The following is a 144,179-nucleotide window of genomic DNA, read 5'->3' as shown; positions in this document are numbered from 1 at the left end:
CATAATCAGCATAGAGATGTACCGATGTATCGGCAATATCGGCAAAATTTTCGTATCGGTGTACCAGTTTATTGGTAGACAGTGCTTGATTAATTATTAAGCAAAATAAGCACGTGCTTATGGAACCAAGAAAAATGGGGCACTACAGAAATTCCCATAGACAACCTTCAATTGAATACCATGGAATGCATTTAGAATAGAATGGAAAAGTGATTGACTATAGCCTACTTCGCATTGATTAGCTTATGTTCAATCAGGATCCGGGGAAATATGTCGCGTGGTCTCAGCTTAGTATTAGAATGAATAGAAAAGTACATCACAAGCACAATTTACTGCGTTCCATTTTCAGTGCCTGTGGTAGCATGTTTTACTTGTCAGGGAGAAAAAAAGAAAAATGGAGCCGACAGAACAAGCAAGCGAAAAAATAACTGCCACACCCCGCAGACAGAGCGGTCAGACTCAGATCGAGCAGTAATAATAATAACTGAGATTCATCCGCCCGCTAACAGCTGATCAAATTTAATTGTTATGTCATACAGAAGTCTGCGTTCATTGGCCAAATTCGTAGCACATATTTCGTGTAGTGAAAAGCGTCTTTTTCGTAAAATGAGCAACTTTTGAAAATCTAAACAAAGTATTATATGTTACTAAATTTCTAAGGAACATTTTAGAATTATTTCCAGGTAGTTCCCTTATGTGCGCTACGAAACTCATTTTCTAGGCGTTTTTCAGGGCCTCGTCTCACGGCCTATTTTGCACGCAATGATTTTAGCAAACATTTTCACCAATGGGCATTTGCACCCACAAACATGTTCGCTCGTGAATAACTGTGTTTCAGACAAACTTCAATTACTGAGTATAATTATATACTGGAAAAGAGGACAGATAACAAATGGTAAGCAGTCTAAATTCTTGGTTGAGAACGATACGTTATTACAGTCATCGCGACTTACTCACGCGCGTTATAACCCCATCCCACTTTTTTATTTTCTTTCAACAATATTAATGCAAACGTTGTCAAATTTGCGGTAGCGTTTGGGTAATAGACGATGGCAATGAAATCTGTTCATAGATAAATGAATTCATCGCAGCGTTATTATTGGACACGTAGTGGACATAGCGATCGTTTCAATATTATGTTGTTGTTGTTCTTAGTGTCCTTGTTCTTTGACACGCTTTGAAGAAATGACTTTTCTCTTCGAATACTGAACTAATTGCTTTGAAATTTTCAGTGGTTGAAGATAAAATTTTTCTCCAGAAGGCTATTACTTTTTGCTATGACGTCATCAAAATAATTCCCACTGGGTGGCGCTACGTGTCCATATATTTGAGCATGGCTCACTTGTTATTATATTAGATCAGCGTTTCCCAAACTGTGCTCCGTGAAACGCTAGTGTTCCGCGAGCGTCTTCCGAGTGTTCCATGGATAAAAAAAATCAAAAATACGTCTAGATTGGTCGCCATGTCAATCTCGGCATCGTGAAGTTCGGTCTAGCTTTTTTGATTGTCAGGTTCATTATCAAGTTTACAGCTTTTGGTTTTGCGAATAGGCAAACCTGTAGGCCTAAAGCAGGGATCACCAACCTTTATGAACCAAAGGGCTACTTTCTGGGTACCAATTAAGCTAAGAGCACTTTTCTGAAAAGCCAATTTGATATTAATGGTATTTAGCCACTGATCATGTTAATTATTCATGAAATTATCAACAGCAGTTGTGCTATTATATGTTATGTTCCACAAACACATTTAACAAATCATGAATATCATATTTTCAACCGGGGTCAAATCTGGTGTATTCCCCGTCAACACGTGAGAAACCAGTGTGTTGTACTCTGGTTTGCAACTTGACACCAAAATTCTGAGTGAGTCTTGCAGATGTTCATCGGTGAGGTGTGTTCAGTATTTGTTCTTGATGAAGTTCATATAATAAAAAAATTGATTCACAAAGAGAGGTTGAACCAACGACTAACAGATCGGTTGAACCAAACAAGATTGCGACCATCGAAGATGCCGGTCATACACCACGGCATTTTCTGTGTCAACTAGCACCCTAAATGTGACAGGATATGGCTTTGAGGTGGATGTCATTTAGCAGTTTTACAATTTTAAATGAACGTTGCTCAACAATGCTTGACATGTCCAAGTTCCATTAAAATAGGTTAGAAATGAATGACACGGCATGGCTTCAGCTGACCCAGTGTGTGTGTGTGTGATGTCCTAATCGGATTGACCCGCAACATTACCGTTGTCACATATAGAAAAGGTTGACCGTTACAATTATCAATATATTGTCTTTTCCATTTATCATATAAGGTTTAAACAAAAATAAAATTAATAGATGTAGCTTACTGATAAGCGCCTTGATTTGAGTTATTTTAAAACAGACCTGCGGGTGACGGGTCCTCGCGGGCAACGGGTTGGTGATCCCTGACCTAAAGAATAATTGCAAAAGATCAACTCTTTTTCCTCCATCTCTGCCTGGTTTTACTTTGAAATGCTGAAAAGATTACTCATGTTCGCTAAACTCGATTCAGCAGATGAATATCAAGAGAGCTGTGCTCAAATATATGGACACGTTAACCAGAGCGAGGCAGTATTTACCTTTGACGCCACCGGTACCCACAAAAAATTCCGAGTTTCGCGTAGAAATAATTTACAGAATCAAACCGGACAGCCAGTGTTCCCATGGATAAAATAATACAGCGAAATTTTAGACGAAATATCAGATTTCGTGCGAAATTTAGAAATAAATAAAAGTAATAGCCTTCTGGAGAAAATTTTTATCTTTAACCACTGAAAATTTCAAAGCAATTGGTCCAGTATTCGAAGAGAAACGCGATTTTTTAAAAATGATGGAGACAAATAACAATAACAACAAAATTTTGAAACGATCGGTATGTCCACTAAACCATATATTTACGACTAACCGTGTCCAATAATAGATAAAGCAGATGAATAAAATACTTCATTGTTAAGTAACATTAAAGGCAAACATTACGTATAATGAAAAGTAAACGACATTTATTGATTAATATACACAGCATTCAAATAAAGAAACAATATGAAATATCCCATCATATTTTAGGTGCCGGTATGTTTAAAACAATTCTGTTAGTTTTCGCAACGCATTTGGCAACTCGCCACGGCGCACCTTTTGAGAATCGATGCATTACATCATTTTTCGGCGCTCCCGAAGTATAACCTGAATCCTAACCTGGTACACATACTATGTTCAGGATGTGCGTCATATTGGTACACATACTTCCGGAGCTCCCATTTTTCTTTATCAATTTCATTTTGGGTGTTCCGCGAGGCGAGATAAAAAGTGTAAGCGTTCCGTGGCCAAAAAAGTTTGGGAAACGCTGTATTAGATAAACCAATGAGCATATATATATGCTCATTGGATAAACAGAGAGCGAGAAACGACCTCAACGTGGGGAAACAGAATTTATGTGAAGCAAGTTGTTTACGGCGCTTATCCTCACATTGTATTGTTGCGTCGTCGTAATGTTGTCTTTGTAAATGATTTCTCATAGAAACACGTCTTACGTATCGATTGTCTGAGGAGTTGATGTGTGTAGTATGTACGCGGGTGCAAATGTCCGAATGGGGCGATACAAACAAGCCATGCGTCTGTTATCATTTTTTTGTTTGACTGTTTTCGGTTTACGATTTATAAATCCAAATACATTCTCTTTCGTTGTCGTAATCTTGTTTTCTTCCATCCCAGCGCCGCGTTTACCCTTACGCACATGCTTTGTTTATAGCGTTATGTTGGTCGTTGGTTTATTTATACTGATTGATGACCGCATTGCATTCTTGGCTGCAGTGCATTTTATTGGTCTGCTTTTTATTTTTATACCTTACCGTATTGTCTCGTTTCATGCAAGAAACCCAGATGATTGAATAATTCTGCAAAATATTAGCAGCTGCACAGTGATCATATGGTAATCCATAGATGAGTAATTTTTGCTGCAATATCGATCAGGCAATCGGTTATGGCAATCTGCAATAACCTGATCGGAGATTCGTTGCGCTTGCGGAATGCCGTAGATACCGGTACGTACGGTACCATACCGGTACCGTGTCTCCTGTGTTACGGTACCGGTACCGGTATGCCAGTAATGATCAGATGGTATTGTCAGTCAGAACAGTGTTGTGGGTCGTGTCTGTCTGTGAGTGACATGTACGGTATACCGGTACCTTAACTTATGTAGCCTATGTAAGTTCATTTGCCTCGCAATGCTACCGTACCGGTATATGGTACCGGCAGTAGACTAGAAGATCAGAAGATAGACTGCCCGGTCCCAGAGAGAGATTTATTGATTCGTCAACCAAAACAAATATAAATATGAAAGAATAAATACAAATAAATAAACACTGTTTGAATAATATCCTGAATATTTGTATTATTACGGTATGGTGTGTCATATGGCAGTATGGTATTTATTGTGAGTTAAATAGATTGATTGATTGTTTCAAATCCAACCCATTCAATTTTAATAAGCAGGGATGTCCTGTACCAAATAGGGTACCTGTATAAGGGTATTGTGTTAACACAAGACTGGCTTTTATTTCAAAAATTGAAAATTTGGATTGTATTTTCACATCACGTTTTTGTTTGGCGTTATTTAAGAAGTTAAGGCGTTTACTTAACGAGACCCCACAATCTCTCACTTAACAGCATTTCCTAATTTATCAGTTTAGTCCTGGGGCAAATTTTTGAAGTAGACTCTGCTATGTAGGTCATTTTTTGCACATATCGTATCGGGGTGTTTAATAAAAATTATTTCTGCTGATTTTAAGATGATAGAAGATATTATATTGATCAGTTCCTCGCATAAATACACTATTGGAAATGGAGTCTGTAGACACTTCATATTCTCTTCAGTATTTGGGTTACAGTTTGATACATTCATATTTCACTGAATCAATGCTTCAATGGATTATTGGAGAAATAGAGCTCAGCAGAAGAGCTCACAATGTATCAATGATATTATCAATGCATGGTTTGGAACTAAAAAAGAGCTTTGTGTCAAGGATACCAAGTACATCTGATAAAAATGTTAACAGTCCTGATGCAACTACTGATGGCATGAATTTGGCTGAAAATTTAATTAAATTTGATGATCTTGACAACTCACATAATGATCACAACGATGTTGTTGGCATGAATTATCCGATACCCCATGTTGTTGAAAGCATATTACATATAAAGTATAATGTTATATTGCATGCAAAAAAAATACAGCATAAACAATCTTCATATTTTGTTTTTTTGACTCGAGAGCACAAAGATCTGCCAATACAATGCCATGCATTTAGAGGTGAATTGAATCTACTGACCATCATCAGCCAAGATATTGAGAAAAGAATTAAACTAGAAGGAAAGAATGGAGTGACTTGTGTTTTTGACATCGCTAGTCATTCATCGAGCGGACATGAAATTAATGATAATGACTGTGTAAGATTTGAAGTTATGTTAATTGGAATTGTCAATCTAAAGAATCCAGATCCTCCTCACACTCTTATAGATGAAGCAGTCACTCAGTTTGATGAAAGATATAAAAAGCTTGAACAGCAAAGAAATGAACACACTAATGATGGTTATAAAACTAGTGTCACACAACATGTTTCAACACCTCCTGATTATATAGATTCAGGATCCCCACCTTCATCCTATATTGATGATTCAAGGGAGGGATCTATACATATGCTGCAACAAATGCGAAAGCGTTGTGGCTCTATGGATCATCATACGCAAAAACCAACAGGCATCCGTCGAAGACAAAGACATTGCAGTGAACCTAGCACTTATGGCAATGACTTGAAAAAAACTCGAATAAGACTTTTTCAAATTGGCCATAAATCTGTTAAAATGATCTGTCCAAATAAAACCGTCCAAAACTGTGAAATAGGCTTTTCAAATATATCTCGTTGTATGCAAGGCATAAAGCATCGTGATCATTTTGGAATTATTGCAAATAGTATCGAAAATAAGAAGCAAGGTCAAGATGACCAACACAATGCTAAACACACAAATAACATGAAAAAAATTATCTGTTATGTATTCAAATGTGCAGAAGATTACATTTGTGAAGAAATCATGCAGGGCATTCGACAAGCATTTACAACATGTTTTAACGAGACTTCACCCATGCAAGAATTTGATGAGCTCTGCAAGGATATCAATGCCGCATCACCACAAGATGCATTAACCTTGGCCAAGCAAAAAATGAGAGATTTAAACGAAAATGAAATTCAGTCTATCAAAGCACAAATTTTAGAGATAAATCCTAAGAACTCTGAAGATAAACTTGCTGCATTTATGGCTGCATTACGACAACTGTATGAAGTAAAACACGTTGAATATCTAACTGAAACTGAAGCGACTAAAGGTTCTCCTGTTCAAACTCATTCTGATGAGTCTGCAAGCAGCAAGTTTGACAACATTAAAAGTAAGGCAATGAGTTCATTCGGAAGTTTACTTCAAAAAGGAAAAAAGAAAATGCAAGAATTGCAGCTTGATTCAGATTTGATGTCGGACAAACTTGCCACAAGTCCAGTGAATAAGTTCAAAATGTTTTCTGAAAGTCTTTCTAGTTCTGTACCCACCACGCCACAGAAAAATTTTGCCCCACAAGGTTTGCCAAGTGGTTCCGATGAAGGCAGTCGTATTAGAAAACGATCAACATCATTAGGTTCCAGGCCTGCCAGTATGGAATTCTCTGCCAAGTCTTCTACGTCGCCAATGCTATTCTATCATAACATATTTTACAGCATCACAAATACTGGTCCTTGTGCAAAACCAGGTCATACACCAGCTGTGGGGTGTCATTTGGACAAACTAAAAACAATCAAGGAAAAACCATATAAACGCCACAAAACTGTTGAAGATATTCATAGAGCATGGAAATGGGCAATCAGTCAGCAGATATTGCTCAACAAAATAAATGCTATTATTGCTAAACCTGCCAATAATATGTTATCTGATTACAAATATAATTCTTCGAGTGAATTTTCTGATTTTGACCCAATTCCTGATGAAATGGAAGATATATGGACTGAGTTGTTTCGTTTGTCTGTTGAACAAAAAGAGAAAATTGAGAAGAGAGTTCTTTATGCAGCAGTTCGTAAAGGTGTTCTCAGCACGTATCGTGCCAGAGTTTGGAAATTATTGCGACTGCATTGTCATGTTGATGATGAAGATAATATGAGATCGAAGTCTAATATTGGAGAGTATCCCAAGCTGCTTGATAACCTGACTTCTTATCAACATGCTATTCTGATTGACATCGGGAGGACTTTTCCTTCTCATCCAATGTATAGCCAGCTACTTGGGCCTGGACAGCTTAGTCTTTTTAATGTCCTGAAAGCTTATTCTTTGTATGATGAAGAAGTTGGATATTGCCAAGGTTTGTCTTTTATTGCTGGTGTACTTCTCATGCATACATGCGTTGAGGATGAAGCATATCAATTATTGTACTGCCTTATGCATGAAATTGGTTGTCGTAACATGTATCTACCAGATATGACAGGCATGAAATTAGCCATGTATAAAATAACTAGACTGTTGTATGACATCGACTTGGAAATATTTCAATTTTTTGAACGACATGAGATTACAATGATGCTTGTAGCTACTCCGTGGTTTTTAACAATGTTTGCCTCAACGTTTCCTATGAACTTTGTTGCACGCGTTTTTGACATGGTATTTGTTGATGGGACACCTGCATTATTTAAAGTTGCGATTTGTTTGCTTCGAGAACATAAAAGCAAATTCATGCAACTTGATGATTTTGAAGATACTGTCAACTATATCAGAACAGAAATCCCAAAAAGTGATCGTAAAACTTTGTCAAATGTGATTGAGAATGCTATGGGAATGAATTTTGATTCAGAATTGAAGGAATATGAAGTGGAATATAGGATATTGCATGAAGAATTGCCAATCTATACTTACCACACAGAGACTGAGAAGAATCTTCGTGAGCAGATTCAATGCATTGAAAACGTGAATCATAAGGTAACGGAAAGTAATTGTGACTTGCTGAGACAACTTCACGATGCCCAGCGTAAAATTGCACTATTACAGAAACAACTGAAAGAAGCTAATAAAAGTAGCAGGAATGGAAACTAGTTTGTTTCGTAATATTATATTGCAAATAATAGTGGATAATCTTATAAATAACATTAGTCACTGCTTAAAACTGTCCTAGTGTAAATATGTCAACCAATTTTATCTTACATTGTGCGTCTGGTACTTTTAGTTGTACATCAGTCCTTTAAACTACCTTAATTTTTGTTCTTCAAGCAGTTTTTTTTAGCCATTCAGCAGCCAATGTTGAGTATGCTAACTCATTTAAAAGTTTTTTTTTTATAATAATTAAAGAAGACAAGACATCTGAATAAGCTCAAACTGGTTCCATAATAAACACTGTGCCATTGATAATATTTAGTTATACACTTGTCATTATCCTATTCAATTTTTTATTTTGTAATGGGTCTACCAGTCTAGTCATTCATTGAACTACGAGACAACATCATCTTGGTGGATGACTATTTCATGTGAAATTTTGCGAGTCGTAATTTGTATCAAAAGCAAATATACTACATATTATTTTCCAATATCCATCCATCAACACATTTACTTTTTGCATTCCACAAGGAGTGTTACTGTTAGGGAATGTTCAATAATTCGTAATCTCTAGAAATCAATAAATTTAGCTTTATGAATATTAAAACATATTTGAACTATGGTTTCCAATATTTAAAATTGATGGTAATATCGCTTGAAACTGGTGTAACCCCTATTGCATTTTTCAGATGTTTTTTCAAAGAAAGTGGTCTTGCTGCTTAGTGCTTGTCAATTAATGATAATTTTTTATTGATATTTACGTATTATCATTGATGTGTTCTGTTCTTAATTGCTTTTGCCCTTCTGTACATGTGAAATGCACAATATTAGAGGCCAATTTTGCTGCATTGTTTGTAAGTTTTAAAAGGTGCTATACACTTCTGTATTTTTTAATGTTCATTTTGTCAAATTTAATGTCTTGCATAAATATTATGTAATCCCTCAACTGTTACTAGAGCGTAACTAGTGTTGGAAGTAATTTTTTTTAAAAACCGAATCGAAAACTTTTTGCCTCAAATATTTGCACAAAATTTTTGGATATCGAATGCGAATTAAACGTTAGAATACATTGTATTCTAATAATACATTTAATGGATTCTATATTACTTGATTAACTTCACATCAAGAAAATAGGTCAAAAATTTTAATTCCCTTATCTCTCAAACATTATTTCAATTACCAGTACACTTTTTTTGCAAAGGTAGTGGTCAAAGAGAGCATTTTGTAGTATCTCTAAATATTCTTCACAAAAATATTGAAATTTGAACAAATCTATTTTATCGATTTTTAGTTGTTTCATTATTAATGCTCACTACTCGAATGTGTTTTGGATGTATATATATAACATAGTGAGATATAATTTGGCCATCTTTGCAGTTAAACTGGAGTAGTTGCTATGATCTGCTACATTTAATAACGAAAATTCTTAGATAATAAACCAGTTTGAAACCATAATAATTTTATTCTTATTCTGTTACATTCTGTCATGTTGCAAATTTGCTACTCCTTCGAATATACACAAACCCTCTAGTTTTTATTTAATGCAGTTTCTTTTATTTGTCCATGCTATGCCGTATAGTCTGATTTTTCCATCATGATTGCATTTTTTTCATCATTGGTAAAAACACTACCCTAGATAGTTGTTTCTCCTTTCATGTTTTATTTCTCAAATTTTGAATCAACCTATCTTTTTATTTGTTTTTGCTTTGTATTGGTACGCATTTGAGTTTAGTTTTAATCGAAAGTTGCCAGTATGTGTTTTGCCAAATATAGGCTGTGATGTTGTTGATGTTAATAAATGATAGTTGAAAATACTTGCTCTTGGTACAATTTATCCAATTTGAATGTTATTATTTTAGTAAATTTATCTGAGTATATTAGGCTGCCCTGGATTTTTCATCTTATGTCCAAATAGAACATAATTGAAAAGTACATAAAATTTTATACACTAAAATGCACGAGATATGGCATAGGTTTTGATTCAAAAGGTGTCTTAGTTATGGTACAGCAATTTTCCCTTTTACGGTTTTTCTGTTAGTTAAAACAAACGTGGATCTTGTCTCCATAAAATCACTCTCTGGATCGTTTAACGGATTTTGATTTCAATATCCATAGCTTGTGAAAACAATTTTTATTATTTTAAATTTAGTTCCAATGGGTTGTTTTATTGTACAGTACTACTTGGTTTTATATGTTGATGTAATTCTTATGCTAAATAGTGAAGCATTGCCTGTTACCATATTTTCTGTTTTAATAACACCATCACTGAATCAATGTATGACAATAATTTATGGTAATATATTTTTTTTCTCTAAACCTGACTAGGATTGAATTAATGGGCATGCCCACACCCAAATAGTTTCGTGTTTTTTAAATTGGCTTTACAATATTATTTTCATGATTTCATTCTGTAGCAATATTATGAAATAGCCTGCATAAATTTTCTTTTGTAACAGTTCCACGCAACTTAAATTTATCATCATATATTCGAATAATTATCTAATTATAAACTAATTTTTATGGGTATTGGGTAATCCTAAATTGAATTTTGATAGGGATGTTTTATTATTTGTCTCCTTCAAACCAAAATTATTGTTTGTCATTTCATTAACAATCATGAAATGTGTATTTTATTGTATATTTTCTGTTTTCTGCAGTTCCTATATACTTGCTTTCTACTGTGTTAATCGTGAATCTGAATAGTAGATTCTTAATAAGCATAATATTAAAGCAAGATTTAACAATAGATGTTTCATACCACTGTTTGAATATGATTATTCATTTGAGTATTTCAAAAAGAAGTTTTTGGGAAAGACAACTGAACTTCCGTCTTAGGAATGACTTTTGCACTCGATCACTACCTTAAAACATAAAATTTAGCGCAGTTGTGATTGTTTTATGGTATTTTAGTCTTCAACTGGTAACGCTTCATGTAGTAAATCTGACCCCGGCTTAGCGATTTAAACATAGATCGACAATTAGTTAGTGATAGGCCTATTTATAACTCCAACATTTATTGTGTCTAACTCTAAACCCGGTTCAACATCAGAAAGCTATGCATATGACCGAACCGTTGGCTAATGTTAAATTTGATCCCGTTTTTAGTTCCCCAGACAAACTCGCTTTGGGAATCACAGTTTCGCATATGTGCATCGCAGCTGTCACACTAATCAAATTAGGTATTGATTTCTTTTAATCTCCACAGTTTATGACTCGAGGATAATTCAGGAGATGAAGTGGACAACGCTGAGACGAGTTGTTCTAACATGTACCTCAGTGCAAATAATCGCAATTGATTACGCTCCATGGACGGAGGGAGTGTGGTTTTCCTTACACTTGGCCATGTGCGAAATTTTGACAAAAGTCATCGCGTCCGTTAGATAGGATAATTCGGATGATAATTAGTTTCTTACTCGCGTTCGCCACTCATTGTCGATGAAATATTTATGATATAATCCGTCACCCCGTAGAGAATTTGATTTTCCAATCGATTACTGTACGCTTCTCCAAAAGTCGATTAACGATTGAATCCGTCGCAATGTTAAGTTTTCCTATAATTTCATTTTGAAATTTTGTAATGGGATGTTACAAGAGGGCTGGGTGATTTTTCTACCCCCCTGTTCGCGACTATTCAACATAACCATCTTCATGCTTTTTTACCTTGATCACTTCAAACCTTGAAAGAAATCTAAATTTTAGTCCAATCACACTCACTATTCATTATTATTAAAAATTCCAGGCAGAAATTGAATAATTTTGTTCAAAGTTTTGATTTTAACAACATAAAACCTGTTCGAATTGGCCACATTGAGTAGCACAACTTGAGGTAGCAAAAGCCGACGGACCGCGTTCCTGCAATGAATCAAATAATTTTGACTAATTATTAAGATACCGTGTTTCCCCGAAAATAAGACAGTTTCCTATTTAAATTTTTTTTCGAAAAATAACACTAGGGCTTATTTTCGGGGGATGTCTTATAATTTTATTTATCAAAAACAAAATTAGAAAGTACAAAATTAGGAGATTTTCAAATATGAAAACCGATACTTTATTTACTTAAATGACACGTTTTCCTATCTCACACGTTTTAGAATAATCCTTCAAAACGTATGGGAGAGATTTCTTGCTATCCAGGTAAAAAAAAATTGCGTTATTGACTAGGTCTCATTTTAAGGGGAGGAGCTTATATCAAAATCATTCTTAAAATTCAGGCTAGGTCTTATTTTCGGGTAAAAACATGGTATCTCAAGATATAAGATAAGTGGTCACTAGGATTGCACGTAATTGACAAAAATCAATTCCGTAATTACGGCCAAATCGATTACGTAATGACCCCGTAATTGCGATATTTTTTTTTCACACATTTAAACCGATCATGACAACCAATTTAATCCACTTCTATTCCGGATGGGACATCGAAGTTTGGTTTTCATATTCCCGGCAGTACTACACGCCGGCGACAGATGTTAAAGACAAATGTCAAGGAGTGAATTCAAAATAATTTTATTCTGATTTTTATCTTTTGTATTAGCTTTGATTTTTTTTAACCACTTTATCACCAAATTTTATGCGATCAATTTTATCATTACCAACACTGGTAATATATTTAGGAAACGATAGTTCACTTTTTTTTTATCGTATTAACATATTAATACGACTTTCGTATTAAATAAAAATTCCGGGTTGCTAATTTATTAATCAACTACAAGCGTATTCTCTCGTTTGATTATACTTTCGCATGCCTCGCGACGAAGACTTGTTATTTCACCAATATCCGACTTTACTACTTAGTTAGCATTTTATAATAATTATTGATGCCGACTTATTGACGATATTCCGAATTCTATGCTTCATTTTAAATTAAATCATTTCGCGACCTAAAAGTTATAACATTATTTGCGATAAATTTAGATCAAATATTAATTATTTGCGCATTATTTAAAATACCGTACTTATATGACACGCCTTCTCCGAAAATACAAAGTTATATCGCAAAACAATGCATTTTGTGACATTTATTTTGTACTCATGAAAATATTAATTTATTATTCTAACTCAAGCCAATGACATGAAACAACATGATAGGCAACTCTGACGTCACTCCATAAGACTACAGGCAAAAGATTGTATTTCCTGATACGCTCCAATGCACATATTTCTCGCCGCCTTTCGCGTCCGTTTTCCGCTCGCTTTTGCTACTCGGCGTCTTTTTTACGTGTAGTACCTGCCTTTTTGCGTCTGTAACGAAACAAAATAATCTCTATATCTAAGAAGTTTTGCTCACTTGGAAAGCTGGAATGGCAGGCAAGCTGTAAAGAGCAATTCTGGACATCATAGACGTTTTTTTATCAGAGAAGATTACAAACGCGATAGCGGAAAGATTTATGTGGAACATTTTGCAGATAATGACAAAGTTCAAAGTTAGTAATTTTAATGTTTTCGCTTAATCATTGAAATTTCATTTAAAGAGGGTGTCATACAAAACTGTGCTGTGATACAATTCCATAACACAAAGTTTGCACCTATCGAACTTGCTTTTGCAGGTGAATTTATTAGACATATTACATATTCAGTTAATCGTAGGTAACATTGCTGGTACATAATGCATCGTAGATAGGTTTGTTTAAATTTAGGAATTTAGCTCATAGCCCACCAATTATTATTATCTTTTATGCAGGAGGTTGCAGGGCTGATTTCAACTTGCAGCCTTACCGATCACCTGACGATGCTCATTTAGTTTGGCTCGAGCAAGTCTTCTTGAAATGCTTGTGTGGATGGAAACTACCTATATTTTTTGCCTTCCTCCGATTTTAGACAAATTTATTCTGAGGGATTTCGCATATAGTTCTCATTGATTGTTGGATGTTTATAATTCCTATTGATTGTGAATTCTGATTATAACAAAGAGTTAACTAACAAAGAGAAAAATTTTTTTTACCTAATTTACTGGCACCTTTTTCTTGTCAATACTACTTATTACTGAGGTAATAAACAAGACAAGACAATACATTTATGTCATCTGGAAACAAAATATGCACACTAATTAATAGTTTGGCACATTGAGATAATACATCATGACAGAAAATAAAAGTTAAAGTTATGTATGCCCATCACATAGACAAAGAAAAGAACAAATGTTCATAGCTCATGAACTCTCAATTTTGCCTCCATTGCTTTGTGAAGGCCAATATATTTCGAGTGGCTGAATTGGTTTACCTTTATGATAGCAACGATTTTGTATTTAATGTAGCGAGATTATTTAATTTAATTGAAGTGATATTATTTCCCAAAGCAATGCTGGAATCGTCTAGAATAAATCAGTGGTGTCAAACTCATGGGTTTTCGAGAGCGGCATTGCATTTTGGAAATTAAGTTTTATTATTTTCTTCAATTTCAAATGCAATTACATATTAATACTTGCATTCCACTATTATTGCAACATTTGCAAGTTACTGTATTTTTATTATAAAAAATTTATTTATAAAAATAATTTTAATATAAAAAATCATAAAATTCTATGTACAACCGTCAAAATCATTTTTGAACAAGCTTTGAATAAGGAAAGAATAATACATACACTAAAAATAACTTATTGTAAATATATGAACCTAAAATTAACAAAATTACTACAGTATAAACTAAATTTTTTAATAATTCCATTTGTCCTGACGTTTGGCATCTTTTTTGTGTCACCAGCATACTAAGGCCAGGCTGAAATGATTTTATAGTACCAACTCTAACTAATGAGGCCACGTGATCATGGGTTAATCTGGATCTTTGCGAATGTTTAATTAATTCCATTAATGCAAAAAAGTTACTTTTATCATTTAATGTATAGATCAGTAAAAAAACAAATGACAGATTTCTTCGACAAGACATTTTGCACCACATTGCGTGGCATAGGATTGCTTGAATTATTATTGATACTGATTTTCAGTTACTAAGTCGTTGTATAATTATATTATTATACAAACACATGGAAATTTCTGTTCGAAGTTGGTCTTCGAATTTGTCATATTGACTGCTGAGCTTATTGTGTTTTTTTATTGTATTGATGGAAATATGACAAGTTCTCTGGGGCCGCGAGTTTGAGATCCCTGGTCTAGATTGAAGTTGTCCAAAAATATATGATAGTATTTTATCATGAATGATGATTATACCTAGGCTTACCATACGTCCCGGTTTAGCCGGGACAGTCCCGGTTTTGACAAGCTGTGCCGGCGTCCCGGCCGGTTGAATCAAATGTCCCGGTTTGTCAGCACGGCTTTCATGGGTAAAAAAATTATGTTCATTATTATCACAATTTTCTTTTTAACGGTGACAGCCCATTTACCACTGTTTTGCGACACACTTTGCTAGTTCGGAGAGAGAAATCGCTCTATTGTTATGTCACAATTGGTATATGTTTTAATGCGTTTTCTGGCGTTAACTGCAATGTCGTTAGGTTGTCGAAATGCCAAAAAGGAAGTACAAGTTTTCTGACGAGTTGAAGAAATATTTTCCTTTTTTGGAGCAAACTGAAGGAGGAAAGGTACACTGTACGCATTGCTGATCTGTTTTTCTATTAGTCATGGCGGTCGTTCAGATGTCAACGATCATATCCAAAGCAGGAAGCACAAAACATTTAGGAATCGACTCGACTGACCAATTTTGCGATAACAAATTCGGGTGATTCTGTGTCGTTGGCAGCCGACATTTGCCTATCACACTGCTATTCATGACCAAAGTTTTGACTGCACCTCTAAATTAATTTCAAATTTTTTTGAGGCTTAATTTGCATTAACTTGTAAATATACACAGTTAGAATTTCTGATGTCCGCTGTCTGATGAGCGGATTCGCTGATTTTGCACGTTCAGCCAGAAATAAATGAGAGTCGGTGCATTGCTCCGCTGTTCTCCTCTGAATTTAATGATGATTTACTTCAAACTCGAATGGCAACAAAACGCAGAAAAGTTGATGCTAAGTGCAAAGGGTTCAATGGCGCTGAAAATATTCAAATGAAATTTTTTGAGATGCAATGAGGAAATAAATCTATATTCTATTCGAGATATGTATGACTGCTTGATTTTTAATATAAAAAATATCATCCGTTCAGTTTCAACTTTCTAAAAATATGTGCGGCCCGCCAATGACTCGCAACCCTTAATTTTGGCCCGCGGGCGACAAAAGATTACCGACCCCTGCCGTAGATGTTGCAAATATTCTGTCAGAGGTGAAGCTAAATTTGCAGGAAAAAAGATAAAGTCTGTTGGTTTCGTCGCAATCACTTGTACTTCCGGAATCCCTGGAACGCTCTGTCGAAATTGACGTAACTGTATTTAAAAAGAATGTTTGGGACTTTTACGAGAAATGTCTATCGTATATAATTGAAGCCTACAATGCTGCCAGGCCACACATATGGACAAATTTGAAAAGTGAAATAAACTGGACTGAAGTGTTTGGTCTGCAAAATTGATAAATGATATGTTTGGTTAGCTGATCAGGTTTTGAATAGCGATGAACTTTTTGACGAATACTGATAAAGAGATATTTATCTGAGCATGGTTCAAATGCAATTTGGCTTACTTTGCCGGTTAAATTAAGTGGACAGAGATGTTTAACGTTTTTTCTAACAGAAATATTAGCATTTCGAATTTGCAGCGAATTAGTTGATTTTGTTTTCCGGGACATCGGCATCTGTTGAAAGGATTTTCTCCATTGTTAAAAAATTTTGGTCCGAAAGCAAGTGCAGAATGCCAGAAGAAAATATAAAACCTCTCCGTAACCTGCAAATTTAATGGTGATGTCTCTTGTTATCAGTTTTATGACAAAATCAAAACAAGAATTTTTGAGAAAGGTTCCATCTGCGGACAAATACTTTTGGTCTAAACTAAATGAATAATACAAACTAGTTTTTTGTGTTTTTTCTAATTTAATGATCAGTAGAGATTTACAGCCGTATATACCCGCAATGGCATGGTAGACGTTCCAATATTATCAAAACTGGCAATCGACCGAATGTTTGCCAAATCGCACCGTCCCGGTTTTTTGTTTCAGATTTATGGTAAGCCTAATTATACCCCTTCCGGAATTTCTTCTATAATACTACCAAAAGTTGATGAACCAAATATAACACAGGTGCAGTGAGTTAGCCGTAATCCTCATTTTCCAAAGCTGTTTTAAGTTTGTCTGGCGTGTTTTGTGCCTTTTTACAAATAAGACCGCTTATGCAATCTTACGCTTTGGAATTTTTAGTTATTTTCCTCTGGCCCTGCAGGATGTGGGGGCCATACACAACTCTACCGGAGGGTCAAATGTCCTTGCATGCCTCCATAGGTTGTTTTTCTATTGCAAACATTTATGGAGTACTCTAATTATATTTCTTGGAATCACACTGTCACTGATATGTCGCCAGACTTCTGATATCTCCCCCTCTGCTATAGTTGTCCTGTGAATAAATAATAGGAAATTGAGATTAGACGAATAGTTGAAAGTTTTGCTTTATGTCGGCTTAATTTCTTGATTGATATACTTACTATTTCTGCTATTGCCTCTTGTGCTGCAAGAGTCTCACAATGCTTAGACAGGTTTGTCCACAACTTTTACATCTGAAAAAAGAGAGGAGATTTATTAATTTTCGTTTAAGAATAAATAAAGCAGTCTATTTGATTTAGATTGGAAAAGCTAATAAATCCAATATCTCATGTTTTATGTAAAAAATATTTTACTGAATTTGGTATATAAACCAACTAATAAAAGGGTTTAGTCAGAAAATTACAAGCATTCGTGGCTCCAAATACTTGAGAGATCAGACTATACAATATAGACCGGTATGAGTGAAATGTTCGGTGAACTTGTTAACACTTTGATTCAATACGGAAATAAAAGTGAATGCGCAATAGTATGTTACAATGAGCAGCAATCAACAATGAGTATATATCCTCACTGATTAAAAAAATCGAACTGGAGGTGCATAAACTATTTGAAACCATAAGGGGTAAGTAAATATGTAATTTCGGCAAATGGGCAACTACGTACCGTACTGAATTAATAACCTCGTAGTATTTGACAAAGGCTGGCTTTCCCACATATACTTAACAGTGCGATGCCCGGGCGTGATATACAACAATAGTGATTACCTTACCTTTTTCCGATTTCTTTTTACCTTAACTTTCCAAAATATCATTAAAATCGACAACAACTGTCAAAGCAGGCACGAACACCATTCGTGCTACGCCTTGAAAGCAGCACACATCCGCTCGTTTTCGTCTCGTCAAGTATGTGCATTGGAGCGTGCTATCGAATACGATCTTCGGACAAAAATGCCGGAGTTGCGCATCATGTTGTTTAATGTCATTGCTCAAGCCGACAATCCTATTTGCCAAGATTGACACAAGTTTGGTCGAGTGCCGGTGGTATTCGAGTCGACGATAAATCAAAATGAGTTGCCGCATTTGGTAAAGACAGGTAATCATATTTGGCCGACATATTGCGACTTGCGAGGCATTGTGAAAAACATATTGAGCAATGCCAAGTCCGGACAGATATATAACGATAAAATCGGTAACAGAACATCAAGATTTTGTAATAGAAAATGGATCTCGCGCAGAATAAACACGGGAAATCCCGTCGTATTGTTGGTTCTCTGCCGTCTCAATCGCTTTACCGATGCCGAAAAGACTAAGTTGCGTTGGTTCATTACGCAATTTCTCTTCCGTCTTTATATTGATGTTTGATAAGCGCGGCATTAATTATCACGGCATTTACAAATAGACCATGTTTTATAAGTTGATCTCTTACATTCTTTAGTCGTTTCACCCGACGTCCATCGGTCTCAACACAATTCTATTCCTTATTTACGGTTAATATGTACATTGGCCATCCTAGATAAGTTGATAATAGGTTAGTAAATACGCGTTATGCCTTCCCCATCTGCCTAACAAGAGAGAGAAAAACGGCTGCGAATACCAGAACTCTAACTTCTTTTACTTAAACTTTAATTTTTTACAATCGACGGAATTGACTGCTCTGAAGAGAGCTCGTTTAATCGCGAAAGCGCTCGACCAATAATTACGACTTTACGTAATTCGTAACTTCGCTTCCGTAACTCGAAATAATTCCGAAAATCCGTAAATTACGTGCAAGCCTAGTGGTCACCCAAGATAGCAAATACATTCACTACCCTTAGTTTCGATGATAACTGATTGTATTCGGTGCTGCATTGGTTTGCGATCTAAAAAGTTAGGTATTCTGACTAATACCTTTTGTGATATGAATTCACCAACTGTATACCAATAATTTTGTTCTCCTACTTTACCATCAAGTTGTCCAAAAGGACTGAAACCTATGGACATGGGGTATATTCACTTGGCTAATACAGTCAGTCCCGAACTCGTAATAGAAAATAGGAAAAAATCGGAATAAAACTCTGGCCTAACCCTAACCTGGTACACATACTACGGGAGTACCGAAAATATATCCATAAAAAATATAATGTTGATTCTGGCACTAAATTCCTGGCAGAGTATCGTGTTATGACTCAATCCAAAAGAATTTGAACGCCATTAATTGCCAACATGTATGTAATCTTGGCTATCGAAGAGAGGTGTGTGTCCAGGCTGGAAGAAGCCCTTGATTTATTTAAACTTATGATCCTACCACAGCCCCAAAATAATTTTAAACCATGCTTTGAGACCAATATTTTCAATCATTGATTAGACTTAGTTTAAATCACATCCAATAATTATGTTCTACTTGTATTATAAAGTTATAATTGATACCTCCTGTATGAAAAGCACTGTATTTTACCGGAATTCTATTTGACAACTATTTCACCACTATTTGACTGCTATTCCATCAACTTTTGACTGTTTCCCATACTAAATTATTCAACAATCAACATCTTTGGAGAAACGTTCCGAACTTTGAAAGAACCATATCAGAAAGAACCGCGTCATCTCATCAAGAATGGTGCAATCATCTGTTTCAGTCTGTCACAACGCGCACATCACCATTGTGATGAAGCCGTTATAAGAACTCCGAAAATGACCAACGTACTAGAGACTAGGCCAAGGGTCGGCAACCTTTTGTCGCTCGCGGGCCAAAATTAAAGGTTGCAAGTCATTGGCGGGCCGCACATATTTTTAGAAAGTTAAAAATCGAATGGATGACCGATGAATCACATTTTATCACACAGATCAGAAGTTAAATTTTAAACAGCGCGCGAAGACTGACCATTTGACTATTTTTTGCGCCATTAAACCATTTGCACTTAGCATCAACTTTTCTGCGTTTTGTTGCTATTTGACTAAATTATAATTAAATTATAGGCTCATTAAACGAGTAATTGTGAATTATATACTTGTTACGTTATAATATAATTTAGACTAACGTAAATTATTTTACGTAAAGAATATAATCGACAAAACAGCTATAATTTGTTACTATAATTCAGTGAAGCGTCGCGGACCGGATTATATTGCTCCGCTAGCCGTAGGTTGCCAACCCCTGGACTAGGCTAAGGCCAAATATTTGGATGACTACATTTGACCGTGGTGATGTTTTTAATTAAATTTCAACAATTGATTGTTTTGATTTTAAATAGACATTTTATTTTAGTGTACAGTTCTTTGTGTTTCTTTACAGATATCTTCGTATTTTAATATTGTCAGTTTTGAAGATGGAAAATTTCCCATCTGAAAAAGAAGAGAGTGATGTCTATGAGACGATCACGTCTAAAACAGTATTTTATTTATATAGGGGGCATATTAATTCATATGTTTAAAACTTTGAATGTGCTATTGGGCACTTCCATTTTGGCTAGTTTGCCAGACTGGCGACAGTGTGGAATTTCCTTTTGCATTAGATCATTGTTTTAGCGTTTTATTGCCGTAAACTTAGGTACTTGCGCAGGGAAAGAATGCGTAGCTGCGAATATTAAAGTGGTAACGAGTAGTGGGAGATGTTATGGTATATATCGAGGTTTGCAACCTGTGGCCAGCGGGTCAAATTGTGCAGCCCGCGGAGAGTATGGTGTTACAATGCCCTAACGGCGGGCTTGTGCGAAGTGCACAACGCATGTTATGAGATCAATAATCAAAATTTTGGAGTTAGTTCACTAAACGCCGTCAAGTACTTAGTTAGCGTGGCATAACCATTTTCGCATTTCTAACCCCCAGCTGACTACGTCATCCAAAAATTACGTCACTACAACGTCACAGTGAAATAAGGCCCAGCAGAGTATACGGATTGTTGTCTAAAACAGGGGTGTCAAACTCGTGGGTTTTCGAGGGCTAAATTGCATTTTAGGATTGTGCCAAGGGCCGCAAACAGTTTTTGATAACTATCAAAAACATTTTTGAACAAACTTTTGATCGAAAAAGAATAATACTTGCTAAGATGTAGCATGCAAATTTTTTGATGCTGCTGTATTTTCGTTCATACAGTCATAACACCTAACTTTTTGCATACTAATACTGTGTTTCCTGTGTGAATAATCACTTTCACTTTTAAAGGTTTGAAAAATAGAATAGGATTTACATATTTAGCCAGGGGGAAATGAAAGAGATAAGACGGATTAATCATATGGCGAACCACGGCCTCTGGTCCGGTTACCATTCCATGTCGGGTTGGTCATTGGGTATTTGTTTTCGGAAGCACGGACTATATATCTAGATGTATTACATTTGGATAAAAAAAAAACTTAAAATTATTACAAATATTACAATTATTGTTAAGCGTTCGAGGGTCGCATTGGAAGTTCCATGGGGTCGCATCGCAAAAACGATGAAATATTTCCAAAACTTGCAAAAGCATTTCGAACTTTATCAGAATCAAACTGTCGGGTACGCCATCCAATAGCAAGAAATATAGCTGAGATGATAATATGTGACCAGCATGAATTGCGCTGAATTTGATCGCAATTGACGTCCCGACTTCATTTTCAGAAAACCGGTTTCACACCTGATTAGGACAATTTTATGTATTGGTTATTTAGTACAGGGTGGTCCAAGGTTGCAAAGTTGAAGGGGCGCAAATAGTTGGAGGAGAGTCTCGCGGGCCGCAGTCGGGGGAAACCCTAAAGTGATCAAAATATCGCGGGTTTACTTACTTTATATATAATAAAGAATGAGAGTTTACCGTCCTATTCAGCCTATTGTTATGTTGCATGGGTGGTGTTTGTTTTATTTCAAAGAATATATATGTATATAAAGTTTAGTCATTTCAAAATTGCTTCTTGAGAAGTACCGTGGTATTTTCCGTATCTTCTCTCGTGTTTGGCTTTGCAATGTCGCTTCAAAGTATATCCTATCGTGGCAGATATATATTACTTAAATGCATGCCAAACACTGGTTTACCGTTGTTGTAGGTAAGGAAATACGTTTTCCCACAGTTTTTCTCTGTCATCTTTTTTACAAGGCAATTTTATGATGAATTGTTATATTTGAATAATTTTATAACTTGCAGGGTGAACAGGCATATAGTGCTATCGTCAAAAAACAACCAAGCCAGTCTAAGTTGAGATTTCGGGACCTAGCTAAAAAAAAATGAATTGCGCGGCGCTTAGTCAACTCAGCGTTTAAAAATAAAGTAGTGTTTTACTGAAATAAAGCACGAAACATCTCTTCAAATGAGGAGTTGCTTGGTGCAAAGTCAAGGTGGAATGCGCGACTCATCGCAGTGGCTGGGTGCAATCTGCACAATTCAATTCATGATTCTTGTACCCAGTCCTGGATTAACCATTGAGCAATAAAAGCATGTACTTAGGGCACCCACCAAGCAAAAGGGGCACCACAAAGAAATTTATAGCAGAATTTTAAATGGTGCATTAGTGTTTTTAAGATTGTTGTATATATTTCGAAAATTTTATTGGGCTCTATGGAATTGGTTTTCACTCCGAAGTTTCATGCGACGAAATTAGTAAAATTGAAAATAGCGCACTATTTGACAGTTTCGCGATCGAATTTAAGCGATCTAGTGTTTAGCAAAGTTGGAAGTATTTTTGATATGAAAGAGTTTTTTGATTCGGGAATGGAATTGTGCTGAAATTCCCCTCTGACACCAGATTGGGAGCAATTATAAAACCTCTCTCAAAATCACCGAAGCACTGGAATATATAGGGAAACCAGCAGGCTTGTCCGTGGGAAACGTCCGATGGCATGGGACAGCACACATTTGTATTTCCCATGGGACACGTTGGAGTCGACACGAAAATCTTATGATGGTAAAACATTTCGTTATGAATTTCGTGTCCATATATTTGAGCATAGCTTTCTTGTTAGTTATATAGAGCAAAATATATTCAGCATTAAAATATACTTCGTGAAGGGGCTGATGGACACATGTATAACAGTTATGAATATAAAATTACAAAGTTCGTAAATTTTGTTGTTTTGCATGTCTATTCGTATATGTAGTCCCATTTAGTAGGCGCTAAACCTAAATTTAACATTTTTGATTGAATTCTATCCCAACGGGAATTCCATAGGGTGGGATGGGAGAGGCATAATTGCTATTGGATGGGAATGGGACAGAAAAATATGTCCCATGGACAAGCCTGGAAACAAGTCACAAACGGGAGGTGCTAGAAGAGGGGCAAATAATATTGCAGATAAAATGCAAGAGCTAAGTTCGTTTTCATATTATCGTTTTGGAATAAAATTTCAAATTTTTTTCACAAAATGAGTCAAGCTTTGCGCAAAGTGAGGATGTAGAGTTACAAACACGTGCAGATCTGTATGCATCATTACGTGACCAGCTGCACATTTCACGAGTTGTATTAGACGCGATGAAGCAGCTACAAAGGAAATGCTACCAGACAGCTATAACTCGCAAACGTAAATATCAGAAATAATGACGTAGATGCACGAGATTTATATTTGAATGCCAGAGTTAAATTTCATTTAACCATGTAACAAAATGTCTTTTAAAATGTTGACAGTGTTGTCAATGGCTTATTGATGCTTATCCACAAAATTTCAACAGTAAATTATCAACTGAGCTTCAAGTAGTTTTATTCATATGTGCTCCATAAATTCAAAAAAAAATGTAAAATCAAGATTCAGTCAAGCTGAACTTTAAAAAATATTTGTGGAGGATAACATTGAAGAATTCGCCCTTCCAAATGTATACATTGGCTTTCGTATATTTTTAACATTATTGATCACAAATTGTTCAGCAGAACGTGCATTTTCTCAGCTGACGTCTACAAAACTATGAAACAAGGCAGATTAGACGCTTTATCCTTGTTAATGGAGGCTTAGTTTAGACCATCTAAATTCGAAAAAAAGACTTTGCAGCCAAAAAATCAGGAGAAAACTTTTAAATATAAGTTATTGTTTTTATTTTAAATTTTATGGTGTCTTTTTAATGTTTGTGGTTTAATACGCAGTATAGAAGTGTTTTTGAGAATATGATGAAAAAATTCATCGGGGAAAATTTAAGTGAATGTATCAGAAAATAGACATTGTTTGCTATCTTACTGTTGGTTTTGTTTTTGAAGGGATACAATTTTGTATGGTTTGCTATGTAGTGTACAGGATGTGATATGTAGGATTCATTTCAAAATTTGAACAAAATTTTACAGTTAAAAAATTGTAATAAAATCAAAAAACGTTTGTGAATGCTGTTTTTTTTTACTGTTGGTTGTGATTAATTTTGATGGATAAAACAATTACTGTATATCAGTAGTCGATCGCATGTGATGTTGAGTGAATTTAATAACATACCCCAAAAAATTGTCTTGAACCAGTTTCATGCAGCGCTTGTTGTGTGTTTTAAAACAGAAAAAATACAGTTCTGTACATACGCAAATACGATATACAACTCTGCAGTCAGAGGTCGGGAACCCATGGCTCGCGAGCCATATATGGCTCTTTTGGTGACGGAATATCTAATTTCGTATTTTGGAGTTCAACCTTTTCTACAATCTACATCAGTGTTTTTCAACCGGGGTGCCGCGGCACACAGGTGTGCCGTAAAATAATGTCAGGGATGCCGTGGGAAATTCTCCAATTTGTGTGTCTATGCGGTGTAGCGCCCGTCAGAGTAATCTGTTCCATATCAGAATGTGGCAGCAGTAGGTGGCGATTTGCCTTTTTTCCTTGTTTTATTTGATTACTATTCAATATGTCCAATTCAACATCTTTCTTCAAAGTTAAAAAAGCTTATTTTAACAATATAACCCTTATATTGTGAATATTAAGTCTTTTCCCCACATTTTAAGCTGGGGGTGTGCCGCGGGATTTTCTCAGTGAAAAAAGTGTGCCTTGACTAGGAAAAGGTTGAAAAACACTGATCTACATGACTTACCATCTGTTGCTTGCAACCTCCATCTATCTGCTGTGCATAAACGCCTATCTGTCGCGTAGGACTGGTCATCGGTTACAAACGGCTGTATGTTTCCTAGTGCATTTCACGCTGTTTTTCCTCCGGTTCCTTCAATTTCTGTATTTGCAGTCGCAAAAGTTTATTTTCCTCTGTTGCTTACTTACTTATATATATACATGAGATTAACATAGCATTGGATTTTCAGATGGTACCTTCTGTCTCCAACCATTACCATTTCATGGGATCAGCGAACCGGTTAGCATTACTAAAAAAACATGTAACAAAACCGCCTGAAAAATATGACTTTTGTGATAGAACCGACTGACAAAAAATTTGAATCCCACAACTGGATGTAATATAAAATAAGTTGTAAACCAGGTTCCGGCTCATGATCGAACCAAGCTAACAAATGTTTTTTCGAAAATGATTCCAACCTAATAGTCAATACAAATCAAAAACAGAAAAATGAAGTTGGAGCTTTAAAGATTATTGAGGTCACAAAAGTTTTGAACTTCTGAGATGATAAAATCAAAAAATTAACTCTTGCCCGACTAATTGAGCACACTTACTGACAGACCGGAAGACCGCACGTACTCACAGACCGGAAAATATCCCACTCGGAAAATAGAAATCGTTTTATATGCTCTATGGCTTTCTGCAAAGATTTTTATACGCGAAGTCCATCGTATTATTCTCACAAAAAAATTAGTACGTGTTAAATTCGTCTACAAATGTGCATAAGGGACTACATTTGTAAGTGTGCGAAATTACCTAATTTCAAGAAAATCTAAATTTTTCAGTTGATGTTGCGATGTGAGTTCAGAAGTTGCATAACCAAGACTGAAATTCCGCAGATATCTTTCGAATTGTATACTTAATGTCTGTGTTTGACTTACGGAAGACATTTAGTTGCAATTGAAGTCCTGGTTTAGACATGAACTATTTGTAAAACAAGACGTATGTGTCTAATGACAAGTTTTAGACAGGGAGCGCCAGAAGTATGTGTACCAATATAGAGGTAACTAATTTTGTTCGCCTACTTTACATCAAGTTGTGTAAAGGGACTGAAGCTTATGGGAAGGGGGTATATTCACTTGGCTAACACAAACAGTTTCCGAACTCGTAATAAAACTAAAATAAGGGAAAACGAAATAAAATTATGGCCTAACCCTAACCTGGTACACATACTACGGGAGTACCCAATTTTGCATATGTGTACTTTGTGTCCTATAATATACACTTTAATTCTCAGATTTGAATTGATATTATAATGGAATACACACTATACAGGATCAGGTGGTGCTTTGTTGGTGTTCTTTTCTTTGCCAACTTCACGGTTGACTTCTCATCATGTGCTTATGGAATCGTGACCAACATAGTTGCCAGATACTTCAATATTTCACCATTTTCAGTCGACATGCTACCGAGTGCTACGTTTTTTGTTGGATCCATCGTTTTGGTTGTCATGGCATTATTTCATAATCATATCGGGGTTCGTGCACAGTGTATCATTTTAACAATTGGTGGACTCTTTGGCGCAATAACGGTGACAATAGGATTTCTACATAAGTATGAAAGCTAATAGGAGATTTATATAAAACCTATGTCAAAAATAGAATGTATGATCTTGAACATCACAGTGATAAAACCACAATACTTTGTTGTATATTTATTTTAAATTATCGATCATCCATAATTGATTTTCTAAATTTGAACCATGGAAAATTTATTGAGGCATGTTAAATATATTATTTGTTGTCGGTATATTGTTGCTAGAATAAACACAAAGATGTTTTATAATAGTCAAATTATATGCCAGCAAATGCAATAATATCCCGCTATTCGGACATTGAAAAAAAATACACATAGGACTCCTAAATGTGTCAAATCTTTTTATAGCGACTATTACTATTTCGTGCTGATGGGACAAATTTTTATCGGAATTTCAGCAGGAATATCATTTGTCACTTCGGTAAATATGGCTGCAAACTGGTTTTCTGAAAATGAAGTCGGGACGACAATTGCGATCGAATTCAGCGCAATTCATGCTGGTCAGATGTTATCATCACTGCTATATCCCTTGCTATTGAATGACGTACTCGACAATTTGAACAAAAAGTTTGATTCTGATAAAGTTCGAAATGTTTTTGCAATAAGTTTTGGAATTATTTCATCGTTTTTGCTAATTTGCGTCATATTTGTCTGCTTATATGCCAAGGATCACCCACCAAGTCCGCCAAGTGCATCTCAGGAAAAAATTTTGAACGCATCAAATCAAAAAAAGGCTGTAATGAGTATGGAAAACATTCTCGAAAGCCTGAAGAAAACTGCATCACATTACCGAAATATCAACTTTGTTTTGATAACAATTATAGTGTCACTTGACACATCTTATTTTGCAATGACAAAAGTTCTCATCACATCGTTACTGATGAAAACGTTTCCAGATATTCCAGAGTCACTCCCAGGAACAATTAGAATTGTAGGAAACATACTTGCTGTTTTCTTCTCTTTAGCAGCTGGACTGCTAATAGATAGATTTGGACGTTATAAGTTATTTAGTTCTTTGCGTAAGTATTCCATTGACTATTGTATTCCACCCATTGAGGAGTAATTGTTATTGGTAATTTCTGGTTTAATTAGGATACAGTAAATCAGTCCATAATTTGGTACGTTGGTTTTAATGTATTAAGAAGATAGCATAGGAATAGATGATGTATATAAATGCATTTATGTCGTGGCCGATAAATAGTGACTAAAAAATGCATTTCGTTTTTCATTTTAAGAGCGCTGTTAAAACGTTCGTTTTTGTAGTTTTTAATTACAGCACTCCGAGCGAATGAGGAAATGCCAAATTTGTATTACGAGTGCGGTGCAATTGAAACCAATGAGTTTTCTGAACTTTACAAACTAATTCTGTTTATTTTTAGCTATTGCTGGACTTATATCAAGCTGCATTTCTATATTATTTGCACATCATTACAAGTGCCTGAAAGCGCTCACATTTTTGTATCCGTTAACGATGGGACTGCGTGGATTTTCGGAAGTAACTCTTGTGGAATATTTAACGGAGGTTACCTATCCTGCAGAAAAAGTCACCTTGATGTGTGCTCATTACATACCAATGCTCATATTCCAGAGTATTTTCATTGCGGTGGAAAGAGTTCTGATGGAGACTTTCAACGAGACTATTGCAATATTCGTACCTCTTACTGTATCTGTGGTTTCCCTCCCAATGCTTATGGCAGTAACTTCAGTATACCACCGGTCAAACGCGAATAATTCTGAGAAGACTACACTTCTAACCAAGCAGACAAATAAGAGATGTAGCCTATTAAATAATAATGATAATACATAGAGTACGTCATTAAGCAACTGTTGACAATACCAGATATCGAGCATTCGAAGAAAATATATACCATGATTAAATAAAATAAAAGATTTATTTTAGCGAGATAATAGTTTTGCGATAACGATGTTTTGCCGGGACTGAAGAGCTAATTTGATACATGGTGAGAACATTTAAACGAGTCGTCGTCATAATCGATCCATCCAGTCTAAATCTAAATACCTGCATTTGGGCCAAATAGTTAACAAAAAAACAGCAAAATTCATATTTGAGTTAACTACAATCTTTTTGAGCCAAATCACCCAGCGGTGCATGAAATCGCCTCCGTTTAATACCACCAGAGTAGACACTGATAGGTGGCATATCGAATGATATGTTGACCGATTTACAAATAATTACTTTACAAATTAAAAATCTACACTGGGAAATGTAACTAAAAACTAACAAGATTTTTAATATATTCACGGGCGCAGAATTAAACATACAATGATTATTGAGCATAGAGAGTATTATTGGTGTTGCCTTACCCCAACTGTGTTGGACCTTGTTTCAGGACTTTCAATGTAATTATGTCTATAACACGTTCCTGAATACTTTGATAGACTATTTTTACTTCAGTCCTTATTTTACTCGTTAAATATGCAAGCTGTGGAACAATAATTGCTCGACTCGGGGAATGGTAAATACCTGATGGGACTTTGGGATTTTTCCCGCCATCAATGCTACTCCCGTAGTATGTTATCCAAGATGGCGGGCACCGGAACGAAGTATGTGTACCAGGTTAGGGTCAGGCCATGATTTTAATCCAATTTTTCTTATTTTAGTTCTACTACGAGTTCGGGGGTTAGCCAAGTGACACCCGTAGTATTTGTACCTGAAATTATGGCCTAACCTGGTACACATACTACGTTCCGGTGTCCGCCATCTTGGTTCACATACTACGGGAGTACCAATGTCGGCGCATTAGAACCGGTTATTATTTCCATATCCGACATGAAGTGGTAACCGGACGGACGTGGATCGTCTTATCATTGACTCATGTCGATTTTCCTCTCACGCGGAATAAGTATGAAAAACTTCTTCTATGCATTAATGTATTTCATAGATTCGTATCTGGTCATATTTTAGCCTTTCAAAGTGAAAACACTCGATATAATTTCTTATTGCAGATTTTAAACAATGAGATAAAATGGCTTAAGCAAAGGTTAAAAACAGAAGGCCAACTATCGTCCAGTAACCAAATGCATCACTGCTAGCGTTAGCGAATATATGGCCTCGAAACGCCAATGCATAAGTTAACCTGCGGTATATAAGTGTGAGCGTTCACGCTCGGCCAAGCATTAAAATCAGTGCTGCAGAACGGCAAAAAATTCCTAACGAAGAGACTTACATATCAAACAACTCGTATTTGTATAATAGCTGAGAAAACCTCTATTCCGCATCTTCTAAGCGTCGTACTTGTTTACTCGAAGGGTTAAATTTGATTTGGGAATTAAGATGGCGTTCTTGTATAGTAAATTGTGTAGCTAGCTATAGTACGTGGACGCTTAGAAAGTATTTTACCATCAGCTACACAACGTCTATACAACAACAGTACAAAATATTTAAAGAAAATTTATAATAGCTCTGAGAATTGCGTTCAACGTTGGTCGCATCATACCCACAGAGACCGACAGGTACCTAACCTTATAGAGGACGTTATAGAAATACCGTCTATTTCATTTGCCGCTTATATTGATCCCAATCAATTTCAGAAAGTTTGAAGGTAAATATATTTCTTCCTATACTTGGAGCGCATCGAGCGTTTATGGGTAATTCAGTCACAAGTTCAAGTATGATCAAGTTTACTAGTTTGCTGTTATCGTTTTTTTATATTGGACATAGCGTTATCAATTTTATTGCTCTGTACGTTGAGAATCTGCGGGCATCTGCGGTACCCATTTGACCTGTTTGAACTCTTGTTTAGAGGTTTCAAATCTGATATATATGCGCTTATATATAGAAGCAAGGCTCATAGTTAACCGAGTTTACATCCGAGTTTACTCGCCTAGTTTGCGAGGGATAGATTGCTTTGCATTATATATTAGCTAAAACTGTGTGAGTTCTCAATTAGTAACTACATCAATGCATGTGAAAAATTCACAGCGAGGTAATCAATTAATGTTATCTGATTGGGTCATTCTAGGCTGTCATTGATGTGTTCTGAACGGTTTGTTTACGTTCCATGACAACTAAATCAGTGGTGAAAGACTAATTGAGAGGTTTACTTGTCATGAGAGGCATCTTTTTATATGGGAAGCAGAGAAATGACAAAAAGAGTTGTCCAATTCAGATCAGGGATATGCAAGAATAAGCCAAAAATGTGAAATATGACAAATAAAAATCATTTCACGTAGTTGAAGTGTGTTTTTAAATGTAATAATATAGTCACATTGGTATGTATAACCTTGCCTTTCCATAATTGACCAGAAATCACAGCAGACAACGACATTCACAAATCAAAATTGAATTCGTGTTTCCACGCTGCACGGAACGCGTGACTAGCCAAGCTTAAAACCAAAGCAGGAGCCTAGTTTGTTAGAACTGTGAAACTCCCAAATGAATATACTCGTCGGTTTCCTGATGTTCTCGCTATCACACGCCGCAACGCGAAACAGACAGTTCTCACGGTAAAGCATGGAAATATCTACGTAGTCCATTCGTACGGAAGCATTTAGGCTACGTTACGGTAATGATTTGACATGTCTTTTGACGAATATATAAGGTTTGGTATTTAGCACATCTTTAAATAAAATTGTGTTTTAGGTTAGCAACAGTAGAGGAATTCACAAAACATCAACGTGGTTTAGTTAGACCAGTTGGCGTATTTCAGGTTTTACAACGTCATGATAAATTGAGTATATATATATAGTGATTGGAATAATATGTGGGATAAGTGAGTAATTTATTTACGCAAAGTATGTTGATCTATTTTATTGTTGTCACCCAACGGTGGGTTTGAATTTTCAATGACCCATCTGTTGAACATGCCTTTATCGAAGTAGCATAAGATAATCTGTAATCATCATACAAATTCACAGATAGAAAAATGTAGATCTGGAATACATTAATTGGTTAATTTGTTCGGAGGTCGGTGGGTATTCGATACAGGTGCCATGGGAATCAGTATTATGGTTGGACTGGTGCTGATCGCAGGTAGTTATGCATTGTTTGGATATGGACGACGTATTGATTTCTCTGACGGTTTTCACCCGATGCTTTACTTCAGTTCGTCGCAAATTCACGAGATTAGTGCAAGAGCGACCACAACACACGAAAAAATAGCAAGGGATATTCGAGAAGCAGGAATAGCTTTTACTACAAAACCAGACCGATATTTACCGCCTAAGAATCACTCTGTGTTTGCATCCCGTTGGAACGAAGTGTATGGAAATAATTTATGTGGATTTGCCATGTATGTCTTTTTGTATCCCACCGATGAAGCTGCCTTCAGGTATATTACAACTTATATGGATAGGATGGCGAGTTATCCGGATTGGTACGTAGCAGAAAGCTACCTTATGGATCAGGTGCCGGTCGGTCATTCACTCATTGGTTTTTCAACTGCATTCGATCTCCTTTATAATAGGTTTGATTTGGCGAAACGGCAGCTTTATTATAAAAAAATCAACAGTACAAGTCACCATCTTTACGAAATGACGCTAAAATCTAAATTTGGTTGGACCAAGCAGTACACCCACAACCATGCCGCTAGCAACATAGTTGCTCTCTTAATTGGATCATTATTGGTTTCAGTCCACGAGCCTGATGTTGCTGAGCCTTGGATTGCCGAATCGAAAAAGCATTTAGACGCGGCAATGCTCATGCTATCGCATGTCACCGATGGATCTCTTGATGAGGGAGTATCATATGGCAGCTATACTTCGCGCGGACTGACACAGTATGTGTATCTAGCAAAGAAACATCTCAAAACCGATCACACAAGTAATCCTTGGCTCAAACAACATTTTTGGTTTTATTACAAAACTATCTTACCAGGATTTCAGAGATCGGTTGGCATTGCAGATGCAAATCACAATTGGTTTTTTGGTCCAGGAAGTCAACTTACTTTCTTAGACAATTACGTCATGAAAAACGGGTACGGCAACTGGTTAGCGGCCAAAATCAGACGTGCGAGACCAAAAAATAAGCCACTCGCACCTTCTAATGCACAAATTTGGAGCATGATGCACACTGAATACATATTTTACAATGCATCCGTGAGACCGCGACAGCCAGCTGAATGTATCGTTAAAAATATTCATTTTTATTCAGACTGGGGTGTCGTCACGTACGGTGGGGGCGAAGATATGAAAAAAGGAAATACATTTTTATCCTTCAAATCGGGAGTTCCGAACGGAGAGTCGGCAGTTGACATCATGTTTAATAACCGTTATCCCGATCAAATAAACGCAGCGCGATGGAAAAACTTTAATCCGGGCCATGAACACCCCGATCAAAATTCATTCGTTTTTGCACCGAACGGGAGATATTTTATTACAGAATCCTTGTATGGACCAAAATATTCATATTTAGACAATGTTGTGGTTTTTTCTCCTTCCAACACTTCCCAGTGCAATCAACCATGGGAAGGCCAAATAGGCGAGTGCAATAAATGGCTCAAATATCAAATTTTAGAAGAAGGCATGAGAGGTGATATTCTAACGGCTGTTACATCAAATGGAATAGTTTTCATTGCAGGAGAAGCTGCGAATATTTATTCGTAAGTCACTTTTCCATTGATTTGAGTAATTAGATGATTATGTGAATAGTTCAGAAATTGACTTTAGCAATATTTTTCACATCCAAAACTCAAATCTAATACTAATAACGAATTAAAAATTACCACCCAGAACAAATCCACATTTTTACCAACCTTTTGTAGTATACAAGCGAGCATTTCAGAACCGCCCGTATATATTTTTTCAAGAAAATCAGAATGTATCCAATTATTGCACTATATTCCCAAGCCCACATGTCATTGAAAATTGAATGCCATCGGTTTCCTAACCGGAAACTATTCGATGACATTCTCAGGATATTTATAAAATGTCGATGTTCTTTTACGATTTTACTAGGATATAACCGAAACGCCTACTCCATGAATTATTCAAGATTTTCTGTTGCGTTTTGTTCAAAATTTTTGATCATTTAACATGGATCATTTAACTTTATTGTCCCACAGAAAATCTCTCCAGTTGAGCAGTGTATATCGTGGAATTCTGTTACTAAATCCAGAAGTTCTAATTGTGGTTGATAGTATAAAGCTCGACCCAGGAAGCGGTACAAAAAGAGCAAGTTCTCTATTTCACAATATGCTGCACAAATTTAAAGAATATCATCATCTTGGATACGAAGGTAACTAGTTAGAGTTAGACCAGGGTGGTTCAAGGTTGTCGCCTTAGCGGGCCACGAAATTATTTTTGCATTGTTACGAAATTATTTTTGCATTGTTCGCGGGCCACAATAGCGTCAGAAATATGTAAACAACAAACACTTTTATTGTCCAAACGATTGATCACTGTTTTCCATTTATCAAGCTAAATCATACAAAATACGCCAGAAAAATCACTAAAACATGCAAAAGTTTAGCTATATCTACATTTAGTGTAAGATTTCAAACACTTCATTACGGATAAAGTGCTTCCGCAAATATGAATGCTCTCGAACATCGGAGTTACCGAGGCAAAATCCCTCAAAATTTGGAAATCCTCATTGCTCACATGATAGCAAAATGCCGTTTTAGATTATATTTGCCATAACTGCTGAATGATTGATTATCATATTTTACCAAATGTAAGGTACAGGAGAGGAATTACTAATTTTTCTGAAATATTAGAAGCATTTTGTAATACTGTTTAGGCTGGTTGCAAAACATCACCGAAACGAAATATATTCTTAGGCCATAACATTAATATTTAGTTATCATATTTAGTTAATATAACTGTTGGAATATATTTCCAACCAAATAGATAGAAAGCCATTGAACAATTTGGATTATCCAATCACACCCAATTCAACTTTGCTAGTTGCTTCAGCTAGCCGTGACACTAGTTAATTCAGTGATATTAGTGTTGTAACAAGATGTCAAAAAGTTTTTCTGTTATTTATATGACGAAACAACACCAAATGCAATATTCCGCTTACCCTTCCGCAAAGGCGACGCGGGCCACAGATAATGACGCTGCGGGCCACATGTGGCCGCGGGAATGGGTTTGGACCACCCTTGTAGAACTACTGATTTTCAAAGCAGGAAATACTGTTTCACACTAATAGGTATTGGGTAATTGACAAAGTTCACTCGCCGAGCCCTACTGAACTCCCAAAACTCACGGAACCTCAATGTTTGCTACCACCGAGTGAAAACCACTGATTAAGAACGTTACATTGGTCGGCTATTTTTATACAACACTTTAGAATGGTACTAATGAACTTGGTGGCTTTCTTCCTATAATTCTTTGATATTTCATAGCTTCGTTCATGTTTCCAAGAATAAAGATAGATATTCTAGCTAAGCCAACCTAAAGTGCAAAATAAACTTAAATTTTTGTACATTTTTACAGGAGCTCAAGTTCATTATCCGGAAGGTTCTTACTCTATGTTTTCCATAAAAATGAATGATAGAAACATCAATACCACATTACACAGCGGTGTTCGGCCGATAGGTCTGCGGGAAGGTCCTACGAACTTTATCAATGTTACCTACTCATTGTCCGAAGGCACTACAAATGTTGTTCATATCTTTACTGGTCCCAACTATAACATTAAATCAGCTTCTATTTTGCCCAAGAGTGGACAATTAGGGGTTATGCTCAGTGTTGATATTAACAATATTGAGCATATGATCAACATTTCAACTGCTGTAAAACCGAAAACAAAGAAGGCATCCCCGATCAAAGACAGAAAAAGCATTACTGGATTTGGGGGATATGCTTATGTCAAAATAGGATCGAATGAACAACACTTAGGCCTCGATAGCCGAATGATACATGATAATTCAGAAGCAGAAAATGACATTCAGCTTCTTCATCACTACGTTACATCTCAGATGACTACATCACAATTACCAGATGTTTCGAAATTTACGCTGTCAACGTCAAAAACTTGCTCAAGTTTTCCTAAATCTGCAAATTCGAAATCAATTAATTCGTTGCATTACTGGCCCTTATTTTCTGTTGAGGCTAAAACTATAGTATTGCCACTTACTGCCGCGTTATTTGTATTGTTTATCCTATTTCTTGCATATAAAAAGAATCTCATCAGGCGGAGTGTTAGGTAAGTCGAGAAATACATATTTCTTATCGAATCGAGAAAGCATAGCATAAATGGTGTTTTAAAATATTAACATTTGGGTAACTCGTACCACTCACGCAACACGAAATGCAAGAGACTTTCTTCTTGTTTTCTAGGAAAACTAGTCGACAATCGAAATTCGGTGTGTTTTCTCTTGTTCTATTGACCATTATCAATTTGTTATGCATTGATAAAAACGGCACCAATACATGTTTCAATAGATGGCAAGCGAGGAATTTGAGAAGGTGACGAAAGTTTTCTATTAAATTTGTAAATACTAAGCCGATATTTAATATTACTTCATTTATGTACATGAATATCAGTGAACATGAAATCAACGTTTTGGCCGGAAATGTTTCTAACACTGAATAAATCTGTAACATCCCTTATGATTTGTTCAAATGTAAAGTGAGCCTCATCAAATCAATGACTTCAGCTACATCTACCTTTTCATGTTTAAAATGGTATATACAAAATTTGCTCCGTGGGTTTCCTTTTTAAGTCAGTTAGCTCATTTACAAATTTCAAATCATATAACTAAACCTTATAATTGCGGTTGCGGATATTTTTGGTCTGCCTAAACTAATTTTCTATTTTTCATAGGGAAAGTGTAAACTCGACTGCAGGAGAGATGAGAATACCAACATCACCTTTTGTGTTCGTTACTGCATTACCTGGATCAGGCAGCGAGTTGATGGAATATTTATTTGAAGACGAAAACGAATTCCTCTTTATAAATTCTCCTGACAACATAACAATTCCTGTAAAGGTTCACGACACAAGCAAGATAAATTTGTGCTTGTGGAATTCTTTGCAAAATCAGGTAATTTTTGCAGATGAAAATACCGTAATACAAATTTGTTAATATTGTCCCGTTCGCCCCATTTCCTATTTAGCATTACTCAATTTTAACGCGGTGATAACTTTTATTAGAAAAACAGTGTGATTTTCTCATTCATAGTAGCGTTTCACTAATTTTCAACAAATCCAACACCAACGTTTTTTTTAATGAATGTCGATTCAGATATTCTCGTCTTTCTTAGATATATGAAATAGTTTTAACTTCCGAACTATTCTATGAGTTCAACCGCAAGGCGCAAATGAAGGTGTATTGATAGTTTCAGTTTAATGCGTTTGATAGTATTTTGGTATTGCTCCTACTTTTACACTCCTCAACTTTCACCGGGCATCACTTTGAATCTTCTTGTCATTGCGACGTAACGAATTTCATATAATTTTGTATGTTGTCAACTTGTGACAATAGTTACAATTTTTTAATAGAAGCATGTGTTCATTTTTGAAATAAAGCATTGTCACTCTTATTTTACGTTTTTTCAGTTCAATCTTCTCACCGTGGGGTGGTTTACATCGCTAATAACGAAGCCATTACTTCATTTCAATCAGAACTTAGAGTCAAAATATATTCTTGAAATCAGACGGAAGCTACGTCAGAATTTCAACCCTACAGTTGTACTGAACGATAATTCTGGATTTTGGATAACAAAATTACCCTGGATTCGCCAGGTTGTTGGAAAAAGCAATTTTCAGCCAATTCTAGTAGTTCGTGATCCAAGATCGTGGGTTCGCATAATTCTTTATGACCGCAACACAAATAGGTATGTAACCGCTATTTAAATTAATTTGGCTTCCGTATTTTCCTCTCTTGGTGGAAAACAACTTACCAAAAACGTAGAACTTGCTATCGTGTGGTATTTATGGATTTCGCTCATTACAAAGATCTAAATAAACAGATACTCACTCGTTTATCAAACTACTTTAAAGTGTTCGAAATCTAATTGGTTTAGCATAATGTGCCCAATTTATTTTACTATGGATTGACATGCTATAGGCCTAGCTTCCACTTTCGCGTGGAACTCAAAACAACTGCCACGTAATGTGCAAAGACGTGCTATCACTGCTGGAGCTAGGAAATCACATCCAAAATTAACTGCATGTTAATTTAAAAGGTTGCTATATAAATTCTCTTGCTTTTTCTGAATTATATATAATACGTTATATATCATTGCTCAGGCGAAGAAGACTTCTTAATTCCTTTGCTAAATCTTATCGAAGCATCGGAAAATCGTGTGATGTTGATGGCCTGGATTATCCTGAGTTTTATTGGCATTTCAAGCAATTTGAGGCTTTAAGGAAAACAGAACTAAGCACTGTGGAACAACTTGCTGTTATTTGGACGATAAGCATCGCAAACGCTTTGACGAACGAAGTTTCAGAAGGGCAATGGCCTTTGCACATTGTGCGTTTTGAAGATGTTGTAAGTAATACAGAAAGGACAGCAACAAACATATTTGAAAAGTTAGGACTTCCACTGAAACTTCGATTTTTAAATAAACTTACTCGAGTAGCAAGAAGTCAATATTTTACCGTCCCATTCGATGGGATCATTAAACCCTCCACGACCCATATATGGAAAATGGGATTAAGTGAATCGAATATAAGAAAAATTGTTGAGATATGTTGTCCTTTAATGACTATTCTAAAATACGAATGTTGAATAGTTGGGACGTCTGCTCTGGATTGATCAGCTTATTTTACCAGTTGGTGCTGTTGGTTTCGAGCATGGTACATTTATTTTTGGAATTGAAAATTATATATATTCCACGACAAAGTAGCGGATTTGAGCTCTTTGACTTAGCACCTTAGTTCGAAAAATATGGATTTCCCCCCAACAAATGAAAATTATCTTCAAATTATTGCTATTTTTACATTAACGTCTTTTATGTTCATGTCCTGTCAAATAAATTAGAGGTATAACAGTGCCTTTTCGTCTTTGATTACATTTATTCCTGTAAAATTATATAACCAGACTCCAGTATCCTTTACAAGGGAGGATATCCGGCGATCTGACTATACAGCGAATCAAAATTGAAATATATGATAAGTAATGTCTCTTCTTTACTGACGCGGGTAGGAAGTATTGGTGCGATCCTGTAATCTAATATGGAGGGGGGGGGGGGGATTATTTGATTTGAATGTTTTTTCTACGAATTCCTTCCACGACTATATTAAAATTGAATATGATAATCGTCGCGAACGGTCAATACTGAATTGCTGAGAAGTATTAACGAAACATATTGACAATGTCTACAAATGCTGGGAATCTCTCTATTACGCCATGCAAGGACGGTAACTCGCCTTGCTGGAGTAATGCACTAGGGCAGGGTGGCCCAAGGTTGTCGCCCTAGCGGGCCACACTAACATTTTTGAATTGTTCGTGGGCCACAATAGTGCCAAGAATAGGTAAACAGTGCAATACAAAACAAACACATTTATTGTCCAAACACATTGATCATTATTTGTCATTTTTGAAGCTAAAACATGCAAAAAACTCACCAAAACGTGCAGAAATCTTACAATATCTACATTTAGTGTACGATTTCAAACTCTTCGTAACGGAGAAAGTGCCATAAGAAGAAATAGATTATCACCGACACAACTTGCAGACATATTAATTGTGGTATTTTCCTTCCCATGTCCAGTCAAAAATTTGTTTGAATTGGTCATCTTTCCTTTCAAACTCATGTTCACAAAATATCCTACAAATAACTGCAGATTGATTGATTATCGAATTTAACCAAATTTGAGATACAGGAGAAGAATTAAGAAATTTTCTGACATATAGGCAGCATTTTTTTTTGTGATACTGTTTGGGCTGGTTGCAAAAAAACACCCGGCAGGAATTATATTGTTCGGTCATTACATTAATATTTAGTTATCAGGCATATTCAACCTAGGTTAATAGATTTCTCATTCGTTTTCTAGTTTTCTGTGAAGCTTATTTTATTAGCATATATTCCCGACCAAGAAATAGAAAGCCAGTTAACAATTTGGACTAGCCAAGCACATTATTCATTAGTTGCCTCAGCTAGCCATAACACTAATCAATTCAGTGATATTGGTGATGTAACAATATGTCAAAAGATTTTTCTGGTTATTTTTATGACGAAACAACATCAAATGCTATTTTTTGTTTACCCTCGCTCCAATGTGACGCGGGCCACAGATAATGTTAATGTTTCGCGAATGACGATAACCAAGCTATATACGTATCACTAGCGTCTTCTAGTGGCTTGCTCAAAATCTGAATAAATTCGCGCCATGTTTTCGCATAACTTGACGATTACTCCAACGGATTACTTCCTATCCACTATTTTCACAATGTTCTCAGTTACTAACTGATTCAAATATAAGTGTTATCACACGTTCTATGCAAGGAACAGTAAACTAAATGATACGAGTTGTAATGTGACTGAATGAATGTTCAATCCCAGACTCAAACAATGCTAAATTAAGATAGATATTATCAGTGAATAATAACAATGATAAGCGCGTCATCAGGCGTGAAAAACTTTAATAGTGGCATTCAGACATCCAAAAATAATCAGATGCCTATCTGCAAACGTTAACGTTGTTCGTATTTTAATCAGATCAAAAATTACACAAGTGCACCTTTAAAAAATACAACCTTGATTAAATTTTCCAGGAAGTGGTATTGTATCAAAACAGTCTACACAAATGAAATATATTTGCAGGGCACATCTAAGACATATATTTATATATATATATGGAAACAATATTTTACGTCGTTTTCTTTGAATCATTTATTAAAGCCGTGACAATCGAAACAACACGAAAATTAAACTCCAAGTAGGTTACACCACTGTTATACCTTCCGCCATGGTTAACATGTTGTCATTATAGATTATCACAATTCATTGTATTCCAACTACTTATTGTATTGATTGCTGTTTATCTAATATTTTGCGCCAATACTCCAATATTACAAGTTTATACTGCAGCTATTTATTCTAGGGCTTCCCATTTTGGAAGATATGTTCCCTGAATATATATTTCAAAATCGAATATTTTTGTCAACACTGATTATTTGACAATTTACAGCAATTTCAAAAATGTAATCCATTATTTGCACTAATTTTAATTAACCAATAAATTAAAATCGAGCTTCTATAGATAAGAGAGACCTACTTTATAAAGGATCTCAAACAAGCTAGATTACGTTATGTATTTAGAAAACTGCTACACACACATGTTTGGTCCTTCAAGGTGATGGAAATTAAATACGAAAATACTGACAAACTAAATACAAAAGCAACAACATGTATTAATTTAATATGATGATATGTCAAACAACTCACAAAATACTGTTAAACGATAGATATGTGAACTTATCTGTAAATTTAAAAATTTCAGTGTATCAGACTTTTTGTATAGAACGAAAAATCAATCCTCGTGAAAGGTCTATTAGTGTTGTTTTTTCAAAAAGCGTTGAACCAATAAATGGATGTTCGGTGTAAAACACTTCTGCTACCAAACCTAACGGGACTTTATTTCGTCTGTCATTGCAATATTCATTTGATCTTCATTCTCTGATTTAAAATTGTAGCTTAGTAAGATTTCGTTAATCCATTCTTATCTAACGTAAATCTTGATAGCAACATTGTTTGTTGTCATAAACCAAGTTGATAATACAACACCATCATAGTGATGAACTTCTGTATCATGCCCTTCTGAAGATCGAGATACTTTGGAAACAAACAATTTCGCCGCGTAAAGCTGTAAGAGTATAATATTCTGAAATGTTTTATATAATAAAATTACTATTGCTATTTTTTAATTATTTTGGTTTCGAACGTCCATTTCACAGAATTTGTCAAATTGACATGCACGGACAGATACGAGTCTAAAGACAACTTATATCAGGTAAATCAGAATATTCTCCTAGTCTTGAAGACAATGGTGGGTTCCATAAGCACCGACTTCCTCATTTAATTCCGTACCAATGACCAATCAGCAATAAATGAAATTTGTGCAGTCGCTGAGACGTTTTTTCCTCTAACACAAAATTCCAGAAATAGCTGTGAGCATTAACTAGATTTTGTACTTTTTTATTATCCATTTGTTAGGTTTTAGTTGTGTTTTCGAGTTAAACAAAGGTCATTTTTGTCTTCCAGGGAGCGTTTCAGTTTAGTTGCAGTAATCAAAAATGAGCCCTGTAAAATACAATACGATCTGCTAGAAATTCAAACTAAGTATCAAAAATATTGCGATGGTAAGGTAAACGAAGGTTTTTTTGTTGGTGTTCTACACATATATTATGGAATGTAGATCAAATATATATAACTGAGCCACTCACTAGGGTTACATTGGTGGGTTAGATCAGATTTGAGCTCACGAATTCTAACATGATGAAAGAAACGCATAAAGCAGTGTCATGGTATCCACACATTACTCAGCAAAAAAGTCTAACTTCGGGCAAGCACCTGCGACCGTGAAAATTCATTATGCACGGTAATTAATGGAATGTCTGTCATACAACATCTGTTGTGCCGACAATGTTTTGTTGTTTGGTTATGGCAGAATAAATCAAAAGTAATCTCGTTACGGAAATTTTAAAAACGTAACAACTATAAACGCGATTCGTCGACAGCTCTGCGATTCCTAATTCAGCAGGTGTCAAACTGAATTGTAATCACCAGTGGTTTTCATGCCACCGAATCCTCACGTCGTGAATATTTGAGTGAAACTTGAGTCTTTTGAGTGTTTTTAACTGTTGATATCATTCATGGTAGTTTGTTCCATGCAAAATGTCAAATGCACAGTCAAAAGAAAATATCCTTACACAGTTCTTATATACAGTGTTGAAAGGGTACTCCTGAAGTATGCGCACCAAGATGGCGCACAACCTGAAATCAGGTTGTCTACCAGGTTAAGGTTGAAAGAATACTGGAATCTATATAAAATATTGTTGTTACACCAATCAAATCCCCAAGTGACGATTTCATTTAAACGAGGCTGGAAATTTCTTTAAATGCGTTGGTTTTTATTTAAATAGAGTTTCTCAAGCTTTCGTAAATGGGCGGTAATATTACTGATAAAGTTACTATCACCGCCTAAAATACCAAGAACTAGCGAAATGTTGATTCAATGTTTTTGGACAAGTACGCGAGTGAATATTGTTTGAAATGCGAATTGAGGCGCCTCCCGGTACGAAAAGCCGAGCGGAACCGAAAGACACTAAAAATAATCAAATATTGATTGTTTTTTATGGAGTCTAATTGTATGTGAGAATAGAAATTCACATTTAGTTGCAATGCAAACAGGATGCGCTTGGTTGCCATTTCCAATTTCACCCCAACTCACCAATTGTGATCGAAACGACAAAAGAAGGGGCAAACGGTTTTGATTTTCACCTCGAAGACACCCGAGAATATTTTCAACTATAAATACACACATTTATATTATTTATCACGCTAAACGCTACAATTCGCAAATAGGCTTGTCATTTTCCTTCATCATTTGCTTGAAATGTGGTTTCAAAGTGTCGCGCAAGGATTTATGACGTCACAGGTAATGATACCCAGTGTTTCGTGAAGCGTAAATAGGAAAGATTTATTCTTGAAGGTCCCTTTTTGGTATATTCATATAACTTGTCCCTTCAATAATAAACCAAGTGAATCTACAGACAAATCTGTCTCATTCTTTATGCATTTCATGGAATTCCTACATCAACAGATAATCAGATCTTACTTAGGGTTGTTGCCAAAAGCTGCAATAAAATAAGCTCAAATTTCATTTTTAATAGAAAATTCAATTCTTCGGTATGCTTACAGCAAATTAAGTTCGGACTGTAATACATTTATCCTGATGTATAGTATTATAATTCATATTCAACGTTAGTTGAACGAGGGAGAGGACAACTGATATCTGGGAGAAGAACTATCGCGTAATAACTTGTGAAATCAAGTTCGAATTACAGTGATATTTCATTTTATCTTACAATTTTTTCATTTCATTAAAAGCTTTAAAACCTTGTATTTATTTGCAAGTGTGATCGAGCTTCCTATTACTGTACCAAATTTCGACGAGTTTAAATGAGTTTTATGTAATCGAATTTTAACTGTAATTCAACATGGTGTTTTTGTGGTAGCTCATCGTTATTCAAATGACTCAAATCTAATTTGCATATGTGAGGCGGTCGATTTTGTAAGTGACTGAAAAATCTAAAATCGTGAATAAATGTAGTAAACAGGACTATAATGTAACATCGTGATTAATCGCCATATCTTAGAGTAGTAATAGGAATCTCGATCATTTTGAAGATGACAAAATACCGTCTAATATAAACGGTAAACGGAAAATAATGAACAACGTCCATAAGCCCTTGGGACACGATTCAACTGATCTAAGGCCCATTTCCTATAGTGAATTAAAACCCGAATGCATGTGGGAATTTTAGGTCATAAAGTTCGCGATATAATGACAAACAAATCTATTAGCACTCACTATTATAATGAACTGTATTTTATAGAAGCTTGCAATGCCGTCTATAACTGAAACCCCGCTGTGACCTTTCTTCAGCGGTCATGAATATAAATAGATACAATTTTCGAATCTTTGTTGAATAATTATTAATGGGTAGTCAAAGAGCTCTGGCTTTTTGAAATATGTAGGCTATGTTACGCCGAAACGATTCCGTTTCATGGAAACAAAGTAGATACATTCATATATTGTGATCTTGTCTATAGCCTACAACTGCCATGTGATATCAGCGTATTTAAATGATTTGATAGTGACAATCAACACACAGTTACTAATAATAGTAGACTATTAACACAGACTACAGTTACACACAGACTATTAATAGTAGGAAGCACTTTTTGTAATTTCGTGATTCTGTTGTAAGAACGGCTGCAACACCAAAGATATAACGACTATCTTGAAATCCCTTCCTATTATCTCAGTAGGATTTAATTATTTACTGTTCAATTTCAGTTTTTATTTTGCCTTAAAATACAAAACAAATACACGGGAAAGTTTGTTCAAGTACAACCCCATACACTTTTTTATTCCAGCACATGAACCATAATTTTGGAAATAGAGAAAGAAACATTTGCGTAGTAGTTTTAAACAATGTGCAGGTGCAGGTTTTAGCTTCAGTTCGTGAAGCATATTTAGCGCACAACACTCCCTTTGCACATCAATGCTTATTCAATGACCCGCAAAACAGACATTTTTTGAGGTGTCTGCCGGCATTGGTGGGGTGGTCGGTCGTTCACAACTTAATTTGGTATCGTTATGATGGCGCGTTTTTGAACCTTCTATGCTGAAGTTACATTATGTATACATGAATATTAAATTACCTTTGGCGCGAAGCTTGTACCATAGAACTGAAATACAAAATTAGGATTGAGGGCGTTTTATTTTCGTTCGCTTGGCCATTACGAATGGAGAACTACACAAGCAAAAGCGATCCGAATTATTATTCAATGGCTAGATTCATTAAAAACCCTCGATATGCGATTACTGAAAATTACAAACGACATTACCTTAACGATATGTACAAGTTCTCTTTTATATCAAAATTGAAAGAGTCGGGGGTTTGATTGTCTGTAGAAAACCAGTCGCATGAAACGAGGGTTAAAACGTTTTGTCCCAAATGGATAAACGCCACGAGTATCCAATTTCCAGTAAAGGATCAGTGGAATTTTGAATATTCTAAAAGGTTTCCAAGCGACTTGGCATAACCGTGACCATTAGTTGTATTATCGTATTAGCGGCAGGTTATAGCGCACTAATTTCTATTTTCAATTAAGTTTTAGTTTTGAAAACACCATTTCTTTCTTTTATTCCGGGTTCATTTATTTTAAACCAAAGAGTAAAATGCTCAAAAAGTTGTTATTCCATCTACGTCACTACGAAAAATGATCCGCTTGTGCAGCTATCTTCTCTTGGTCCGGGATCTCATATGTCGCTCGGTCTGTATCACGTTTCTCTCAGATATGGAAAATTACCTTGAATAGATGCAACCTAGTCAATATCAACAATGGATAAATTCAAAATGCATATCTTGATAATTTAACTCAAGCCTGGAGGCCCGTTTTATACTATCTCGAGATAAAGTGCCAGCATAATTGCCTCTGTCACTCCGATTAGTTGGTTCGCGTCGCCGGCGAGAGATTGCAGGGTTTATCTTGCTTTCACCAACGCCTCGCGCTTTCGCCTTTTTCACAATCGACTAAAACCAGTCGACCGAACACGAGCCGTCGTATTCCTTTCTCCGTTGCGTGGGATTTGTCAATAGGATTGTTCTGTTTCAGTGAACGCAGTTGTGTCGCACAGTGTATGTACAGTATTTATATTTTTAGAGTGTTCAAGAAACATTTGTATAAGAATATCAATTTATGAATACAGGAACAATATATGCAAGGAAATAGGAATATTATGCATATTTTGATTATGCGACCAACTAGGTCAAAAATGTTGGAAGTATTGGTGGTCGCTACGTCGTTCGTGCTCTTGGCCTGTGGCGTGGAATTCGCTACAGTAGACGCCGCATCTGACGTGAAATCCATACCAGCAATTTATTGGAATATATCTGACCCTATGTAAGTATTTTTACATTATCATATTATTAGTGTCAAAGAAATTCAGAAATATAAAAATATAATACAGAACATAAAAAATGGTTTATCCTACTTTTTAGAAGCCTAAAATGTTCCAAAACCTGAAATTAAAATGTTCCAAAATAGGGTGCTCGTTATCGTTATTAGAAGTCGTGAATATGTAACAAATCAGTGAATACATCATTCCAAGTCATCTGTAGAAAATATAGTAACTTTTGTAGATTACAACCCTCTATTTGTTGTAATCCACGTTTTACAAGTCGTTAACACGAAATCGCCTGTTACAAGGGATGTTTGATTTGAGTTTTAGCGAGTTTCTTTTGTGTCAAAGGCTTTTGTTTTAGCGATGTCATTCGGCGGTGTAATGTAACAGTTTTGGAAACAACAAACAGAATACTATAATAACAAAATTGAATCAACGTCCAAACCAGAAAATGATTCCCACTTACTGGATGGTGTATTTGGTTTCATGACCCGCTCGATTCTTTTGTCAAAGCGCACGATGTGACGAGCCGCTAACTATAACTAGTCGTTGAAATCTAAGGATTTTGTGTCCCGCTTGTATTTCCGTAATATTATCTATATAAATATGCTTTATAAAGCCACTATGTCGCATAATTTTACTGAATAACTTTCGAGTCATATCACAAGATTATTATTTGTTTCGTTGGCTAATGAGTAACGTTGTCTCTATCAAACGATGTCCGTATATGTCAAAAATTGTTGAAGACAAAAGACACAGCGTAAACATCGTTAATTTATTCACTACGTTAGGTACACATTTTTTCGATGAACACTGTTTGTCATGTCTGTTATCTGGAGACTTGGTACCATTTTTCGTCGTTTACGACCGAGTGCAATAAAATTGTTAGCTCATTAAAAGGAAACCAGTCATGCGACGAAAAGACTTTAACGTGGATACGTCATTGTATAAATCCGATTAAAATTAGTGGGTGGGATCGTCATGCGAATCGAATGCGAATTTTTATTGGAACACAAAGTAAACAGAATGTATTCATAATGTATATTAAAACTATCATTAGAGTTGTCAAGAATTCGAGATATCAAACCATGTACGTTCCGAAACTTTTCATTTCATTGTAATAGATAAAATAAGATTCCTGAGTGGCATTTGTCCTGAACTAGAATACAGTGCCCTTTCCAATTTCTGCAAACACCGGTTTAAGTGGAATTCGGGTCCATTACCCAGTTTACAGGCTTATCGTCGTCACTTAACACCTAACGTGGCTCCTATAAACCTTCCGGAAACATCTTATTCCGTATCGGTGTTACGTGTATCTCAGTAAATAATCCGCAGCCCTGAACACATTCAGAAGCGTTGTGTTGTCCCACAGTTTTTATTTGAATATATAATTAATGAACAGTATCCCACAAGACGGCACGAATGTGAAAAACCTGAAATGAAGCTCTAAACCGAAGTTAGAGGTTTCACCAAATTGAAATCTATATTCGACACTGGGTGAACTTTCATATCTGAGAATTATTTCAATAAGCATTGATTTTATGCGTTAAGTTCACAGGTAAACCTGAAACATAATCTAGTATTGATGTTTTATTGACGTTCGAGTATAAGGTTACATATGTTATCGCGGGAACGTCGCAATGTTGTAGCACATTGTACTTGTGGCTCCACCTATTTATCGAATTCTATTTTGTACTTGCTTCGTTTTATGTCGTAAATTATTCAGCAGCCTAGTGGAATATAGCATGTCCGCATAATTGGCAAATCTGGCGAAGAGTCCCATTCGTGATTTGTTTGTAACCACAAAGAGATGTAGCAATTTTGTGCTACGTCAAAAAACGTCTCAAAACTGTTTTCGGTCTTCTATCTCGAAGATCATTGTGAACTAAGGGGTAATATTTTACCTTATCTAAAAATATTTACTGCTCGGCAAACATGTATTGTGTTTAAAATAAACGTAAACTTCATTCCTTCATTACGTCAAAATAAAGGGATTTGTGGGGAAAAGATTGGCGGACAATATTATTGTTTACGACAGGTGCACACATATATGACAGTAGAAACCGATATCCAATATCGAAATAGACGGATATTATCTTTTTAATTTAAGCGACGTTCAAAAAATTCGAAATATGATACGTACATCCGGAAATATTAGAACATTTTTAATAAATATTGATTGAGCTACTTTACTACTGTTTGTTTTTCCACTCCTTAATATTAATTAAAACAATACGAAGTACTTGAGAAACTTTTCATTATCATTTTGAATATTAATACCGCCCACTGCACCTGATGGCACGACAGACGAAATGGTCTACTTTGCGGATTAGTGATTCAAGGAAATGCCTAATAAAATTTATACGATCATTAATTGCGCAGAAAGCCACCGATAAAAACAAAGCAAAATGATAATGGCGGAGAGACCCGATTTTCACGGTCTGAATACAATTTGATCGGGTAGTCAAATAACAATTACTGTTTGTCTGCCGGGTTGGATATATCTTTATCGACCACAGCCATAGATAAATCGCGTCTCAAAGTTGTCTTTCCGATGTTTCACAACAGAAACCCCAACCCAATTTATTTAAATTTTCAAGTTAGTGAAAGATATTTTTATTCTTTCATTGTTCAAAATTTTGAAATAAATTACGTCCGAAAGTAGCATTTTTGTAATAGTCGTAGCAAAATTAAGAATGCACTATAAGAATTATGAAGAAACTAAATACCATCCGGCAATGACGTCCATTCCTATATGCATAGAATATGGTTGCTTGAAATCCTAATTAATTGCAGAAAATTCCACTGAGTCACTTTCATTGATAAAGTAACAATAGTTCAAGTCCTATTACGTTAATATAAGTACATTACCCGAAAGGGTACTTGATACTTGAAGTAGCACGAAGGCGGGCCTAATTATTTTTAACAATGCCCGTTCACGTTCAGTGAGTACTATTAATTGCCAAATCATATTAGGTATTGGACAGTGAAAGCGTATTTTATTGTATTCCTCAATTAAGTAATACCAACCAACGTATGTCGACTGAGACTATAGACTACCCTCAAGCGTTAGCCTTTCTAGAACCAATGCGAATACCTCATATCAACGGCAACGTGACTATTTCAGAAATTTATTCCCAAAGTGTAGAAATATTGTTCGATTCGAGAACTTTTTACGTTACCTGTATCATGAAATGGTGTATTGGAAAAATACTCATGCAATGTAAATCCGAAAGCATTATTATATTTATTTTTAATCATTTTATATTTTCAATTATCCCAGATTCAAGGCAGGATCGAACTACGTTCAATATGTGGAACTTGAGCAGAAAATGGACATCATATGTCCATTACGTCAGCCCAAGCAACCAAACGGATTATATTATTTTATCTTATATCAAGTTACAAGGGAAAATTATTTGAGTTGCAACACAAAAGGTCAAAAAAAGTTGTTAACGTGTGACGATCCTGACGAGGAAAAGAAATATACATTTCTTTTCAACGATATATCTCCTTCACCTTGGGGACTAACTTTTCATGCCGATGAAACATATTATTTCATATGTAAGTATTGAATCTGTATTTTAATTTTGTGCGACGATTGAATCATAATATAGAAGACGCATCTTTAGTGAGGGCCGAAACATTCGCCTTTTGCACCACTTTTATGGTATCACATTGGTGAAATCGGATTTAGATATATATATATAGGGTAGATTTAAATTCATTACCAAACAATATTTCAATCATACGAATAATACTAATAAATTTTTGTAATATTTCAAACATAGGACTATAATTTCAGTGCACTTCTACAAATAACAGTCTTTCCAAGTTTCGCATCCGCTAATTTCTAGATATCGTTGATGACATTGAATGCACATCACCTAGAGACCCAATATTGACCTTCCCTTATCTTACATATTATATTGACTGTCTGAGTAAAACCTATAATTTCATGAGATGAAATTTTAATATATTCAACAGAAAAGCATTAGAGTTCCCAGCATTGAACTGCTTCAAAGCGACCATATTTTAAGACTTAGATTTACACATGCGATAAAAATCAGGTACACGATTCTTAGACAGTAAATTGGGTGTGGTTTTCCAACCAGATGCTCAAAATGTGAGACACAGCTTATCTAATTGTTATCAGATGTACTAATCAAAAAATTTATAATTGATCGCCTGGCCATACTCGATGAATCGCGCTATGATGCTTTGACTCATATAAATCAAAAATCGCAATTAAATCCCTGTTTATTGTTGTTTTATGCGAAGAAAATATCAATGTTTATGTATATTTATTTCATGTGACCTGGATATACCACTCTTAAGTTTTTTTTTAGCAAAAATTAGCTAACCACAGATAGCAGAGGCACTTTCAAGTGTACAAAACCTAAATCTTTAGCAGCTCATATTAGCTCGTGTAATAATAGTTAGTGACAATCTTATCGAATATCCACATTTTGAATTGGTCACCTGATTCGTATTACACAGCTGGAAATCACATTCCTGGTATTACGATTAAGTTTATTTTAATGCGTACTTAATTACACAAAATATTTAATCCAAGTAGCCGGAAAACTCGTTCGTTGTTTATTTGCGATTTAGGAAACGCAGTTTGCACCCTAGTTTGTTTTACGGATTTAAAAAGATAAAAACGTCGCTCCCATAATTAGGTCGTGTAAATAATAACATAACGACACAATAGGGGATTTCGTATGTATAAATCTGAATTGTACCACGCACGGCGTACGGAAAACCGTATTTTAACTTATTTCAAGCGTGATACGAAGTTCATATTTCAATATATGTTTATTCGATCGACATTTCGAATCTACGCAATTAGTAGCATAAAATTGGGCGTTAACTCTAATGACCAATTAGGAAAAGATTATTGAAACGATTATGCAGATTCTCAGAAAGTTTTGTCATCATTAGCAAATAAATTAAAATTCTCTAGTAGATTTGTAATAGATTTGCGCGAAACTCAGCGTGTGTGGCAATCTGGCAATGTAATATTTCTGATTTAAATATCTATGAATACGAAAGTTCCGGATCAGTTATGACTCCCCACTGTTTTTGAACAAACAAAGAACTATTTCATGAATATTTACAACCCCGAAATACAGAATAAATTATGTGTGGACGAAATATAACTTCAGTAAATGATACTTACGTACAGGAAGGAAGTTATTGCTGATGCAGAACCGAATGCCACGTTGAAAGTGATTATTTGTCAAAAATTATGCGTTTGGAACACTTCTTGTGTATTTGACATAGATGGCCTGACGGTTCTCGCTCTGATTTCGGTAGAAAGAGTCGTTGAATTTCATTCACTCAAAATGTCGCCCGCTGTATTATATATACCAGATAAGATTTAATTTTGGGGGTCGCTTGACTCGCTTCGAATTGTTCGGCGAAGTCACTAATTTCTCTCTATGTATTCTCCCTCCTATAATTCAAAATGAAATTTCGTTTTCCTATTCAAGGGTTGTCGCAGGCGGTTCAACTTGTATATCCTTAGAAATGATTGCAATTACGTGTCGTTAGTTTTTTTGACTTGATTGATGCTTTATTGTTCAATAAAATTAAATTTGGAATTTGAAATACCCTCCAACCGTAACTTAATCTTCGACTGGAAAACGTTTGAATTCTAAGCTGTTGATTGCTTTTAACGTCTGAGTATAGCTTTTACTTATTTCCCAAAATGAAACAACGTTTTAATTTCGTTAATAAATAGGAAGAAATGTCTAGGATTTCTCAAATTCATTCTGTCAGCATATTTTTCAATTATTCTTGGCTCGTTCAATTTGCCAGAAATATTTAGGATGAAAGCAAGGCTTGTGTGGGTTCTAAAATAGACTGCTTCATTAAATTTCGTGCTAAACCACAAAAAATCACCATGGTTCAAGAACTCCTTCAGCTAGCGTTGATGGCTCTGAAACCAACTTTTGTTCCACCATAATTGGTCCATAGGCGATAACGGGGTGAAATCCATACTAAATACCGCCCATGGGTGTATCGTGTTGTCAGGTAAACAATTTAAACAGGGGGTAGATGCTCGGAAAATCAGCGAAGCAAAACTCACAAATGCACGGGGTTAGGTTACCCGTTGAAAACTCGTCTGAAAAGGGATGATTACACCCCGATAGAATCAGACTAAAACAACTTTAGGCTTGAAAAATCGACGCCCGCGCCAGGTTGTTTATTTAACGCAACCAATTCGTTAAAGCTAAGTGTTCTTACTCACACGGTTAACAGTATCTTACCGCTTTTCAAGCTGTTATAGTAGATACTCGAAAGAAAGAATTGTCCATAAAGTCAATACTTTGTGCGTTTATTTCATATTTATGAATTCCGAATATCGATGTTGAAGTACCTCGTTGTGAGCTTAGCGGCAAAATGCGTGTGAATCGATATTTGAACGTCTTCAGGCCATTACCATCGCGACTGGCAAGAAAGTATGGCGCATTAGGCCTGAAACCTGTGCTTACTTCAATTTCAGACAAAGACGAACGCATACCTAATCGCTTCATGCTTAGGTGAGCGCGAATCTTTTTCCGAACATACTGAGACCAAATCAAAAATGTCTTTGTTGCAGTTTAAAAGAAATACACTATTGTTTTTGGTTCACATATCCAATGTTTGAAAATGTATGATGGTGTCCCGGCGCTGTGAAAATTGATTGGAGCCTAAAGGCAGTCTATATTCTTTAATTATTGTTTTTATATAAAACAGTCATATATGTAAACGAAATATAACTCCAAAGTCTGAAAATTTCAGACATACCGAAATTTTCTAGATTTCAAGACACACTACACGAATGGTATTAGTCTAATTGTACCTGAACCGAGCCATGAATTGATTGCCGTAACCCTTTTGGCAGGGTTATCTTATAAAAAATTTAGAGTATTGGATTAGGGGTGTTCCTAACTTGAATTTGGAACATCAAGATTCACGAATCATTTTAGTAAAATCGAATCAAAATCTCGCGTTTCTAAGCTAACAGGTTTTATATCGAATTTCGTCTGAGATCATCCTAACGAAACCTAATCAGAGCGCTTTTTTCAATTTTTAATTTTAATTAAAACAGTCCATTTTTGGTTAATTTTTCAGATGACTAACCGTCTGATTTGTTCTTAGTCACGTCCAATGTTATGAACGTGTCGTGTTCGATGTGATATTAAGAACGCACAAACATTTGGATAATTATATGTTAACATTTGCAATGAATTTGTGTAACGCCTTAGGTTATCTTACATTTACAATTGGCAGTTATGTTCGTTCTCGGTAAATAAAATGAACGCATTTCATGGCGAATAACGTCCAATTGTGATAATTAAACTGTAATCAAACAACATACCAATCTGTTAAACGCGATCGTTGGTGTCAATAGAAACATTCATTTAATCCGGATTTAACAAAAATTGAATCTTGAGTTATATAAAAAAGTTTTATTTTAAAAATTTTGAAATTAGTGGATAAGGAACATTCTTGTTTCTGACTTCAACTGTCGATATGACAAATAAAAAAAAATTACTCTAATACCATTAGGTAAAGCGTCTTCTATACACTAAATAAAAAATAGCCTTAGTGTGTGACGGAACTACTCTCAACTGTGCATCTGGCAAGTGGTTAACAAATTTCACATGATTGAAAAGCAATGATTCGAAATACCGTATAAAATTGTCATCGTATACAAATGATATGTTAATACTAACCCATTATGCAAACTACATTTCGCTTCGTTTCTATCTAAATAGAAAATTTTAGATATTTCGGACGGCATGACATCTTTAAATGTGATGACAGTTTTTATGGTCGTTGCCGGATGGGATTTCTCGACATTTTTTCTGGTTCGCGTGAAACATGACCTTGGACCAGCTTAGGTTCATTCTCTTGCGTATTCTACTTTGAAAGCGGTAACAACCGTGGCTGAAAAGTAAAGTTCAAGATTGCCAAACTGTCAGTCAAACAAAATTAACGAGAACGTTTCTAATCGAAATGAAGTGTTAATGCATATTGTCGATTTCAACATTATATAAATTGAGTTTGAATGTTTTTATGGACTCTCTTAAATACCACTTAGCCTGGATGACATTTGAACCGTAATGGACCAGAATTTTTAAGCAAAGACAAGACGAAAGGTACATTACCGCAAATTACAATCACTCAACGCCTTTTGTTTGTTTGCACGAGATAAAGGCCTCGCTTCGTCGCTTCGAAGATGTCAGTTAGCATAAATTGACGAAAAATATTGACGAAAATATACAAACAACCGATTGATAATACATTGCGGCGGATGCGCAAGTCCATTAATCCTATTTTAAACCGCATTTTGTATGCACTGACACTAAAGCAGAATATTAATCGTTATGTTATAAGTTATATATATGTCGCCCTGGGCGATACCGCCGGGTACTTCTGAAGGACTACGGGTCCTGGGCTCAATGTTTTCACATCAAACGTTTGACATGTTACCATCTTCCGTAGTTGTGGGAAACTATCCGGAAGCCTTAGTAAGGTTTAGCAAGGACGGATAAGCCTGACATATGACGGTATTATTGTTGAAAGAAACTCAATTTACTAATCCGTACTACTGCACCTTATCATCCTTGCCTGTCAGACTCGATTTAACCCAATCTGTAGTGTTATTTATCTTATAAAATGGAAAAATAGTGTGATATGTATTTCACTATGTAAATATATGTACCATTCATATAATTAGTTCAATTCCAATAATCAAGTAGTCTCATTCTTAAAAATTAATTGTAGGACGTGGATAAAATAAAGGTTATTCATATTTAGTTTAAGATTGACCAAAAATTTTCTACCACCCTTATTTGTTGCCACATTCACAAATGAGCCGGAATCAAATGTATTTGAAAATGCATATTTCCTTGTTGTAAAACTTGAAAGATTTCAAAACTACACTGCATCACTAATATTTCTAGAATGTTTTTCGTAAAGTTCATTGTTTTTCGGAGTACAGTACCTGTCTATGTCATCGACATTCGAAAGTCCTTTGATGATTTTCGTTCAAATGTGGTTAAATTTGGAATTAAAATATTTATAATTTATCTCACAATCCCATGTGTCATTGCCGTCATGAGTTGATATAAAGTAATGACTAAGTTCAAAAAACAATAAACGGTATGGAGATAATCCCCGCGGTCATTACGAGTCTGTTATAAACACTATGAGTTGGGTCGGATCGAACCTCTTTAGCTGTCAATTGGGATAATCCATTCGTCAATCATCATGTATGATTCAAATATGGCTTTGATTATGGATTTGGTGAAATTTATCTATGGCCATTTTCGTTTTCTCATTTAAATAGCAATTTCTTTGTTTCCTGGGTTTTGTCGTTGTTTGGCCAAAACAAACAAGTCCTTGCACTTTTTGTAATTAAGAAAACGGCCACCTGCGATTTTTTCTGAAAAATGTTAAGGCGATACACGCACTCATCCAAAACAAGCTGGCGGTAGATTTGCACATATGGTGCGTGTATACATTGGTGTATATACGGTAAAATCCGCCGATAATATATACATATATGCATACACTATTAAAAATTTACATCGAAATCTATACTCTCATCATACAATTCTGATAATTGTTTTGTCTGCGGTTCTGAAAACCTATGTTTTCATGATGTTGTAGGCCCAGGATGATATTATCTTGAATTACAAGGGTTTTGATTTTAATTTGCACTTTTCTCATCAGCAATATTGTTGACTTCAATGGGAATAATGGCAAAGCTTTGGTTTAAGGTAACAGGTGTTTTTTGTCCATGGCATAATACCACAATCCACTAACCTTTACAGGATTAATAATCATCATCGCCAAAAGCACTAAAAATTAAATTAAAAAGGCCTCATTATATACGCTATTGAGATTTTGACCCATCTTGCAGGCAAAATTAGATTAAAGGTGCTTTGAACGAAAAAGAAGAACAAAACTATTTAAGAAACTGGTGTAAATTTTGCACGGAGCTTCTGATAAATTAAGACCCCATAAAAATTTTCGAAGATAAAAAAAAACTCGATTTTAATCTACGCATTTTTCTTGCTAGAATTCTGTCATCGGTTCGCCTTTTACTTTGATGTGAAGGTTCGTTTAATATTGAATCATTCTGATTAACTCATTCTGATCAACCATTTTCAAATTACTATCATTGAAAATTAAAAATTGATGCACGAACTTGTAATATTTGTCACTAGAATTTTTAACTAAGGTTGGCGATTGACTGTTGAACCCAAAACTATTTAAAAATGTGCCTTTTATAATCTCGATTTCGCAGTAATCTAATAAATAAGGTTTCCGAAATGCTTATTTTTGTCGGGAATGCTGAATCCTTATCCCGTCCATCAACATGCCGTAGCGCTTTTTTATGTTGTGTACGAGGATGAGCGCACGTACCATTTGATTATCTGTTGTGTAATTAAAACTTCGCCGAAAATCCGACTTAATGTTAGGTTAACAACGGCGGAATACACTGAGTGCAGGTGCATTTTTGCACGGTTCATATGTAGCGAAAATCCGATCATTCTGTTTTAAAGAGATCAATGACATTATTATATATATCGGTTAATTCTGCTGTGTTATTATCAACCAATCAGAAATGGTAATCATTTCACAACAGTTGGCATCGTCACGTTCAATCCGTAATACAAGCGTTTCCATTTTTATATCTAAATAAAAGAAGACAAATGAATGAACCGTTAAAATACTAACTATTGTATACTATTTTTAATTTGGTATACTAATACTACTTCACTAATTTACGATCACACAGGATATAAAATTATTGAATTAGCTTAAATCTTTTGGCCCATAGCATTTCTGCTGTTACGCAGTATTATCAGGAAACGTTTTTGGCCGGTTTTAGTGCTTTTTTTTTGCCCAATGAATTTATTGGTGCATTCTGGCCATTCCATGTTTTAGTTGTCTATTAACTATTCAAAAATATGGATATGATGTTTGCAGCTTTAGATTTGTTCAGAGTGATTAACACTTGTGCAATATGAAACGGTAAGCATGTTCACAGAATATGCAAATTGCAACATTATTTAAAATTCAGCCTTCAAGTTCAATGTCTGAGACTTGACATTCGAAAATAGTAGGATTTGACTTAATCCTGTATTGATACAACCAAACATCTTCAACTATGTGTCGTGACGCACGAAAAAGCTGCAAAGCGTATATTTAAATTTGAAAATTACTGTTTGTGGACTGAACGCTTCGGTCTAGGTATTTCTATTAGACGAACCACTCGATAAAGGTCTTATTAAAGTTTAATTAAGCTATGTACTTTTAGCCTCAGCATGAAAATACAAGCGTCTTGGCATTAAGTAAATAATTTTGTCAATGTCCCGCGTCGGTATTGATAAATTAAAACATGCCTGTTCTGTTACATTACGTAGAATGACTATTCCAAACCGAAATTATTCGTTTGTTTTGGAAAATGCGATAATTGAATGATGGATTAATTTTTGTAAAGGATTGACCACGAAATTCGAAGCGTCAATTTGTACTACAAAGATATTTGAATTTAGGAATTTTTTGACGTGCATACACATTATTTTATGTCGTCGTTATTTCCAATTTTTATAATAAAATCATAAAAAATTTGAAAAATGGGAAACATAAATTTCTTGGAAACTTAGATTGTATCGTCTGTTTTCTTTTGTTTAAATCTCAAAATTTGTTTACCATTCTCCACTGTCAATTTTCAAGATAAGAGGAGCCTTATAATATCAAATGTCTGGGTAATATCAAACCTGATAAACTGCCTCTCCCGTCTATTATCATCAGCCGTTGTATTGAGAATTGACAATGGTATTTGGCGCGTCAAGTTTTAACCACATAGGCTGGCCGACTGTGCAGTACACCATTTTGATTTTGAACGCCCAAAATGTCTTCCACTAAATATACAAATTCATATCTTAGGTGGCGATTAAAATTGATAATAAATGAAACTGTAGTTATTCAAGCATAAAATCAGTCACACTTGATTTTTGGAATTTGATAAATTTGGTAATAGGATCTAGAAATGAACAAAGCCAAAAAAGAAATTGTTTTGAGTCTCATTTTTCTCTGCTGTCTTTCAAAAAAATGACGATTGTAATAAAAATGTTCGTTCAACCGCGAAATATAATTTTCCAGTTGAAGTTTTTCATGTTCAGTTCAAGTTTATAAAGATCGCCGTCAGTAATCATCATGTTATGTGTAGCATCATATTACCATTACGAGCTATGGTAATTTATTGCGTTAAAATACCACTAATATTATTATAAAACGTTTTAGCAATTATGTTACGTGGGGAATATCATATTCTGCTTATGTACATTACGATTCCACATAATTTTTGCAGCGAAGTATTTTGCCTCATTTTGTCTAACCCCTAAATGAAAAGAGCACACACTTTATCTTCTCCAATCGCATTAACTAAATTTTTAAAGTTTAGAAGAAAATTGTTTCCAATTGCTCACAATAACTTTCGCTCTTGTTGTATAATAATTACAGGAAAGTCGAGAACGTAGGCCTACAAAGAGTATTAATACATTGATGTTTGTTCTGACTCGTGCTGTATACTCTTACAGACATTTTAACATTGTCTTTTTTGTTTCAGCGACTTCTGACGGGACTGTTTCTGGCATTAAAAACGAGAAAGGAGGAGCATGCACGGAGAAGAACATGCGTCTTATGATTACAGTCAAAGAAAATGGTAAGAAAAATACTTATAATCGATAATTCATTAAGAATCTACATTGATTCCAGATTTCCCAATTTCTGTGATTTTTTTATGAGATAATTTTTTAATGAGCATGGGACCAAGGATGTCAATTTGAATATTCTGATATTGCGTAAGCAAAATTAAATATAATTAAATTCTTGTAAATTGAAAAATATCGCAGAAAATATATAAATTTAGGCACGAGTTTGCTGTGATAATGATGAATTTTAACCCAAACATTTTTGGAGCAGAGAAAATTGCATATTTTAATTTTTTTTTAAGATTTCTATATATGATCACAATTAGGTACGATGGTTTAGTAACGTTTTTGGTAATGAAACGATTGTCATCTTTAGAATTGACATATATTTCTTCATCGAAGAACTTCGCAGAAAATTAAATTACAGGGTGACACCAAATTTAAATTTAAATCAGTTTAACTGTCAATACCGAACCGAAAAGATCTTTTGGCAGTATTTTATTTTTATTATTGGTGGCTGCTTGTCTGTGGCTTTGAACGAACCAAAAAATGAAAAATAAAAAAAAATCTGTTAAAGCATAGATTACTAGGAATTGGAGAAATGTTGATTTCCTGTTACAGTGTTCATTTAATTTTCAGGTAAACGCAATAAAGATGTTCCAAAGACCATCGTACCTGATGTACATAAACCACCGTCACCAACGGTATTGCCGAGACCAATTAACACCATCCGACACACGTATAAAGAAAACATAAACGAAAATACTGATACTGAAGAAGGCGGAGGCGGTAGGTCTTTTTTGTTTAACATTTCTCAGTGCGGGCAGTTGGAGCATGTACCTTAAAAATGTTAGCAAAGGATTTGTATAGTGAACAATGGATTCGATATTTTCTGGATACAGCCACCCAAGCCTATTCATAAACCAAAACGATATCAATCCGACGCTCCAAAAAAAATTCACCCATATTCAAATTTATGACATTACACATGCTCAACTGTGCATGATTTGCTCCTTGATTTTTTATAGTCCACCTTGTTTGTCTTCGTGGTTACACTTATTGTAATAATTGTGATATCAGTAGGACTAGGACAAAAAGATTTGTTAAATGAATTTCTGTTTTAACGCTGGCCTTTTTATAAACATTCTAATAACCAAAATTCCTTTGTATGTAAAATTTGACATTTATGCATTGACGTTATTATGTATATGAAACAGGTAAAACAGATTACTCGAATTCACAATGAAATTTGGAAAAAAATTTGCATAGTAATATAATAGTAATAATATAGTTAATCAATAGCGAAAATATTATAATGAATAAGACAAAGAAGGTCGGAATTATCACTTCAAAGTAGTTGCGTTATTTGGTCAGACTCTTCTATGCGACAGGATTGCGCTATTTCGTCATGTAATCTGCCTGAGAATTCTTGATATTGATTTTTCATATCGATTTCCTGTATAAGATTATAAACAATGGCTCAAGTCCGCGATAGCGACTGGGATAAAATTGATCAAAAATTGAGTAGAGAATAACAAAATAATAAAAACCTTCAAAATAAAATTAGAGTGGCGCACTCATGAATTATTTGAGGCCACATGTGTTTTCTTCTTCATTTTTGATATTGTCAATATCATGTCATAAAATTATATTGTTATAAAAATATCACAATAAAACTTTGGCATAACTAAATATATCAAATTAGCCAACCAGTTATGTCGAAACACAATAGCATCATATCTATTTTTAAATTCTGATTTTAGTGAAAGGGTTAGCTGTAGTGAATTTGCAATAAATAATATATTTTCAGTGTTTTTCGTCTGAAGTTGAATCAAGTCAGATTTTTATTTCTGAAACTGCTGATAAATCAATTCCATTAATTGTTGCTACATCGGAAAAATTATAATAAATATATTTTGTCTACATGAAAATTTTTTATTAATAGAAAATTGTATTTCTTAATGCTATTTTGATACTTCCCAGCGACCAAGCGTGTCGAATGTCCGCCATCGGCTTTTCACCTAATATAGGAATTTTTGTCTAAATCTGATTCCATTTCTATTTTTACAGGTGGCAAAAGGGAAAGCAACAACACTGAACTAGTGAACAGTAATGGACTAGTAATCGGCGTCGTCCTTGGCGCTTGCGCAGTATTGTTTATTGTATTATTGGGTTTTTTGGGATACAAAGTTTATCGAAAGCGACGACACGTCAAGAAATATCAGCACCACCCAGGAATCGTCGCCAGCAGGAGTCCTACTCCACAAACTCAAGTCACCCTAATGCGCATTCCCTCGCACCAAGCTGCTCAGCTTCGCGTGCATTCAACAGGGAGGCCGAACAGTCATCACCACCATTTAGAAATACAAGATTTACCCGCGCCACCGCCGTATAACGAAACTATGATGGATCACGCAGGTTCAACAATGGAAGTTTGATAGCTTTACAATCATATATTGCAACACTAAAGTTCCAGAATGTTCAATAACGATGCTGATCGCCGAGAATAAAGTCCGCATGAGTAGGACTTCGCGACAGGGTACAATTACCGGCCAAAAACTGAGCGCTCGATTTGGCCAATACAAACGAAATACCGAACAGTGTTACTGATGGAAAAGCGATGCAACAGCCTGCATTAAGCCACTTAAAACGATTAAAGGGTCCAAATTCGTCTGCCAAAGGCGCCGACGATTAACATATCGATCCGAAAGCAACTTGTGCAGGCTTGGCGTATTTCACAGAACATTTAAGCGAGGTTTTATCAAGAGAATTGACGTTTTTGTATTTGCAAAAAGCAAATTTTCACACGGATTTAATTTCAGTGAATACGTTCGATATTCACAGAGTCACGATTATTTGCTAACAGGATTTCGACACGAATAGCACTTGGAAATATCAGTAATAAGTCTGATTTTTTTTCGATTTTCCATTTCTCGCATGTTCGTGTGAAATATAACAGTTTTCTCGGAAATTCAAAATAAATGATGTGTTTGTGTAATTCTTTGCATAAATTAGGCAAAAAATCGATTTTTGAACCACAATTGCTTTCAATCATTACATAGATAAAAGACTTACAATTTCTGCTTTCATATTTGCAGACGATATACCATATTTCATGTGTTTTATAATCGATTTGCCTTAAATATTGAGTTTCGCACTTTTTCGTTTTTATGTTATTTTATTGTGTTATTTTTCTTTTCTTTGCTAAACAAATTATTTCTAATCAACAACTATAATACCGCTTCTTCATTTGTTTATTATTCCTTTAATCTTTTTTTCCTACTTTTTTGCCATTTAAATTGTTTTTCAAAAAGATAGTATTCTATCAACCAAGTCAAAAATTTGTTGTTAAATAAACGTCACCAACTATAAAGTCATCATCTCCGTCCAAAATCGATTTCTCATAAAGCAAATTAAATTTGCGTTTGATGACGTCATCGTGACGTCTATAAACAAAATAGTATATGTTGTATTTAGTGGGTGATGTTTTTTGCGACTTTTACCTGCTTTTACCGCTTATCCATGAGAGATGAGATGCTATGCTTAAGCCTATATTTTATAATTCTATAATTTTCATCGCATTGAAAATTTTTCAATTCCTACATATCTTATATATAAATACCGATGGGTCATAGAAAAGTCTCGCTGAAAACTAGCAATTTTTTCGTTGAAAATATTAACTCACAAGTTGAAATAGGTTTTTTGTTAGTAATATTGTCAATTTATGATTTATCAAGCTAGAGCTAATGCCTGGCTTGTGAGTAAATACTTCATAACCATATTTTCAGTATGGAATCGTTCATGCCATACACGACATGTAAATGGATATCGACTAGATGGCAAACGACTGCAGCGGCGCCAGGTATTTTTCAGTGGTTACTGACCGAAAAGCTTGCGATGGTAACCTAATTTGACGCCATCTTTGACAGTTCGCTTTCTATCCGTCATCTGATAATTTAATGGCGGGGTGAGATAAAGTTTTGAACAAAGTTTAAATTTTCGATCCGTCGGTTGTTTTCGTCGAACGCGAAAGGCGAGATGAAATTCTTACCGCAAGAATGCTAATGACCTCTGTAGAAATTCTATATTTTCGTGTCACTGCACATGCGCTAAGACGTGGGGGAAAACTGCTTTAAAACAGTTTTGCGTGTTTGTCGAGATGGTGTGAAGCAAGAATGCTGGGATGTCGCGACTGGTTCAAATTTACAAAAGTCTGTTTGTGGCGGTTCGTGCTTATAATCAGGAAATCAAAAACTGCAGTGTAAAATACTTTGGAAAAAATCGCAATTTTTTTTAAAATTACATACTAGGGTAAATGTATATTGATATCCCATCCACGAAGAGATCACATGAATTCCGATTAGGGCCTTTCTCTACCTAACTAATAAAAGTTATAGGTCAACAGGTTAGCGAAAAAAATATATATTTTCAAGAATGTTATGTTACTATTATATATGGCGATGGGACAATGTAAAATCACGCCCCATTTTTCTGTGGCCGGAGATGAATTTTTCAATTTCTTTTCTAATTTTGACTGATTTGTTATTTTGCTGAATTTCGTTGCCAAATATTTTCTCTAATACAATGATGATGCAGTCTATCTACAGCTCTGGTCTTCACTTTGTCCGGAAATCTGAGTGGGATTAGTTCAGTATGGGATTAGAATATTCTTTTATAATATAAGCCAGTACTTGCCCCAAAATAGGTTTATGAAAAGGATTTGGGTTGTATGACGTTTCGCTTGAGCTAGACCAGCCTATTGAGTCTTGCGCTATAAGCTATGTTATCATTGTCGCTATAAAATACGTTGCTCTAAAATGGATGGCATAAAGTATGTCGAAACATTTTATGTGTATATCTTTCGTAATGGTTAGCGAACAAGTTGTAAATGTTGACTAATTTAGATCGATTCTTGTTCATGTGGTAACTGTAACTTGTATTTCACAATCGTATACGAGATTATTCGCAAGTCAATACACAAACATACAACTACAGCTGGTGTCACGGAAATTGCCAGCCTGTTAAAAAAGATGCCTGGGATTATGAGGTGTATTCGTAGACCACTAAAAGGTTTGTACGAAGCCGAACCACTGATTTTTCAATAAAAAAGGTAAAATTATGTCAAGGAAAAGTTTGAAAAAAAGTTTTTCTCAAGTGGTCAGTAAAAGCCCTCATTATCTCAGTTTCCTTCGAATATGTTATCTCGTTGTCATTTTTGCTTTTATCAGTAATCACGAACAAAAATTCATCAGTTCTGTCAAATGACTATTTTTCATCACATTCACAATTTAAACAGATGTGCAAATATTGTACAGAATTTTTTTTTTCATTTTTACATTAAATACGGCTGTGAAAATGATCGTCTGAGCACATAAATTTTTGATCGTCAGATGACCATTGAAAGGCATTTTTTCTCGCGACATTGCCCCCTGGAACGATGTCTAATCCGCGTTAATCCTCGGTTCAGGGGACTAGCTTGGTATGGCAGTGAGGCTAAAAATAGTTTCGAGTCTTTGATAGTTAGGGTGTAAAAGATCCAAGTTGCATTCTACTCAAAAATGTTCTTAATTTGTATAAATAGATCGTGACCCACACCGGAAATATTTAGCATGCTCCCCTGAAAAACAAAATTTTTAATCCTTTCAGTAAAACCAAAATCCAAGGGCTAATTCTCCCAATAGAATGTTTTGATGCGCTTAGAGAATCCAGTCCTTGAAGCGAAACCTTAATCAACAATAACTAAGTCGTTCAGTCATTGATGGCAATGAATTTGAGCTTGAAATAAAGACATTGACAAATCAAGCCAACTTGACGTTGTCCTCCAATGGTCCAGAAATGACTAAGCAACGATCAATGGTGACCCTCACCAAAACGGAGCTCAAATGTTCTGTTTAAAGTCTGTTTACGCCCCGTGTTTAACCCTATATGAATCGTAAGCATTGTTCAACCAACATTCAGTATTTAGTTGAAAAAATGCATACCGGAACAGGGCCTAGCAAGCATGAAATATTTGCATTATATCATGTTGCTTCGTTAGTTATAAAATTTCAGCGATTGTTTTTTATGCGTTTTGCAAGGAGAAACAGTTTTTTTCATGGAATGAAGAATACCCACTCAGTAGGTTAGCACAAATTTTGCCTTATACAGCCATATCCACGGTTTAGGACGGAATGCGTCAGCATTACTAATTTACAAGTCTGAATGGAACTTGGTCAAATCTGTTTTGAATTTTCAACTGCAATGGTGTTTACACGTGACAAAAAAGAACAAATATCTTTACAGATTCGAGTTTCCTCAACTTTACGGAAATGCAAAATATCTGTGGTTTCATACTTGTATTTCTACATCTTCCTATAATGTATGTACATAACAGTAGATGGTGTCAGATAAAATTTATACTGGTTGCTCAACAAGAAATGTTACTTTGCAAAATACCAGCAAACTGATAGGCATCAAGTAATACGTTCAACACCAAATAAATCCGTGACAACAGAATACATATCAAATTATTTGTGGGTCTGATAAAACCTGTATAAGAAATTTTGATGGTTGGAGTGTTTATAAAATGCGCTATTCACAAAACACATAAATGAACAAAGTAAGATAAAAACATCGAGTAAATTTCACGGCAATCATGTATTTTGTTGACCACGACCAGGAAAAATGTTTATACCAGAAATAAAACTAAAAAAGCAATATTAAACGCTGATTCAGTGCATCAACTTTTCTATATGTTTATGTTTTAATTTAGTCTCTTATAGGTTTTTATGAGAGACCATTTGAACCAGAGTGCAATTTTTTAAAATTCTGCTTAGCAGTCACAGTCAGGATACTCCACCAAGATGTATATTTAAGCAAAAGTTGAATAAACAGAAGTAAGCTACAAAAACAATATATATGGCTGTATTCATCGACCAATTTTTTTAATGAGCATTACTCACCAACCGACAACGTTAATTATGAACGATATTAGGAATATGGACGGATAGATGCGCCGCTATCGTTTTGTTTTCATGTCTCAATATGATTCACTCCACTTCTGTACGTCGAGGTTTAACAAAATCGCATCTTCGAGAAAACCAACAAGTTCGACACACGATACGCAAGGTGATCTAAGGTGAACCAACAATCGAAATTCTATCATGTTCACACGGATTTAAGTCTCTACTGCAGTAAATTTAGCTTGATATGCAGGTCTCATAATTTATTCGTTGCACGCACTCGAAAATAAAAGCTAAGAGCTATCCTACTCATCGATCGAAAAGGAACTTATACGTTAAAGCATCTTTAACGACTATTTATTGTATAGAAGCTAGGAATAGCTAAATTTAAGCTTGAAACCGATCCAATTTATATATAGCAAGAATGAGATGGTGTGTTTGGCCAAAAAATAATTGGTCGAAATTATTGTACTTATATATATATTAATTTCGTTATATCTTCTACACGTCACTTCGCGATTCATGGTTTTCCGATTATTTATAGATTATTTGATTTATACTTTAGTTGTAAAGTATATAATATTGTATAACAATTGTTTGAGAAGTATTTGATCTGAAACATATAACCTTTAAGAGGGAATGTTTCGCTGGTCAATGCTGTTATCTTAAGGCACAGGTAAGTGGTTCTGACGTAATTCGCCTTTCCCGCTATTAATGGTGTTACACATGCTTAATTAAGAGGACTACTTGAAGTAATTGTGTATATCGGTGGGAAGTTTAGTTGATCAAATTATCTCCGAGATGCATAATAAATGTGGTGGATTAAAAATAGAACCACCGTACTTCCGTTCAACGCGACCCTGAATGTGACAACGCTTGACAAATCAATAATCTATTTCCGATAAGGGGGAAAGAGTGCTATTTTAGCTTTTATCATAAATGTAAATGGAATTTCAAATCACAGTTGGAAATTTTATTTTGCTTTCATTGACATTCGTTGAAATTTTGTGGTATTACCTCTGTACTATCGTTGATAGGCATTGAAAAATTGAGATACACATTTGATGCACACATAAAGATCTTGTAGATCAATCCACCACTAATGACTCTACAGATTGGAATAAACTGCCCGAGTTCCCAGAAAACTTTATCTCATTTACTTATGCTTCCAATCATGACATATGGCGTAATAGGTTTCGCGCAGAAAATGGCAAAGGCGCGATATGTTGCTGGAAACCGGGAAATATCTTTTCTCATCTGTATTTGGTTATTTCCAAGCGGAAATAAACATCGGTTCAGTTGCTTTCTTCTAACTATTTTGAAAGTTTTTATGAATCACACTCAAAAAATGTAAATTATAGAAAAACAAAAATAAAATCAAAATGTTTTCAATTTCTTTCACTGCCAGTTATATTGGCTATATTTTATCTTATTTGAAATACATCAAATTAAACTAAAGTTTCATTCTATATTATGACGAAAACACCGAATAATCTCTCTAAAACAACAATTTCCGAGTAATGGTCACGGTTGACAAGAAAAGGGTATGTACGTTCGAAAAACTCTTGCACTTGGGTTTTGTCTGGTTGAGGAAAGTGAAGGCATGAGTCATAGCCTATAATCCTTCGTGTCAATTGGAAAACAATCCCATGCGTCAAAACAAAAGTTTATATATCAATGTGGCATTTACATCATTACTAACGGAATGATATACGTCAGGTGCTATTGACTGATTTAATATTGGCCCATGAATATATACAGTATGATACCATTAAAACCAATGAATATTTGACCGAAGGTATATTTATAATTTCATTGCATATAACACAAGTACACACTGAAATGTTTTGAATTGTTTGCTTTAGTTTGGTGAATTTAGAAATCCCACTGTAAAATATATGCATATCGCTATATTTTACAGAAAGTAATGTTTTGTTGCTTATGCATATATACTATGGACCTCAGACGGGCTCTAAGAAGAGAAATCAAAAGAATTTTTCATAATCCCTGCATATTGCATTGCCGCAGCTGTTTCCGTCGCCATTGAAATAGATATAAAAACATAAATACATGCTCTCAGTTTATTCTTAGATTTTTTCTGTCTTAGTTTATTATTTTTGTGTTTATATTTATAATTAAATGAACGTCTTTACTGTCTCTGCTATTGTCTAAGAATTAGGTATAATTGTCATGCAAAAAGGCTTTGTTAATACAGATTTTCAGGTGAGAATGGAAATAGCCAACCGGTCATTCATTCCAGGTGTAGAGGCTAGCAAGTGCAGTTTAAACCATGCCGCAACACCATGGCGGGATTTCCAAACCATGGCCGCTATGACCAAACCATGGCGACTGACTTTTTAAACGCCACAAACCAATGGCGGGTAAAATTCTTTAGTCGATCTGGTTTCAGGTTTAAATAGATATAATTCCGCATGATAAATTAAAATCTGGTACATGACTTTGTCAATATACCGGTAATAGCGCCAACACCCATGGCATGCGCCGCCATCGGTTCGTTCGTGGCAGGAGCTGCCATGAAGTGGGAGGAACTGCGACTCCATAGGCTATAGTTCAGTGGTTGTTACATTTTTTCAACACGGATCCTAAAATATTTTGATTTTTGTGAATCCCTTCGTGGCCTAGTCTAAAAAAAATGTAAACCTGTAAAATATGTGCAAATATGGGGGGTTTGCTTAGTGCGCCTCGAAAATAAACAGAATTGTGTTAAACATAATTATTATATGAATAAATATTTTACCTATTGTATTTATTATAAATGTTTTATTGTTTCTCATTTTAAATGCTGTGCATATCAATCAATGAATTCTTCTTATCTCTTTAAGTCGTTTACTTTCGATTACGTAGTGTCTGCCTCTATTGTTACGTAACAATTCAGGTAGACACTACTGGCTGCTATTGTCATCTGCTTAACGAAATTGAGGTTTATCTGAAGGCAGCGTTTTTTTTTCGTTTCCGTGTCATTGCGCCTAAACTTTTTTCCTGATAATTGGGCACAGCACGGAGAAAAGTTTGAGAACCGCTGCAATAAACTATATCACACGTTTTCTATTCAACAACTCTAACAATTGGCTAATTAACATGTGCGCTCTGATAGATTATATGAGGCGGGAAAATGAGTGGGGAATTGAACTGTTATTCTAAATCCCAAGTGAAAAGACTAAATCGATTAAAATCATGCGACAAGTAAAAATATCAGTAATCCCCCCGGAAATGTTTTCAATTTATGCTCATCTTGTACTGGGTATTGGTACGAGTTTATTTCATTTTCACTGGTTCTCCCAGAACTATTTCTCGGACCCCTGCTTGTCCGCGGACCCCTATTTGGAAGATTAGCAGCGATTGCGTAAAAAATACTGTGAGCGATGGAATCATCTCTTGCCAGATTGGAAGCTATAGTCATAATGAGATTCGTGCCCCATTAATCTATTCCTAGAAATGGGATCCCAGAAATCTTGAGATTTCGACTCTTTTTTCTGTTACAGATACCAAAATTAACTTACACTAAAATCCCGGAATTTCAAGAAGGCAATTTTTACTTTTATAAAACATTTTTTCGACAGTTATGCTGTTTTGAAAGTATAAACAATTTTTTTAAAAATTTGATTCTTTTTCAATATCATTTAGTTTAACTTTTACTTTATCTCTACTGTGCGTTTGTGACTTTGATAATGCCCGATTCTACTCTGATATTTACTAACTCCCGCAATTTCGCAATAAGTTGAAAAAGGTAAATACTCCAGCGTTTACGAGTGTTAAAAAACAATAGAGGAAGTTTGCTAACGTTTTGTGGTAGATTTCATTATCTGCATTTGTTTGGAACCTGCTTGTTTGTAGCTCTTGGAATGTATCCTGCTAGTTTGTGGTTTTTTAACGGCAGCTTTCTGAGTCTGGCGTGTTAGATAGTGAGTATTTTCAGAATAGCAATTTCACCATACCTCATTCTATGCTGGGTGGTATTCGCTCCGGATTCACAGTTGGGAGACCACATGTTATCTGAAGTCGTTCTCAGCCTCCGGACTGTGATCATTGTTGGTCGGAATATTATGAATATTTATCAGGCTAAACCAGGGATGGCGCACCACCGTCCCGCGGTCAGAAAGTGATTCCCCGTGTTTTTCAGTCACCCTTTAATTAAGTCATGAATTAACACAAAATCATACCAACATTCGAGTGATAAAATTTAATAATAACAACAGCCTTCTTCGAATCTAACAATAAATTACCCCATTATACCAGAGTGCGGACACTGACAACAATGTTGTTAAAATTCTTCTGACATAACAATAAAATTGATCTGATCATTTATCCAACTTTTCTCGATACATATGTTCATAAGTTTTAGAAGGTATTTTAACATGCCGATTACGTCATCATAAATAGAATGCTGTTGAAAATAGATCTGACGACTTTTACTAAAAAGCAGTTCCTGAAAATTGTATTAAATTCCTTGATAATTTGTCTTCTCGTTTATTTGATTTTCTGTGGCATGTTTCAATGATGTAGCTGCGATTCTTCTACAGAAGGCATTAACAGTTCAGATTTTTTCACGACAAACTGTCCATTTCAGCTTGTAGAGTGTAACCTTAAATCGTAATATACTTCTCCATAGGCTAAATCGTTAGGGAATTAGCAAATAGGCGAGCCCTTTTTGTATGGGCTAGGTTACAGATAGACAGTATATAAAGAAATTGACAAAAAGTTGTGTGCTTCGTTTTTGAAAACAGAAAATGTCCGTGGTTCTCGCTTAGAAGCATTATTCTTCTATACATCAATGGTATCTCTACTTGCTCTAATACCCAATGGTTCCCAACCACCGTGCCGCATCACATTAGTTTGCCGCGGGCTGATTTTGGTGTGCCGCGAATAGATTTCATTTTTGAATTCATTTAAAGTGATTCCAATAGACAGTTGAAAGTCAGCATATCGACTTACAGACGCGCATTTTGATTTAAAACTTAGAAAGAAGATGATTGTAAACTTGGATTACTAACCAAAAAAACACCGCTTAATGTATCGTTACGTAACAACAATATCCTTTCATTTTTATTCTCTCAAGTATCAGCATGTCATTTAATACTCATATATCCAGTCCCTATGCCGCTTTGCTTGGCACGGAACTCGCGCATCACTAAAACGATCCATTGAATTCCGCGAGAATTACCCCACGGCCCTTCTTAACACGCAGAAATAACAAATGTGAGGATTCGTATTTGAGTATTGTTTTAATCCTTTTTCCCAAATTTTACCAGGAAATTATTATTTGACTAGTAGAATTGCCATTATTGCAGATTCATTGAATCATTGTTTAAACTCAAAATAACAAACAGGATTCATGCAATGACTTTGCCGGGTTTTCATTCACTATTTAATACAAAAATGAAACAGGCACAATAGAAAAGTAAAATTGTAGGAAGGTCAACTAAGGTCTTAATAAATATCCACAATCCGGCGTCAGAAATGGTAATATTGTTAGCTTAAAATTGGGACAGTTAATTTACAAGCGATAAAAGTCGGCGCAAAAAATAAAAATCGGAATAAAATCTTAAATTTACTCCTCAATAGCTGTCGCTAAGATATGTCCCGATATGAACGCATAGGTTTCCTAGGAATATAAAGCCAAACTTAGACGTTCGCCGTTGTGTAAGAATTGGTCCTTGTAAAAAAAATAGGACGGGCGGTAACAGCCGGTTAACAGCAATATTCGAATTATTTGATAAAGATATTATATGTTGTGATCACGTCAGTAATCTGGCGAAACGCGTGAAAGTCCAAACACTGATGCAATGAACCTCAATAAACTTTCATTGAATTTAGTAAATTGCACTACTTCAAGGAAGCGTGGTAGAATTGACGATTATTTCATATCTCGAACACAAAAAAGGTTACCTTTTCGAATAGTTTCTGCGGTCTGAAAACTGGAATAAGCTTTTCGACATGCTGTGATCATTGCCATCAAATTATGCTCAGGCCATGCACGAAATTCACAGCGTGGAAAGTCTTTTATTACTCCCTCAATTGCCGACAATAACGCTATTCAATGATTTTGGCAATGGGAGAAACATAAATAAATTGTAATAATGTTATAATAAATTGTAAAAAAAGAATCATGTTGTGCAAAAGGGATGCTGTCCATCAAATTATGCTCAGGCCATGCACGAAATTCACAACGTGAAAAGTCTTTTATTTCCCCCGCAATTGCCGACAATAACGCTATTGAATGATTTTGGCAATGGGAGAAACATAATAAATTGTATAACAAAAAGAATCATATTGTGCAAAAGGGAAAATACGTGATAATAGTAAAGGCGTAACATGGAACGGGGAAGAGCGAACAAAACCGAAACGCGTGATCGCCATTACGTTTGAAAACCACGCATTACCCGTGCGGCCGCGCATCTTTTACAATAACGTTAGCCGTCGTTAGGTGCTACGAAGGCGCTCTCGTGTACATTGTTGTGAGAAAACAGAAACAACATGTGTTTGAATATAGACGAATTTATTGGTATTCACATTCGTCCACAAATTGCAGCAGTGGGGAAAAAACACCAGGCATAACAGTCCTACTGATATCACCATTCTTATTTTACACCTGTTGCTAAATACAGAGTATGTTGTATTAACATGAATGAAATTCTCCCTATCTGATCTTATTTGATCATTATTATTTCATAGCAAAATGACTTCATGACGGAAAATGCCATGTTTTGTGATAAGTAGGGACGGGTTGCCAACTATGAAAAGTTTGAATGAAGGACATAGACGAAAGAACAATATAAAACAATGAAATAAACATCATGTACAAGCTAAAAGGATATATTAAAACAATCTTCATGTGTTTTTCATGTAATGTTTATTTAACATTGACCCAAACAATGTTAATAAAACTGTTATTTCTTTGGCTATTTGAGCTGGACCAAAGCGAAATTAAAAAGAATAATTAAAAGTTTACAAATACATAAACGGAGGAGATTTCTTAAGAACGGAACAATATCAAACACAGTACTATAACTATCGGACAAAACGACGTTGGAAAGAATAAAGGACAATTAGCATCTTTTCTAAATGCTAAAAAGGACAAGGACCGAAAAGCTTAATCAAAGGATTGTCCTTTGAAATAAAGGACAGTTGGCAACCCTAGACTGATAGGTGTGCCGCGAATATTTAAAATGCTCAATAATTTGTCGATATATAAAAAAGGCTGGGAACCCCTGCTCTAACCTATTGATCAATTACTGAATTATGAGCCAACAACACTGGTCCTCAGCATCAATGGTGAAAAATTAAATCTGCTCCTCTGTCGCAGTTTTGGTTTTGCTACTGTGATTGTTAGATCGGAATACACAAGAATCCTTTTGGTATTATTTATTAGGCGTAGTTTAAATTTACATCAAGTAATTCTATTTTTTTGTTTCGTATAGTTATTATTGGTCCCTCCTGTGTATAGCACTGTATTTTACCGGATTTCTGTTTGACAACTATTTCACCATTAGTATTTGACTACTATTTCACCAACTTTTGACTCAACAATAAACATCTTTGGACAATCAGACAGAACCGCGTCATCAAAAACAAAGTGCCTGTACGATCTATTTATTTCAATCACCCTAACGAGCACATCGCCATCGTATGGTGCTGAGCCGTAATAGTAATATACTGTACAGTGCTATTACACAGGAGTCTTACCTCCAAGCGGCTCACGCAGAAGGAGAACCCGCCAACACCAAAAAGGTCAGGGTTCAATGCCCTAAGTTACGGTTGCCAGTTTAGTTACAATAAGAGCGGTCACTGTTTTGAATGGCCGCTACACTGCTACCCTTAAAATGCTGTCTTTTTTATCATTCGAATCCTATATCAAATTGTAGCAGAATTAAAGTGCTACCGAATAAGATCGTTAAAATCCTTTGATGGTCTTTCTGTCGTTTGAACCTCGAGTTAATATATAAAAAAAGTCAAAACCACCATTTTTTATTATTACGGATCACCACGACATGTCTGGAATTTAGCCCAAATGCTTTCATGCCCTAACTATGCCGACGGAAGTTCTGTAGCTCATTTTTTTTTGGAATTCGAAAAATAGATCATATGTTTCACATCATTGTGGTTAATTTCACTTCACAGAACCACTATTCTGAAGCTTGTGGAAATGTATAAATATTTTTTTTGAATATCTGAATCTGAAGATAATTAAAAAATATGAATATGTAAGCTCATTTACAAATATTACAATCGTTGTATTACCGTTGCATTTGATGACTATTTCTCCAGCCTAGATAGCACAGTGGTTCTCCACTGCCGGTCCGCGGCAACCTTGCTGTCGGTCCGCCAAATATATTCCAATAATAATATATTATAAGCAAATTTCAAAATACAAAGTATTGACGGAATGTCCATTAATTTTGTGTTTTTTTCATCTAATATTGATACGTATTACCGGTATTCGTCTAACTACCAAACTTGGTGAGAGGTCCTCTGCCCATTTCACGTAACGGCTGGATGTTCGTTAGGTCTATGACCTCATAACGGCGGTTAACGTCATAACGGAGGAGTTTGATAGCACATGGTTCGGTACTTAATTGAGAAATTGAATTGAGTACGTACGTTCCGTAAATCGACAGTAGGCCTATAATTTAGCGAAATGAGGGCAAACAAACAGCAAAGTATTATCTAGTTCTTTCAAACGAAACCCAATGGTAAAAACCAAGTTAGTGGTGTTAACAGGACAGAGACTGCAACTTCAACTTTACAACATGCCCCGGGATCACGCAGAAACAAGCAAAAATTCTTTCAAAAGACGCAATGAAACTCGCAAAGCTAACGCGACATTTTCACTCGCAGCATAGCAACCTCATTGCAAAGCCTCTTGCGCATTTCCTTGTACTTTTGTCGTAATTGCATTCTTTTGATTATGTTTTGTGTTCATGACATTTTCGGTTAATTTTGAAGGTCCCGGGCATAAAATTTGTTTTGAAATTTTACCGGTCCGCGAACTGAAAAAGGTTGAGAACCACTGAGATAGCATCCACTCTACAACGTATTATCAGCCTCCACATACTCTTTCTTTGTTATACATCAAAACTCAAAATGTGGAATGCCAATATATTTAAAAAGCATGACTGACCAGGGCTTTAAAACTAAGTTAACAATAAAATTATTGTCAAAATATGAGAATGAGGTTTTTTATGGTACCGTCTTTAATCATATTTTCCGTGGTCATAAATATGACACACGTGGTCATAAATATGACATATTTGTTTGAATCGGGCCAACTTTTATAACCAGTATTGCATTCAGTGAATATGTCTCCATGCTGTTTTACAGTTTATTTTTTGCATAGTTCATAGCGCTAAAAAGTAAAGAAAGACAAATTCAATAGCACTTTATAATTTTAAAATCCTGGAGTAAGCAACATGAACTATACAAAATATTCTCACCACTTAGCAACAATACTACTGACTTATCGGACCAACGTCGTCCTTTTCTACATATTTAAAAAACGCCACATGTTCTGAACTTATTACTTGTCGATCTTGATCGGTAAGTATATTGATAGGTATTTGTCTGTTTGTCTGTCTGTTAGTTGCACGCGATATCTCACGAAAGCGAGGTTGAATCTGTTCTAAATTTTGCATGTACATTCATCATATCTCGGACCAGAAGCCTATTGATTTTGGATGAATTATGTCGTATAATTAGCGAGTAATTAATTAATTAGTGATGGGTCACGCGGTGTACCTTATAGAAAGAAGCTTTGCTTTCTCAAAAATGAGAGGAGAGCTGACAAAACCTTGTACAATGTTTTAAAACGTACAGAATATAAGACGTGAGGTTGTGCACCCCTGCACTACGCCACCTTATGTTACCGTTACCCGTACCTGAAACGAGAGGCCGCACAGCAGCCACGCCCATCGCGCGCATCTTGCCGGCGATCCTTGTGGATTTACGCAATAATCAATACAATATGGGACTATCTTCGGAGAGGTCGAGGCGGAGCGGTGCTAAGTTATACTCAGGTATTAGGGAGGATAGGGATTTCGTATGGGGGAAAAATCCGAAAGACGGCTTATTCATATGGCGCTCCACAACACAATTCTATTTTGTCCTGTTACCAGTCCATAACCTGATAACCACTATTTCAGAAGCATGGGCCCGGAAAAAACCTGAGTTTTTCTGTGCATGTCTGCATGTGTCACTAGTCCACTTGCAGTTACAATTAGGTACCGGTACCCAGATGAAATAATGGCAATTGATTTATATAATTAAATATATCTGGAATCTATAATCAGCTTAACAGTCAGACAGTCCATAAAGCGCTGGTGATAGATAACAAAAAAACTGATTATATTATGATCCTGGATTCAAAACTTAGAACTTGCTTCTTAGGTCAATAGATCATCTGAAAATATTTTAAAAATACTCAACTCGTACACCTGTACACACACATCTGCACATACAAACCAAAGAAATAAAAAAAACGAGAATTCTTTAAGATAGGCCTGCCTAATAAGCTATAACAACAATAGTACAAAAAAGACAACAATGAAAATATTTGGGCTATTTTATATCTGTATATTCTGATACCAATAACTTAAGTCAGTAAGTAGATACAATCGCCTGTCGATACTAATGCCAGAATGAAGAAGTATAACATCAGACAGTCAGAAGATTATTTCAACATGTCAACAATTCTCACAATGAAATTGTGTGCACCCTAGACATCCCAACTTTTGATTGGGCTCCCAACAGCCCAAGCTATGGAATGCTGAATAAGTAATTCTGAATTTGTATCACCAAATACAGGGTTAGAGAATTTATTTAATCTAAGCGCAACAGTACTTTTAAAACATGAGTACATCGACAAGCTCAAATTTTGTGCCATTGGAGACGGCAGGTGATATTGCAGCAAGAAGAGAAGATGTATTGTCCCAGTACAAGGTAAGGTCTTAAATTTTTTTAAGTGCAATTACAGAAAATTATCTTTTGTCCGGAAGACTGATAATACTGTAATATGCAAATTTATTTAGTTTTTCCGGGTCTCGTGTAGTTTCGTACCTAACTTACCTCTAGCGGGCTTAGCATAACAATTTTTTGATATGTCAATCCTAACCCCCATCTGACTACGTCATCCAAAAATTACGTCACTACGACATCACAATTACGTCATAGAGCTTGCCAAATATACGTACAATCGCCCGAAATGGCATTGGCGCCGACGATAAAGAACTGACTGGCGTTATCGATCTCTTTCCTATTGCTGTATTGGAATCATTGCGACGAGAAAACGAGAGAAAAAACTGCTATTTATAAAAAAGCATGCTATTTATAAAAAATTATAATTGCAGATAATACAGTAATATGATAGGTGATATAAATTTTAAATGTTTGTGTATTTACAGGCATTCAAAGATGCATTGGTCATTAGAAGACAACAGTTGCATGCTGTACTGCAGTTTCAAAATTTTCAAAGAAATGCGAATGAACTGGAAAAATGGATTGCGGAAAAAATGGTAATTGCAACAGAAGACAATTGGAAAGATTTGACAAACCTTGAGGTGTGTTACACTTGCAATTTTTCAAATTATAAGCAGTTGCGTTAGCATAGAAAGAGATAGCGGGTTTGAGAAGACGTGGAATTTGATGCTTTTCAAGCATGCTCTACCTGAGATATTACTGCCCTGGTTTGAGTATATTTTCAAAACAATAAATTGTTAGATATTATCAATCATGAGGTCTAACGAAGTACACGCATCAACTGCTTAAATCACCCCAAACAAAACTGTTATGTTAAAATACAGCCCATGTTTTTATTATTTTTCTGTCTCGCATAGAACGCTATATCCTGTTTGGCATGGGATGTACCTGCTCCGTCTGTTAGTTGAAAATTGAGTGAATTTTATTTTAACTAAACGCATCTGTCAAGTATTTCATTCCGCCCCAGACAGACTTTTTTGAAAAAACATTAAAATTTCACATCACATTTCTGTGTGGCATATTGCGAACAGTTTCGGGGGTAATTTCCCTTCACATTTTTGTTTGGCGTTATTTTAGGGAGTTACTTAGCTAGACCCTAATTATGATATCCTACTTCATGGAGGGGCAGTTCTTACCACTTCATGGCAGCTCCTGCCACGAACGAACCGCGGCAGCTCTTGCCATGGTTTTATAGCGCTATTCAGTATTCAGTAATCAGTATTAACGGTATATTCACAAATTAATGTACCAGATTTTAATTGATCATGTGGAATTATATCTACTTAAACCCTAACCCTAACCCCAAATCAATCAAAACTGTATCCATAAGAAAAACGTTCCAACTTACCCAATATTTGTCACCATAATAGACAGCCCTGTCTTTACGGCCCACCTGCCGCGGTTACGGCAGCAAAATTGTACCTGCCATTGGTTTTCAATTTGCTGCCGCTGTAACGGCAGCTCGACATTGGTTTGTGGCAGCTAAAAAGTCAGTTGCCATGAGTTTGGCCGTAGCGGCCATGGTATGGAAATACTGCCATGGTTTTGCGGCAGCTGCAGATACCACAGAATACTTAAAACTGCACTTGACTTCATGAGTCCATGACAGTCAAATGTACCCATATTTATATGATTTCCGAATTTAACGAATGTAAATATTTCTTGTGAAAAAACCATTATTAATTGTATACAGGTATATTAATAATATTAAACACCTTTATAAAATTTTCGCATCGTCTCCGCATTTCAATTAAAAAATGTGAGTTTCATAAAAAACAATTCAAAACTCTGGATTTAAATATGCATTTAGTTTTACTATACATTTTAGGCTCGATTACAAAAACATGCTGCTCTTGAAGCTGAGGTTTATGCCAATGCTGGTGCTTTGGAAAATCTGGATGATGCTGGAAAAACCATGATTGAAGAAAATCATTTTGCTCTTGATGATGTGAAGGTAAACATTCATACACCAATTAAAACGGAGAAGTTTTGTGATAGAACTGACTAACGCTGAATAATTTTTATGATGGATTTGGAATTTCAATTCGGTGTTATAATTTGTATGAATGGCTATTTCAAAAAATACCTGTAAAAAAGCAAGTTTTTGATCCCTAATTAAAATATCAACTTATTGACTGTAAACGAATCTGAATAGGCCTATTTAACCTTCTTTGGAAAATCCTGACATACGTGTACATATAGTACAAAAAGATCAATATCACAAGAGAAAATATTGATTTTCGTACCATCAGTCTACATAGATGTTGGTCATATTGCTTTCTTAGTTCATCTTGTTTTAAATTATGGATGAAGGCACTTAAATTTCTAGCGCATACTAGAAATGCAGAGCTTTAAATCTTCGATGTATTGTATTAATAAGGTATATTCAGAACATGAACATTGAGTGGCAACATAAACTAAGAAATATGTGAAGTATGATTTCTGTAAAGTTGTAACTTTCCCACACATAATACAAATATCAGTTTAATCATAATATATCTTTTACCAAAATTTTTTATAAAATGCAGAAAACTGAGAAGTAAAGCAATTTTCTTTAGTTTGGGTATGTTTATATTCGACAAAACATAGTAAAAACACCAATCACAATAAATTAGTTTGAGTTATATTTTATTTGTTTTAATATTATTATCATTTATTGCTTGAATGATAATTTCAAAAACAAGGAATCATAATTTTCCAATGTGTAGTTGTGTACTATGAAATCAAAATTTTAGAATATTGCCTATAAGTACTCCATTTTCAAACAAAATCAATTTCACTACTTTTCTAAAGGATCGTCTTGTAGAACTTCATAAATTATGGGATGAATTACTTGCTGCTCTTGATCTACGCGGTGTTCGTCTTCGTCAGATGCGAGCTCTTGTGATGTATATCCGACAATGCGATGAAGTTCTCTCATGGATAAAAGATAAGGTATGATAAAAATTGAATTGAGATTGGCTATATTGAATTCAATTCAGATAGTTACAACACTCTTGGTTTCCTATTCGACTCGGTGGCTCCTATGCTGGTTGGAAAAATTTCACAGAGATATTTACAGTGTGTATTTTGTAAGGCAGGTAATTCCTAATATGTTTTTGATTCGTTATATTATCAGGAAGCCGTTATTGCTTCAAGTGAAAAAGGTAGAGATGTTGAACATGTCCAAATGTTGCAGAGAAAATTTGATGAAATTTCAGCTGAACTTGTGGCTCAGGGAGACAGAGTTCGAGAAGTCAATGAAACTGCAGACAAAATGGTTTGTATGCCAACCTTTGGTTTATAGTTGTTTCATAATTAACTCTGACAATGATTGGAAAAAATTAGATTGGCGATTTACTTATAGCTAGGAAATTTGAGCAAATTGAATACCCTTAATAGAATGAGATTTTCAACCAGACATATTCAATGAATAATGAATGAATTGAAGCATGGTTTCTGGTTAACAACAGAATTTTAGTACTCGAATTTAGATATTCGAAATGTATTCGGAGGATCCTTTAACTAGGTATTAGCATAACATTATAAAGTTGTCATCTATCTCAGTAAATTGTTTCATTATTACCGGTACATGTCCTAAATAATATGGTGATATTTCTTTAGGTATTGTCTTAATGGCAAATTCTTACTCAGCAAAATGATGTACAGTGACAATATTACCTTGTTGCTTTCATAAAAACCCACAAAATCCTTGTATATTCTGTTCATGTCTCTGATATTTAAAATACTTTCGTTTATATTTTCTACTCACTTTGACTTGGACATGGGCGATGTTATCATACAGTTCCTATATCTCTCATCAGGACCACAGATACAAATTTTCCAAATAAATGTATATAAATCGTAAAGAATTCTTATGAACATACTAGGAAGTTGCTTCTTATTAAGGAAGTCATTGTTGTGATAGTCAGGAAACTATTGAGTCTGCTGTCTGTTCTTCATTTTTCTTTATTCCATGTTGTGATTTCAATAAATAATGAAATCATCTTTTAATTTCTCATTTACTATAAAACTGCAGCTGAAATTAAATATGTGAATTGAATGAAATATTATGAAAATGAATATATAAATATGAAATATTTGTTGAGCTAATAATTGCAGCGTTTTGACTTGAATGTTCGAAATTGTTCTTTATGGTATTTTGATTGCTTTGCTTATTTATGGAAACAGAAGTATCAAATTTTGTATATTGTCTGACTGTTGGTACTAACATTTGCACTTGTGGTTTCCTGTTTGACTCCATTGTCAGGTTTCCAGGAATTCTGTATTTTTAAAATATTTCTATTTGTGAAATATTTCTTTTTAAACTGAAGTCTTCTCTATTACCTACAATGATTCGATTTGCGTTTTTTTTTCATTTGGATTCATTGTGTTAAAAAAAAATCTAATGAAAAATTCCAGGTTGAGGAAGAACAGCATCCAGAAGCAGACACAATTCGTGAAAAACAGGAAGAAGTAGCAAAAGCTTGGGAACATCTCAATGATCTGGCAAAAGAAAGAAGCGAAAATCTTGGAACTGCTGCTGCTGTACAAAAATTCAAACGGTAATTTTTTGCAATATCGCTGGATGAGAACAGAACAGGCCCAAGTCACAATTTTTAGTTTTGAGAAAAACGCACAAAACAATTTGGAATATTTTTATTTTTAAATTTCTAGATATTCACATTTAGTAAAGACCTGAGCTTTGGTTATTTTTATTGTGAATGAGAATATCTTTGTAATCAATATTTTTTGGCACTTCAGCATCAATTCCTTTCTTTCTGCATTTTTACCCATAAAGAATTTTGGCCCATTCTGCTCTCAACAGCTTCTGAAATTTTTTGTATGGGATGCAAGATTAGGCGCAAATTGCACTGAACAAATATTTAGGGATGTAAGTTTCGGACATTTCATTTCTGATGTTCATGCCCATCATATTGGAACTTAGGACTATCTTTTTTTCAATATTTTGGGGTTTTACTTTTGAGCCATGCTCTACAAGGTGGTTCTTGAAATCCTAAATTTCTCAATAATAAAATTTTTTGCTGGACTTAGCTAGCCCCTAACTTCTACAAAATATTATAGTCCTAAGTCCAGCTAAAAATTTTATCATTGAGAATTTCAGGATTTCAAGACCACCACCTTGTAGAGCATGGCTCAAAACCCCAAATTATTGAAAAAGAATGAATTTTCCAAAAATGTGACTTAGTAGGCCCCTTCTGTTCTTTACCGGCGAATAACATAATAGCGTTCTGAAAAGTATTTGTTGCAGTCTGAGTTTCTTTTTTATTTCGACTTACTTTCGGATCTAATTTGTGAATTTTTGCCAACTTTATTCAAATAAAAGCTAATGATACACTATATACTGGTTACTAAAAAAATTACCTATGTTTTTTAGTTGGTTAATGAAGCATATTCTTAACCAACTAAATTCATCTATGCAGTGAATAGTAAAATCATATTCATACTTAACATAGGAAATTGTGTTTGTTTGATCTTCAGTGAAACTGAAGAAACTATTGAATGGATGAATGAGAAGGAAAAAATTTTGTTATCAAATGATGTTGGACATGATGTTGCTTCTGTTCAAGCATTGCAAAGAAAACATGAAGTTGTTGAACGTGATCTTGCGGCTCTTGAAGAGAAGGTTCGAAATATCCGTTTGATTGTTACGATTTGCTTAGTGAATACAAATTGTAGTGTAATGGGTCAATAATTTATTGTTAAGTTAAGAGAATCATTTTATTATGTGAATTCAACCTATTTTTGAGAGAATTACTATTTCTGCTGAATATTTTAAAATTTTTAAATTCTAATGATTTGGCTGCCATTCGTATCAATGCACTGCAAAAGTATCATGAATCAATGAGCATAAAAAATATAGATATGGGCGTATCTGGATTTTATATACATTCGTTATCTTTGTGATTCTGTGCTTGCACCAGCTATACTCAATTCTGAGTTCTGACAATTGTTTCCTTTGGGTATTTTATATCTGTTTTTTCCAATTCAGCTCATAATTTTGATGAAGTATATTTTTCAATAATTCAGGTTTCTGCTTTGAAAAATGAAGCAGACAGATTGGAAAAAGATCACGATGATGTTTCTGTAACAAAGGAACGAGAAGCAATTGATGAGAATTGGGACCGTGTTACTGATGCTGCTAAAAAGAGAAGGAAGAATTTGGAAGAAAATTATAACTTGCAAGTAGGTTTTGAATCTACCGGTAGTTTATATTTATTTCCAATGCTTATCTGAAGAGAAAATATCTGATGATTTCGTATAAGGGTTGTTCCAAGAATTTAGTTTTAACAATTTTTGAAATAATAAGAATTCAGATAATCCAAAATACTGTTTTTTTCTCTTTCGAAAATTTCTTCAAGTTGAAATCATGTTGGCATATAATATGGTTTTACTGCAAAATAAATCTGTTTAGAATATGCGAAATCGAAATACTAGTTGCAAGGTATAATACCAGAGTACCTGACTATATGAATATTGACAATTGACATCCCTAATTGGTATCACTTGTAATCTGTGTCTTTTTTCATCCTGATTCTAAAATATTGTTATCAATACCGAATTTAATACAAGTCCTGTCCCAGTGTTGTCTTGGCTCATTTTGAGTTTCATTGGACCTTATTAAGTGATGTGTATGGTGATGTTGTTTACTAGCGTTGAAGTTTGAGTTGAATTTCAAAATCCTACATTGAAAATTGATTGAAATCATAGTTCTGCCAGCCAGGTGTATCCTAATTGCAGCATATTTGATGAAATTTTATTTGTCAATGCTTGAATGATAATTTAGAATAGTGTTCTTCAAACTTCTCTCATCACGAGTCACGACCCACTTTGCTCGACAGAATTTTTTACGACTGCCAGGAACTAAAATTAAAATAAAGTAAAATTTAGTAATGCAGTAAAAAAAAAATTGACCGATGTGGTGTGCATGCATATTGTTGCACAAAGTCTCAGTACCGGTTCCAAATCTTTCAAATTTATTGATATTTTGTTTCAAAATAACCTACCGAAAAGGTTTTACCGTGACCCCCATTGAGTCCTTTCGGGACCCTGAGTTGAATGAGCCATGATTTACAATATTCAAATTGACATGGGGAGGATATGTAATTGATTCTTATTTTTCTTATTCTTTCAAGAATTTTTAATTGAGAGATTTCTTTTATTTCAGAAATTTCTTGCTGAATGCAGAGATTTCATCCAATGGAGTGAGGATGTCGAAGATAGAATATTATCTGATGATTTGGTCAATGATGTCTCGGGTGCTGAAGCTTTGTTGGATAAACATCAAGAACATAAGGTGAGAACAATGCCTAAGTTTTTTGAGAAATTTATGTGATCTTTTTATAACATATTTTACTAATAGAAAATATTCCAAAATTTGTGTTGCTTGACATAGTACTTTTTTGCATGATGTTCAAAAAAATTTAAATTTGAAATTGAGATTATTGGAAATGTATTTTTATGGAGTTTTGATAAATAAATTGTGATATTTCTGGGAAATGTTTTCCAAATCAAAAATTCAATTTGAAAATTCATTCAGATATTCAGATTCAGAAACAATACCAATAAAATTTGGCATCTACCTTGATTTTTGTTGTATCATCATTTTATTAGAATTTCTACAATCTTGGAAATACAAAATGTGAACTCATAATGAATACTTATTAATTCTCCTAGATAGGAATTGTATGGTTCAATTATTATTCTTGAATTCAATGCTGTTCTGTATTTAATATTCACAAGCACCACATTCAGTTATCAATTCATATGAGCAATTTTAATATTTTTTATTCCTATTATCTAGTATAAAGCAAGTTTTTTTCCTATAAATATCATACTCAAAATTGAGTTTTTGAGTAGTTTGAGTAATTGATCCATACATTCCAAATTTATGTTTTCATTTAAATATTGAGACTTAATTTGTCTTACACCAGACCAGAACCACTTTCTATATTCCAAATCCAACATTTCTGTACAATTCGAAAAATGTTTTCTTTCGGCAAATATAGATCATATAATTGTTACTGTGTGACTGGATGATGTCTTGTTTTGAATGTAAATATGAAACGTCTATACTAATGTAACGCTTGACTAATCATTTACAATCTTACAATCTGAATCTGAAGTACTTACTTCAAAATCCATTGATGCGGAAAGTAATTGGACCATGAGGAAGGCCTTATTCTTTTCTTTTTATATTCAGCATATTAATGTGAAGAAATAATTACAGTTGAATAGCATGCAACAATGCTTTCGTAAAATATTGATATTCTGATAAAACTGAATCCATTAAATTTGAACCATGCTACATTCTTTGCCGCTTATTATTTTGATGCCAAAACAAAGTTATGATAACTGAAGGTCGGGATTTCGAATCTTCTTTCAGTAGTTATCCTAAAATAATGAAATGCTTCATCAATGTTTTGAAAATACTGAATAGGCCTATCCAATATTCATGATATTTTTGTAAAAATTATGAACAAAATGATTCACAAGAATTTTTCACATATTTAAATTATATGTATATTGTTTATTGTCTTTTATCTGGCATGTTGGCATGTTTTGAAAAATAAAGTGTAAAAAACAAACTAAAGACAAACATTAATTATTGAGTTAGATAAAGATTCCAACTTGATAACGAATCACCAAAAAAAAAAACTAGGTACCTTCGACTCCAGGTTGACAAGAATTTAGACTACATCTATATTTGAAGAAACTTTGTATCATTTAATTTTAAGCTGCGTTTGCAAGTATTCAATTTCTGTTTTATGACTCCCTAACTTGACATTTCGAAGTATGAATGTCCGACTGACTCAATAATGAATAGTTTAAATTATCACTACAGCTTCAGTACTTGAAACTGGCAAATTTTTACAACATTCAACATGTTCAAAGACATGTGGCAATAAGTAATTGGGTTAATTATCTCAACCCTGCTTTTGACTAGTCCAAGATCATTGATATGCCTTTATAACCATTATTCTACATAGTTACATACCATGAATTCACGACTCTCCATATTTCTAATATGTAATCATCTTCACCCAGGGGGAAATCGGTGCTCACGAGGACAGTTACAACAGCACTGTTGCTTATGGAGAACGTTTGATCGCGGAAGGTCATCCTGCATCCGTCATTGCTGCAAGAAAAAGGTCAGATTCATCATCCTCATCATCATCATCTTCATCATCGTCATCTTCTTCTTCATCAGAGGAGGAAGGAGAGATAAAACCTGATCGAAAGTATGATTCATCTTGGACATTCAAGATATTTGCACAATATTGATTTGCTGCATTTTTTTAGTGTGATTTACAGGGTTGCTATCAATATTAACCCCAAAATAAGAACATCAGGGAAACATAATAGTAAGATAACAAGGGACGAAATGTAACAGACAAAATGTAGTCATGCCAGTTTGGCCCGTATCTAATCATACTTTGCACTAGAAAGGATTTACACAAGCAGTTCTTTATTCTTGGAAACTATCTGTTTCATCTCACTTCTAAGTTCATCTTCACTTACACCATGAATGCGCGTAGCGTATCAATTAAGGTTCTGATATCATTTCAAGCAAATCAACCATTCGAATTGACCAATCTACGTGCTTGGTATTAGAACCTCTATCACTAGAATGAAACAAAAATAAGGACACATGTCACCAGCACATGTACAGGGTAATCAAAGATGCAGTAAGGCCTGTGGTTCTAAAAGTGAGCTTTGCGACGCACAAATGCGTTGTTTTAATTTTGCTCGGACGACGCAAAACTCTTCTCCTTTTGTACCTGTTTTGCACTACTTAAAATATATACTGTACAAGAAATTCGAAGTAGAAGATTTGCAAGTAGTTTTGGGATTTCTTTCTTGGAAAATCGATGCGCGCTCTCACCCCCTTTGCGACTTTGTATTTATGTGAAGCAGGCTTTTTTACAAAAGTTGTAATTTAAATGAAATATCGATCTCGAGCAAATGTTGAGATGTAAATGCTTGTGGCTCTCACACAATTCACCTACAAGATTCAATGACATTTGTAAAAAAAGTACACCCATCCCATTGAGTGCGATTTCACTGACTATCGTTATGTTTTGTACGATCGACGATCGTTCAATCTGCAGTAGGCAATTGATTTACATCTGACAAAATTTGGTTTTCATCAATATTTATATATTTTTTTTCATTTTCATCAATAAATCGAATAATATCAGGTGATGTACTATGATAATGTCCCTCATATTTACTTATAATAGGACGGCTCTCATTCCAGCAAGATTAGATGAAGTGATTGCAAGAAGAAGTGATTTGATTCGTGTGTGGGAGGAACGTCGATCATTGTATGATCAATGTCTTCATCATGCATTGTATAATCGTGATGCTGAGAATGCAGAAGCATGGCTGACTGCTCAGGTAGAAATAGTATATTGTCTGTTTGAAAAGATGAATGATATAAAATGAGATGTTCTAAACACATATATATTATGAATTATTTATATTCTATATTGATATATTGAGCTTGCAATTTGGGAACGATTTCCAATACTTGTATTTTAAAACTTGTTTTTTCTATGAACAAAATTTGCATTGACAAAACTGATGAAATTTTATAGTACATTCTGATATTGTACCCTTCAAAAAAATCAAATAAAAGTCTGTTTTAGTTCAGTGGGGATAATGGACGATTCGACTTCGCTATGTTGGCATTGCACGTTAATATTGGCTTGCAATCCAACCTCACCCATGATATAATAATTAAGATTGTCAAGACCGAACTGGGAAGATTCCAGTTTTCACATAACATAGTAGCTCCTTACGTATCAGTGGTTACACTTATACAGAGGGAGCCTTGTTTGGAGTGGAAGGCATGTTAAAATATACTGTCTTGCAAAAAATATACAACTGTTTTGAGTCGTATACCTATGTTTAACTTCATCGGAATCCGGTATATATTTTCATTTTACAGGAAGCTCTTCTAACAGAACAAGATCTTGGCGATTCACTGGATTCAGTTCAAGCTTTGTTGAGAAAACATGATGACATGATCAAATCAGCTGCTGCTCAAGAAGAAAAGATTGTTGCTGTTGATGAACATGCAACTAAGCTTGTTGAAGCTGGTCACTATGCTTCACAAGATATTGGAACTCGAAGAGATGCTGTAAGTGATGCACTCATTTATTTTATGCCTATATTACAAGATTTGAAAGAATATGGCCAGAATAGCCTCATGGAAACTTATAAGAAGTCACTCAAAAGTGAGAAATATGAATCTAAAAGTAAAAGGGGTTGTTCGTTTCTGTGAAAACCTTTTACAGGATGTTTGGAATCGCAGTGCAATTGGCTAGAAATAATTCGATGATGTGTTTAGGTTTGGGATAAATAACAAACTTAAGACAAATACTTGTAATAAGCATAGAAAATAGGTTACTCCCGAAGTATGCGCACCAAGATGTTGCACAACCTGAACCCTGACCTGGTACAGCACCTGAGTTCAGGTTGTGCGCCATCTTGGTGCGCATACTTCAGAAGGTCCGAAAATAGTACTTGTCACCAAATTTTGTGTAAAGGTATTTAAAAAAAAATCAAATTCTTGAATTGGTTGTAAGCTATAACTGAAACATTTCAATTTTTAAGAACATTTAGAATGTTGTTGTTTTATAAAGTATCTTTAGTTGATTTCAAACATGGGAATTTTGAATTTAATGACAATTAGAAGAGGGGACAATTAAATTGGGGCAAAAAGTTTTCAAATTGAATTTTAAGAACAAACTTTCACTGTTTACTGTGGTTGTTCGAAAAGTCATATTCTATATACAAATTGACTGAAATATTTAGTTTGGATAGCTTTCAGGACGTTACGTAAGATTATTATTAATAACTCTTTTCGAATCATTATTATAAATAATAATTTAAAATGAAATCAATTTCTTCAATATTTCTAATTTTTCAGATTCTGGCTAGACACGAAGTGTTGAAACGACTGATTGAGGCGAGACAAACTGCTTTATCTGATTCCAACAAGCTACAATCGTTTCAACGCGATGTTCGTAACATCAAATCATGGATCGCTGATAAAAGCAAAATTGCTACTGATGAAGCTCATAAGGTGAGAAGAAATGATTTAATTAGAAACTGTAATGAATGACAAATTAATTAAATATAAAAAAAAGTTGAAATAATGAATTTTTCACATTTTAATTTCTCTTCATTGTTTTTAGCCTGTTTCTATCAGAGATCAAAAAATAAATAAATATTCGAATGCACTCTGAATTCTTCTATTAAATAAATTTTTTATGAATGATTAACAAAGATAAAATACGTAAACATTGCAATAAATTGATTTGAAACACTTGTAACCACAATTATAACCGAAAAGCCATATTTTCCTCTGCATATTTGTAAACATATACATTGATTTATACAATAGGCATTACTTCAGCAGCTGTATTGTGAATAACCTTATGTTTATATATAAATTATGTGCTTTATTGGAATCTTATTCAATTATATTTAAAAGAACCTTTTTAATTGATTTCTCTTCAGTAGAGAAGGTGAATTGTGTATAGATATCTGATCATAGAACGGAAATTCCAAAGTGATAATATTTCTGATAAAATTAAGTTATCAAGAATAATAATTTTTAGGATGCAACAAATCTGGAAGGCAAATTGGAACGTCATAGAGTTTTTGAAGCTGAAATATTGGCGAATGAAGGACGAGTTTTGAGATGTTGTGAAGACGGAAAACAACTGGTGAATGATGGTCACTATGCTTCTGAACAAATTGAAAAGGATGCTGATTTAGTAGAAGAAGAATGGAAAGAACTTCTTGCTCAATGCAAAAATCGAGGTTTGTTGGTATTTTAAGACAAATGCATTGTAGATTGTGTGACTCGTTCTTTTTTCCATGTTTCTGGTACCTGTCATTTGGTGTATGACCTTGATCACCAGAATTCATGGACTTAAGGAAGCCATGCCATTACTTCCGAAATCTTAGTAAAACACTCATTATATTGTATTAAACAAGAATTGGATATATCATATTTATTTTAGAGCATATTCATTTCAGAGCAGTGCTCCCCAACCGTTTTCAATTCGCGATCCACTTTTATTGCAATTTCGCAGTTCGTGACCCACTTTTATTGCCATTTTTTTCCTGTGAGACGCACAATGGGATGTTTATATATAAAAAAACGGGACGAATGTATTCATTAATCAAACGAATGTATCTATTAAGCAACTGAATGTATCCATAAGCATCTTAAGCAATCTTGAATGAATGAATGTGGTTTTGACGCTGTTAACAGTACGATTCCATTTTGTTAAGGGGAACTATTGGAAGCTGCATGTGCAGAACAAACATTCAATAGATCGGTAGCTGATTTACATCGTTGGATGGATGATGTTGACGTACAATTATCATCTGAAGATCTGGGAAAGGACGTCGATTCTGTGGAAAATTTAATGAAACGTCATCAATTGTTGGAAGCTGATATTGCTGTTCATAAGGTTTGCTATTTCAAAGATTTTAAACACAGTGTTTGTATTCTGCGTAAAATAGGAATTGTCAGTTTTTATGGTGTGTAATGTTTTCTACACTTTTCCAACTTATAATTTTTATTCTTCTGTTATTATCATAAGGTAATATTGTTCACAAGTTTCAAAGGTTCATATCACTCCTGCTATATCCTGATCCATTTTTCTGGTGTATAATTCCATTATTAAACTATAGTACATTTATACTTTTGGTGTCAAGACAAAGTAGGGGTGACTAACTTATGAAATGATATTCGATAAAGAATGTTTTTTTTTAAGTATCGATTAGTTTCCAATTCAATTTTTTTTTTCAATAAAATATCTTCGCAGGATGGAGTTGATGGTATAGAATTACAAGCAAATAAATTTGTGGATGAAGATCATTTCAATGCTGATTCTATCAAAGAAAAACAAGAGGATGTTTCTAAGAGATATAAGAATTTGGAGGTAACGTGAACCTAGAATCTAATTAGATAGTTCTATATAGCAAAAGTAAGCGACAGTTTGAAAATTTTGTATAAAATTGAAATCAAAGAAGTAATGGTGCGACGGTGTGACGCATCATGCTAAGCGTTGGGAGTACACTTACCACCGCACTTCTGCTTATACTGCGCGAGTTTGCAGGTTTGAATCCAATGCGGGGATAGGTATGTGCAAGAGGATTACTGGACTCCTTCCCACTGTATGGTGGTTCATGTAATTGCTGGTCGGTTACGGCTTCCCCCACCATGAAGTCCTGTAATTGCTGGTCGGTTACGGCTTCCCCCACCATGAAGTCCTATAATTGCTGGTCGGTTACGGCTTCCCCCACCATGAAGTCATGTAATAGCTGGTCGGTTACGGCTTCCCCCATCATGAAGTCCTGTAATTGCTGGTCGGTTACGGCTTCCCCCATCATGAAGTCCTGTAATTGCTGGTCGGTTACGGCTTCCCCCACCATGAAGTCATGTAATAGCTGGTCGGTTACGGCTTCCCCCACCATGAAGTCCTGTAATTGCTGGTCGGTTACGGCTTCCCCCACCATGAAGTCCTGTAATTGCTGGTCGGTTACGGCTTCCCCCACCATGAAGTCCATGCTTCTGACTAACCCCATACCCGACATGGTAACCGACCGAAAGGCTGTGGTTTGCCATATGATTAAGCTGTATTATCGACTTTTCTCTCTCCGAAATAAAAAATTTAAATCTTATCCTAATTATATTTCTTTGTTCAGGAACCTTTGGTGAAAAAGAAGGAAAAGTTAGGAGAGTCATCCGTGGGAAAACAACTTTTTCGAGATATTCAGGATGAGATGGAATGGATTCAAGACAAACGACCACTGGTTACTGCTACCAGCTTAGGTTAGATTTTTTTCGTGAACTTCAATGGAATACTAAGTTAAATGATGTTACTGGTTATTTCATAAATTGGCTGTTTATGCAGCAAAATCATGATATGTGCTAAATTTACTGCATTATATTTGATATTTGGATATTAAGAAAAAAATTGCCTGCAAATTGTTATGTACATATCTATAATAAACTTGCAGGATTTTAATAACTAAGTCACTCGTTAAAGAAGGAACCAGACCTATAAATTCCAACGATCTCAATTTTTATAAAAGATTTTTTTTTAATTAATGGCAAACATTTTTTTGCTATTTTTTCTAAAATTATGAACCAAACTGCTTTGAACTGGTTGAATTATTCTTTTATTTTTATTTATATAAATTCAGGAAAAGATTTGATGAGTACACATAACCTTGTGAAGAAGCATTCTGCATTGCAATCTGAACTTGCTGCTCATGAACCAAGAATTCAGGCTGTTTCTGATCAAGCTGAAAAATTAGTGGAAGAAGGTAGGATTTAGTATTTACAAATTCATCTACCATGAAGTCCATGCATCAGAAACAAGACACTGGCTAACTAATTTCATACCTGACATGGACTGGTAACCAAACGAGAGGACATGGTTCTCTATATGATTTAGGCAGTCTTATTGGCTTTCCTCTCTCCTGGGATAAATATGTAAAATCTTATGCTATTCTGAATAACAGACAAAGTTACATTAACAGTCAATTTTTGCCTTCTTTCATTTTTCAGGTCATTTTGAAGCAGAAACGATTGATGCTAAACTACATGCTCTCAAGCAAGCGTGGAAGGAATTGAAAGATGCTGCAGAGGAACGGAAAAATAATTTGGAGGATGCTTTCGAGGCCCAACGATATCTTGCTGATGCCAACGAAGCACAAAGCTGGATGGAGGTGATTTATATTTTTCGAAATGTCACTTGTCTTTACAATTTTTTTTATTTTGGTTTGGTAATCCATTACTAGCTGACTATGTATAGGCCAACAAATATTATTGTTGAGGAATTGCAGGAAAAATGACAATGTATCACTTTGGATAGAGACTCATTTCCTAAATTAGGAAAGGTTTGGTTATTTTAGTTGATTTTATTGACATTTATTATATTTTATTGAGATTTATTGACAAACTGGAAGCCTGAATTTTTCCTTCTGATTTCTTAGCATTCAGAGCCAAGATAAAAGGCGCAGGTGTTCTGGGGCAAAAAAGTAGAGAAACGCTGTGCTAGAGCCTTTATTCAATATAGTGATATATTAGAATTTGCATTTTAAGGATAAAATTCAAGTAATAAATATTTATCTGTTTGATACACCACACTCCCAACCATTTTGTAACCTGACAAGTATAGTCCCTTGCTCCCTTTTCCGGGATAGATTGTATACCAATCTTAATATTTCTTTTCTTACATTTGCTTTTTCAACTTCATAAAGGAGAAAGAAACCATTATTAGATCAACTGACACTGGTGCTGATGAAGATTCTGCTGATTCTCTTCTGAAGAAACACGAAACTATCATGTGTGATGTAGAAGCTTATTCCACCATAATATCGGGTCTACATGACCAAGCAATTGCATGCAAGGTTTGAGTTCCTTTTTGTTACTAGTAAAAGAATATCAACCACACCTCAATTTTTTTTTCTGTTATTTGACTACTAAATTACACTACCAAGATGTGTACATCTCCAGTGCATTCACATGGTTTGTTCAGTTACAAAATTCTAATGAGAGAGCAGCCCACAAATATTCGGGTACTCCTATAGTATATGTACCAAGTTCGAGTTAGGCCACAATTTTATTTCCATTTTCCTCATTTTAGTTCTATTACGAGTTCTGGGACTAGCCATGTGAATATACCCCCTGCCCATAGGTTTCAGTCCCTTTATACAACTGATGTAATATTGGTGTATATGTGCATATGCATGCTTTTACCAAAAATAATGTTCATCCACTAGTTATTGTATACTCTGTCAGCTCTGTCAGCATAAAATCAATACGAAAATTGATGATAAATTAGTGGGAGAATTTTGAGAATTTATATAACAAATGAAATAGCTTTTTGACAGATCTTCAAAATCTGGTCTAGCAGTTAAAAAGAGAAATTTTCAATTTTGCCCATTTCAACACATCTACTTTATTGGCTTCATTGAATTGTTGATTAAAGTAAAATTCCCTTTTCAATTCTGTTATTTTTTTCCTTTTTTTTCTCCCTTTCACAAAAAGCTTCAAAATCCCTGGGCTAGTGAAGATAAAGTTGAACGTGTCGTTGCTTTGCAAAATTATCAAGCAAAGTCTCCAAGAGAAATATCAATGAAGAAGGGCGACGTCTTGACTCTTCTTTCTACTCATAACAAAGTAGGTGTTTTTTGATATTTTTGTATTTCTGCTAGTTTTGTATTTAGCAAAGTACACCAGGTGAATTTGGTTTTCTTTAGGTACGTAAAAACGTTACGCTAGATAATATTAAGGTATTACTTGCATCCGGTCTTACATAATAGTACTGTGGAGTTCGGAATTCAAGCTGGGGTTTGGTGTGGAGTCAAGTGTCTAGCGCAGTGGTTCCCAACTTTTTATTGCTTGTGGCCCCCTTCCAGAGGCTTTCGGCACTCATGGCCACCCTGTTTATCATTCCAGTGGTAATTATAATGTTAATTTGATTGGTAGATTTCAAATCCCATTATGTTCGAACAATTCACGCTCAACAAAATGAAAGCACCCTTTCAAATAACCTTATCAAGCAATGAAACTAGGAAGAGCGGGGTATTCTTTCTTGTAAAGGGGAAAATCTTTTTATTAACAAACTTTCTGTTGTCTAAAGTTTGAAATCCCAGAATTGATGGCAAAGGTGGAAATGAATATATTTTTAACCCAAAATTTTGGGTCAGGCTAGAAATTTTTACAGCCCAATTGATCTTTTTGTATAACGCATGGTATTTTAATGCTTTACTTCTGGTTACATACATATGCATTGGTACAATGCGTATGGATGGGCAGTTTACAAAAACCTAATTTATATATTTTTTTAGCTTCCTAATTATTGCATTTAATTGAATATTTCTACTCGCAGTTACGTGTTTCTGTCTCTAGTGAGATCCAGGTAACATAAGTCAGTATGCAGCATGCATTCACTTTCAATGCATTTTTCAAATACATCAAACATTACAACGACACAAAATATAATTTTTTTTCACAAAATAATCAATGTAATTATCAATATTATGCACTTTTTTTAGCCTTGTAAATATAGTATATGATAAGGAATGTTTTCAAAGCTTCAAAGCTCATTTTATCCTAACTTTGCTAAAAGGGTTTTATGGTCTCTGGAAGCATGCTTTCCAAGGCTATAACCAGTCCCTAAAGTTGTGACTTCTGAATTCTAAAATTTCAAAAATAAATTAATTTGTTAAATGTGATTACACAAGATATATTTTTATTATCATTGCCCTTTTCCTTTTTTTAGTACTTTTATATACAGTTACGTCGTTACATTTCATTACAACATTTTCCATATATCCCATATATACGGTATATTTCCAACTTATTTTTCATATCATAATTGGCTGCACAAAACAATCGTTGTTATTGATGAAGCTTTCAACAATTTCATAAATAACTAGCGATGCTACGAATGGAAAATACTTTCTGTAAATACATTTAAATTGCGAGTAAAAGGAAACTAAACCAAACTTTTCACGTTGGAATGTTTGAGAAGTTTGACACTCTCAAATGAAGCCTGAATGTTCATTTCGATTTTGAATACTGTAATATGGATCAAATGTATTTTGTAGTTGAAATTATGAAGTATAATAACCAACATTTTTACGAAACAAAATTGCAAAAAGACGAGTACAATTATATGAACAATTAATTATTCAATCATTAGAAACACATTTTTAATAGCTCCTATCTCTCAATCTTATTTCATCTCAAAATTTTACTATTCTATGCAGATATCATTATCGTTTTCTCTATTTAAGTTTAAATATCGATATCCCAATCATTTTTTCACTTTCTCCATATTCATTCACGTAAAAATTATAGGAAGTTGATATAGTTTGGGAATTTTGGACCTTCGTAATTCTGTGAATCACTATATGGAGGTCTTATTATTTGCACTATGGTGGATATGCTTAGATATTCTGTGGTAAAAAAGTTAAGTTACTTACACAAAATAAAATGTAATTTTGTACATTTCATCTTTTCACTACACAACAATGTTCTGTGCTTTATTATAAAATGCACATTAATTGAAACTTGAGAATATATTGAATTTTTTAATACCCTAAAATTTTCTGTATAATATTTTAAAGAGTTTCCAATTCATTTTAACTCCAATTTATTTGAACCTTGTATCCGTGAAAGAAAAGTCTACTTTTGAATAAAAAGTGCGTTATTCTTTTGAATTAGTATGATGAAAAGCAGTGTCTGTTCTGATGAGGACTGTGGGTGACATCACCAGCTAAATTACCTATTTGGATTTATCACAATTGCTCTTTTTACAAAGTAAATTTCATTCCAATAGGGATTGTATAATATCAGACTATTTTGACATGGACAATTATTCTTACAATTACAAAACCTTATTTAAGTGGTAGTCTAATTACAGTAAAAAAATATATCAATTGCCTTCAAAACTTAGTTTTAGAGTTTTCGAGAATGAGAATAACAATCATTTTCTGTTATACATTAGGATTGGTGGAAAGTGGAAGGTGTAGACAGACAAGGTTTTGTACCATCATCTGCTGTTAAATTATTGGATTCTGAAAAAGATTCAAAACAACGTCATTCATCATCTAGTTCTTCTAGCAGTGAAAGCGACCAGGATGACGATAAGAAAAATGAAGAAGAAACAGACGGAGCTAAAGAAACTTCTGGACATCCAAGCACAATTAAGAAACGTCAAGAACAGATCGAAGAACAGTAAGTTGTTTACCACATTCTGTAAAAATCTTGATACTGGTGTTCAAAAATTTTATGAAGTTTTTTCATGTTTTTAATGTAGTGCTCAATCAAAGAATTATTGTAATTACCATACTTTTGTTTGCATTTTTTTTTGGTTAAACAATTTGACTTTCATTTTGACCTTCCTAAAGATTTTGTATCATCCAATATGGAATGTATGTTTTCGTATTGTAATAAATCCCTACCTGTGTATCACATACTTGGTTATAGTATGGCCTATGCCCACACTCGTTTATTTTTAATCATAGAAATCATATGCATATAATGTTCTTTTTTAACAATCACTTTAGGTATGAACGGCTCAAAGCCGATGGAAAAAATAGAAACGAAGCTTTAGAGAGGTCATGCCGTAGACACGCACTTTTGAGAGAATGTGATGAGTTGCAGAAATGGATGGAAGAAAAACGAGCAGAGGCTGCAAAGCAAGAGAAAGAATCGATGGAGGATGTCGATGGACAACAGCAGGAGGATGACGACGGTGGACTAGAAATGGTGGAAAAACAACAAAAGAAATTGGATGATTTTCAGAAGGTTAGAAGAATTGATTGATTTCAATAGAGAGTGCCTGATTACTGTTACTTTTTGTCTGCTTTTGTTATAATGGACCTGTATGCATTGGGAGCAAGCAAGAAAGGATCAAAAAATCCATATTAAGTGAATCAAAGTTTATGTTTTTACTACCCAGTATTCGTTGGAACTCAATATATCAAAATTTGTGACATCTGTTTGTCATTATATGCCATTTATAATTTTTTGAATTATTTTTTCATTCTTTTGTACAGGAATTGAAAGCGAAAGAGAAAAGAATGGAAGAACTGAATGCAGAAGCTCGTCAATTAGAACAAGATAGTTCTTCATCTTCTGAAGATGAGGATGAAAGTAATGATCCTGATAAAATTGTCGCTACAAAAGTCAAGGTTTGTATACAATGAATTATTGTTCAATAATTACAAAGTCAAATTTGTGATTGTATTTTCTTTTTTGGTATTAAAACTCATCAAGCAGAAACAAGCTCCTATGATAATGTACTCATTCAATCCATAAATAACTGCACCATTTCTTTTATTTTGTTCAAATATTTGACAAAAACAATGAAATTGTTTTGTTAGCATATCTGTATTATTAACCATTCTAATTTGCTTTATTTTTTTTTCAATTTTTTTTTGTTGCACCAGAACTAACTTTTAAATTCTTCATCATAGATTATTTTTAGTTGCATTATTTGCATTCATTCTTTTCAAACTCGATTATCTAACCTTATTTCCAAATATTACGTTTATAGTCAAGTCCCTGTTTGCAATAAATAACTTAGGGATCGTAAAGCATCATATTGACAAGGTAAAGCAGCATTTCAAGAAGATTAATTATTTTTTTTAAGTTAAGTAGGTGTGCTTGATCTGTAATCTTACAAATTTGAAGTCTTTCACAACCGTAGTCCTTCCAATCTTTTATATGTGTCGTTTTCGCACCTGCATTGGTCTCCAGCTTTGCCTGCCCAGTTTTTTACATCTTGGATGAGGTGATGTGCATCAGACTTAAACCGAAAATGCCAGCATTGAACCCAGTGGTTCTCAATCGGTGGGGCGCGCCCCACAAAGTGGGCATGGGAGTTTTTTGAGGGGACAAGAAGTTAATTAAAAATAAAAATATTTTTTGGATTTGATCTTGCCAGCTTTGTTTGGATATTTTCATTTCTTTATTTTGGATATTTATGTTCCAACCACATATTTTTACTGTGTTTTTTAAAGTCTTACTATTTGTAACTTATTGTTAGCTAGATATTTTTGAGGTGGGGCGTGACACATGGCAAATTCTAAAAGGGCGTGGCCTAAAAAGTTCGGGAACCACTGGTAACCACTAGGTCAACGCGACCCAACATTGTCGAACGTTCTTTAAATATTATTAACTAAAACTGAGTATCATTTTATAAATCACATAAATTAATCTGATAATGAAATATTTTTTAAAAATTTGTTTGTTTGTTTTAGCATAGCATTTTTATAAACCAATTTGTAGTATTAATAATGTAGCTATAGTTGATTAACTCTAGTGGTTATTGTATTTAATTCTCATTTGAAGGGATTGCATTCAGCTAGATCTGGACTACAGGTTTGTAATATTGTTGCTTGGTATAACATGGCACATTGTAATCGATGAGTTGTCAGAAAACCATATGCATGATAATATGACTCAAATGTTGATTGATAATACCATAGGTCAGGGCTACTCAACTGGATGACTGCGGTCCGACCCCGGACTTTTAGAGTATTTGATGAGGACCGCATCTGCTACTTTATTTTGGAGCATTGGTTTAATCAAGTTTGTGTTCAATGAATTTTATTAAATAACTTTGATTTATAGTTTTGGAGGTTTTTATTATCATTCTCTCATATCTGCACTTGCTATATACAAAATGAACTGACGCTGTAATCAATAATACGAACAGTAATATATTGCGCGATAAGGAATCTTTTGCGGTTCGAATTTTTCACAGCATCTCAGTATTCCACGAATCTTTAACCTTGAAGTTAAAGACATTGAAATATATTTAGGCGCAATATATTTACTAGACCCCAGTAGTTTTTCAGTTTTGTGTACGGACCTTTGATAAAAATAGTTGAGTAGTCCTGCCATATGCTAATAACAAACTCTACAGGAAAGTGATACTATCGCTGGTCTTTTTGTCTTCTGTGCCAAATCTTGAGATTTATTGCCTTTTTAACATGGTTTGCTATTAAAACTAAGTAAGAACTTCTTTGAATAACTTGCTATGTGTCAGAGGATTCTGCTTTATAATTTGATTTGGTAATAATATCCCATCGTTTGGTTTAAATCAGAAAATCCTGTATAAAAATTCATGTTTTTGTTGAAAAAAATTCCAAAATTCATTTATACAGTACAGTCATCATTTGGCATTCTCAGGAGTTTTTTTTTTAACATGTTCAATTTCTTCGCTGCTTTACCGAATGTATTTCTGCTGTGTTATGAATTCAAGCAATAATCCTGTACCATTACATCATCACATTGCTCTGCATGCAAACTTTTCATATTGACATTGTTGCGCGCCATTAATAACATGCTGAATGTATGGATATTGCGAACTGCAACCATCGTGAATATTTGTAATTATTATTTATTTACATCATTCAACAATGAAAAAGATATTGTTGTAATATCCTCAACCATATTGAAATAGCATGACAGGTTAAGGAAATTTCAATGAATCTTAATCTCTAGTCGAATTTAAGGATTTTAAGGAGCAATTTTGCAGAAAACTCAATAATTATACCAAATTTTCCAATGTTTGACTTAGACATTACTTATTCAGATATATCGAACTTTTGTAAAATGTCTTTTTGTTATTATTTCTGCTAACATGGGATAGGAAGTGAGTAGTACAACCAATGTACACTCCAGATGGAAGGTAAGAAAAAAAGAGATGCAAGAAAATTAAACAACCATTTATAATTGTTGCACAGGGTGATTAGACCAGGTGTAGACAAATGTTTATTAAAGTATAAATTTACAAGAGAAAAAAATTATTTTGTAGAAAATAGCATTATAAAGATAAATGATAGAATTCATTGGTATTTTTCGATATATCTTTCCTTTGCCTTCACTACTCTCCTTGATCTGTTTGAAACTTGACTGCACAGGGCACGTATGGTTTCTTCTGAAATTTTGTCCCAACAAGTCCTCAATCTATGCTTTAGAGCAGTTGTTTTCAACCTGAGGTACGCGCACCACTAATGGTATGCAAGTAGCTTGAAATTATTGCAACAATTGACTTTTGTATTTGCTGAACAGCGTTTATAGCGCTACCAATCCTTGTCTTTAGAGTTCGCCCTCGTCCGTTACTGTCCACTAAAAACGTAATACGCCTGTTTTCGTCGTTTTGCGTTCTACGTCACAATGCGTCTGCTTTAATAAATCAGCGAAAAAGTGAGCGTTCGTGATAGCGACTAGCACTGATCAATGTGTAGTCTATTCATCCAAGGTTTCAGATAATTTAGTGATTATGATAAGATGTATTGTGACGTAACGCGCAAAATAGCAAAAACATGCCCGCTTCGTTTGAGGTAGACAGTAACGAGCGAGATCGATAAAGACAAGAACTGGTAGCGCTATAAACTTCTTTTAGCGAATACCAAAGTTAATTGTTGCAATAATTCAAGCTGCTTTCGTACCACTTGAAAAGCTTCCGTTTATCACTCACTAATGGTGCGGATAACTCAGATTGAGAACACCTGCTCTCAGGCATATTTGATGACTTGTTTGGACAAAATTGCAGAAGAAAACTTTCGTGCCTCGTGCTGTAAAGTTTCAATCAGATCGAGGCGTGTAGTGAAGGCAAAGGGAGGATATATCGAAAAATAACCACGAATTCTAATATTTATCTTTATTCTTTATACTGCTATTTTCTGCAAAATTTATTTTTTTCTCTCGCACGTTTATATCGTAAATATTTTAATAAACATTTGTCTACAACTGGTCTGATCACCCTGTAAAAGGTCTTGATGTAGAAATGTTTGCCAAATAATATATAAATAAAAGGAATTGGTTGGTCCATATCGCACATGTGATTTTATATAATTTTGGCCAGTCTTCCACTCAATCCATAAGTGTTTACGACCATCAGTTGCTAGTGACTTTATCATTTAAATATTTGCTGTATTATCTACAGTTTTCATTATCCTAGTCCGTGTTCCATGCAAACAAAAAGCCAGGTATAATGAGTTTCGGAATTCTATGTTGAAAGAATGACTATGGCCGGCTACCCTGATTTAAGTGGATCAATATCAAATATTATTTCAGACAAATTATTTGTAACTTCATTTTAACTCCCGAAATATAACTGACCAGGTTTACTTATGAGTAACTTATTTAACTTTTAAAGACCTGGAATAAGTATTCAATACAAAAAATTTTGTCTGTGATAATTGTGTGTGAATGAATACCTTAACATTTATTGTAACGTTGTTCACAAACATATCTTTTACAAATTTCAATGCATTTCTGAAGACAACAAAAACAGTGGTATGTGTAACAAGACGATTGATATTTATCAAGGTATTGTTATAATAAAGAATCATTTCTTAAATTTGTGTGATATGCATCAGACTTATATTTATGTTCTGCCAATATGCACTTTTACTTTCCTGTATTTTTAAATGATTTTTTTTTTTTGAATAATTTTTTATTTTTTTTACTATTACTATATTCAACAGTTTAAAATTAAATGATATCCTGGAATGTCCAGTATCATAAAATTGTATATAAAAATACTTTTTCCGTATGATAAAATTTGAATAGACTTGAATTAATATCTGCAACAGGATCAAACATTTTTAGGTCCTATGCATTAATGCACTAGGTCAGCTGTTATGCTCGCAAGAAGCAAAATTTGCTTTATATGCCTGATATCATTGAACAGGGGAGCTTGATTGTATAGTTTTTAATATCTAGCATGAATGCACTTGCAGCACTGATATTGTTCATGAGAATTCCTTTTGAGCGTAATAGTCTTCTGTTGGTGATTTTTATGCATTTTACAGAATGAAGGAACTTTGCCCATAATCTACCGAAAACAAAATTGTAACCAAAATTGTGTATTTTCTAAAAAATAAACATCTTGCACAGTGTAATTATTATATATGTTGGATTCTATGAAATGCAGTTAATGAAACTTAATATTTTAAAATTAAATCGATTTATCACCATGATGAAATAGCTTGAATATTCGGTTGTATACATAATACCAACATTAGTAGCCCATTGTCTCAAAGTAGGCATTGTTCTAACATAGCTAGGATAATTTCACCCATGTAGAATTTCCCCCATGAAATACCATTAACCTTAACCATCATTGGCTCTTTGGGAGTGATTTTTCTAGTTGCATTTTTTAAAACACTGTTTTAGCATTATATACAGTGGTGACATTTCTGGAAAAACAGCCATCCAATTAAGAGTCTTGCTAAAGGATATTAGTGAAGCTTCACAGCATAAAAAAATCCCATTCCTGATTTACATGATTGCTTTCAGGACTTGAATGAACAATGGGCTGCACTGCATGATCTAGTTACCCAGAGAAATGAAAGCCTGGGATCAGCTCATCAGGTTCAAAGATTTTTCAGGTGAGTGTAGTAGCTCTGAAAATTTCTACAATTTCATATGAGGATTGCTTGAAATATTAATCAAATAAATATGGTATATTTGGATACTATAATACTAAGAAAGTGTCATGGCTCATGGGATAAGCTTCACTTTAAATTGTCAAGGGACTTTATGGGAATCATGGACCAAGTTCAGTAGTGTACTATAGAAAGTGGAAAGACTAATTATGTGACCTTTCACCTGCTGCCAGTTTAATCGGGATAGCTATTAGCTAACTAGGGCGATCAACCTATAACAGCGGTCACCAAACTTTTTTGAAGAAGGGCCAGGTATGACTCAAACTGTTTTGAAGCGAGCCACACAAATATTTTTGTCAATGCAATACAATGAAATTAATTCACAAAAGTTGGGAAATTCATTTAATTTAATCAACAATATAAATTCTACATTTCTGAAGTCTTGAATATTAAATTCTATCTCAGAATATAGATCATGAACATCCTAGCAAAACAAATATACAAGATTTCTGGACAACTATCCTGAGGTTAGCTGTTAGCAAAGACAGTGACAAAAGTGTCTTAGCGGATGCGAAAGGGTCTATTATTACGTCACTTCGCATCTTGCTGATTGACCAATGTTATGAAATAAACAAGTCGATACTCGGGGAAACATCCCTTGAAAAAAATTTTGCCATTTTTGTGATATTGTGGGCCAGATGAAAGAACTCCGTATCTGACCCGTGGGCCGTAGTTTGGTGCCTCTGATCTATAAGATGCATGATTGTGTGTATTTGATATTGGAAGAGGACGTAACCGACCAATGAATGGTTCTGTGAACCATCGTGTGACGATGAAAAGTATAAGATATTTCTACATTTCTTATTATGTATTTGAAATGTGAAAAATTTAAAAATTGTCAAATTTCTTCAGAGATGCTGATGAGACAAAGGAATGGATCGATGAAAAAAGTCAGGCATTGGATAATGATAATCTTGGAACTGATTTACCTACTGTACAGGTCAGTAAAACTGGAAATTTTATAATCAATCAGGAATATTGTTTTCAGGGCAAATTACATCGTTTTGCTAACACCGGTTGTGCTTCATTTATTATCAACGGGGGCATTGCATATTGGCTACTATTAACTAGTTTTTGGTTTGTTCATGATTTTTTTGTGTTTTATATTAAAACTGAAATATTCGAGGGTATTTAAGTGTCTGCATGTAGTTTTTCTTAGTAATAGGTTTATTCCGAAGTCCGAATTTTTTTTTATGCATACTTGTCAAATCGTCAAATCAAACGATCAAATTTTTTGCATTGTTTTGTCATTTGTAATAAATTTAACAACTATTTTTTTCATTTTTTTAGGCTCTTCAACGTAAACATGATGGTTTGGAACGTGATCTTGCTGCACTTGGAGACCGAGTACATTCTCTGGATACTGATGCTTCACGGTTGGTCGAGCAACATCCCGACCAGATGGAACCGATTCAGAGTAAACGCAGCGAAATCAATCAAGCGTGGAATGATCTTATCTCAAAAGCAGATAAACGAAAACATGCCTTGTCTGATTCTTATGATCTGCAACGGTTCTTGGCTGACCGAAGAGAATTACAGCGATGGTTGCGTCATATGCATGTACTTGTGTCATCAGATGAAGTTGCAGATGACATGGCTGCTGCTGAAGCTTTGCTGGAAAGACACCAAGTATGTTGTTGGTACTTAAGGAATTAATTTTATGTGACTTTGTGGGTTTTGATCCAGTGGGAGAAGGGCTCTGTCATCATAAAGAAAGAGGCCCTGTTTGCCATATGATTATGTCAGCACTAAGAAAATTCCCTTCATGGAATATTTCAGCCAGACAAAATTCGACCCAAAATTTCATTAAGAACCTTCTTTGGGAGGTATATTTTTGAACATTGGTTATGTCCACTTTGCTATTTTTTCCCCGACTTATATAATTAATTATAAACTGTGGCTTTTTCAATCATTCTATATAAAATATTTTCAATTGCAAAAAAAAAATGGCATGATAGTGGAAGCCAAAATAAATTTAATACAAGCATCAACATGCATCCTTTGAAGACAGAAAATTCGTGGCTATTTGCATAACTTAATAAGTTGTCTCAATCTTATCTGATTTTTGTAGGAGCATAGAGCTGAAATGGACGCCAGAGCCCCAGCATTCCATGCACTTGAACGCCAGGCAGATGCGTTAGTTCGAGCTGAACATTATGCAGCGAAAGATGTTGATGCTGCAGTACAAGAGACATCAAGAGATAGAGAGGAATTGGAAAAGTGAGTTTACTGTTGAATGATTTCAAATACAAATAATGATTCCAGCAATCTAAAAAACTCAGAAATAGCAAAAATCATACAATAGTGCTCCAGTCAAGTTTATTTTTTGTGTCCAGCAAACTTCGAAGGGATTGAAATGTAAAATAATGTATATGAAATGACAAAAAATATAATATGTGATTGGGGAAACTGTATTCTTGTTTTCTAAAGGTCTATAAAATTTGAAAACCTTATGTTTTATAATTTTATCGGTATTAATACAATATATCTAAATGAAATTTGTTTCTTTCTTAATTATTCGAGCTCTGATTCTTTGATTTATTTACACAAAATATAGGGTGTTCATATGTCTTAAAATTGTTTGAAAATACAAAGGATATTTATCGATACCATAATTATTTTGGCCCTCACAGATGTATGAAATGATACAAAAATACTTGAACAATTACTGAATAAAAAACAACAAACCTGGTTAAGATATATTGAGAACTGATTTCATAACAAAATTGCAATTGTAAAGGGATTTTATGGACACCCTGTATGTTTCACTCTCTTCATTTTATAGTCTTACTATTATGAACTCTAAAAAAAATTTCCATGATATTACAGAGCATGGGCTGCTCGTCGTATTTTACTGGAACAATGTTCACAGTTCCATTCCTTCTTGCGAGATTGTGACAATGCTGAAAATTGGATGCAAGCTAGAGAAGCTTTCCTGGCCAGTGAGGAAGCAGGTACGATAATATATTTTATATTTTTAAATCATTGCCCAATTGTTTTGTCAAAATGAAAGCCTTTCCAATAACTTGGTTCTGTTCTGTGGCCAAGTGGCTGTTCATAACAACAGAGTGACTCTAGTATTTTCAATGAAATTATTCATACTCGCTAACCGCCAGTGAGACTTAGCTCTGTGATTTGACTTCATACTCAAACTTGACTCGTGATTGGGATGACCAACACTGCATACAATTATTCATCTGTTTTATAACTTTAATCAATAAGTTCCGTTTTCTTCAAAATTTGCAGTGACATTCTCTTTTTTAGCTGGTGCTGCCTGCAATAAATAAGTTAATATATCATTAGAAACATCAATATTTTACTATTTCGAATACATTTTGAGAAATATTTTGAAATAGGAAATATGGTAGACATAGAGACGAAGATATTAAAGGTCATTGTTTTCTCGTTTCTGATAGTTCAAAGTCCATAATTTTTATATAAAAATATTTTGAATTATTCCTAAATTCAAAAATTTACTATATCAAATATAATCAATTTTGAATGTTTTCGATTTGTTTTGGACATATCTGGTATCAGACAATGCAATTCAGTGTGAAAGTTTCTTCCGATAGTGGTCTGTCCACAGATTAACTTTACTCAAAGCGTAATAGATTGCATTGCTCTTCCTAATGAATATTCGTAATGTAATAAATAAACCATCATTTAAAATACAGCACCACTACATTTGAGGTTGCAAACAACTCATAAAAAATGTAGTGATGTTGTATTTTAAAATTTCCAAATTATCATTTCAAGGAGATTCATTAGATTCTGTGGAATCTCTCATAAAGAAACATGAAGATTTTGATCGAGCTATCGGACTACAAGAAGAAAAGATGAAAGCTCTTCAAGGTTCTGCTGAAAAGCTACAAGAACAAGATCCTCCACATTATGCTAATGATGCAATCAAACAAAAAGCAGATGAAGTGCAGGACAGGTAACTTTCGTTGTCCTGTTAGAGATTTTTCAACTAAAATAAAATTACTAAATTTTAAAATTACACTGATATTATGGATTTTAATATGCGATTTGATATATTATGTAATAGAACAATGTACAGATTTTTCCAGTATCCTCACTCCGAAATGACCAATTATTATGGGTCCTGAACCTGGATTGCTTAGATGTGAACTGACCTGATCTATTAGTTATTTTCCTGTTTCACGTTGAGAGATTATGACCTTGTTTTAAACAAACAAGCGTAAAAAGCAAACAGCTATAGTCTGATTTTTCTAAATTCTTTCAATGTTGTAATTTATAATTAAATTTTACATTCTAGTTTTGTAAATGAACAGCAACTTTGTTATTCTCAGATGGCAAAAATTGAAGGCTGCTCTTATTGAGAAGAGATCACGTCTCGGAGAAACCCAAACCTTACAACAATTCAGTAGAGATGCTGATGAGTTGGAAGCATGGATGGCTGAAAAATTACAAACGGCCACAGATGATAGTTACAAAGATCCAACCAATATACAGGTATAGTAATAGTGATCAGGGTCTTCTGTTATAAAATCCAAATATTGACTAAACAATGTGTGAGAATTTCAGTGAAATATTTTTATTTTCCAGTAATTAAAATTCTTTGTTGTTTTAATGAGTCAATTTGGATTTCAAAGTAATAAATCATTTTCAAGTGTGACTGTTACTAATCTATTGTGTTTTTTTGATTGAAATAATTTTTGGTTTGATAATGGGAATTGTTGATTGGATTAATTTGGCCCGAGACTTCAAGATTTATATGATTTAACAGAAGCTTCAAAAAAGAAAAATAATCAAAAATAGGATTTATTGGTAAAGTTAAAACATATTCGAATACTGTGATTTGGTGTTTTGCTGAGAATGTTTGGCCATGTGGCCATGTTCTATTTTGAAAATCATATCAAAATTATTGGAGACTGTTGAAGAAATTCTTCGATTTTGTGAAATGTTCGTTTTAAATATTTCTTATACTTACCAATTATTAATTCACAGGGGTCGTCAACTGATTGGGTAGGTTTTATACAAAATGGCATTGTGATTTGATTTCCAATAAATCAAGAGTATAATTTGTTATTATTTTATAGCTATGCAATCACATAAATATGAAATCTTTAATTATTCCTTCTCGTTCCTTTTTTTAATTTCTGCAATGAGTTTTAATTTGAACGTAAATGTACAACAATATACTTAATCTAACAGTACACTTCCAAAGAGAATAAAAATATGCGAAGTTATACTTCATATCTGTATAGTTTTGATATATATGCGCATAATCTTTAGGCAAATTGTCTTCAAAAAATATAGTGCAAAATAGTTAGTTATGCCTGCCAAATTTAGTTGTGCAGTTAGCAGTTTGTTTTACTTGTACATTATTTTAGCCATATAGATTTTATTGTAAATTGCAATCAGGCTATTATTGTAAATTTTCATTTTGTAGGAAAATCAGTTTTAAAGTATCTGTTAGTCTCATGCTCTATTTCTCTGATATGTTCATATTTACATCATTTTGGCAGAATTATGTTGCTGACAATTGAAAAATATATTTAATGTAAAAACGAAAAACATAACATCAAGTATCTTTACATTACTAAAACTTTCCAATTGGGATCGACGAATTTTTGTCTTCCTACATGATTTAATTCAAATTGTACAGTTTTAGTCTATAACAGGATTGACTAGATTGTACTTAGCAAGAAAATATTTTCTTCACGTGTGAGGTTGTGATAATGTTAGTGAATAATGTCCAAGTTGGCAAAGCTTTAACATTGAAAACTGTTTAATTTCTACTTGTTATTAGGTTTTATGTCAGTAAATCTCACACACTTTGCAGTTCCAAAAACTCCAATTCGCTAATTTTCATTGTTGAATGCACCCTGTTGTGTCTACTCCAGATTGCAATTAAACTAACTCCTACTACTGAGTATCACCATTGTATGTTACAATTTTAGAGCAAACATCAAAAACATCAAGCTTTTGAGGCTGAATTAGATGCCAATGAAGATAGAGTTTCATCAGTAATAAACGTTGGAAGACAACTTATCGATTCACACCAATGTGCTGGCTCTGAAGATGCTGTTCAGGTACTTGTTTTGTTTGTTCTTAACTAACTGAACTATATACCGTACAAGATTCAATTGTATGCAATCCACCAGATAGGGAGAAAAGTCATAAAAAATGTGAAAAATCAGCCTTTTTTGAATATTTTATATACTTTTATGTTATTGTAATCTTATAAGGCAGTGTTTGGGGAATTTAGTCATCGACTCAACTTACGACATTGTCTCAACTTGACTTTGTCAAGTTTGCGGCTTTACCTTTATTTTTCGAATGTATGATTTCTCCTGTATTCGTATTCTATCGAGAGTTATATTTGATTCGTTGAATACAGGCACATGTATTCAATACCTATGTTATTGTAATCTTATAAGGCAGTGTTTGGGGGATTTAGTCATGGACTCAACTTACGACATTGTCTCAACTTGACTTTGTCAAGTTTGCGGCTTTACTTATATTTTTCGAATGTATGATTTCTCCTGTATTCGTATTCTATCGAGAGTTATATTTGATTCGTTGAATACAGGCACGAATTGAATCTCTTGCTGAGCAATGGGACTATCTTCGTGAAAAATCTGCAGAGAAAGCTCTCAAGCTGAAAGAAGCAAATCAACAGCAAAATTTTATAACGGCTGTTAAAAACATTGAATTCTGGATGTCAGAGGTATGCGGAATCTGTTCATTTCATTCTATATAATTTCGTTTCTGTTGCAAATTTATTTTTGCAATTCTTGTATTTTTGCAAATCCTCTTACATGCTATGTTAGCAGCCTTTTATCTTTGAGAAAAGATGTGTTAAGTTTTGAATATTATGTGGATGAATTGTAATGAAGTTCGGGGAATAATAAAACTGCTGTGTTCCATGAGTTCTGTTTGAAAGACATCACTGTTGTTTCTAGTTGTGAAAATGGAGACTGGCCCATTATGTCCTGTCACTGCTGCTCGGTTATAACTTACATCATGTAAGTCAATATGGGATGAAAAAAACTTGCTAACTAATCATGTGGACAAGGATAATAGGCTCCAAAACACAATTATGCTTCTTATCGCGAATAGACACATATACATACAACTAAAAAAATATTGGGAAGCAAAAATTCAAATTCGACTATCATCCCCTCTTACTCATAATACGTGAATAGTAAATAATTGCTAGTTCCACATATGCATTCATTCTTGATGGACACATTTTTCAAATGAATTTGGACACTCTAGGTTGAGGCTGTTTTGGCTTCTGAAGATGTCGGTAGAGATGTTCCTTCTGTTAAAAATCTTCTCTCTAAACAACAACTGGTTGAGGCCGATGTTGCAGCTCATGAAGATCGTGTCAAGGAACTCACCGCACAGGCCGATGCATTACTTGCAAACGCTAAAACATCAGATGCTTTGGATCCGTCGACTGTAGAAGCCAAGAAAAATGAGATAAATGACAGGTTTGACGTTTCTCTATTTTGATTATATGGAATTTCTGTGACTTGATTGTACTGTTAGTTCTAATCAATTCCTCAAGAGCTTTTATAAAGAAAATATACTCAAATTTGCAAGTAGCCACCGAAAAAGATCTTCAGAAATATCTATGTTTCCAGCAATTGTATCCTGTCAAAATAAACTTCAACCAATGTTGAAGTAATTGAACTTATATTTATATCACTGAATCAGAAAAGAAGACAAGGTTTGACATTACGACTGACTATAGTTGCCGGTTTAGTTCACTTGTGAGTTGTAACAATAGGTCATCAGTACTTTTAGTGTGTTCACCGCAAGCATGTACCTGAAGCTGAGCTTAGTAGATGTTATCTAAAGTAAATGAATGATGATATTCATAACTATGATTAATACAAAGCAAGTTTTTGATGATTTATAGATTAATACAGAATTTATTTCTCTTTCAGATTTGCCAATATCAAAGAGTTAGCTCGTGCAAGACGTGCAAAACTTCAAGAATCTCAACGTGTTCATCAGTTTTTCAGAGATGTTGCTGATGAAGAGGCATGGATCAAGTATGTTGTTTAGGATTGATGGTTATATATGTCTTCTGATACTCAAGTCTAGGTTATTTCGTATTTGTTGATGAAGTTATTAAAAGGAAGGTTTACTGAAGAGTAATTGTGAATTCGTTGCCTATTTCACACCTATTTTTAAAATGATATGAAGCATGCTAAATAGTCAAAATGTAAGCAAATCATTTGAAAGGAAAGAATGACATACAAAATTTATTCTGCATTCATTTATTTTTTGGGTTGGAAAAAATAATTTCTGATTTGTGTATATCACAGTGAAAAGAAATTACTAGTCGGAAGTGAAGATTGTGGCAGAGATCTGATTAGTGTAAATAACCTGAGGAAACGCCACAAACGTATCGAGGCAGATATTGTGACACACGAAGCTAATATTGAGCGATTGAGGGTAATTATTTTTTTATTTGAATGTAATTTATTTTGAATAAATTATTTCACTGTAACTATGCTAGTTAGATACTACTAGCTATGATGTGATTGTGCATTTATATGGTAATTCTAACGAATTTAAGAATAACATTAAAAATGAATTTTGAATAATAACACTAAGTATTTATCAAACTGTAACATATTGCATATTGTCTCTAGATAAAATGGATAGCAATTCTGATTTATACTAAAGTTGAGAAATAAAATTTATTTACGGTATATTTGCATTAAATTATTCCCCAAAATATATTAAAATTTATTTAACAGAGTCATTCTGTCAGCTTATACAAATTTTATTCACCAGTGAATGTAATAATATATATATATATATTTAAATGATAATACAATGAGGCTTTCTAACTGTGACTACTTTGAAGCAAAATTTTTAATACATTTTATAGGAAACTGGTGAACAGCTGGCAAAAGATATTGATCCTCATGATGAGATTGAAAAAAGAGTTGAAGATTTGAATGAAAATTGGGACAAATTGAAAGAACTGGCTGGCCATAGAAGAACCAGGCTAGAACAAGCTCGTGCTTTTCAACAATTCCGGTTAGTTTGCTATATATACGGAATTTTATTATATTATGTTACAGTATAATTTTTAATACTATCTCTTTCTAAAAGAATCCACTTAAAAGTAGAAAGTTACGGAGACCTGTATTATTCCCCAGTTTGTCACAGTTGTTTGTGAGATTGTCGACTTGTTCGATGACTCAACTGAAATCGGTAAATCTGATATAGACAAACCATAGCACCAAAACCAAGTGGTGGTCAATACTGAACAGTGAAGGGCATAATCTGTTTCGATTCAACTTATCTCTGACCTTCCAGTTTTCTTGTTATTCATGCTTCAATACTTTCAAGATCATGTTTCAACATTGAATTTTTTAACGCAGTACTGATTCTGATGAAGAGACAAGTTGGATGAATGAAAAACTTGGTGTCTTGGCTTCACCGGAGTCTCCTGCTACACTTGCAGCTGCACAAAGCTTGTTGAAAAAACATGAAGCATTGGAAACTGATTTTGCTGTTCATCAGGATCGTATTGCTGATGTGAAAAAACAAGGACTTCAATTGATTGAACAGGTCAGGATCTTCAATTGTTTATTTACTGGAAGATGACTAAGACCAGGAATTTCAGCTTAAATGTTTTCACCATTAACCAGACAAAATTGACATTTAACTGATAAAACGCCAATATTATCAATTCTAATGCTTCCAAAATAATAATATGCTTCCAATCCAGTATCCAAATGCTACAGAATTATGTTTTCATGTTTCATCAGTAATATGTTTTGATCAAAAACTGATTGTCTTATTCCGATTACCAGCCATCATGAGTTTTTTTTTATATCTACTAGGTTTTTACCAAGTAAGTTGAATGTAGTTTTCTGAATTAAAGATCATAAAAGATAAAGTTGTGGTAAATTAACTTCGTTTTAGGGTGAATGTGCAGCAATAAATGGGGTACTACCGAAAATCCCAAGCCATGGTCAATATTCATTATACCCGTTAAATATCTAAACTCGTTAGCCATGGTCGGTTAAAGGTAAGAATTTGCCGTTGAAATATAGTTTACAAGTGTACTTGTGACATAAATGCAACAGCATATTTTTTCGCCATTTACGGTAGCATTATTTAAATTTTTATGATTTTGTGTATATAGGAAAATCCTGAAAAAGATGAGATCAAAAAGAATTTAAGTGACTTGGAAGAAAAACAAAGAAAACTGGAAGAAGCAGCAATGGAAAGAAGATCAAAACTTCAAGACACATGTGCTTTCTTACAATTCAACTGGAAGGTAATGACTTAGTGTTTTACTAGGACATTTCAGAATGTGAGAAAATTCTTGATATCTTGCATGTTGTTATGTCTGCAGACAATATGAAATAAGAGTTTTGGAGAAGACTTCTAACACTGGAGTTCTCAACATTTAATCTCGTTTACCCCTTGATAGATTTTCCAAATTTTTCTTTTTGATGAAAATATGCAGATCTACGGCACTGCACTAATCAGTAACCCTATCATACAACAGAAGCTGTTGAAATTTCAACATTGACCAAGTTTTTGTCTAGGGTGGAGTTTTAACAACAACTGTAACAATGCTTGATGTTGCTGCAATTGCTAAAATGATGTTAGGAATTCTCTTCCAAATGATTACTTTCAATAGTAAATAAAAAACATTTTATATTATTGAAGTTTTTCTTGTTTTTGAATTTTAGGCCGACTTAGTTGAAGTGTGGATTGGAGAAAAAGAAAAAGTTGTGAAGTCTGGCGATTTTGGACAAAATTTGTCTTCTGTTCAGGGATTGTTGACCAAGCAGGTAACATTTGTATCTATACCTAAAGTGCTGCAATTTGTTGTTTCTACGTCACAGTATCGTGTTATAGATTCAAACTAATGATTACCATCAAGCTTAAAAAAGTACAGTGTATTAAACTGAAATTAACAGATTAAAAAATAGCTAAAATTGAATTGAGAGTGCGACACAAAATTTGTGCTATCATTATCTTATGACTCTTCTGAAGGAAACATTCGATGCCGGTCTTGCTGCTTTTGAACAAGAAGGTATAGTCAACATAACTGCTCTCAAAGATCAACTTGTCGCTGCTGAAAATGTTCAATCTGATGATCTGGAGAAAAGACACGATGCACTCATGAAACGGTTTGTGATTTGTCTTCATCTTTTCAATCGTGAAGCCTCTTCCCACTCTTGACAAATGCCACTTATTTAATATTTTATTGATATACTGTGAAATATGATATTTTTGAAAAAACGGAAGTGATATTTCATGATTCTATTGCAAAGGTATATTTGGTGTATATAACAAACCTTGATCCCTAATTTCAAGTTTCATTTGGATTCAATTTTTCACAATCATCGCTGCACAATTATTGTTCAGAATGATGAATTCACACAACCTATCATTCTACCAAAATTCTTCATGTTAAGTAGTTCGTTAACAGCAAAATTTAACAGGTTAACAGCAAACCTTGTTTCTAACGACTCTCTTTTACCCAAAAAAATAATTCTACTTCTGTTAACTTACAAAGTGACAAATAAAATCACGCAACCTGTGATACTTTGAAAAATGTTTGACCTTTTTATGTTGTGTAGAATGCTCATTTAGTTTTGTATTAACTTTACTTTACTTACACAGAATTTAAATTAGCTATGTTCATACCTAAATAATGTCTTCCCGGCAAATTTATTCATTTCCCTATTCTCTATTATGTTAACATTATTACTATTTCTTGAATCAGCATTAATTTTATCTGAACAAAATACCTGTTTGAACTTCTATCGATGACTTCTGATTTAAATTTTCATTAATATATTTTGTAAAAGGTGGGAAGCGTTAAAGGCAGCATCTGCGGAAAGAAAATCACAGCTATTAGAAGCTCAGCAAAAACTTAGAGGTGTAGACGATCTGTTCTTGAAATTTGCGAAGAAAGCTTCACTTTTCAATTCCTGGTTTGAAAACGTTGAGGAAGATTTAACTGATTCAGTCCGATGCAGTTATATTGAAGAAATCGAGGTATTGTTCGATTTAACAATGTACTTATTTTCATTATTTGGGATTTCTGAAATTTTCTTTTTCTGAATCGTCTTATATTATTTAATCGTTTCCTTTTTCTTGCTGTCTAGATTTTAAATATACTATTTGAATCTTTTTCTTACCAAATTTGTTTTATTTTCAGAGACATCTTGAAAATAATTCAATCAAAAATAAACTATCTGATCGAGCCTGTACTTTATTCAAAGTGATTATCTCATCGATATAATGTTTTTTTTAAATTATTTGAATATATCCAAACTAATGTGAACACTCGATTAATTGGTTAATCTTGTCGTCTAATAAGCTTAGAGTATGACCTTGTTATTTGCAGGTTAGACGGCATGCCATCGATTTTGCTTGGTAGATTCCAAATCCCATTATAATTCAACAATGAAAAAACCTTCTGTGTTATATGTATATTTAAAAATGTTCAGGTAGATTACTAATCTAAGCTAAGATTTACTGAAGTTACCTCACACTCATGATCTTACTAGTTTTTATCATTTATTTTATCCTTCCTTCATTTTTGTTATTCCAGGAGCTAATGGAGAAACAAAATCAGTTTAAAAAGTCTCTTGACACTGCAGAAGCTGAGCTGAAAAGTCTGCAAGAATTGGATGACGAGTTATCGGATTTGACTGGAACCAGACCACCCCCCAACCCCTACACTTGGTTTACTGCTGAAGCATTAGTCGGAATGTGGAAAGACGTACAGCGTCTTGCAAATGAAAGAGATGGAGATTTAGAAAAAGAGAGATTAAGACAAGAAGAAAATGAAAAATTGAGAAAACAATTTGCTGTCAAGGCAAATGCTTTCCACAAATGGCTGACTGAAACAAGGTATATTTTATTTTTACACATTCTTAGTGTAATTAGGGTTGAATTTAGTAATCTTGAAAATGAGGAATATGGTTTTGGGCAAAATTTAGGGTGCTCCAGAAGTGTGTGTACCAATATGGAGGTAACTAATTTTGTTCGCCTACTTTACATCAAGTTGTCTGAAGGGACTGAAACCTATGGACAGGGAGTACTCACTTGGCTAACACAAACAGTCTCCGAACATCGTAATAGAACTAAAATTATGGCCTAACCCTAATCTGGTACACACGCTTAGAATTGAGTATTTTATGTTTTCTCTGCGATAACAAAGAGATGATTTGCAAACATATTTGATGAACAGTCTGTTTTTCGTCCCATATTTTTGTATCATTGAAATGCATTCACATATAACTGGCTTGGGACTTACAAGAACATTTGATAAAGGTGGAGTTTACTACGTTTCCACCAGAACATGTTCGATTGTTGTCAAGTATTTTATCATATAAGATGAAACTAGACTGTTCAAAAAATGCTTGGTGAAATTTGTTTTTTACAAATTGAATTTTTTTGTTGCATTGAAAATTCCAATTGAAAATTCTAATCACAATTTCATATGAAATTTTCTGGTGTGTGACTTTGTTGCATTTGGTATATCAATAAAAATATTTTTGAAATAAGATTGTGGAATACGCTGAAAGGATTTTTCTCTTTAATTCTTTAACATATTAATAATAATATCATGTTACTATTTTCTCAATTATTCTCAGGATGCAATTGTTGGATGGGTATAATATTGATATTTTGTCTTCTCATATATTTGCATGTGTTATGTATAGCTAACAAAAATTATTTTAAACATAATAAGAAATCAAGTAAACATAAATTTATTGTCCATCATATTTCATTGTCTTAATATTGTCTGTGAAAGAAACACCAGAAGAATTGGATTTCCAAAACTTCTCCAAATGTAGTGGGTTGTAGATCCTCGAATATATCATTAAATATAGTTAAAAGAATTTTCAAGGCTTACTTGGTGAAATTTAAAGTCTGCAAAAATAATATTATTGAATTCAAATAATCCAAAAACTGTTTGATTCAGATAATCTTTTGTGAGGTTGTAGGCCTTTATTTGAGTGTTGTTAAGTGTGAAAAAATTAATAATAACTCATGACTGCAACTTACCAACCAAGTGCAACATATAGGATTCGTTGATGTGACATTCAATAAAATATACTAAAATTAGAACTCACAATTGCTTGCTGATATGCTATCATATTTCCAACACAAGTTGTTTAGTTAGTTCATGCACATGAATGAATCTTGACTCAAACCGGATTCAGCCAAAGTTTGAATCCAGATTTTGGCTTATGTCTGAACAAAATATTATGTAATAACTTGTTGATGAATCAAATTGTGATAATATGTCTTGGGAGTTGTAAATAATATGTTTTGAAAAATTGAACTTTTGTGTATTTTGATATTGGTGCTTGTTTGACAAAACAAATGCTTTCTTATTTATATTTCACCGTCACAATCACAGTAAATTTTACTATCTATCCACGTATCTATTTTTCATCCAAATCTCACAACATCGCATAGGAGGTAAAAATTTAGTTGGCTTCAAAAACTCATTCAAGATAGATTGCTTTTGATCAAAATAATAATGGAAATGATTTGACTTTTTTTCTGATAGTTGATAGAAATATTTTTATGCGGAAAGGTTTCTTCATGACAATTTTAAAATGCAAATTATTGGAAATAAGAAATTGTCTACTTTGCAATATATGTTTTTAGCATGTGTCATGTATGGATTGAAATGTCAATTTTATTCGAGCATTGCCTGTTTGACATGTATATAATGTTTATGATTATGCAAGAGTGTGTTACATTGGTCATGTTTATATCTTGTTCCTGTAGGGCAAGTGAAAGTGCTGCTAAAACTCATGTTTTTTCTTGCTGACTTTTCCCGATGAGTTTTTTGAGCATTTTCTTGGATTGTACATTACTTTTCGTTGAAACTTACTTGAATTAAAGGAGACTGAGAAAATTCACTCATCTTCAATATGTTCTAGCCCCAGTTCTGGACTTCTAAATCAATAATATTTCACGTCTGAATAATTCGGAGGGTCAATGTTTATGCCTTGTCATATTATATTGATATGACCTATTTTATTCAAAGAATTATTTCTTACCTCTTAGAGCAAGCATGGTTGAAGAATCTGGTACTCTGGAATCTCAACTTGAGGCTACAAAGAAAAAATCACAAGAAGTGAGAGAATCTAAGGTTAGTTCCAATTTACACTTTACGAAACAGAATCTGAAAAGCATATTAATAAAATTTGTACTCTACTAAACTAATCTCATACCCAACATGAAGCGGTAACTGGACGAGAGGCCGTAGTTTACCACATGAATAAGCCGAATCATCGGCTTTTCTCTCCCTCTGTATCCAATCTTATCCAAGTATGATAATTAAACTTTTTATCTGCAATTTATTTCAATTTGAAATGTTCTAAATAAGTTCTTGCATGTGCAGCTCAAATCATAGTTATTGGTTGTTGTGATTTTCTATGCAGTAATATGAAATTTTGTGAAATGCGTTTTTTTCCAAACCGGTTAACTATTTAGCAATAATCCATGTAATATCTTTGTATCTCACACTCTATACAATGAAAAGACAAAATCATTGTAAAAAATTTATTTCAAATTCCTATTAATGAGAATGGTGAATGATTGTTGCAACTTAGAAGGTATTGCATTAAAATCATGCCCACCCCAATCACCCAGAGTACCAGTAATTGGGTTATCAATGTACCAATGCAAAACACCCCAAACTTCCAAATTTTTGTTTAAATGCAGCTCCTTCCTATATGTCAATGGTTGCATGTGTAGGCCATAATTTTATTCCGATTTCCCTTATTTTAGTTCTATTACGAATTTGGGGACCGTCTGTGTTAGCCAAATGAATATACCTCCTGCCCACTTCACACAACTTGTTGTAAAGTAGCCGAACAAAAATAGTTACCTCAATATTGGTACACATACTCCAGTAACTAAAAAATTTACAATTTGTTTCAGACTCAATTGGATGAAGTTGAACTAGTTGGAGCATCGTTGGAAAAGGCTTTGATTCTCGATAATAAACACACAGAACATTCTAGTCTTGGTCTTGCTCAACAATGGGATCAATTGGATCAACTTGGAATGAGAATGCAGCATAACCTGGAACAGCAAATACAGGCCAGGTGATAGAAAATTCCCAAACTCTCTATTTCAATGCATGAGAACAAAAATATAGGAATAGAAAGTACTATCAGTATGCTTCTTGTCAAGAATTCAGATTTTTTAACAAACAAAAATTATATGGCTAAATCATTATTCCTGAGCTAATGGGAAATTTCAAACCTTTTGAAGCCAATTATTTTTGTTGAAAGCTCCTATGACAAACCACTTCATATTATTGTCTAATTGATATTCTTCAGAAACATGACCGGAGTAAGTGAGGAAACTTTGAAGGAAATTTCCATGATGTTCAAGCATTTCGACAAAGATAAAACAGGAAAGTTGGAACATCACGAGTTCAAATCTTGTCTTCGATCTCTGGGTTACGATCTTCCGATGGTTGAAGAAGGAGAAGAAGATCCAGAGTTTCAAGCTATATTGGATACTGTTGATCCAAACAGGTAAGTCGTTTTTCAAATCCATGAGCCATCAGTCAAGTCCACATTGGGTTGAGTCTGTCTGCAATACAGATTTCCTGCAATGCATTTTCAACCAATTCAGCCATTGCAAGACGAACGAACCAAGCTATTGTACTGATTGTAATGCTAGCAGTCTGTAGAAGAGAACTTTCAACCAACTTTTCTCGCTGTACCATTCTTTATCCTGTAATACTCATCATAACTCTGTATTTCCATCAACCAGGTCTGTCAGGTCATGACCAAGTCTGTGAGCCTTGTAGTGAAACAGTTCTATGACATTGGCCAAGTGAATATGATAATGAAGATCACCAATTTGTCGATTCGTTACTTTATGACAATTTAGTATAGATTTGATACAGAGTCTCGATTAATACTGCTTACATGGCATAAAAAATTTGTCAGTAATTCAAAAGTAACTCCTAACATATCAATGGTTTTCTGACGAACAGAAGGATGTAAAAAATAATAATTTGAAAATTTGATTTCAGGGATGGTGTGGTTTCTCTGCAGGAATACATGGCTTTCATGATAAGTCGAGAAACTGAAAATGTGAAATCACTGGAAGAAGTTGAAAGTGCTTTCTCTGCTCTTAGTGCAGAAGGAAAACCATATGTTACAAGAAATGAGTTGTATCAGGTATGGAAAAGAACTTCATTGGGCTATCTGTTTTAAGTGTTCCGATGTTAGGTGAATGAGGTATTCTATATTTGTATACAATTTTTTATTCGAACAGAAAGATTAGAATTTTTTGTTTGTTCAATTTCTGTCATGAGGTATACTTGACAAGGTAGCATGGGAGTTTTAGTGTTGAGCAAGAGCTTTAAAAAATAGGAATACAGTTAAACACTAATATTAAACAATTTTTATTGTAAACAAACAATTTTTAATGTAAACAAAAACGATCATATGATGGTATCAACAATTTGACTGAATGAATTGAAACAATGATGAATTGAAACAAATATTTTTCGAACTTCACAACGTGCAATGTGTATTTTATAAATTTAAGGATTTAATGAAACTTCAAAGTTGTAAATATTTGAAAAAAATGAATTTTTCAAAAAGTACTCCTGAGTGTTCGAGTGTGAAAAAATATTCACTTTTACTTCGTTATCAAATACAAATATTTTTTCTTTTTTCAGAATCTGTCATCAGAACAAGCGGAATACTGCATCCGACATATGCCTCCATATCACGATTCTCATGGAGTACAAGTGCTTGATGCGTACGATTATGTCGCATTTACCAGAGAGTTGTTCATGAATTAATAATACTAATGTAGTTGTAGCTTAAATGTTGATTTACTAATCCAAATAGTCAGTAATTGACCGAAATGCCCTTATTGCATAACTAAAAAGGAGTTTGTAATTGTGGTAGACACGGGTAGTAAACTTTTACAATTTAATTTAAAATCTGTTTATGATAATATCATTAGTATGTATGTCCAAAATCACAGCTTTTGGAATAATAACCTCTTGTATTGGGTTATTCAATATTGAGTTATGGATTTCATCAATGAAACAGGCTCGACAGCAATTTATTGCTTATTGCAAGGTACCATGTTTTTCTTGCAAGAATCATTCAACAAGTGTTGTAATTCTACCCCCTTGGTTTTTACCAATATTTTTCATGTTACCGAGAAGAATTTTGCTAACTTTAAAAATATAAATTCGATTAAGTGTACGGTAATTCTTTAAAAATTGTCTTCATCTTATCCAATATTGTGGCATTGTATATATTTTATGGTGAATTTCTGTCTTTCTGTAGTGTTCAATCAATTATAACTAGTTTAATTAATGTATCGTTCGTTAGAAATTACATCTATCTAACTCTACATCCATATGCCCGCAGTTTGATTTTTTGGTATTTCATCCTCTCAACAAAATCAACAACAAATATGTGTTCAAAGTAATTTCGTAACATTTGGTATCATATTTCCATACACATTTGCCATGTTTACTTGAAAAGTTAGTCCATTCTCAACATAATTTATAATTTGATAGTATTAGTACCTGCATGAAATTTTGCTGAATGTAATTTGCGAGTCATTCTTGTAGCTAGCCGTCAAATGGGTCAATTTTATGTCGAAGTAACTAGAGAATATAATGGATTGAAAATGTTTGTTTTGTTGATAACTGCGTTTCGAATGGTGTGGGGATGGTTTGTGGAAGAGAATTTTGCTTGGTCCATCATTTTTGTTCGGATAGTGCCATATTGCTTTGTATATGAAATGCTGAAAAAATGAGATATGTGTGAACAAGGTATGTGAACTAATAATTCTGACACCTGGCACTCAACATATCTGATTCTCTATCAAACAGAAAGAACATCTGGGGTGAATGAGGACATTTTTTATGGTCTCGTTACAATAAGTTTTCATCAGTCTTTGGGAAATCCCAATTTTATACCCAAGCGTTCAGCACCATACGAAAACGTCCAGCATTACTCGTACTCAAGAAACTGAAAGGATGATTGATTGATCTGCCATGCTATAGTATAAGATGCGTTTAATCGATATTTTAGCTTTTTCAGAATATTTCTTAGAGATTAGGAAAATGGAAGATATTACGAGTTTAAGGAAACCGCAGCGTTCGTCAAATATGTCATTTGGAACTTGTGTGTTGCACCGAGCCCAACCTCAACGCCTACCATCATAATTAATTCAGAAAAGCTGGTACGCCAGCAGGAAGCTGATGCGGCAATTGGCCTGTAACACTACTGAATCCATTTCCGTTGTAATTGGAAAAATACAAAATAAAATCCATTGACGCTTGGAGTAGCAGCCTTGGTCTAGATTAGGAAGATCATCGACCGTATGCAAATTGTATGTCATAACGAAAGGCCACTAAGATATATCGCGAAGTGAAATTAACTTTATTGTCTGTCTTGTATCATTATCTTAATACTGTCTGTGGAAGAAGCACAGGGAAAGTTGTTTTTCCAAAACGTCTAAATGTAGTAGGTTATGATGAAGTAAATTTTCAAATATGGCATAAAATACGGTTGGCAGAATTTTGAGGATTATTCCGATTGAATTTAATAATGGCAGAAACGAGTTAGGCTAACAAAATAATTTGAAATCTACAATTCAGATGAATTACTTGTAAGATTGTAGGAAGGTCTTTATTTGAGTGTAAAATAGTAGTGATAACTTGTGATCACGACTTACCAGCTAAGGGCAACATTCAATAAAATATACTAAAATTAGAACTCAAATTTGCTTTTCACTTATATGCTATCATATCGTGACATTATCTATAAGTTCAAATAGATAATTTTTATAAATTTTTTGTTGGGCTACGTAAATAAGAATCAACCCCTTCAAGGCTCCATAACACCAAAGTTTGAGAACCCTGGACTAGCCAATGTCAGTTTGATTTGAAAATTGTCAATTATGATAATTCATATTCATTGATTAACGAAGACAGGCAAGAGTGTGATTGCATTGGTCATATTTATATCTTGTATGTTAAGTGGAAGTCTTGCTAAAATCTCTCGAAGCTTCATTTGAGTTTTCATCTTCTGCCAAACTGATTTTGAGCTTTTTCTATAAGACCATTCTTAAATTTAGGAAAGCATAAATCATACTCGAAGCTTTTCTATTCTTTATAATTTACTTGAATAAACAGAGGACTATTAAAGTTTCGCACACTTCCAATAGGTTGCTCTAGTCGCCAAATTTGGCCATAAAATGACACGTTCGGGGCAGAAGCAGCCATCTTAAATCTGTGGGGATAGAATATTTTTATCGAACAACGCGAAATAGTGCAGCAAATAAGTATTTGTATAATGAACATTACAAATTAGAATATTGCTTTATTCGTGACTTCAATCGACTACGAAAATTTGCAAAGAATGTTTCCGTTAAAATTGAGCGTCATATCAGAGCCAACGATTTGAAGATTCTGTTACGTTTGTAAATTTCCTGTTTACAGAATATGACGCTGAGAGTTACGATCACGAACTGTCAAAATTTTGTTAGATATTTCCGGGTATATGCAGTGACGAATTTCATTAGAAACAAGTATAGTACACACTTGGATATGAGGGCGTGAGATAAGGTTCTGCGCTGCCTGTAGACGAACCAATATGCTGAACTTCTTTGCTAAAATTTAAGTGCGAAGACGCTTACAGTATTTAAAATTGAACGTAGCTTGAAATCGTAGCTTTCATGATGTGACATTTAGCACGTAATTTATTAGAGATATTGTATGATTGGTAAATTTTCATTATTTTTGATCGTTGTAAATTCATTTTAAACACGCTGATGAATCAAATTAATTTCTTTGTGTGAGAGTAGCCGAATAGGATGTCCACAAGGTCAGCTTGAAATTTAATGTTAGAATAACAAACGTGTAAATACTGCGCGTCTTTATTTTTATTTTTCATAGAACATTTCTATTTGTATATACAGTATAGGCTTTCGATTGGAAGTAATATTCAATGCTCAGCATGGAAGAAGGCAACAGCAATGAATGTTTGAGAAAAGATAAATGTGAAAATAAACAAAGTCAAAGGTTTACTCATTTCAGCACTTTTTAGAAGCATTCTAGATTCATAATTCTTTTACTTGAATTAGTAACGGCGCATACAATAAAGTCATTCGCTTAATCGGAAATGTAAAACCAGCCCAATCACCTTACTAATGTATTTTCAGTGGGTACTTGACTATAGACAATTTTAGGATTATCAAAAATAAAGATGCTAGTGTGGGTTTCGTATCCTATATTTTGAAACTTTGGAATTTTAAACTCTTAAGCAAACTGTCAGTTTTAGTGGGATTACTCCCTTTTGATTAAGCTGATGTTTTCAACCTTTATGTATTGAAGTTGGCCAATAAATCAGTGCAATAATTTTTGTACAAAAACTTATCATCAACCCCAGCCTTTTTCGTTGAATAATTAATCGGCGACTAATTTTAAGACCAATCATATTCTATTCGTGTGGAACATGATATTTTGTGATAGTTTTGCACAAAGGCGTGGCTATATTTATTATTCAAAAATAACAAGAATGCTTCTTATTCACTTAATCCTAGATTCCGAATGACGTGGAAGCGGCCGCTGGAATTCCTTCTGAATATAGTGGGATACACTATCGGACTGGGAAACATTTGGAGATTTTCGTATCTTTGCTACAAAAATGGGGGAGGTAAATAATCAGTCTCCACACTGCTAAAAGGTGTTCTCTAATCAAATTCAAAACTGTTTTGCAGAGTTTGCGACTCTAATTTATAAATAGACAAGTGATCAGACAAGTCCACAGTGTGCAAATCTTCACTTTCAGCTAAACGCAATATCGCTACTGTATCTACATTTGCATAAAGTTATATATAATGAAACTAAAAATTCCATTATTATGTTGACAAGAGAGCGACTCCCAAATATATGAACACGGAGGTCGCGCTTCGATTACATCAATTTCTGGCATCAATGAAACTATTCAACCTGTGTAAGATAAAGTGTATATCGATGTAATTGTATTTCAGGAGCATTTCTCATACCATACTTTCTCGTGGCAGCTCTATGTGGCGTACCTTTGTTCTTTCAAGAAATTGCCATGGGACAATTCTCGAAACGGAGCTGTTTAAACGCATGGAATATAGTTCCGGCGGTGAAGGTCTGTAAATACTTAATCTTTTTCAATTTATATTTTGCATACTTTTGATACAACAAAATAGTGAATATAAAATCGTTGGTATATATATATACGTTTTTATTTTATATAAAATATTTGGTCCATTCAATACTATGTGTGGAAAGTCCTGGTAGGCTTTTCTAACAAGTGTCCCCACCGCGAAGGAACCTTGGTTAGTGCATGGAAATTATTTAATATTCAGTTAGTCTTTTTCTAACTAAATTATTAATATGGCATTTAATTTCAGGGCATTGGTTATGCTCAACTACTTCTTTCCTGGTATTATCTCAGCTATCTCGCTGTGCTGATGGCTTGGATTGTATTTTATCTTGTAAACTCGTTCACTACAGAAGCCTTACCTTGGTCAACTTGTGGTGAGAAATACTACTTCTACTGCTAGGTTCAAATAAGCAGTTCAATTTACCTTCAACGCTCTTGTAAAACACCCATCATTTTAACAGCGTAGTGCATTGATTCTTTAGTCGGGGTAAATATAGCGTTGCTGATGAATTTCCTCATTTTGGTGGGAAAATTTTGACTAACAATACGAATAAATCACTTTTTTCGCAAATAAATCACTAATCATTTTCTGATTTTCAGTACTTATAAATAGAATAATTTTTCTATGGGGCCTAATATTTCACTAAAAATGTTGGTTTTTTATTTTACCCAACCGCACCACCTGGTCTCCGATCTTTTCAACAAACTCAGTGCTACCAACCCCTAACGTGTCTGTACCCGTGTGTGGCCTTCGTGCTTATTTATTTGAGCATTGCTCTCTTGGTTATTGGACACAGAGTAAAACCATGGATTGTTTTGTTATTATGTTGTTGTTGTTGTTGGCATTTTTCTTCTTCTCGTTGTTCGCATTCTTTCTTAACTACTGGATCATTTTTTTTTTTGAAAATTTTTAGTTATCAAGATTGTCGTTGTCGCCAGACAGCTATTTCTTTCAAAAATTTCTGTGTTCTCTATGAGATTCTATTCTCACTTTACAGTTTTGCGTGATGACATCATCAAAATTGAAAATTGCGCACCGTGTGGCGGTTCCGTGGTCGCATTTTAGCATCTGTTGCTCAGCAAAGTCGGGCAGTTTTTGATAAGGTACCGTAGTTTAACCAATGTTACGAAAATAAACAAGAAAGTCGATGATCGGAGTGGTCCGATGGTTTTATCAATGTTCACCGTACTTGCCTTGACAGCAACACGAAAGCCAGGCAATTAGAATCTTTTAATTGGACCGACCGAGGTGTACAAAGCTCAAGGTCCCCACAAAGACAATGGTCCAAATTTCGCCATCTTTTCAACCCGAAGCCAAGCTTAATACGCACGGTCGAACACGAACATATAAAATTAGGGCTAGTAACCGGTTTTAGTCACAACTTTGCTCTTTCACAGATTTGGTTTGTTGCGACTTTGAATAGCTAACTACATATTGCTCGACCAAACATTTTTGACCGCGGGCCAGGTATGACTCAAACTGTGTTGAAACGGGCCGGACAAATATTTTTGTCAATGCAAAACAATAAATTCCCAAAAGTTTGGAAATCCATTCAATTTATTCAACAACATAAATTCTACATTTCTGTCTTGAATATTAAATTCTATATCGCAGAATATAGATCAAGAACATCCTATAGAAAAACAAATATACAAGATTTCTAGACAACTATCCTGATTCCTGAGGGTAGCTGTTAGCAAAACAATTGCTGTCATGAATATACGCGTGTGAGCAGTACAAAAGTTAACGTGACTTGTACTATTAGCGCAGAAAAATTTGCCATTTTTCCGCGTTATCGCGGGCCAGATGAAAGGACGACACGGGCCGAACAGATCTGGCCCGTGGGCCGGAGTTTCGTGACCTCTTTTAAACAAACAACAATGTTAACAACCCAGCCACGATGACGACAGGGCAGTTGTTAGTGCCCGAATACGATTGAAAACAAACGTTTTGTGCCTGAAAAATCTCGAAACCGAAATATTGAATACAAAGAATAAAATGCCAGTATATCCTTAAAAAGGACATTTCTACATCTTTCTTTTGACAGGCCTCAATCGACGTTCTCCGTTTCTATAACCGATAGAATAAAATGGATACATGACAAATGCACCATGTTTTAACTATAAGTCAAGTTACCAACCCATTAGCTTGGGGATGTCATTCCCATAGCCAAGCCTGCTAATACTGCAATCATTAGTCTAATTAAAATTTTTATTCAGATAATGAATGGAATACAGATATGTGCCAATCAAGAGATACTTCGGAAAATCTTAGTACTTCTATTACAATAAAAAACGTAACAATGAATGGTACTTCTCCAACAAACGAGTTTTGGACGTAAGTGTACCTTGTTTTATATTAAAAAATACTAATAGAAAAAATGTGCAATACTTAGCGACTTCACCAGACAAATATTGGGGGTTGCTACTCTTCGTATTGGATTGTTTCCCAATATTTTCCATTTACTGACTTTTGCCAAATGGCACATGATTAAATTAGTATATATTGAATTGACGAACAATTATGACGTGGAACCCATTTCTTCTCTCACCCTACTTTTACGATTCTAACGACTTTATTGAATATCATCATTTTTGAAATATATATAAGTAAAATACTATTAGGGGTGCACTATAAAAGCGTTGAACTGCCGCTTGATTCTATTAAAATTTATAAAAGAACAATATGTTCTACATGGATTAGTTGCTGTAGTTGATAACAAATCCGCACATTTCTAATTCAAAGCCATTTCTAAACATCTACGTCATTTCCACCATGTTTTATTTAAATTTTTATTTTTTCAATAACGGACATTTCAGAAATCACGTGTTGAGGCGAACAGATGGAATTCATGACATGGGTAGTTTTACAAACTGGAGAATGATGCTGTGCTTCCTATTTTCGTGGTTTGTCAGTTATTTGTGCGTTTTTAAAGGAATACGGACAACGGGAAAGGTTGGTATATGATTTTTTTGTTGTTGTAAATAATTGTTGTATTTTGAGCACACAAACAATTACCTATTCGCTGCCATAATTCTTACAGGTAGCTTATGTCACTGTTATTGCTCCGTACATCATGCTTCTGATTCTTCTTGTTCGCGGAGCAACCCTCGAAGGTGCTGATAGTGGTGTTTGGTATTTTATCACTCCTCAGTTGGACCGCTTAGCCGATGCATCAGTAAGTATTTTTCCGTTTGAAATTAGGATATGACCAATTTAATGATGATTTCATTAACTCAAGCAACGTACTTTATTTCAAAATGTCTCTAGAAACGAATATATTTGAAACTATACTGCAATATTCAGTAAACATAAAAACATATATATGCTGACTCCTTATGGTTATTTTTTTTATTGTGGTAAAATTCACATTTTTGTGTGTTTTCCAGGTGTGGTTAGACGCTGGAGGACAAGTTCTTTTTACTCTGGGTGTGTGTTTCGCTGTACTTTATGGCCTTGGGAGTTACAATGAATACCATACAGACTGCTACAAGTAAGATATGTTCAAGAACTTTATATCTTGAATTCATACTTGAATTGCATATGATTACGAAATTTGACCTCGATTAAGTTGACTTCCCGCAGTCATGAACGTTCTCACCAATGGATTAATTTTAAAATATTGACGCGGCATTTTTTTAGCATTTATAACAAATTGAATTGCTGTAGAAAAAAAGATTGATTATTTATTCGAGAATTTTTAAGCCCAGCCAGAAAGTCGAATTGAAACAATGTTGACTAAAGCACAATAAAGATTGCCATCATTAGGTTGTTGTGGTTGAAATTCTCCTATTTTGAACCTGGAAGCATAAATATAGGTAGGGTTTTTCTATATTCGGCTTGTACCTGATTGATTACAGTAATTGATTAAGTGCATTTTTATTACAGACACTCAATTATTTGCGTTTGCATCTGTTGCGGAACTTCTATATTTGCTGGATTAGTAATATTCTGCTTTCTGGGTCACATGGCTCATGTGCAAGGCAAGGATATATCGGAAGTCGCGGAAAACGGTCAGTCGAATTAAATTATATGATCTGTGTTTTCTCCAAACAAATCACGCAAATAATCTTAGACGCTAAGCATGTTTTCTACAGAAAATTGTGCAGGTCACTGTTATAAAAGTTATTCAATTTTATCACATATTTGTTTGAGCTTTCGAATTCTGAATATTTATGAAAGCGGATATTAGAAACTTAGCCATCCGTCAACAACGGGCGATGATACCATTAGAATGTTTTAACTTTTAAATTTTAAACGTTTTTTTTTCCAAAACGTGGTTAAAATTTTATTTTCTCTAAAGCTTAAATTTAGTTCAATATACGTAAGTAGAAATTCCGATTATTATGCCAATCTTGCATGTTAAAATACGCGCCTCAGATTTCCAAATTTATAGTTCATTGAAATAATCATACTTTCAGGTCCGGGACTTGTATTTGAAGTATTTCCCGCTGGTTTAAGTTTATTACCATTACCACAAGTATGGTCCATCATATTTTTCACCGTTCTCTTTCTCATTGCAATTGATACATCGGTGAGCGATTTATTAATTTTTCAAGTCAATATGAAGTAATTTTTCAGTCTTTTGTTTCGTTTGACACATTTTACAATTTGTAAAAAAAATTCTGTGTATAAATGGCTGTTATTTTCTCGCTATTAAATCATCGCGTTGTCAAAACAGATCTAATTTACATAGTCATAGTCAAGTTTTTTTCCTGTCAGCAAAATGATAAACCATACAAATACAAAAGTACGCAAAAATACCAATAACCTAATTCTAATGGTAAAGGGAAGCCGTGGGGAACCTAAGCTGGTTATCGAGCAGCTGCCCCAAGGTTTTAATATTAAGATTTAGAAGATCGGGGAATTATTTTTATTTAATATTTTATTTTTTTCAAAAAATATATATATTTATATAAAACAGATAGATGATTAAATACAAAAACAACAATATTGTTCCGTTTAGTTTGGAACTATAGAAGGTTGTGTCGCACTGTGCGAGGACATAAGCCCGCGATGGCATGATCGACTGGGATCTCAACTGTTCAGAATGGTCGTTTGTTTGATCCCGTTTCTTCTTGGTATCCCGATGCTTTTTGACGTAAGTTGCTGTTGGAAAATCACATTTCCAACTTAGTAAAATGCAAACTATAAATTGTATAAGAATTGTGTCATATTCAACGCACGCAAATGCCGCAAGGACGTACGTTCTAGAGTGCGATCATACATAATCGCTTGCCAAAATTTTTTTATGAACAAATAATTGTCACTTCATTATTACTATTCAAAATAAGAATTTGTCATTAAACAGCTATAAAATTTTCAGAAGTCAACATTCACTTTCTGATATATAATGCAACGTAAACTGTTTACAGGGTGGAATATATGTTTTTGAGCTTTTCAATATGTATGGAAACAGCGGCATTTGTATCTTGTTCGTGGCGTTTTGTGAAGCTGCAGCACTGGCATGGATTTACGGCGTTGAAAGATTTTTCGATGACGTTAAGTCAATGATTGGATATTATCCCAACGTTTACTTTCGATACTGTTACAAATATTTTGTTCCAGCTATAACTCTGGTAAATGGGATTTTTTTTCCATTATAGTAAAGTAGTTTTGTTCAACAATTCGCATTCAAAGTTCCATAATATTTTTCGCCGTTTGCTCTGTGAAAATCTATTATATATATCATTTTATATATACATCAATTCATGACATCAATGGTGTGTTTCCATAATTGATTTAAAATACATTTATTCAGCTTGTTAGAAATTTAATTTACTACTATTTTGCTCTTCCTTCCCCGTTGCGAATGTCTTTATTACATTCCGTAATACTTACTTGTATGTGTTTCAGCTCATCTTCAGTGTATATTGTGTAACATATTCTCCAGTAAAAATCGGTGACTATACATACCCGGAATGGGCAAATGCGATTGGGTGGATCCTCATGCTACTTGTTATCGGTCCAATTCCATTGTTTTTTTTGATGACATTGAAAAAAGAACATGGTACACTGGCGGAGGTTAGTTTGATGTTTATACGCTTTTTACATGACTATCGGTATATAAATATATATATAAACAAAAGGGTCAACAAAATTGTGAGCAAATATAAAAAAGTGGAAAATGCAGTACAGATATATAAAAGTCGAAAATGTAGTACAGTTTGATAGCTTTTTAATTTTCTATCTCTAGATACCGATGTTGTTTGGGTAACTTGTCAAAACCATACCTTATATCGTCACTCACTGATAATAAATTGCAGTTCCGAAACTTATTGCATAGGCGTGACCGATTCGGTCAAGTGCGACTGATGTTCTGTATTTTTGTAGAAGGGACGGGACTGAGCTCGGATATCTCTAACCATGTGACGCCAATGTTATCTAACAACTGAAGCATTGTGCCACTTTCTCGACAGGTCCATGATAGTTCGATTATCAATAGTTCATGCTCGATAATACCAACTTCATTTTACACAATAGCAAACACAAATGCAAAATATTTTTTTAATTATGTTTTTGCAGAGATGGAATCGAGCCATCGAAAGTCGAATCAAGCGCCAAGAAATTCCAGTCAATTCGGAGGAGGCCACTCAACTCAAGGAAGAAAAAGTTTAGGACTGGATTGTGTAATAAAAACTAAGTCTGTCAGGCGGATCATAGTTGTACCTATAGCTCCGACATATTTTAAATGCCGACTGAGTATCCAAAAAACTTTTGACGTAGACTACTCTGTTTTAGTTGAAAATTTGGACTCCGACTCTCGAAATTCAGATTCGTGAAGTTTTGAATCACAACTCCAGTTCCAATTAGAATACTAACAAAACGATACTCGACTGCACAATCCCGGTTTAAACGAACACATCTTGATATTGTCATTGAATATGAATTGTCATTAAATTGTATTGCTATTCATTGAAGAAAGTAATCTAATCTAATGTTATGTTACCATTAGGTCGCGTGGGTGAAATAATCCCTAAAAAGGATATTACATTAAAATAAGCTACCGCTAAAAGTGCACACATTTTCATTGTTTTGACTTTGTATTGTATAGACTGGGCATCAGCAAATCACTTGTTAAGAGCAGACTTTTTCAGCCGATATTGATTTTTTAAGAGAAAAATATACAATACACGGCCAGTAATCCAACCATTTAAATCATTTACCAATTGTTTGCCAATTGCAGTATCCCTATTCGAAAATATTTTTCTAGATTGCAATTGCTTTCGTTGGATTTTTTTTTGCCCGTAAGGAAAAAGAAAATGATGCGATAAAAATATTTCCGTGGCCTCCTTAGACCTTAGACTTGTCGTACTCGAGTTAGTATAAATTATAAAGAGAGCATAGTTATTGAAGCTAAAATTACAAAAGTTTCAATTTGTAATCAAATCCACTCTGATGTGCATGCAGACAACTTCCGCGTTCGCATGCGGCGTATCAATTTGAACAACTTCCCGCGTATGAATTTGGACGCGCAGTTTATTTTTTCGATAGATCGATAAATCAAAACCCTGGTTTCAAGTTGTTCTGGGTGTGTTCTATGCTTTGTAGTAGTAAAGAAGTGACATGTTATTTTTTTACAATCAGGCCATGTATATTACGACAGGTGAAAAGAATAGAAACTGCGTTTCCAAATATTTTTAAAAAAAGACTATCGTATAGATATAGAATATAGATAAAACTCATTACATATGAAAAACTCGGCAATATATGCTTTCGTGGAATTGGAAACACTAGATTGTAGCAGTGTCAAAAATGCACAGTTATCGTAGTTTACGGGTTATGTTACCTAAGTAAATCATACGAGCATGCTTGTTATCGCACTGGTGATCATCCTGTGCAGTATTGGGTTTACATAGGTTAAAATACAAAGATTACATACAAAAGTCTTAGTTGGTCTCCTAAATGGTTTAGATGTACCACAAAATGACAATTATTACTCTTTTCACAATTTTATTTATCGCATGCTTAAATCCTTTGGGTCATAAAGAAATATCCATCTATAGCAGTGGTTGATCTTTGCGAACCTGTCGAATTCCTACGTTATTCTGCCAGCTTCCACCGAACCCCAAAATATTTAACAGTTAAAGTCAATCTTGTGCAAGGCTATAAAATGCAACCATCTTCAATTGCTTGCGTATAAATTCGATGCGTTACTATTTAGCATAGATTGAGTTTTTACATTTTAAGGGAATACACTCTCACAGGTTTATCTACTAGTTATTACATTAATATAGTTCGTCGTTTTTTATTTAGTTTCAAACTGCGGTGTTGCCTCTGTTTGAAAAATAGGCGAATATATAAATAGGCGAATTGCCTCTTGAAAGGGAGAAAACGGAGTACCGAACGAGTTAGGACAGAGTTGACTTGAGTATATTAGTTATTTATATTATACCGTGCTCTTAATAAATCTCTCGGAATTTAAGACTGTGATACTGTATTCGAAGAGTTGAACAAGTATATATAGCAGACGTATATGTATATATATATAGCACATCGTACTACGACGTTTATAAAGAAAGGGAGGAAGAATATTAATAAAACAACGGTACGATCCCTGCAGGCTGTTACCGCGATGGACCTTTTAGTCTGAAAATCTCACGCGCTTCGTCGCGTTCGATTTATATATAGATATAAGGTCTGTTATAGAATGACCTGTATTTTTGGTATTAGTTATGGTAATATAGTTAAATTGACAAATGTGAGTGCTTTTACGAGGTATGAAAAATATGCAATTAATAAAGTTAGTTGGTTTTCTAGAAGATGATAGCAGAGCTTCATTAGTTATAGTCCGGCAAATATGGGGTCGTTTTGGGCCCAACCTTGTTTTCAGACATAAAGTTTTTTTAAATTTGGTATTATTCATCTAGGGGTCATTGTCCTTCATTTCTAGATGGGTGTGGAGTTTGCAACCTTGAGCAATTTTTTTTACGACTTGATATTTGTATTAGTGTTTTTTGTCAACACTGTGCACGATAATGGCGCACAACCTGAATCCTAACCTGGTATTTTACTATGTTCAGGTTGTGCGCCATCTTGGTGCACATACCACTGAAGCACAAAATTTACTAGAAAATAAAATCAATAACTTTTAGGTATTTGTTGAAAAAAATTGTACTGGAAATATTTTTAGGCGACCCAGCTTTGGGTCGAGAACCATAGATATGGACACACTGTTGAAACATACGCGTAAAATATGGAGTACTATTTCAAGATACCCGCTATTGTTGCAATTACCAATACAAGCCTGCTAATCCTTCTAATGCAGCAGTGGTTCGAGTGAATTGCGCACAGTTTGTGCGCAAATATACACCCGGTGTGGAGAACAGTCAATTATTTGTTAACAAGGATTGTTATGCAGCGGGATGATCACGACGATGCAGTGAAAGATAATGCCATCACGAGAACACGAATGATAAAATTGCTACATTTTATACTATATGCCTGGGAAAGAATGTAATTTATGTTTATGTTCCATGTTAATGATTTTCAAAGCTACCTAAGACCCTCAACACTTTTGCTTCTTCTCTTCTATAAAAATACATAGATATTATATATTCGCATTTCCACCTGTTTGTTCGTGCTCCCAGATAACCGATCCTCCAGGGAGGCTGGAGTACGCTTTTAAGAAACCCTGTCATGAACTAAAAGAGGCGACCGTGCTTCTCTTGCCTGTTGTCATGCTGTCCCTCGAATTCAGCTACAACAAAAAATTCACGAAAACGGGTTTTAGATTTCATGATTTCATAAATATTCTTGAACAATGAATGAAATACGGGTGGTAAATGCCAAGTCATTCCAACAACATGATCATGTTTTGCAACTTACAACCAATATTTTGTATGTAACTTTGTTCGACAGAGCTCCGAGAGTTATAACTACAAGTATCAAAAAGGCGAGGCCAAATAAGTTACACTACAACATAGTCAAATGTGCTGTATTTACGATAGATAACAGGTTTACCAAATAGCATTACATTTAAAATGGTAAAATGAAGATCAATTAAGCAATATCTACTTAGGACTTGGTGATATGCATCTGTTGATGATTTTATGTGTTTGTTTCGGAAGTTTAATGACAGAATCAATTGGGGTTGTTGGGGATGTTTCAAAAAAAGGTTGAATGGAAAAAAGAGTAGAAAAAATACACCCATGTTTTTTTCGTTTGATAACCACGCCAAAGAACTTTTCCGATAAATATACGAAGCAATTGCGAGAGTAGTCAGAAATGCCAAGATGGGATTTCATCGCATTGCAAACCAATATTAGCGATTCTTAAATATATTCGCGCATTTCCATCTGAACTGCGTGGAAAAGATTATACCTATCTACACACTTGAAAAACTATGTCAGATGAGCGTCATATTATCGAATATCAATAAAGGAATAGTGCAATAGGGAAAAAACATATAAGGCGTAACTTTCATATGCAATTAAATAATCTTATTGTAGTATAGCGATTACATAGGGAAACAAGGTCGTTGCTCTGATTCATTTCGTTTATGATATATTTAATCTTGCTCAGTGTTGCTTGTCTTTGCCGTTCTTCGTTAGTTAGAATGATCTGATTTTTACTGCATCAAGAGCTAGGTGTGTGTTTTTAATTTGTCTGTGTTCGGATTGAATTTTGCGTCTTTCAGTGTAGCAATTGCCATTCAGTGCATTGTGTGCTTTATTGACTTCTGAGGAGATCAGATCGGAGTGTGCTCAAATAAGCGTGAGTCAACCTAATAACACGCGAGCCAAACACGATATAGGGATAAGACGCTCTTTCTCTCTATAGTAGAATATATATATATTTGAAAACATTTCGTCACACCAACCGCAGTCCGAAACTTTTTGTCTCTGGCTGAGCTTAGATACCAATCGGCACTCATGTAAACTGGTAAGAGGCAGGTTTCATATTGAAACGCCACGGGATGGAGGACATGATATGAGTATCCATCCCCCAGCTGTCATTTGAGTGGGTACTGCTGTTTTTATTGCAGATAATACTGATCTTTTCGTATTAAAAATTTACTGGCATCACCGATTTAAGGATGTCAAATGATGGATATAAATAAACCAGTTGAAAATCAACACGCATTATATATTACAAAACTTACTTCCAACACGCGGTTTGAATGAATGAAAAAGCTGAAACTAGTATTCTTTAGAACAGCATACAAGTTCTATGGGATGAAATCAAACACAAAAGCTCGTCAAAAACCTATAGGTCAACAAACAAGTGGAATTTGATGCATGCGCGCAAATTTGTGCGCGTTACCACGTACAACCAAAGCACTCAAGAAAATGTGTGTGATGTACTAGTGATCAAAATGCTTGACTCAACTATGTTGGCATAACAGGTACACATCTCGGTTTCGCATACGCATACCCTCTAATTCCACAAGGATATCATAATTTGGCCAAAGTCAATGCTGAATCTGCAAGGTTTTGGTTCTTACAAAAGCAAACACGTTACACATCGTTAGATATTAGTGGATGGTTTTACATGACCTTGTTTGGAGCGAAAGACGAGGTCGAATATTTCAATCCATTTGAACTAATAAAATATTTCTCAAGTCCCGAAGCTTCTAAGCAGGAAAAGGAAATGCCCGCGGCAACACAAATGTAGTTCAAAGCAGTGGTTCTCAGCCTTTTTCAGTTCGCGGACCGTTAAAATTTCAAAATAATTTTTGCGGACCGACGGATCTTCAAAATTAACCAAAAATGTCATGAACACAAAACATAATTAAAGGAATGCAATTAGGACAAAAGTAGGCGGTGCAGAAAAGGACAATCCAATTTAGTAAGAAATTTGCTGCTGTCTTTTTGATATTAAACGTGTTAAACGCTGTTCTGATGAAATTTTTGCAAGGCGAAGTAGAGCTGTTTGAACTGAATAATATTTTGCTGTTTGTTTGCCTCCATTTACCTAAACCTCGCTAAATTATAGGCCTACTGTCAAATTACGGAACGTGCGAACTGAGAATTTTTCAATCGGGTACCGTGCTATTTAGGGTTGGGATCCCGGAAATCCCGATCACGAAATCCCGGGTTTGGACTGTTATTTTTTCAATCCCGATTCCGCAATTATTTCCTAAAAATTCAGGGGCTTTGTTATCCACATATAGATATTCTCACAAAATGTAGGATATGCCATTCTATTTAATACTCATTTTGAAAAAAAGCTATCCACGCTTACAGTTTGAGTCAGTCAGACTAAGTGGAATTATTGTGCGAAATTTTACCGAGAAATTATTATTTGACTAGTAGAATTGCCATTATTGCCGACTTATTTAATCATAATTTGAACTTAAAATAGCATTCAGGATTTACGCAATGACTTTGCAGGGTTTTTATTTACTATTCAATACTTATAAATAAAACAGCCACAATGGAAAAGTAATATCAAGAAATTATCGTCTTCAAAATATCCGCATTCCGGCGTCAGAAATGATAATATTTTTAGCTTAAAATTAAGACAGTTAATTCACAAACGGTAAAAAAAAAGATCAAAGCCGACCCAAGCGATAAACATCGGAATAAAATCCCGAATTCAACCCGATATTTGACAATTCGTTAAAATTATTCGATTCGATGGAAGTATACTATTTTATCCGCTCGATCTGTAATCACGCCAGCAATCTGGCGAAACGCGTGGTAGTCCAAACAGTGATGCAATGAAACTCAATAAAACCTTCATAAATTTAGTAAATTGCACTACGTATTGACGATTATTTTATATCTCGAACACAAAAACGGTTGATTTTTTCGGATAGTTTCTGATGATTTTAGAAATGGGAGAAACATATTGAATTGTAACAAAAATGAATTAAGTTGTGAAAAATTGTCACTACGTATGATTATAATAAGGGCGTAACGTGGAACGGCGAGCAAAACCGGCGGCGCGTTTGAAAGCCACGTATTACCCGTGCGGCCGCGCAACGTTTACAATAATGTGAGGTGCTCCGAAGACGCACTCGTTTACATTAATGCAAGAAAACAGTTGTAATATCGGCAACTATTAACCATTTGTTCGCGTTCGACTATCGCACCCTTTCAAAGTAGAATATGTTCGTGTTTTGTGATAGGTGTGCCGCGAATATTTAAATAGCTATATAGTGTGTCGCGATAAGAAAAGGTTGCTAACCACTGCCCTAGATGCTCTAGTATTTCTGTGTCGATATTGCATGAAATAAATACGTGATTTTATTGTCATGCGAGTTGTTTCAATGTTTTACTTAATCTCGAAAAATCCGAGGAATATACGGTTCAATACCGGGATTTCAAAAACTGGCTCCGAAATCCCAACCCTGGTACTATGTGCTACCAAACTCCTCCATTATGACGTTAGCCGCCGTTATGAGGTCATACATAGACTTAACAAACATCCAGCCGTTCAGGGCTTAGTATGGGCAGAGGACCTCTCACCAAGTTTGGTTGTTAGGCGAATACCGGTACTACGAATCAATAAGAGTTAAAAAATCATAAAATTAAATGCCGTCAATACTTTGTATTTTGCAATTTGCTAATAAGATATTTATATTGGAATATATTTGGCGGACGGCAGCAAGATTGCCGCGGACTGGCGGTTGAGAACCACTGGTTTAAAGAGTGCAAAAAGAAAGTGGCTAGATGCTGTAGATGGATCTTGTCTTATTTTAGTGAAATTATGAAATAATTGTTTTTAACAAAAGGATGCTCCCGAAGTATACGTACAAAGATGACGCACAACCTCAACATTGTATGTGTACCAGGTTAAGGTTCAGGATGTGCGTCATCTTGGTACAAATACTTCCGGAGCGGCTTAAAATTCACTTAAAAAAATCGCTCAACAATATGTACTCCACACCCACCATGGTATCATTACTTATCGATTTTAATCGGTAAGTATGTTGATAGGTACTTGTCTGTCTGTTTGTCTGTCTGTTAAATGCACGCGATATCTCACGAAAGCGAGATTGAATCTGCTCCAGATTTTGCATGTGCATTTATCATATGTCGTACCAAAAGCCTATTGATTTTGTATAAATTATGTAGTATAATTAGGGAGTTATTAATTTATTAGCGATGGGACACAAGGTGTCACTATGGAGTAAGAGCGCTGTTTTGGGGGATCCCCTAACTTTCGATCGATAAGTCTTCGGTCTCTGACCGTTATTCTCGTTTTTTATGTCATCGACATTTTATCTAAACAATAAAAAAATCTTTATGTCTCAAAACGAACTTCGGCCACGATTCTGGACTATTAATTAATTATACTCTACATCCGGACGTTATCAAATTCGTATGTAAGCTTTCGCGATGTTGTAATGCTACTGTGCTTAGTAATACATGGTGGCACTACTTCATTTTTCAAGCTGATGATACCAATATGATCTAACACATAACCCTTGGATCACTTCCGTATGATTATTGCTGAGAAAAAAGTAGATTTCAGTCCACAATGCTTTGCGACATCCGGATACATCAGAATTTTCATATCATATTTTTTTATTAGTATATATATAACATGTTATTACTTCTCATCCGCCATATCGAATGAAGTTTTATCAATTCTTCTTTTTAGATTTGAGATTTTTAGTTAATTTACCACCTAACGCTGTCGGAGGCCACTCATTCTCCTCAGAAATTATCCTTAGAATGACTTCAGCCATATCATGTAACCTGCGTGAATGTCGGCCATTTTTTCTTTCTACATAGCGACCCAAAAAACGGAACTGTGCATGATCGTACCAAAAAGTTTCAAGAATCTAGGAGGCCTTGCACAAAAGTTTATTTTAGAATATGTTCCAAATCACCTCCTATAGGCACTGGAGACAGACTTGCATCTCTTGCGCCAAAATTGTCAATAACTAACACGCACTCCTCAAAGGGGGTTATGACTGTGATTTCACCAATGTTCTGATACACACACCTTGTCCTTTGAGTACTCCCGCAGATAAAAATCCAAAGTGTTAAAGTTCAATGATTTGATATGTCAGTCTTCGCTGCGTCATTTTGGAACCACTGAACGACTTAATCAATCTTTCTTCGTCGTCCAAATGATGTCCAGCGCTTCCTCATACCGCCACACACTATTTCATATTCATCGCTTGATTTTCGTCTTTAAACCAATACGGACCACTTATGCAATGTTCGACCTATGCTGCACACTTTATATATTGAGTATATCAGTCTCTGTACGACTTTTCTTGGAGGCGTTGTGCCCAAGTGATCAGTATTTTTGATATTGACATGTCCATACAGAAAAAAGTGCGATTCAGCAGGAAACTATGTGGGTGATTGAAAAATTTGCGCAACGGATACTGTCTGTCTCCATTGATAAGGGGGTCATTTGGGACCTAGATCTAGAGAAAACTTTTGTGCAAAACGTCCTATATTCATGAAACTTTGGGATACATGCATACACAAACATAAATTTAAGTGTTAAAAAATCAAATGATTTACTCCGTTTTCAAGAAAGTAATTGAGAAATTTATGGTTCCGTTTATTTTGGGATCACTATGTAAAGTACACTATATGTATGCATATATGAATGACTTGACTGTAGTGTATGCCAACCCAACTATTTATATTTTTTATAAACTTTTAAAAGCATAAAGAAAGTGTTTTTTTAATAATTGCAGCGTAAGTGGAATTCTGAAAGTTTGAGGAGTATGTGATCGCGTATATAAAATTGATAAGGTGGAATTCGGAAAGTTTGAGGAGTATGTGATCGCGTATATAAAATTGATAAGAAAGGGGATGGTTGGAACATGCATGGAGTCACATTTATTGCATACAAAAGGTCGATTATTAAGATGGATGCATACAAATGTTCAGTTATAATCCTATTATTTCCATTGTTATGTTTTGCTTTCAATACGCCGATAAGGGAATTTCATTTACGGGTTTAAAAAAACCGATTGGAATTCAAGTCTTGGTCAGTTTGACATTTTCAAAATATCTAAATGCTTTATTTTAAATAATCAACCTAACATACGAATATATATATTTGCGTCTTTCTATCGTTTTTAATTTTCGAACTTTTTTATATAGATAGGCTCTGTTGTATTGGATATAATAACCATTGTGCACCATGGGAGAAGGCAACATCAATAGATGTAAAAAGAAAGAAAAATGTGAAACGACACTATATCCAAGGTTTGTAACTTTACAATTCTGTTTTTTTTTTCTATGATGATATTATCCGCCTAATTAAGACTGTAAAACTTGTTTAAATGCCCTTAACATAGTATTCTTTAATGAATGCTTGGCTGTAAACGATTTTGTGTTTGAGATAAATATCATTCCTTCCACTTATGAAGACTACAATTGATAGTTTTGTATCGAGGCCGGTTTATATTTATTTAGAATAACAAGCACTCGGGAACAACGAGAGTAAATATTGCCTTTGTCTTAATTTCAGAATGACGTGGAAGCGGCCATTGGAATTCTTAATGAATATAGTGGGATACACTATCGGCCTCGGAAACATTTGGAGATTTCAATATCTTTGCTACAAAAATGGAGGAGGTAAAAACAGTTTTCAGAAAAGTAAAGGGTTATCTCATCTTTGTACAATTGAAAACTATTTTGTAGAGTGTGTGGTGCACGCCTGTCTAACGTGGAAACAGCATGGATTTTTAAACAGACACGCGAGCAATTTTACAGAGCAAATATCCGCATTTTAAGCTCAAAACAATACTAGTGTCCATGCTGTGATATCCTGGGTCCCGATCATACAGACCGATAAAAGCTTGGAGCATTTACGATAAAAGAGTCATGACATCATAATCACAAGTCCAGTCAGTGTGAAAACAATAGGCTACGATGACTCAAGAATGCTTTCCCAACCTTTCATACCACGGAAATCCCTCCTATACTTTTTCATTGAGAAGTTCTGATCTCTATTTTAGGTGTGGTTTTGCCAGTTGGCACTTATAAACTGGTTTGCATGTTTGAAAGCGTCATTTTCATTCAAAATATTCTACCGTCTGTTATTTATTAGAACTGGTAGAAAAGTTTTTTCTATTCTATAATATTTATTTACGGACTTATGTTTGATTGCTGCAATTAGGGTTGCCAACTATGAAAAGTCTCAATAAAGGACATAGATTACCGTCATCATTTATTTTGTAACTTGCAGGAAAGAACAATATAAAACAATGAAATACAAATTATATACAAGCTAAAAAGATATATTAAAAAATCTTCATGTGTTTTTCATTGAATGTTTATTTAACATTGACTCAATCAAGCTGCATTCAGTGAACAGTTTAATGCTTTGAATCGTGCTAAATTTTTTTTTTGGATGAGTGCAACTTCATCAAATAGGTCAATCATATTCAAATAAAGTTTGTCTTTCACTTTCAAATGCTCTACAATTTTTACAAGTGTCTGATATTTTGAAGAAAGATTATCCAAAAGAGATAATTTTCCAAATGTTAAATTAAATTTTTAAGTCAAATATTTTTTCTATATACGTTATCGCAGAGTCGAGAGATAATCTAAAATCTTAGAGACCAATTATACGTAGAATTTTCAGTTATTGAACTTCACTCAAATCTTGGAGTGTTGCCACTTGCCATCTTCGGAAAATTAATGTAAAATATTTGAAATTGTTATTAAAATTGATATTTCTTTGGCTATTTGAGCCGAACCAAAGCGAAATTAAAAAGAACTAGAGCTGCGTGCAGCTTTAACAGGCTTCCCGCGTAAAAAAAAATTGCATTTTATTTCTAGCTGAGAACTTCTGCACATTTGAGGTGAATTTCAAGTTTGTAGGACCAATTTGAAAAAATAATAATAATAAATAAATAATAATAATAATAAAACACAGGAATACAATAGGTTCCCTGCTGACAAGCAGCGGGAAGCCTAATAATTAAAAGCTTGCAAATACATAAACGGAGACGATTTAAGAACGAAACAATATCAAACACAGTACTATAACTATATACTATACCGGTATATAATTCATCTTTAAATTTTGGAAACACAACTAAAAACTGACAAATAGCATACAATACTATGCAAACGAAGTAGGTAGTGTTTACAACCACGCGCCTGAAAAGCTGTGTGAGTGACCAAAGTGTCTGAACGGCTACAAATTGTCTATTGGTACGTCACATTTCGCATCTTGCGAAAGTAAACAAAGAAGGCAATGCTCGAGAAGATATCCGTATACAACACCTACTTTTGCATAAAGTTATTATAAAACTAAAAATACAATTATAATGTTAATAACAAGAAAGCAGTAATCAAATATATGGACACGGAGGCCTCATTTAGGAACCGGAGGAGTAAACCTCAGCTGAGCGCCAGTTTTCTAAGAATATCGCATGACAAGCGTATCTACAGCGGTTAAGCGTGACGGGATAAAGTATTTCCAGATGGTTTAAAATGAGAACTATGCTCGAATATATGTGACACAGACAGCAAAACGAAATATTTTATAATCAATTACCCGAAAATTATAGGCGGTAACTTACCATTACGGTGTCTGTATCAGGGCACCTACTGGTAACGGTACAGGGACTCCCTAGCTTTTCCAGGTCCTGTGACGATGATACATTCCTCATGATTCAGCTTCAACGTGAAGTGAAATACCCATTGATCCACTCTGTATTATCAGATCAGGTACCGCAGTCTGACGTGCCCCATAAAAAAACTCTCCACTTTCGCTAAGCACGAGATTCGCTGATAGGAGTTCGCGGAACAGCCACAAGGTGCGCAAATTTTATTGACGTTATTGCACGCAAAACGAACCTCATAGATAG

At 34.4% G+C, this 144,179-nt stretch overlaps 7 protein-coding genes across 16 annotated transcripts in view; all 7 read left to right on the top strand.

Moving 5' to 3' along the window:
* Nucleotides 1–4,759: 4,759 nt before the first annotated feature.
* On the top strand, nt 4,760–10,906 carry LOC120325680 (TBC1 domain family member 4-like). The gene has a single exon (XM_039391774.2). The coding sequence runs from the start codon at nt 4,859–4,861 to the stop codon at nt 8,138–8,140; it is 3,282 nt and encodes a 1,093-aa protein (XP_039247708.2). The 5' UTR covers nt 4,760–4,858; the 3' UTR covers nt 8,141–10,906.
* Nucleotides 10,907–26,704: 15,798 nt separating this feature from the next.
* On the top strand, nt 26,705–28,822 carry LOC144422245 (choline/ethanolamine transporter FLVCR2-like). Its single transcript, XM_078112237.1, has 3 exons — nt 26,705–27,014; nt 27,345–28,015; nt 28,376–28,822. The coding sequence occupies exons 1-3, from the start codon at nt 26,716–26,718 to the stop codon at nt 28,801–28,803; spliced, it is 1,398 nt and encodes a 465-aa protein (XP_077968363.1). The 5' UTR covers nt 26,705–26,715; the 3' UTR covers nt 28,804–28,822.
* A 3,056-nt stretch (nt 28,823–31,878) lies between these two features.
* LOC120326203 (dermatan-sulfate epimerase-like protein) lies at nt 31,879–38,951 on the top strand. Its single transcript, XM_039392447.2, has 7 exons — nt 31,879–33,556; nt 34,019–34,191; nt 35,397–36,108; nt 36,243–36,371; nt 36,730–36,949; nt 37,465–37,742; nt 38,158–38,951. The coding sequence occupies exons 1-7, from the start codon at nt 31,950–31,952 to the stop codon at nt 38,639–38,641; spliced, it is 3,603 nt and encodes a 1,200-aa protein (XP_039248381.2). The 5' UTR covers nt 31,879–31,949; the 3' UTR covers nt 38,642–38,951.
* A 7,290-nt stretch (nt 38,952–46,241) lies between these two features.
* On the top strand, nt 46,242–63,885 carry LOC120326012 (uncharacterized). The gene is made up of 5 exons (XM_039392216.2): nt 46,242–46,553; nt 49,838–50,118; nt 59,195–59,290; nt 59,919–60,068; nt 61,350–63,885. The coding sequence occupies exons 1-5, from the start codon at nt 46,369–46,371 to the stop codon at nt 61,715–61,717; spliced, it is 1,080 nt and encodes a 359-aa protein (XP_039248150.1). The 5' UTR covers nt 46,242–46,368; the 3' UTR covers nt 61,718–63,885.
* Nucleotides 63,886–77,017: 13,132 nt separating this feature from the next.
* On the top strand, nt 77,018–121,914 carry LOC120327286 (spectrin alpha chain, non-erythrocytic 1-like). Of its 9 annotated transcripts, XM_039393740.2 has the most exons (53): nt 77,018–77,173; nt 77,635–77,790; nt 79,038–79,163; nt 80,003–80,143; nt 80,328–80,468; nt 81,611–81,753; nt 82,691–82,835; nt 83,240–83,395; nt 84,378–84,506; nt 86,258–86,451; nt 87,454–87,610; nt 88,164–88,355; nt 89,148–89,303; nt 89,842–90,046; nt 90,524–90,705; nt 91,063–91,179; nt 91,946–92,072; nt 92,447–92,569; nt 92,814–92,974; nt 93,509–93,658; nt 94,299–94,430; nt 96,766–96,995; nt 97,328–97,568; nt 97,820–97,954; nt 99,117–99,146; nt 100,423–100,461; nt 102,060–102,107; nt 103,080–103,171; nt 104,081–104,168; nt 104,519–104,857; nt 105,300–105,448; nt 106,058–106,182; nt 106,985–107,165; nt 107,542–107,704; nt 108,200–108,217; nt 109,156–109,287; nt 109,788–109,925; nt 110,477–110,694; nt 111,154–111,261; nt 111,538–111,667; nt 112,110–112,261; nt 112,609–112,798; nt 113,379–113,513; nt 113,935–114,036; nt 114,242–114,378; nt 115,063–115,252; nt 115,812–116,113; nt 116,860–116,877; nt 118,292–118,376; nt 119,171–119,337; nt 119,575–119,775; nt 120,282–120,429; nt 120,936–121,914. In XM_039393740.2, exons 1-53 carry the CDS (start codon nt 77,084–77,086, stop codon nt 121,059–121,061), a joined length of 7,680 nt encoding a protein of 2,559 aa, XP_039249674.2. In that variant the 5' UTR covers nt 77,018–77,083; the 3' UTR covers nt 121,062–121,914. The 9 variants fall into 9 exon arrangements, with proteins under 9 accessions (XP_039249674.2, XP_077968286.1, XP_077968289.1 ...); XM_078112160.1 differs by lacking the exon at nt 99,117–99,146; XM_078112163.1 differs by lacking the exon at nt 102,060–102,107.
* A 1,946-nt stretch (nt 121,915–123,860) lies between these two features.
* On the top strand, nt 123,861–134,322 carry LOC120326970 (sodium- and chloride-dependent betaine transporter-like). Its single transcript, XM_039393330.2, has 14 exons — nt 123,861–124,310; nt 124,832–124,944; nt 125,282–125,412; nt 125,678–125,804; nt 127,651–127,768; nt 128,251–128,386; nt 128,475–128,609; nt 128,821–128,924; nt 129,320–129,444; nt 129,853–129,965; nt 130,398–130,532; nt 130,807–131,010; nt 131,288–131,455; nt 131,957–134,322. Exons 1-14 carry the CDS (start codon nt 124,237–124,239, stop codon nt 132,047–132,049), a joined length of 1,776 nt encoding a protein of 591 aa, XP_039249264.2. The 5' UTR covers nt 123,861–124,236; the 3' UTR covers nt 132,050–134,322.
* Nucleotides 134,323–141,042: 6,720 nt separating this feature from the next.
* LOC120326971 (sodium- and chloride-dependent GABA transporter 3-like) overlaps nt 141,043–144,179 on the top strand; it is a 14,303-nt gene continuing 11,166 nt past the window's right edge. The window contains exons 1-3 of one of the 2 annotated variants that reach the window (XM_078111752.1): nt 141,043–141,205; nt 141,457–141,561; nt 141,827–141,933. In XM_078111752.1, the coding sequence (XP_077967878.1) occupies nt 141,497–141,561; nt 141,827–141,933 (172 nt within the window). In that variant the 5' untranslated portion in view covers nt 141,043–141,205; nt 141,457–141,496. The remainder of the gene's footprint in view (nt 141,206–141,456; nt 141,562–141,826; nt 141,934–144,179) is intronic. The other variant, XM_039393331.2, reaches the window with a different exon arrangement.

The sequence above is a fragment of the Styela clava genome, chromosome 4, assembly GCF_964204865.1.
Source record: "Styela clava chromosome 4, kaStyClav1.hap1.2, whole genome shotgun sequence".
NCBI lineage: Eukaryota > Metazoa > Chordata > Ascidiacea > Stolidobranchia > Styelidae > Styela > Styela clava.
This window is presented reverse-complemented; position numbering and strand designations above follow the sequence as displayed.

Bases quoted from the DNA above. Each gene is read 5' to 3' on its own strand.
- LOC120325680 (XM_039391774.2), top strand. From the start codon at position 4,859: ATGGAGTCTGTAGACACTTCATATTCTCTTCAGTATTTGGGTTACAGT.
- LOC144422245 (XM_078112237.1), top strand. From the start codon at position 26,716: ATGGAATACACACTATACAGGATCAGGTGGTGCTTTGTTGGTGTTCTT. The intron at 27,015-27,344 runs GTATGAAAGCTA...ATCTTTTTATAG, and splicing joins ACAATAGGATTTCTACATAA to CGACTATTACTATTTCGTGC. The intron at 28,016-28,375 runs GTAAGTATTCCA...GTTTATTTTTAG, and splicing joins TAAGTTATTTAGTTCTTTGC to CTATTGCTGGACTTATATCA.
- LOC120326203 (XM_039392447.2), top strand. From the start codon at position 31,950: ATGGGAATCAGTATTATGGTTGGACTGGTGCTGATCGCAGGTAGTTAT. The intron at 34,192-35,396 runs GTAACTAGTTAG...ACATTTTTACAG, and splicing joins TCATCATCTTGGATACGAAG to GAGCTCAAGTTCATTATCCG. The intron at 36,950-37,464 runs GTAATTTTTGCA...ACGTTTTTTCAG, and splicing joins GGAATTCTTTGCAAAATCAG to TTCAATCTTCTCACCGTGGG.
- LOC120326012 (XM_039392216.2), top strand. From the start codon at position 46,369: ATGCAAGGAAATAGGAATATTATGCATATTTTGATTATGCGACCAACT. The intron at 46,554-49,837 runs GTAAGTATTTTT...CAATTATCCCAG, and splicing joins TGGAATATATCTGACCCTAT to ATTCAAGGCAGGATCGAACT. The intron at 60,069-61,349 runs GTAGGTCTTTTT...CTATTTTTACAG, and splicing joins TACTGAAGAAGGCGGAGGCG to GTGGCAAAAGGGAAAGCAAC.
- LOC120327286 (XM_039393740.2), top strand. From the start codon at position 77,084: ATGAGTACATCGACAAGCTCAAATTTTGTGCCATTGGAGACGGCAGGT. The intron at 93,659-94,298 runs GTTTGAGTTCCT...TTTCACAAAAAG, and splicing joins ACCAAGCAATTGCATGCAAG to CTTCAAAATCCCTGGGCTAG. The intron at 114,037-114,241 runs GTAACATTTGTA...ACTCTTCTGAAG, and splicing joins AGGGATTGTTGACCAAGCAG to GAAACATTCGATGCCGGTCT.
- LOC120326970 (XM_039393330.2), top strand. From the start codon at position 124,237: ATGCTCAGCATGGAAGAAGGCAACAGCAATGAATGTTTGAGAAAAGAT. The intron at 127,769-128,250 runs GTAAGTGTACCT...CGGACATTTCAG, and splicing joins CCAACAAACGAGTTTTGGAC to AAATCACGTGTTGAGGCGAA. The intron at 131,456-131,956 runs GTTAGTTTGATG...ATGTTTTTGCAG, and splicing joins AACATGGTACACTGGCGGAG to AGATGGAATCGAGCCATCGA.